This window comes from Cyprinodon tularosa, unplaced genomic scaffold, assembly GCF_016077235.1.
Source record: "Cyprinodon tularosa strain WSP-4 unplaced genomic scaffold, ASM1607723v1 ctg211, whole genome shotgun sequence".
NCBI classification, from domain to species: Eukaryota; Metazoa; Chordata; class Actinopteri; order Cyprinodontiformes; family Cyprinodontidae; genus Cyprinodon; species Cyprinodon tularosa.
In genome coordinates this window covers 257,536-401,714 of record NW_024038781.1, presented here as the reverse complement: position 1 = coordinate 401,714, position 144,179 = coordinate 257,536, and the positions used below count along the sequence as shown (strand labels likewise).

General features: G+C 37.6%; 3 protein-coding genes and 3 non-coding genes across 7 annotated transcripts; 2 read left to right on the top strand and 4 right to left on the bottom strand.

Annotated features, from left to right (window-relative positions):
• Window positions 1–6,704: 6,704 nt before the first annotated feature.
• ccnl1a (cyclin L1a) lies at window positions 6,705–14,920 on the top strand. 2 transcript variants are annotated; one of them, XM_038285532.1, is made up of 10 exons: window positions 6,705–7,030; window positions 7,231–7,305; window positions 8,206–8,315; window positions 9,947–10,067; window positions 10,191–10,255; window positions 12,271–12,370; window positions 12,491–12,595; window positions 13,383–13,636; window positions 13,721–13,819; window positions 14,238–14,920. In XM_038285532.1, the coding sequence occupies exons 1-10, from the start codon at window positions 6,788–6,790 to the stop codon at window positions 14,683–14,685; spliced, it is 1,620 nt and encodes a 539-aa protein (XP_038141460.1). In that variant the 5' UTR covers window positions 6,705–6,787; the 3' UTR covers window positions 14,686–14,920. The 2 variants fall into 2 exon arrangements, with proteins under 2 accessions (XP_038141460.1, XP_038141461.1); XM_038285533.1 differs by lacking the exon at window positions 6,705–7,030 and adding an exon at window positions 8,705–8,744 and having other exon boundaries at window positions 7,237–7,305.
• A 9,438-nt stretch (window positions 14,921–24,358) lies between these two features.
• veph1 (ventricular zone expressed PH domain-containing 1) lies at window positions 24,359–119,253 on the bottom strand. The gene is made up of 14 exons (XM_038285544.1): window positions 118,767–119,253; window positions 118,398–118,616; window positions 109,698–109,872; window positions 86,699–86,862; window positions 84,101–84,310; window positions 62,550–62,770; window positions 60,930–61,157; window positions 60,220–60,581; window positions 47,993–48,132; window positions 46,558–46,692; window positions 40,322–40,439; window positions 31,311–31,447; window positions 25,065–25,118; window positions 24,359–24,765 (listed from the first exon to the last, which is right to left on the bottom strand). Exons 1-14 carry the CDS (start codon window positions 118,902–118,904, stop codon window positions 24,583–24,585), a joined length of 2,484 nt encoding a protein of 827 aa, XP_038141472.1. The 5' UTR covers window positions 118,905–119,253; the 3' UTR covers window positions 24,359–24,582.
• trnar-ucg lies at window positions 66,121–66,193 on the bottom strand. Its single transcript has one exon. It is a non-coding gene; the product is annotated as a tRNA-Arg (tRNA).
• Window positions 67,418–67,490, bottom strand: trnar-ucg. Its single transcript has one exon. It is a non-coding gene; the product is annotated as a tRNA-Arg (tRNA).
• trnaq-uug lies at window positions 68,723–68,795 on the bottom strand. Its single transcript has one exon. It is a non-coding gene; the product is annotated as a tRNA-Gln (tRNA).
• On the top strand, window positions 96,966–104,091 carry ptx3a (pentraxin 3, long a). Its single transcript, XM_038285545.1, has 4 exons — window positions 96,966–97,258; window positions 100,001–100,160; window positions 100,305–100,672; window positions 102,339–104,091. Exons 1-4 carry the CDS (start codon window positions 97,123–97,125, stop codon window positions 102,992–102,994), a joined length of 1,320 nt encoding a protein of 439 aa, XP_038141473.1. The 5' UTR covers window positions 96,966–97,122; the 3' UTR covers window positions 102,995–104,091.
• Window positions 119,254–144,179: the final 24,926 nt, after the last annotated feature.

Here is a 144,179-nt window from a genome sequence, read left to right as displayed (position 1 = left end):
CCTACATTTGGAATGAATTGGCACAAAATGAGAAATGCATGAATTGTGGGAGGCATGGAACTCATTTCACCACTTTCACACACACGGACACAAGATTATGGTTCGACTTCCCCATTTTCCTCTCTCCTAGTCCGTCTGTGAAACAATGCACATGTGCACCTTGCACATGCATAAAAGTCACTGAAAGAACATTTTCTCCTGGCAACACATCCTGTTTGGCTAAACACACGTGCACATGGTTTATCTGCTAAAGCCAGTGGTCCCTGTGCAGAAGAATGAAGTCATTTCTGACATGTTTTTACCTTTTTATATTTTTCTCTCTGCGTTGAAGGAGATTATTCAGATGAAACAGGTGAATATTTATTTATACTGAAAAACTCATAAGAAAATCTTTAAACCAGCCTTTTTATTAGGTTGGTAGCTTTTTTATGTCTATAAATTATTTGTAATTTTTTTTTCATATGCAAGCAGTTTATTTATTTAATCTCAGAATGAAAAGATTATAGAATAAAAAACGTGAACAAACCAGGAAGTGATTTATATGCTGTTTTAGAATGAATGTTCAATCTGTAGAAATAAAATCGAAAAGCACAAATAAAAAAAGTAAAGCTAACATACTTCATGGAACCAGAGGATGTTTAAAACTTTTAAAGCTCTACACTTTCTCCACTGTTTGATAATCATAATCTTGTATGTACTACTTACTCTGACCTGCTCCTATACTGTAGCTTGTTTTGTTTATTATACTTAATATAACTCCAGGTTCTGAAGAAGAATGACAAAGATTTTAGCGAGTACTTCAGCAATGATCAATTATATATTTCTTAAATATTTTTATTAAACCTCTTTTGACAGACATCTGCCTCATTATTAATCAGACATTATGATAGCTGAGATTCTGGCTACAAACTGTAATTTATTTATTTGATTTAATAGATGCAATATGATTAAGTAGGACAAAAACAATATGTGATTTGAAAGAACTCAATATCAGCACACAGGCACTAAAGATTTCAAAGCTTCGCAGCTAGATGCTCTATGAATGTTTATTACCTATGTAAAGTAAAACCTGTGAATGCTTTTGCATATTACGTGTTTTCTCAATCATTTCAAAACGATAGAGGATATAGAATGCGGTCACAGCAGACAGCAGAGTCAGCTCCAAATATCAATAAACAAAGAACATTTAAAATGAATAATATAGTCCACTTGTCCTGTAGTTTTTAAAACTAAAAGATATATTGATAAATATTATCCTAAATTGTGATTCGTATATTTTTTAAGGAAAGAATGAAAATTATATTGGATCTTTAGAGTATTGCCTTAGATACCAGTTTAATCATTTTTAATTTCCAGTAGTCTATGGTTTAAAACAGATAGTTTTTTTAGAGTAGTTATCCTTTTAACAGAAAATGTCCAGCTTTTAGCTCTGCTGCTCCACCAATTGTATTATGATTAAGATAATGTAGTTAGAGTATTCGAGACCACCTCTAAAAGAGCCTTAAATATTGTCCTCAAAATATTTTTGAATGCATCCATTCCTGTGTTGATGGCCATCTGGATATTTCTATTAGTAAGGCTTTAGGGACTGCATCCACTGGGAGACAAATCATACAACTCTGCCATCACAAGTTTCTTTAATTTGGCTTTGAAGCATCTTAAAAAAGCAACTTGAAGAATAAAGATATCATAAAAAACTAATAATAATCTAAATCACAAACTGCTTTTTAATCTATGTTAATCAAAATCTCTTTGAAGTCTGTTCCCTAGACATATACTGACCTTTGCGACAGCTGCTCTCACTCTGACCTTCCTCCCTGCTACAGTATAAAGAGAGCCAAGCTGAGCCATCTGAACCGAACCCATCTACCTCCTCCTCCTCTGCCACAATAGTCAGTCTGCTCTGACCGCACGCACTTTCTGTCTCTGTCACCCTCTAAACCCAAACACCCAGCTCTCTCTCTCTGGCTCTGCACCTCTGGCTCACACATGAATCACTCCCTCTGTGTCAATATTCTTTTAATCTCTTTGGGCCTTCTTTCGGCATTCAACCTCTCTGACCCCGTTTCTGAAAAGCAATTCGGTCTCAGTCTCTCTTCCTCAGCTGTCTGTGCCTTCACTTTATGTTTGATCCAGTCAGCTTTATACTCCTCCCTGCTCTCCAATCAGGCCTTTTTCCCTTTCCCCTTGCTTAGTAGCCCTTGACTTACTTTCCACCCTGGTTTGAGTTTATGTGTGTTTGTTTTAAGCAAAAGAGGCATATGTGTGAGCAATAATGCTCAGTTGGGCTCCTTCTTCATCCTAATAAAAGCACATAGCTTCATTAGGTTGACATAAACTCCATTTAAATTAAATCCTCATAAAACTGTGACTTCGTACAGACATTCATATGTGCAAATATGCCTGTCATGCGCACACAAAGTGCTGTGATCTCACCACAGTAATTATCATAGTAGGGCAGGCATACACACGTGTCCCTGGGGGAATCTGTGTAGTAGCCTGTGAACGCTCACGCTTCAGGGAGTGGCTTGTGTGTATAACTAAGACCTTGTTCGTCACTGGGTGTCCCTGAACGCCTCTCTCCTGCGTTGTTATGGCCGTTTCAGAATTCTGTCATCCCACAGAGCCCTCCCACACCCTATAATTAGCATCACCGGGGCAACCAGGAAAAAGAATGCTCAGTATTCTTGTTACCCTGGTAAATGCGTAAATGCTGGCCGGAGGTGTTAGTTGGAGGTGTTGATTAAAGCTGAGGACATAAGACACTTCAGTCTGTCACTTCATGTGGCTTATTCCCATAATCAATGAAGTATAATTTGAGTGTGGGGGAGGGATAACTCTGTGTCCCTTTAGTACCACGAAGAACTTCTGAAGACAGACTAATGGGTGTGCATGATCACAGATCTTGAATAAAGAGTTTAAATAAAAAAATCACCAAGCAAGAACAGATCAAAATAATTTCAGGCTTTCGCTGATTTCATCATTTGCTCCATCTGCTCAAGATTCAATAATGTTCCATACATGACTTTAAGATATTTTGTGCTAATCTTTCTTTTTCTTATCTCTCAATGTCTCCATCAATAACATTGTATTTTAACAGTAGGGATATGATGTTTGTCCATGAGGGAAATTAAACTGAAGAGCCAATTCTATGACGAGCAGAGGTTTAATGTATGGTAGCTAAAATACACAATCTGCAAATAGTTTATCCAATTATTTGTGATATAAAGCATTTTTTATAATTATTTTGCTATACCTGATTGCTTTATTTACACTTTCAATTACTTTTCTAAGAAACAATAAAGCCTATTTCTGTTCTATTGTCATTGTGAAAAAATAAGCTTTAATTTTAATCAATCAATATCTGAAATGCATGTTTTGTGTAGTTTATTATTTAGTCTCAAAATGTTAGGTAAGAAGCAAATGTATTATGTTTCGAGAAATCTGCAACGCCAAACTAACACTGTTTCGGTTGGTTTATGGCGCCCTCTGCTGGTACATTGTCACCACAGCAACTAGATGATTTATATGGATATACATTTTATTAAATGAAAATAACTATATAAAGTTTGTCTATAGTGTTATATTTGCTTCTATATCATTTATATAAAAATGTTGCAGACTAAAGTCACATTTCCAAAAAAATGCTCAACATAATTTTTTTTTAAAGTGTAATTCTCTGCACCTGATTTCTGATCCATTACTGCTAAGTGTATGTGGTGTTACCACAGTTGAGTGAACCACGTCTTTTCAGAAAAATATTGGACTGTCCCATCAAAGTTAGAACACAATGAGTTTTCTCATCCATCCTGTTCACGCAGTTTAGTACGCATATACACAATAAATGTTATAGGCCATGTGCATATTGTGCGCATAACATACTGTGTCGTTCACACAGAGATTAATGTCATGTGGCCCATCATTAATCGATACTGTCACGTTTTCCATTCCAAGGACCAGAGGCGTAGCCAGAAAACTTTTATAAGAGTGGCTAGGTAATAACCAATGGACACTGAGGGGTGGCCGAAAGTGAATAAGCGCCAGAACCTCAGGGTGAAGCCAAAGATAAAACTAACTATACTTTCCTACAGCCTTTGCTAACAAATTGACATATATATTTAAATATCCATGCTTTCTAAATAAAAGATATAGTGGATAAAATTCTTTGAAGTTTGAGTTCTTCAATCTTTTCCATTGTCATTACTTACCTACCTGTAGCAATAATCATTTTGCATAAAATAGATATTTAAATGTACTAATATCTACTTAAATTGAATATTTAATACGTTTTGATTAAAATTTTATTTAGCTATGACTTCACTGAAGACTCCTAGATGACTTGCAGAGTGACATAATTTTCTCTTCACACCATATAACACAAAATTTAGTTCTGAAAAAAGCAGGAATCGTGTACTTATAGTCTTTAATATTAGTGTATTGATGTGTATAATTAACCAGAGTGTTTTTGTTGTCAAGTAATTATGAATGTATGAAAAAAATAGTAAGTCATATATATAAAAATTAAAATGCATTTAAGAGTACTACTCAGTGGCGGCTGGTGAAAAATATTTTTGGTGGGGCTGATATAGCCTAGTGTATGTCTCCAACTAATCCGGAATAAGAATTCGATTAAACAATTGGACAATACATACAATTTAACAGTAATGATTTAATTTACTATATAATAACAGTAACAGTGATGATTTTGGTCACTGTGACGGGGTTCTTTGGCCTCCAAGAATCCAGGCTCAGTCGGGTTACCGGTGTTGGTGATTTATTGAGCTCAAAAACTCAAAACAGGGTGCAAAAGAAACTAAACATATACCAGATACTCTGGGCCTCAGCCTCCCTCCAGTTACCAGCAATGTAACAAAGAAACAGAAAACAAAAATTGCCGCTTTTCTTCCCACAGCCCTCATTAAATAGTTTAAGCCCCTCACATCAGGCTCTCTTATTTCTGATTTCTTCTCATTAATCAGTTTTGTCCATATATTACCTCCACAAACAATTGATTTACAAAAACAAATAATTTTTACAACTTAATTCTTTTACACAGATTCATTGACTTATTCAATTACACCAAACTGGGTTTGAACCCAGCAAAGACGCAGCCAGACTAAAGATGACAAGTCCCCATACCATAAACACGTACACACACACACCCACCACACATACACACACACACACACACCCCACACACCCACACACACACACGACTAACCCCACTGAAATATTAAGTGTGCACCCTCAATACGCCAGCAGGTAACCAGGAACAGCTTGTGTGTTTTAAGTTCATGGAGCTACTGGTCTCAGCGCGAGTGTATTGGTCCTCACAAACACAGTATAACAGGAATGTGTGTGTGGCGCGCAAAGTTAGAGAGGTTGTTTTAAGCGACGAGGTGGATTCGTCAGAGTCACAATAACCATGACATGAAATGTTCATATCCTACAACAGGGATGTTCTTCTGGCAAACGGGTAGATAAATAAGGATCTCACCGAATTTGCTGGAAGCTGCATCTCGCTCGTTACATTCGCCATCGTCCCTCTCATTGTCTGCACCTGCGCTTGGGTTCAGAAGCCTGTAAAAGTGCAGTATTTTCAGAGCCCCAAGACCATAAAGTTCCGAGACGCTGATTGGCCATTAAATTCACCTAGCAAAAGTACATGATTGACAGATTCTCTGCAAATGTGGGGCTGTCTGATAGGCGCCCCCAGAACAGAGACGGTAGGAGTCTGTCTGTGGAAATCCACAAATTAATGACAGTAGGTAGGGAAATGTAGTTTATATAATTTGTTTTGCTTATAGGTACACAGTCTAGAGAGTAAAACTGACATTTATGATTTAATTTCTAAAAATATATTTTACGTTTCTCTCTTCTTATCAGGGAGGGCGGTGCCCCAGCGCCCCCTATGGGCCGGCCGCCACTGGTACTACTGATGTCACCATCTGTATTACAGGGAAAAAATTGGTAAGGGTGGCCACAGTGGTGGCCAATGATAGGCTAAGGGTGGCCATGGCCACCCCTGGCCCCCCATCTAGCTCCGCACCTAGGGGGCGCGGACCCCCTGTTGAAGACCTCTGCGATAGACAGCATTTTCATTCACAGTTTGAGGTGGCGGATGGATATGTTCCAGGGGCAACTGTGAGAGGTCCGTAATTTCCCGTAAAGTACGTAACAACCAGACCGTAGGAAAACCATGTGGTGAGCAGAAAAAAGTTTGAATCGTTGGGAAAACGTAAAAAAAAAAAAAATAATAATAATATATATATATATATATATATATATATATATATATATATATATATATATATATATATATATATATATATATATATATATATATATATATATATATATATATATATAAAAAACTAATGCATTATTTACATTCGTTAAAGCATTTCTCATATCTTCCTCTTGACCTACGAAATGAACCTTAATAAAAAAAAAAGTTATACGTTATTTTTAAACGTGTAATGACTTCAGTTAGACTTCTAGCTGAGTTAAAAAATACTGTGAAATTCAATACATTTTTGAATGCATTCAATTATTGTATATATGTTACTATTTAATCTATATTCTATCTATTTTTTTCTATATTGTTTATGTGATTCTATGCTTAATATAACGTGTACGTATTGAGAAAATAATTCCTCCGCGGATGTGCACACACGTTTGCGTCGCGACAAGGCGCTGACGTAGAGTGCTTTGTCACAGTCTCGCTCCTCAGCATTGGGCCGTGGCGTTACCGAGGCTGCGTTAGCCGCTAACGGTTGTTTGTCCGATGAAGATGGCCGCAGATCCTCTCTCTGTTTCTTCTAACCAGTCCAACAACGATGGCATCCTCATCGGTGACAAACTATACTCGGAAGTTTACCTAACGATAGACAACTCGGTGATACCAGATGAAAGGCTCTCACCAACACCCTCTATGCTCGACGGCCTCGACCTGAACACCGAAACCGACCTCCGTATCCTTGGCTGTGAACTGATTCAGTCGGCGGGTATTCTCCTACGGTTACCTCAGGTACAAATATATATGTGTTGTGGTATGATGTATACATGTCAAGAAGCATGTTTACGAAGTTGCGGCCTAGTTATAAGGCTAACTCATTAGCCTTTTTACGTTGGCGTGGTGAAATTAAAATGGCGGCGGGCCATTGTGCAAGGTTAGGCCGGTTTACATAAGAGATGGTATTATTAACATGTCCTGTGTTTCTCTCGCAGGTGGCCATGGCAACGGGGCAGGTCCTTTTCCATCGGTTCTTCTACTCCAAGTCCTTCGTTAAGCACAGTTTCGAGGTAAGTTTTGGTAGTTCATTGAGTTCTTCAGCCTCCGGAGATGACAACTGAACGTTACAGTGACGTTCAGCGGCAGCCATATTGTGAATTTTGAAATACATAGCGGAAGTGAACAAGTAGATAAGAAGTAAGAGATTACCCTGTCGTATTGCGCCTTCGTGTGGCATCGTAATTATCGTTAATTCCAACAGCCGACATAAAAATCACACCTGGACAGCCATTTATGTTATAATTTCCACTCTAAAGCGAAGACAATTATATGCTACCCGAGATATAGTAAACTGTGACCGTTCAACATGGCGGAGAGCAGCGAAATGATTCTGTTTGGTGAATAGTGAATATCTCATTCGCTAGTTTACATACCAATGTTTTGGATAAACAGTAGACCTGCATCTTGACTGTATAACACAAAGATAAATATGGTTCACTAACTAAAAGTTGTCAGATTCTGGGTAGAAATTCACTAGGAACCAGGAGTTAAATTTCACTGGTGTCCAGGACAGATACTCAAAAATATATTCACCTATAGTTTCCTGTGAACAAAAACTTCCTTAATATGAACACATCAGTCATTTGTATGCAAATAAACACACCCCTTTTGGTGTTTGTAAAAATAAAGATATTAAGAATCCTAGGAGTATATGGTTGGTGTATAATATATCTTCTAAACCCTCCCATTCAGCTGAGGTAGAAATGTCTATTATGTTTTTAATAGACAACCATGGGCCTTAAAACAGCTGATCAAAATGATTGTCCTTAAGGGAATTATGGAACTATTATAGGCTTGGAAAGTTATTTGTAGTGTACCTTCAACATAATACATTAAATACTGCTAATATTTTGCACCGGAAAGTTGATCTCTTATTTCTTCAACCTCTCTGCCGTATTTTTGTCTTTCAGATTGTTGCAATGGCTTGTATCAACTTGGCCTCAAAGATCGAAGAGGCACCACGACGAATACGAGACGTCATCAATGTTTTTCATCACCTCAGACAGCTTAGAGGCAAAAAGTAAGTATCAGCCTTACACTTAATGTGTAAAAAAAAATTTTTTACATAGAAACTATGGTTTACTGCATATAATTGGTGTCAAATGTTGTTTGGTGATTTGTTCTTACTGTGAAAGTGCCCTTTGTTTATCATGCACTCTAAACTCTTAAATCTTTTCAGTTCCAGCCTCACTGGTAGTTTCAAACTGTTATTGTCTACATGTAACATCAGTTTGACAAATGACTGAAGTTGATAATGGAAAAAAAACATCAAATTAAAAAACAAATAAAAAGAACACATTTGGTTTTTGTAAAGGATGAGGCATTTGTACTTTGCCTCATTTCTTTATGTCATCATTTTATTCCTTGGCATTAACTTGGCTTCTTTTCTCCCTTGCAACCAACTAACAGCGACCAGCTACATTTACCAAATCCTGGGTGATGTGGAATGGTACGTAAGATGAAGCAGTCGGCATGACAACCATGATGCGAGGGGGTCTCTGTCGTCCCCCCAGGCCCACCCCGCCCCCACCAGTGGGAGACTACCATGGTCTGAGCCACCGCGGGGCACTGGGATCGGGGATGGCAGGTTGGCCGAAGGTCCTTGGCCCATGGGGCAGCTTGAGGACTCCTGTGGTTCAGTCTTAAGCTTGGGGTTTCTGTCTGCCAAGCTGTGGACCATGGGGTAAAGTAGCTTCCTTCTCTGACAGCTTCACACCATGCATTTTGATTGTCCAAAAAAGAAACAAGAGTTCATTCATTTTTATAACCCATGGCTTCTTCAGAAATATCTACATGTTTTTAAATGAGATTCCCCCCATAGAAAAGATTCTATTGTCAGGGAAGTGCATATATTTTAGATATTTTTATTTATTTTTTGTTAGACATGTTTTTTGTATCACTAAATAAAATTAGGTAGCTTTCCATAGTTGGTGTTTGATATGAATGTACACACACCCACCTGTATTTCGTGTACTAGTTTATTTTTCACCTACTTTGTATTGCGTGTTTTATATATGTCATTTTTTTTTATTGGACTTAAAAACATCAGTTTAAGATATAAAAATTGTTTTCTGACACTGGAGTTCTGTACATAATTGGTCTGTTTAACAATTTCTAGATGTTAAAAATGGATTAAAAGCAATCTTATGACAAGAGAAGTAAAGGAGAGGGTGACATAAATAGATAAAAATTTGATTTTTTTTTTTCTAGTTTGAAATAACTTTTCTAGTCTGTTTGCATTGGCTATTTTTTATTTTATTTTTTTCAAGTTCAGTTATTTTACGGGTGCTTAAGGCTGTCTAATTTGGTTTTAATAATTTAGTAGAGAGGGGTATTTCTGAACGATTTTAGGGAATAGATCCAGTTTTAATTGTTTTGCTGTTATACTGCTCTTTAGAGTTAAAGTAGATATTTCTGTTGAAGCGATGGCATTGGATGATCATATTGAGGACAATCCCTCAAGCTTTCACTGAAACCACAAGAGTCCACAAGCCCCCAGCACACTGTTAGGCATGCAAACAGTGTAACTTGTTGCTTTTAGTTGGTTGGCACAGGGAAAAAAGGGCAAGAATCCAAAAGGGCACTTTCTCTTTCATACATTGACTGTGAAAGGGGAGCCATTCTTTTATGTTGAATTTTTTTATAACATAGGACTCCAAGTCCATTGATACTTGATCAGAACTACATAAATACCAAAAACCAAGTCATCAAGGCAGAGCGACGAGTCTTGAAGGAACTGGGCTTCTGTGTGCATGTCAAGCATCCACACAAGGTGAGCATCTTATACAATTTAATGGCTTTTATTTTTTGTTTACTAGAGACAAAGTAAAATATTCACATTTTTCTCTGAACAGTTCAGGGTCCTGTTAAATATACTTTTTTATGTGATTTTCAGATTGTTGTTATGTACCTTCAGTTCCTGGAATGTGAGAAGAACCAGACTCTCGTCCAAACAGCCTGGTAAGTTAATTTATAGATCCTCAAAGAAAATCCCCACAGCAGCAAGCTTTGCCAGAACTGTCAGAAGTGCTGCCAGACCTGGGCGTAAGGTGGAGTTGAACAAATTGTCCAATGAATCAGCCTGATATTTTTAAAGGGCCCCATTGGAAGACATCAATAATGCTATCTAGAAATGCTTGCAATAGTGTACAAAATAAAACTGTTAGCTTTGCCCAGGTCTGAGAGTAATACTTCATAGTTTTGATCAACTTCTACAACCTCCTATTTTCTATTTATTTTTACTTCTTTGCGTAATTAGTTCATTTTTTTCGGGGGATGTAGCAGCTTCTTGTACAGCAAACGTGCTACTTGTCTCACTTTCTAATCTGCCCTTACATGTGAGAGTGTTTATTTGATGGTGCCCGGGGAACTTGGTTTAACTTTGTCCTTTCTCTCTACTCTTTGATTAAAGGGTAGTCCATGCTGGTAAGTCACATAAAGAACCTCTGAACTCTGCCTCCTCCAACCACATGACCTCAGGAAGCTCCCCCTATTGGCTGGCTGCCCCTCTCCTGACAGCCAGTCCCAGTGCAAGATTCACTGAAGGGGGCGGGCGGGCCTTTCCCAACAGCCAGCATCGCCTTGTTTTCTCTTGGGTGTCCAACAGGATTTGTATTTTTATGGTCTTGCTACAAAGATTCTCAACTGTAATAGCTCTCTTGCCAAGCTAATCTTGTTCTAGTTTACTTACATTTATACATGAAGTAAACTCAGTCAGAACAGAATATGATTTCTATTGGCCAGATAACCTGCCTGCTTTTTACATTTAGCAGTAGAATACTGTGTCTTGTCCCCAACTGACATGGTGTCCAGACATGTCTGTTTTTCAGGCTGATCCGGTTCTCAGGGTTTGGCTTCAAGGACTCGTCTCATCCATGCAGCAAACAGAACCGAATGGCCATGTGTTATCTGTAGTAGTGTTAAAGCATTTTCGCTCCGGTCAGTTATGGAAGGCAGGTTTGAATGAAGGACACCTGTGTACGGTAGTTTTCACCAGTAATGGTGAAACCAGATAGAGAAAAAAAAAGGACAAGAGCTTGACAATCCAAGTATTATACATCATCTTAGTGGTTTCCTTAGGTAAGGAACCAAAAGGGATTTTACTAAAGGCTTTTGGCATAATTTTTCATGCTAAATTTCTATATAATAATATTAGATTTTCTGAGACATTTTTTAACAATCATCAAAGGCCTGATTTGCATCCCAGGTAGCTTTGACAAACACCTTTGCTCCAGTCGAAGTCTCAGTCCTTTTGAAAAGACGTCAGCGTAGACAGACATGTCATTTAATGTTTCTTTCCACTAAGTACATTATCTGGCGGCTATCACCTATATTTCATATCTTTGCTCGAAACCATCCCCTGATCCTCCAACATGATGGTCAATAAACTTCACAATGCTTCTGAATCATAAGCATTTACCCCTGCATGCCTCCACACACAAACACCATGCTTTTTTTCTTTCAGATCTAAACATCTGAAAGTCAAACTAGCTTTTTATTTATTTATTTTTTTATGTATTATATTTTCCATTGTCTTTGCATGTCTCCCTTCTTAGAGAGCATGTGTCTGTATCAGCATCAAACATCTGGAAAGTTAAAGTTCATAATTCTTGTCTTCATGCTTTGTGTGACATTCAGCGCTCCCATGGACGAACCTGAAGAGAATTGGACAAAGTTAAACCTGGTTAAGGGGATCCTATGTGTTAACATGTAGTTCTATTCATATTTAGAGGGAAGCAGGGCTTATTTTCATTTCATGACACTTTAAAGATTGATAATTTTGCAGAATTTTATTGAGAAGGTTTGAATAAGGAAATAAACAGTAAAAAAAAAGCCCTGATTAATGGTAGATAAATGTTCCAGTTTGATAATCAGTCTGAAGTTGTTTGTTGCAGTATGTCTGAAAGTGGTTGACAGCGTTGTGTGTATAGCGACGATGCTATGTTTTTGTTTGTGTTTTCTGTTTGTCCTTTTAGGAACTACATGAACGACAGCCTGAGGACGAATGTGTTTGTGCGGTTCCAGCCTGAAACCATCGCCTGTGCCTGCATGTACCTCGCTGCCCGAGCCCTGCAGGTGAATTCCGTCTCAAAGCTGCTTCTTCAGCCTGTTTTTCCTCTAAACCTCATCACAAAAAATATGAATAATTTATAGCACAATGTGATGTTTATGGAAATGTGTGCATGTTTTTGCCAGATTCCCCTGCCAACCAGGCCTCATTGGTATTTGCTGTTTGGAGCCACAGAAGAAGAGATTAAAGAGATCTGCATTACAACCCTGAAACTCTACACCAGGAAAAAGGTAAAAGAAAAAAAGAATTATTTTTGGGTTACCTCATATAGCTGTTTTAAAACCCTCAAGACATAGTTGTGACTCAATATTTTGATTGAATTAAAATTTCTAAACTCAAGACCACATAGAAACCGCTGTAATTTAGCAGTCTGCTCTCTGCTGTTCCAGAAGCTTTAGGTCTTTGTATCGTTTTACCTCATCATCCCATCGTCTTTAAGCTGTCCATTAATCTGTTTATTTTTCCAGTTCATATAGCTAACCGTTGCATTAAAATAGTGCCTCATCTGGTGTTCTTATTTTTTTTACATTTGCTTGAAGCAACATTGGGTAACTTTAGACCCAAACATTGGCTTATTTTGAGTTATTTAATGATTTCTATTTCAGTTATTGTTGTATTATTTTTTTTTATCTTTTGTGCCCTGATCGAAAAGGGCTTGGTAACTTGAGGGTTGGATCTGTCAGTCAAACAGTCATGATACCCTGAATGCCCATTTAGGACAGTTTAAGCTCCCCTGAAACATGAGAGCTTGGCTAAAAGTGGTTGCTATACAACAAAACAAATGACACTTACCTGCTCAAACATGGTTTTGCTTCTCTGATGAAGGAATTTGATCTAGAGGTCCTAATGTGACCTTTTCTTTACAACCAACTTCACAACTTCTCAGTCTAACGGTCCAAAGTTGACTGATAGCAGATTCCAGAACAGTGAGAGAGGCTGTAAAAGTCCTATAAGAGACTATTTGATAGAAACAGTGTTTGGGCCATTTTTGTTAAATTTACTGTTTTGTGCTTCCAGCCTAATTATGAGCAGCTCGAAAAAGAGGTGGAGCGACGGAAGGTGTTCTTAGCAGAGGCCAAACTGAAGGCAAAGGGCCTGAACCCGGATGGTACACCTGCTCTGTCTGCTATAGGAGGCTTCTCTCCTGCCTCCAAGCCCTGCTCCCCAAATGTGGTTAAAGTGGAGGAGAAATCCCCAAATCCTCAGACCAACAAACCGATAAAGAAGGAGACAGACAGCCGCACTCAGGTCAACAAGAGTCCACATAATGGGTAAGAAAGCAACAAGCTAATTCCAAGGTAAATGTTGTCCATTTACTGGCTATTTAGTTTAGATTTGATCTGTTTCTCTTGCAGACTGAGGAAAGAAGGAAAGATCGGACGGACTAGTAGAAGTGGAAGTCGTTCGCGTTCAAGAACACGATCACGGTCAAGATCTCCATCTCATCGCAGACAGTAAGTTTCCTTCTGTTATCGACAGATTAATCGATTAGCAAAATCTGTTGAAAAATTTTTTTTTTTTTTTCAAATAATCGGATAGTAAAAGGTTCTCTAAAGATTTTTTTAACCAAATTTAACCAGGTTGAAATTAAATGAATAAAAGAATAATTTTTTATCTCAAGTGTTAGATGTTTATATATATATATATATATATATATTTTTTTTTTTTTACAATCTTGGTTTAATAACTGGGTTGCTCTGTCAGCTTAAAAAGTACATTAGTCTCTACTCTAGTTAACAATCAATTGCTAAATTAGTTGATGATTATTTAAATTGATTAATCATGATTCATCATCATTGAATTCTCCCACATGTACAGATCATTGTTTGATTCTGAATCAAAGTCAAATGTTGACACTGTTTGTGCTTTCAGTTACAACAGCAGACGCAGTCGCTCAGGGACGTACAGCTCTCGGTCACGCTCGCGCTCTCACAGTCGAAGCCCGCTGCTCCATCGACACCCGCCCTCACCACTTCTGCCTCATCTCAAGTCCAAGTCCAGTCACCATGGGAATAGCGACTCCAAACTCAGCGGGCGCCATAGCAACAGCGGAGGAGGTGGTTCTGGTCACAAGAGGAAACGCTCTCGGTCACGATCCCGCACTCCCGTCAAAGCGGACAGGGACAGAGAGAGAGAGCGGGACAGAGAGAGAGACCGCTCTTTTGATTTCTCCTCAAAGAAACACAAACATGAGCGGGGAGGCAGCCATCGTGACCGAAGGGAGAGGTCAAGGTCTTATGAAAGGGACCGGGAGCGTAGCCACAAGAGCAAACACCACAGCAGCAGCGGACACTCAGGACACAGCCGCCACCGGCGCTAAGAGACTGTCCCAAAGAGATGAGCCCCGGGGCTGACCGCCACCAACCACTTCCACATGTTCTCCTAATTATGGCGACTATTAAGATCTCTCGTCAATTTGTCAGGAGATAAAGATTAGCAAAAGGAATTGTTGACCCAAAAATTTAAAATAACCAAAAGTTGAAGAAAATCCTGGGTTAACAGTTTGGCGAATCAAGTATTAAAACCAGTGTACTATAACTGGGAGAACATGTGAGGTTTATTGGTTTATTGATCACTCCTCTCTTGGTCCAGTTAATAATCTGAACCTTGACAAATCCTCAAAGCAGGTCCTACATGCAGCATCTGTACGGATAAACGGCTGCAGCTTCTCAGTACACGTCGAAGGTGGATCCTTCTGTCACGGCGAGACCCAGCATCAGGCGGCGGCCGCGTTGGTTGGCGGCAGCAGTGCGACATCAGCCCCCGGACTCAACTTTATTTTCCTGTGATTTGTTTTTGTCCCAGAAACAAGCGCACCCGGTCCGACTGCCTGACATAATCTTTTTAGTTTTATATGTAAAGTTGCAAATTTTTGAAAAAAAACAAAACAAAACTTATTTACAGTGTAAAGCTTTGATATCCACTGATAAAATGTTGAACGCTTTGATTTATAGAAGCGACCTGTTCGGTGGAAGGATTGAATGAATAAATGTAAAATAAATGTTATTCAGGAAAGATCAATAAGTTTGCACATTGCAGGACTAGTGGGCTGTTTTCCTTGTTTCCTTTTTTTATTGGACAGATTTACGTTAAAGATGAAATGGTAACTTTTTTTTTTTTTTTTTTCCAAGCAGAAAAATCAGACAGTTAAAGTATATTTTAGGGTTGTCAATTTGTTACACTGGTTTTTAGTGTGCACGTCTTCATGTCCAATTTTTATTCATTAATAAATGAGGAATGCCACTGAGCTATGTTCCTGTCTTTGGGTTAATGCTTCTAAATAAAAAGCTGTTCTCAACAAATTGACATCAGTAATTTTAGTTTTGTAGTGCATTAGTCCTTTTCTTTAGTGGTTCTTAGGAATCTGAGGATTGTTTCCCAGAACTATCCTTTTCAAAACTAATAAAATGCTCAGTTTGGTGTAACGTGAGCTGTAACTAAACCAAAAAAAAAAAAAGTTTTGTCCACCAGAGGGTGCTGTGATCTCAGAATTTTGTTTTCCTCCTGCAGATTTTTGCTGGAGGAAGAAAATATTTTAAGAAATCTAGAAACATAACTATTAAAAAGTAATACTAATTGAAAAATACTGATATAGTTTGCATTCCTTGAAACTCTACTCCATTATGGTTATAATAAAAAACATTCAGTAATTCAATGTTTGATAGCTTTAATAGAAGGTGAACGAAATGAGTTCTTGTACCGGTTCAGTTCACATGCAGGAACTCTGAAAAGGACCTGATAGAAGAAAGTGATACGCTGAAGATTGATGTGGTTCTGAGATGATTTTCTGCTCATTGTTTCATTGAAGATCTCCCATCTTCATGGTGATTTTGGCCTTCATTTTGACAAGTGACCAAACCAGGCAAAAAAATCCCTACCTAATGATGCTGTGGATTACATTTGGGTAAAATAGCAGCATGACTTTGACACCCAGGGCCCTCACCTGCCGCAGAAAGTCTATTCCAATATATTTACAATCTTTTGAATGTGGATAACGACGCTGATTGATTCTATAGATAAGTGTGATAAGTGTCTAGACAGAATCTGTCATCTTAAATTTTAACATGTTATATGTTACAGCTGCCATTGTTTGTCTATAAGGTGAGTATAAGAAAACTGTTGGTAAAGCAAACTGGGCCCAGTTTCCTTAAATATTTAATAACATGCAGCTTTATGAAATATTTTACTGTAATGAGAGAAAAGAAACATCTAAGCCAGAGGTTTTCAATGTTTTCCAGGCCAAGGACCCCCAAACTGAAGGCATAATGGAGCATGAACCCTCTTATTATATATATTATATGAAATTGTGTTATATCAAACTGGTTCTATAGTCACTCTATTATAGATGGAGTAATGCAATAAAAGTAATTTCTCCCCTGGAATTAACATATTTCTGATTCTGGTTCCTGGTTGATGGGACAGGTGTGAATGAAATGGTGCCCAGCTTGAAAAAGCTCCTATGTGTTGCTGAATGTGTGCATTGATGACTGAAAGACATCTTCTGCCTCCATTTATCTGTTTACTACACTGTGTTGAATTGGATTTAAAGACAGTTCAGTTAGTGGAAAAAATTGCAGGAGGTAATCTAAAAAAATTTAATCAACCAAAACTTTCCTGACCCCCATGCATGCAGTACCATCGTGGACCCCCTAGGGTTTGCAGACCTCCGCTCTAAGCTTTAATTATTGCCCTGTATGAACGACCTCCACTCCTACTAGTCCGTCCGATCTTTCCTTATTTCCTCAGTCTGCAAGACAAACAGATCAAATCTAAACTAAATAGCCAGTAAATGGACAACATTTACCTTGAAATGAGCTTGTTGCTTTCCTTTACCCATCATGTGGACTCTTTTTGACCTGAGTGTGGCTGTCTGTCTCCTTTATCAGTTTGTTGGTCTGAGGATTTGGGGATTTCTCCTCCACCTTAACCACATTTGGCAGGCCTTCAGGAGCAAAGCAATCTATGTAAAGCAGTGCAGGAATCAAAGACGCGTTGGGACGATCAATAAAGCCATCCTCGGAGATAACTGGGGTGTTAATTGTAACTAAAGATGCTCAGTCAAAGAACACATATATAACATACATATTACACTGCAGACCAATGTATCCTTTATTGTCTATTATAACGAGCAACACCTAAATACATCTCTGACTCAGGATGAACATTTAGGCATTGCTGATTGAAATGATAATTTAAAGAAAGCATGACTGTTTTCTCAAGAAGAAATCAACGTTCCATGATGATTCATTTGATGATAAACACATTTATTCCTAATTGCTCTAAAATGGTTAATCATACAATCATTCCTCTTTTCCAGTTCTCACTGAGTCATCTCCTACATCAAGGGTTTGAGTTGTTCTGGCTTTGCTTCGATTTCCAGTTAAATTGGAGAAAAATGGCAGCCAGAGGACTAAATAATCAGACCAGCCTCTAGTGCTTTAATTCTGCTGTTTGGGTGGGGATGGTCTGAGTGGAAAATTAGAGCAAGGGAGGGTTTACCTGTTCCAGGAAGGGCTCCTCTTACCCAGTGTAAACTGGAACTACTGGAATGGTGCTTTCTTACAGGTGGAAACTGAACAGACACATACTTGATGTGGAGTGTTTTTAAATAGTTTAGCCAAATTCAATCATCTAGTTTTTTATTTGTAAGGAAGCAGGGTGTGTTTGTTAAAGTCATTTTAAATAGTAGAATCACACATGAATCTTAATGAATTAGAAAATTACAAGAACTTTGTTTCAAATCTGCTGGAGCAATTAAGTAATCATGATAATCTTTAATTTCTTGTTTTTTTATCAAAGTAAATTGGAATAAAACAACATTCGTTATGGATTCCTTTGTAACATTGACCCTACAGATTAATTTAACATCTTCTGAGAATAAGGCGGACACACAGCGGCTGCAACAAGGCAGAGATCACACCCAGAAATAAACAAAATTGTTTTCTTTATTGTCAATACATTATAACATATAACACTCGTTTGTATGCACTTTAGTTTAATAGTTATAAAAACAGGAACATTGAGACACATTTCAACACATATGAATAAATACTGAACTTTTCTTAAAATCAAATATAATGGAAGATCAAAAAGAAGAAAAAAATCTGTTGAGGTTGGTAGATATACATTCAGATAAATTGCATGAATCTTCACAGTGTTTGTAAAATATACAGCAGTGTTTGCTTTAAATTATAGATCTTTTAAAAACGAATGGTGGAGAAATATAAAGCAGATTTGTTTCTTTGGAGGTAAAGGAAAAAATCCATACAAAAGTGTTATACATTTGTGGAGTATCTAGTTTTGTTTTTTCTGTCTACTTGTTTTTACCATGGTGACAACTAGGGGTGGGCTTTTATTGTCATCATAAAACGATTACACTCATAACAATTTTTATTTATTGTCTAAATGATAGATTAGAAGCAATGATGATTAAAAACTCCAGAAACTGAGACAAATGTAAGAATTTTTATTTTGCTTTCTTCAATTGGGGCACTGACAATTTTGAAGAATATGATTGAATTCTGTTACTACAAGATGTTTAATGATATAAATCATAGCTCTTTTTTTAACCGGTGTCCTGAGGAAGCCTAATTTAAATGTGTGTATTCTTCAAGAGTAATATTTGTGATTGTGGGGCTATGATCGCTGTGCTAAGCAGTAACAGCCATACAGTTCCCAAAGAAACACTGTGATGAGGTAATGCTTTTTTATCGTCATTTATCGTCATCAGATTGATATCACTAAGATTTTAAGTGCATATCATCCAGCTCCAGTCATGACCATATTTCTCCACTGAGGGAAAATAAAGGTATTCCTTATATATATATATTCTGCTGGTTGGATTAACTTTTTACACCTTTTGATCCCAACATCTCATATAAATTATAATAAAAATGTGAATGTTGAAACATAACCACATAAGTTCAGCTTAGTTTTGCTAAGCAGGATTCAAATATTAGATATACCACTTGAAAAAAAACTAATGAATGAAGAAGCTGGATGGACTAATGGAGTGACTGTCATGATCTTGGCTCTGATGGCTGGCTTTATTGTTCATTCCATTCACCTGTCTAGCTCTGCCTGGTTGCTCATTACCACTCATCTGATACACTTGCTCCTGCCACTATTTAAGGTAATTGCATTCAGCTGTCAGGGCCAAATTATCTTGTTCTCATTCTCGGGGACAGTTGAGAGAGGGTTTTTAGCGTACCATAGTGTTTCTGATTTCCTGAGCCTGACCTGTTCTGCCTCTCAACCACTGAGCCTGCCTGTTCCCATCTACCTTTCTGTGAGCTTCCCTGAGACAGCCTTTTCTGATCTGTATCCCTGACCGGCTTCAGATTCCTGCATGTTCTGCGGGGCTGCAGCATCTGCAGCACTCTGGGCCACACCCGCCACATCTTGTTGCTTCCACAGATCTCTTTGTATTAATAAACGCCTATTTGAAGTTATCCCACTGTCTGTTCTGCCTGAATTCTAGGTTCCTCTGTCTTTTGTTCTGACAGTGACAGCCTGAGAGAAAAATGTAGAAATGAGATAGATAAGTCCTGAAATAAAAAAAGAGACTAGAAACAATTTCTAGGTTTGCTTTTAACACTGAAATGTTAAGATCCCAACGAGTGATGGTGAAATGGAGACAGTGGAAATGAAAGTGTGAAAAAAAGTGGTTAATCACAATCAATATCTCCACTGCAACATTCAACAATGATGTTGCTATTAGAGATACATGGATCCGATACCTGGATTGGATATCGGCTCTGATATTGACTAATAAGCTGAATCAGATATCAGGGATTTGATATTTATATCGGAGATCCAATCCAATGCACTTTACAAGGAACTGTTATTTCTTTCTTTTTGCTGCTGAATTGTTAAAAAATAATATAACAATTATTTATAAATGTGCTAATGTATATCAGCCGATCGCTCAGGTCAGGTATCGTATCCGATTGGATCGGTGTATCTCTAGTTACTATAAAATGTTTTCTGAGTATCGTGAAGTGAATGTGTTAATTTAGCCAAAAAATGTTACAATAGCAAAATAACACAGGTGAAACTGGAGAAGGAGAAAAAGAATCATCATCATCTTAGATGAAATATAATCATTCTCTGTATTCAATAAGGATCTATTGTGGATCAGTCTTATAAGGTATTTTAGTTTTTTTTTCTGAATCTGTCCTCTCCATTTATTCATTTATTTTTGTGGAACACAAGTTTTTCCAATTTAGGCCACATTGAAAGTTCGCCTTTTTTTCTTAGAGGAGAAAATGACATGATGGAAAGTTTTAAAGTGTTTTCTATGTTTTGTTGGTTCAATTATTATATTATATTTTTTGTAGAAGAGGCCATGATTTGCACCCTGCATAGACATTTTGTGCCTCTTTAGATCCGCCCCTGAAAATTTGACCAGAACTGTCTAAAAGGGCTGCAAAACATCTACAACAGCAAAGAAGCAGACCTGCCTCCTATTCAGCCTTCAAATGAGCTACATTTCCAGAAAACAGTGAAGTCAAGCTGGTAATATCCTTTGAATTTGGAACGCTGAGCTAGCGTTGGATGTTACTAATAAATGGTATTTAAAGAAAAAGAGGGGAATGTGTAAGTGCAGAGGACAGATAGTGATGTGAATATTATTATCTCTAACTAGATGCAGGCTTTACCTGCAAAAAAAAAATTAAAAGTAAATAGCATATCATACTGTGTCATGCCTCCAGGCAGCAAAACATGTAGACCAGCAAAAGGTTTTACTACACTGTTACAGGTGTTTAACTAATACCACCTCTAAAAATAAGTACTTTTCTAAGAATAGTCTGCAAAGTTAAGAAAAAAAAGGAGGTATCAAAACAAAACGCTATTGTTGGTTGAGCTAAGCTTACACAAACATCTATAAACAGAATCAGATAAACACCAGGCATGGATAAATGGGCAGACTCACTCTGAATGTTTCTGGTGTGTTACCTGCTTGGTAAATAACATGGCGTCACAGCGCTCCATGTATAAGAACTGTATCTAATTAGTGATGTTTTTAGATCTGAAAACAGTGCTGCATTCAGTGGAACTTCGCAATCAGGAGGTTTTAATACAAAACTAGTGCGAGTACTGAAAAGACATAAAGTTGAGCTAAGGACAAGTGTGAGGCGATTTACCTCAACAGGAATGAATGTTCCTCCCTCTATCTCCAATGTATTTCAAAGCAACACATTTCTAGGATAGAAATTGTACCCCAAACGTTTGGACAGAGTTTTGGGGATGGAGTGCGAGTATATTAAATCAGGTGAAATTGAAGTCAAGTACAAATATTTTGGTTAAAGAGGTTTTATGCTAAACTCTCCTAAAACCAGTTACATGTTTCAAGTTCAGACTAAATTACTGCTGCTGCATATGTTTGTTTTTGTTCTTTCTTTTGAAAGAAAGCAAAATGTTTAATAGCTTGGCTAGACATTTGGCTACAGTACTGTTTTTATGATTATCTTTATTATTAAAGATGGCTCTGGGCCATCTCAACCCTTTACCAATTTGAACCCCAGGCTTATTACCCAACCATTCTTTATTTGCCTCAAAATGTCTTGTGTATTTAAATTTAGTTGTACATTACTTCCCATTTTGTGAATTATCCTAAATTAAATCAAAATAAATAATAACCTGATGGTATACATTATTTATTATAGTATAACCATCTAAGTTTTTACCCTCAACTACGCAGAAGACACAGACGTCCATCCCCGTGAACACTGGGACGTAACTCAATAGTAAAGTAAATGATTCTTCCTTCAACCGTTGCATATATTAGCTGCGACATATGAATCAAGATGCTATGACTGAAAAAAATTGATTGACAGATGACCGTTGATATATGATTGGCCGAATTAGATGTATAAAATAACGAGAAAAAAAGATATTAAGAGTATTTTTTTTAAATAGAAATTTTCTAACTTTCAGGACAATATAGTCTGATAGAGTAAATGTATATACAGGTTTAAGCCAGAATGATTTGACATTTAAATATGACTTCCCTACGACTACAAAGTGACTGTCGACACTTTTTACCTTCAGCTTTCATAGATTTATGTTTCAACATTTCATCCTTAAAAATAAACCAACTAACAAACTAACTGAACATAATAAAATAGCCATGTTTCCTCTGCAGAATTTAAATTTTTTTTTAAAGTTCTACCTAATGGATAACAGCAACTAGATCCAACTGACTCCTATCTTGGCTGATCCAGGAACCTGGCAACGAACAAAGAGGACCCACAGAAAATAGTTTCATTGACTATGGACCAGAAAGTCCTTTACCACAGCTGCACAAAAGTTATTAACCAAAGACATCTGGACAGAAAAAAGCACCCCATTGGAAGATTTTATACAAGCCTCCAATTAAAAAACAACCTCCGGTGGAGGATTTTACATGGTGCCATCGCCAAAAACTCATTTTTATCTATTTTTAATCAGAGTGTTTTAAATGAGCGTCCTTTCTGCGATCTGTATTAAAATATATTCCAAGTTTTTATGGAATGCAAAAGACTAAACACCATTTTTAGCCTTTAGCCTGTTTTTACTCTTTTTGGTATGTATTTTTTATTTTTTTTTACAAACTTTCTATTCATAGGAGAAGTTTGGCAAAACAAAAGAAACAAGCAGAAAGCCCAACTTTTAAATATTTTAATCAGCGAAGCGAGGATGGACATTTACTTGTCCCACAGACACAGAATGCAGGAGGGACCTCACCTTGATGCTGTGGAAGTGCAACGTTTAAACCAGAATAGGGCTGAAGCTTCATTTCCACAGAGGCACAGAGAACATGGAGGATTTTATGAAGTTTTTGGATTTTAACAAAACTTTATGTTCTGAGTTAAATGGTGGAGTACTACAATATAACAAGCTCCTAATTTAAGTATTTTTTTGCTAACACTTGTTTAACATAAATAATTAATTATATTATTTAATTTTGTAAATAAAGTGTTTTTAAACGTCAAAAGTGTGACATTAATATATCTAAAGGCTGTAAACTGATGGAGAAACCTTGGGGTTTTCCTAATGTTTCATTTTTCATTCCATGACGGAGTTACAATTCAGCTGAAATTATTTTTTTGGTAAAATATGGAGTGCATTTCTGCCAAACATTTCTCCTTTGAGAAAATCTAATTAGAACCAAGATTGCAAAAGAAGAGAATTTTATTTAATTGATTTTACCAGTCACTTCTCTTATGAGTGCCAGTATTTCAAAAACACATAAATAGAAAACAAGTTAGTGAGATAAAAAATAAGAACTGGAAGACCAAATATTGGATAAAGAATGATCCAGGTAGTCTAGGTACACAAAAAAAAAAAAAAAAAAATGGTAAAACAATACCTAAAATTACGGAAAATAAACATAAAACAATATAACTGCTAGCCAAAAGTTGGCCTAATTTGATTAACTCTTAATCTAACTTCTTCCTTTAAAAAACAAGGAACAATGAAGCAGATTGTTCCTTGTTTTTTTATTTTGTAAGTTTAAAGTCGACATTGTTCTCCTGCTATTTGACCTATAGTCAGTTTGCAAGAATGTATTTATTCCAGCTGCTAAAAGTTTATTTTTATTATTGCTTTAAGTTGAAAACAAAGTCAATATTCCTTCATAACACGACACTGAAAACATCCTCAGTCTTTTCCAAACTTTAAAACAGATTGGACACTTCTATAATGGTTGTTTTAGCTTAAATATTCTTAAACTCCTTTAGTGTTTGATTCCTGATCCACAGATGAACGTCTGTAAGAAGCCTAAGAGGACGTGTTCCACGCAGGTAAAATTAGGCACAGTACCGTAAAATGGGATCAACACTCCATCTTAGCAGAACACAGTCTGTTATTGCTGGTTTCTAATTCAGTACAAAAAATACTGCATAATAAATCTTTGTTCAACAAGTCAAAGCTTCAGCAGCAGACTTGATGTTCACATTTGAAAGACACATCTTTTCTTTGGACAAAAGAATTTTGCAATATCGTCACCTCTGCCTTTCAGCCCCCCTACAAGCCTACAAGACAACGCTGGCATTGCTGAGGCGGTTTCACACCTACTCACCAACTCGGCTCTGTGACCTTATTCTACATCTATCTCCTCCCTTTCTGCCCTGGTGGTTGTGCATAAGAGTCAAAGTAAAAGCATGCACCCCCCCTGAAATAAATACAGCACTGTGAATGATTCAGCTCCCGTCAGTCTGTGCTGGATCTGTTCTTACAGATAGGTGGTGGCCTCCCTGTTCTCCCTCTCTCTGGCCTGAGCCACTGCCACATTGATGCACTGCAGCCACTCCTCTGCGTGTTTCTCGTCTTCAGCTTTCAACACATAAGACTTGCTGTCTGTGAAGATCTCGAAGGCTCTTGGTAGACCGCGATCCCTGCGTTTCTTAGCCACCACCTATAAAGAAAGGGAAAGACCAGTTGACAACATCTGGATGTTGATGGAAGCAGCTGCTGCCACTTGATTTTGCTCTATGTAGACTTAGGATGTGAAATACCCTCTAAAACATCTAGGCTTTAATTGAGGAGACATGGAGTATAAATACTAATATTACCGCGGCTTATGCCAAAATATAACCCTAAAACATTTTTGTTTTTGTACTTGCAACAACAAAACTCAATGTAATGTACTAGGTTTTATGCAACAGATGTATTTACAGATAAAAAAACCCCCAAAAATTACAGATGAAAAACCACCTTGACACTCTGCACCTTGCTCAGCTCAATGGGAATGTCATCCAGCTCATCTTTCTGTAAATAAGACAAAAAAAAGGATTATGAAAAGCAAAAACGACAGAGAGAAAGCTCTATCTTTTCTAAATAATCTGCTTTTTATGCAACAGTGAGTGTGTATTTCAGAAGAAGGCAACAACTCAGCTTTTCCTGCAGGACAGGAAATGAAAAGTCTGCCATGTTCAATCGTAATCAGTTCAAATCTGGGTGGTGTTGTGGTCTGGATGCTGAATCACAAACATGCATTCTTACACCATCATTAATTATGTGGCTACAACCACAGCATACTGCAGAGTCCAGTGCAAATGTCCACATCCTTTATGAGGCATTTCTTCATGTTGAAAAGCCTTCTGACGAATGCCTTAATATTTTTTGTAAACTTAATTTTATTCTCATACAGTATTAGTTCCATAACACCATTTTTAAAATCTTTATTAATCCCAATACCATCCATACAAACACCGTTTTATGTTACAATTTTCTTTTTATCTAGCTGGTGAATTTTTTTGCTCAAACCTTTGGATGAATCTGTTGTTAAAAAAAGATACATTTATGAAGATTTTTTTCTTCTTTACACTTCAACATGTTTTACTGTCTTAAGCATTAGAAATTAAATTCATTACATCCAAGTCAGAGTTACAGCACAGAGGATGCATATTTAGCAAAACCTCAATATAAATATGTTTTCTTAGATTTTACCACTGAATAAAAATATACCAAAATAAAACAAAACAGGTTATAAAATCATTATGATGTGCAAAAATACTCGAACTATAAATCTATACTGTATTACTTTTATATTCCCAATGACAGTTGGGTTTTTGGCATATTCTGCATGTGAGGGAATATAAAGATCTTTTTAATGATGATGATATTTGATATACATGATATAATATTTCCATTTTTCCCTTAGCAGCAGGTCTTAACAAACTTTGGTCCAGGTCAGCCTGGGGTTTGGCCTCAGTCCTTGTTCTGGTCCTCATTAAAGAGCAAACATATTCTTCAGAGGTTTGCTGTGTAGCTGTGTTTTAACATAGAATTATCTCTCTTTAAATGTCCAGTTTAATTTGAGGGATTCATTACATTTTTATGTCTTTATATAAAAAGTATGCAAACACTGACTAGAATAAATGTTCAACTACTGAATAACAGATGAATTTAACCATTTAAAGCCCGATCCAAGAAAAAAACAAAACAGAAAATTACTTTTTTTTTGTTTGAATTCCTTATTTGCCCTTTTAACAAAATATGTAAAAAGAAAAAACAGAAATACATTTTTGATATTAATAATTTATTACTATGCGATAAGTCAAGATTATTTTTTGTGTAGTCTTCTACTGGCTGTTATCAGGTATATCTGATTGTGTACAATAGGATTTTGAGCAAAGTTTTTACCATTAAATTATGCAAAAGGTGTCAGATGCAAAACATTTCAGAAACCGTATGTATCAAATACGATACATTTGGCATTATAGGGTTAACAGCTAAATTAAATCACGAGATCTTTTGCAGAAACACACAACACATTCATTACTTGATGCCTTGCAAATGCATTCATAAACATTGAGCTTATTCCTTTTTAATAAAATTACAACTACAAACTTTAATGTATTTTGTTGGGATTTCATGATTTTATAGACCAAGACACTACGGCAAATGGCTGTCAGGTTGATGTTGAACAATAGATTGTTTGGAATAAAAAATAAATAAAAACTTTAAAGATCTGATGTGACTACGCAGTCAGACCACTGGATTTGATTTAATTTACAAACAGCATCCACATAGATGCATGGCAGGTTCAAGTAGCAAGGAGGTCCATGGAACTCTGGATAAGCTGTAGAGACCATATATCCATAACCAGAGATGGCAAAAGTACTCACTTTCCGTACTTGAGTAAAAGTACAGATACTTGTGTTAAAAAATACTCTGGTAAAAGTGGAAGTACTGATTAAACTTCTTTACTCAAGTAAAAGTAACAAAGTACAGGCTTGTAAATTTACTTAAAGTATAAAAGTAAAAGTAGAAACCACTTTTTTCATGCCGTTGCCTACATTTTAAATGGATGTCTGCCAATAGGACTAGATCTCCGTTGTGTTCATTTTCAATCATCTCGTCGTCCATACTACTATGCTAACGCCACCGCCACCAAGCTGCAATGATTTGCTGCCAATGAATACCGCCGAATCTGTCGATTCATCTTGTAGTGGTGCGTCAAATGCAACATAGATTCCCATCCAATTAGATTGAATTTGGTATTGATGACGTGAAAAATAATAACGGTAACTCCATTGAAATGATTCAAAACTAAAGTAACGAGCCAATTTTTTAAAATGTAAGGAGTAGAAAGTACAGATATTTGTGTAAAAATATAAGAAGTAGAAGTAAAAAGTCGCCATAAAAATAAGTAGCAAAGTAAAGTAAAAATATCAGAAAAATCTACTTGAGTACAGTAACGAAGTATTTGTACTTCATTACTTCCCATCTCTGTCCATAACCTTTATGACCAACCTACTGTTTATAATATGAAATAAAGAAGAAGGCTGCTAATAGCACGCAATAAGGGGAGTTTTTTTTTATTTTGCCACAAATCATTTAATTGACACGCCAAATACATGTAGGAATGTGTTCCGGTCAGTGGGGACTGAGATGAAACATCATGGTCTGCATGTAAAACACTGTGTGTGACAGAAAACTAACTTAGCCCCAGAAAGAATATTTACTCAATGTAATACGGAGATGGTAGTACCATGCTGAGGGAAAGCTTTCATCAGCAGGGAACATGGACTTCTTTCAAAGCTGACAGTGGTGGAATGTAACAAAGAACATGTACTTGACTGTACTTAAAGGAGAAGTTCGGTTTTTAACACTTTTAGCCGATTTTCTGTAGTGTCCAGGATGAAATCGAATGATCGACACCAAAATTTTGACAATTGGTCCTGTCTCTGCTTTTTGGCTCATTTAGAATCCACCCCTGGCTGCTTTAGAATGGCTTCCATAGAGCATGTCCGATAATGTCCTTAAAACAACCTTAAACGTTCTTTTTTTTAAATATGCTACTCACCGGGTCGTCAGCGCTGTTCAATGACGTTCCAAAAAAAGTTTTGTGAAGAAAAAACGTTCCTGTAGTGTTTTATTTAGCATTTTGTAAATCCCATTGAGTTCTGTTGGAATAGTCAATATTCCCCTGCCACCGGAAACGGAAATGGGGCCTGTTTACACAGTTGTAGTCTTTTCGCTTCACTCTGTGTACTCCGACGTCGAGGTGCTAACGTCTCTGTTAAACACTTTAAAAAACTCTGAAAATGGAATACGAAAGGTGGATTCTTGATTCTCGACGTTGGAGTACAACGAGTGAAGCGAAAAGACTACAACTGTGTAAACAGGCCCCATTTCCGTTTCCGGTGGCAGGGGAATATTGACTATTCCAACAGAACTCAATGGGATTTACAAAATGCTAAATAAAACACTACAGGAACGTTTTTTCTTTACGAAACTTTTTTTGGAACGTCATTGAACAGTGCTGACGACCCGGTGAGTAGCATATTTAAAAAAAAGAACGTTTAAGGTTGTTTTAAGGACATTATCGGACATGCTCTATGGAAGCCATTCTAAAGCAGCCAGGGGGGGATTCTAAATGAGCCAAAAAGCAGAGACAGGACCAATTGTCAAAATTTTGGTGTCGATCATTCGATTTCATCCTGGACACTACAGAAAATCGGCTAAAAGCGTTAAAAACCGAACTTCTCCTTTAAGTGCTTTTTTTCTATCTTATATTCATTTGAGTAAGTTTTATTTTTTATTTTTTTTTTTTTTTTTTGGGGGGGGGGGAGTAACATTTCTAGGAAGCTGCTATTTACTTGTTACTTTTGGTTCAGCTTAGCTTTTTAATCTGCTGTTGCTATTTTTCTTTCTTGAAATGCAGTTTCAACAAGCAAGATAGCAGCCCTTAGGACTGAATTAGGACACCACTGTTTAGAGATTTGCATGACATTCCACAGATGTGAGAAACTCAGGGCAGATATTATTTGTAGTTTATAATTTTATTAAGCTGTTAGTTGTTACCATGTGGCCAAGTTGTTCGGTAGGATTAGTTCTCAAAGCAGAGTTGGAGTTTCTTTGTGGTAATAGATTCAACCTTAAACCTTTATTCCATGGGGAAAGCGTGAGGAGAATCAAGGCACTGTTTTCTTTTTTGTTTTGATTTTTAATAAGAAATAATAATCAAAATAGCTGTCTTTATTTTTTGAGGCATTTTTATCCTGAACTTCTTTCCAAGTGGTGTAGAGTTTGTAGAAGAATGGTTCTTATGCATCAATACATCAGATGATTTCTGAAAGTGACAAGATTCTCTAAAATGACTCTTAAAATTACAGAGAAAAGTATTAACATTAGAAAATTGTATTGGTATTTTTGAATACTTAAATACTTTTAAATGCATGGACTTTTAAATACTACAATATTTTCAAAAGTACTGTGAGTACTTCAATACTTTTACTTGATTAGATTTTTGACAGAGTTACTTTTACTTATAGTTGAGTAAGTTTTGACTATCAGTACTACTGATGAGTACTTCATCCACCACTGAAAGCTGATAGGATAATGATTGGAGGAGAAAACAGGATGATGCTGAGGTACAACCAGATAGAGGCAGAAAAAGACTTGATTTTCTGTTAATACAAGATTAAATACCAATGAAAAAAAATTAAAAAGATAGTTTGTTTTAATGGGACAAAATGGGCCAAGGTTTACTAATTGCAGTCGAAATAAAGGTATTCAACTATGCAATCCAGTTAAATAAAGGAGATAGAAGGTATTTCACTCAGCCAGCACTTTATTTTCTTTGCAAAGAACAAATGAAAAATATGGCATAACGTCCAGCCCTGCACTGGCTAGACAACATTTGTCTCACTAATATAAACCCCTCAGAAAAGGCTGTGAAGGTCTCCAAATAGGTCTCTAAACGGTCTTACAGACAGTTGGAGAATATAATGTTAGGAATAAAAACCCTGAGAAACAGTCTAGCTTATTATGAGACAATTATTTTTATCTCAATCACTCCCTAATAGAATAAACAACCCCTCAGCACTCATAAATCAATATATGTAAAAAGAAATTAATAAGAGATTGATTTTTTCCGCACCATCGGGTTTAAATCCATTTGCAAGGCAACAATTTCAAGCTGTCATGATGATTAACTGCAAGCTGCAAATCTAATGCCTACGTTCTACCTTTTACTGTTTATCCACTTTGAATGGATTTTAGAAGATTTCACAACTGTTTTGAAATAACTGGCAAACAAAAACCTTCCCTTTTTCAGTTGGGGGGATACATTATGTCACAACAAAGCAACCACCTCCAGAACATGCTGGCATGGACAAACTGAGCTCCCAGAACAAAGGCACACAATCCTCCCAATGAGCCGCTGCTGCAAAAAAGAATCTATCAACATCTGGACTGCAGCACAACGACTATTGTTGAAAGTGGGGGGTAAAGAAAAAGAAAGAAAAAGAGTCCAGTCCTGTTCCTGCCTATGTTTTAACCGCTGCTTATGTTTTACAGATGCCCAAAAATGATTTTGAGCCAAACTTGAGTACTCTGACTGTAAACATGTGACACCCATAGGACACAAATGGTTTTAATATGAAGTGATATCGGAAAACTGCGACATGCATGTTATTAAAAATGTGAAGTAAAAATATATTCATAACATTAAATTACATTTTTTCACCAACCTTTATCACTCTACTGATTTCCATCACCTCTCCTGGTTTCAGTGCATGCTTCTGATCAGACATGGTTGGTCATTTTTATTTCCACTAAGCCCTTTAAAAGGGGATCTGTATGGGTAGATCACCTGGAACCTCCTATGGGGGATTAGTCATTTCGTCATGCACAGTGTTGTGCATTAATCTTGTATCTGTTTTCTACTTCCATAAAAGGATATTGCTCAAAGTGGAAGAAGGTGCCCTTAACTCATACCTCAAATGTTTCCCACTAAAATGTACAAAGTGGGTCAAAGTTCAGAGACTCTTCTAATGTTCCAAAGGGACAATAAGCTCTCATAAAGGTCAGATTTGTATTATTTCATGTACAATTTCATCATAACTCAAGTGAAAAATAGGGGATTCTTTCCACACTAAGGGGCCATAAAGTGGGTGCCTGTTTGATTTGTGAGGTGTCTTTCTATATTTTTTTTTACTGCCTACGTACAGATTTGTCCCGGTGGAAGAGGAGCTGGTTTCCTGCCAAGGTGAAGTATCGGGTTTTCCAGCGCTTGATAAACTTCCAGCGGACCTGCTTCTCCTTCAGCTTTCCTTCGATCAGAGGCTGGCCCTCCTGGTTCACAACTAAAGGGTCAAACAATCACAGAGGAAGACAGTTAGAGGTACAAACTGGGATAGAACATATACATAATCTTTATTGTTGTTTTTTCAATATTCTATTTCCACATTGCTTTTAAATGTTGTTAAATTAATGCATTTGCAAACAATACGCAAGATGTAAAGAAAAAAAAAGTTGTAAATTATGTAAAAAAAAGGTCAAATTAATTAACGCAACATTTTAAAATTTAGTCACTAGGTGTGCTAGACCAATAACTTCTTGAAAGCAGTAGAGTTAATATTTTGGCATCGCTCCAGTACCAAGTCAATACAGGGTCAGTATGACCAATAACAAAGACTCAAAGCATTTTAAAAACAAAAATCTTTCGTCAATAAAACGAAATTACCACATCATTACAAATATTCTTGCTTAGCAAGCTGAGTCATGTGACCGTGCAAGACAGTGATGAGAGGGGAGGAGGAGCAGCAGAGTGCTGTGACACAGACTGGGAGACTTGAATCTGCTGCAGTCAGTGCGTATTGTTTTATCCACAAGTATTTTTTTTATATCAATATCAGCGTTGATATCAATATTATCAATATTATCTATTTTAGCATCAATCAACCCACCTCTAACTGGCAGCACTGCACTGTGGTAAAATGAGTCAGTCTTCTCAGTGTTTTAGAATCAGATATCAGACCCCTTTGGACCAGTAGATTGAAAAGACAAGGATTGACTTCTAAAGACAAGGTCACGTTCAACTCTCTAAAATAAATCTTACGTCAAAAAAACAAAAAAAATCATTAAAATATCTTTGATTAGGTCAACAACTTTTAATTTAGTTAGCTCGAGTTATACTTATTCAGTGAACAACCTGACCATCTCAACTTCAGCAAATTTATAATTTTTATTTTTATGGGTAGGAGGATTATATTTATAATCAGAGCAAATAAACCTTGATATAAAATTACCGAAGGCACCCTTTAAAAACTTGCTAAACACATAAGATTAAAACTAACTGTAACGCTACTACAGCACATTGTGCAATCTAACTTATGACAAAGATCATCCTAAATAGTTTAAAGTAGTGTTGCACCGATACCGATACCAGTATCGGACGGGGCCCCGATACTGCCCTAAAATGGTGGTATCGGTATCGGCGAGTACCAACAAATAGGGCACCGATACCATTTTGAGAGCCATACGTTTCTTCAACTATTGTCACCCACTCCTGGTAGGCAATAAAAAGTTCTACTGGTTTCACTTTGTATTAGATTTTTTCCTGCTTCACAAAGGTAGGCAGCAGCTTGACAAAGCCATGATGGCAATTATTTTACATTATTATGGTATCGGTATTGGCCAATACTGCACAGCCAGGTATCAGGGCCAAAAAATGGCATCGGCGCAACACTAGTTTAAAGTATGAGTCTGTATATAATTGATTACCTAACCCCCTCTTCCTCAGTGCATATTGTGACTAAGAAAATTATTCAATGAAATAAGATCAGCCTCCTTAAATAATTGTTGACCAAGATTACAATCTGGATTATGATATTTTATTTAATGTATTTTGATTTATCTATATTTTGAAAACTTAAGGTGAAGAAGATGCTTATTTTTAAAGTTTCAAATGGCATTAGTTTAATGTGAATTGGGTTGATATAAACAAAAATATAATATAACAATATAACAAGTTATTAACAGTCTAAGATTAATTTGGCCATGTAATCCAAATATAAACCAGCATGTTCCTCATTAAAATATTTTGGTTTGAGCAAATTGTTGAATGTGTATATCCCCATTGATGTATATAATATCTGTTTGCAGCAGGATATTACGGAGTCTGTCTGGTGACATGTACAGAAAAAAGTTTACAAGATATTAAGTCGTGGCCACGTGTTGCTAATGTGTGGGTACGAGATAGATAAGTGGTTTGTGAGGGAGCTCCTTTATGGTGATGTAGCATACGTTAATGAAACATAGAGAACATAGGCTTGATTTCATTTTATTTCAACCTTGGAATGAACTATACTGATATCCTGCAATCTCATGTAATTAAACACTGAGTTGTAATAAGTAAGAGATAGTTAATACGGGTGCTGAAGGCATATGGATTGAGACGTAAAAAGAATGCGGACATTGGCCACATTATTGACTTCATCCAGAAGGAGCCGGCAGGACCCGCAAGACTGCATGGTCATTGGTGGATGCACCAAAAATATTAGATGAACAGCATCAGGGCAAAAAAGGAGGATGTGTGGCAAATCATCACACACTGGCTATAACTTATCTATGTCGTACCCACGTATTAGTAACGCATGACTTAACATCTTGTACAGTTTTTTCTGTCAATGTCACAAGACATATGATAACAACATTGAATTTTAAGTGTATTAAATATCACAATGTGTGTAAAGACAGATAACTAATCCAGTACAGTTTTATTCTGCACATTTGAATTGCTAGGGAGCCTTCTGTTATTGATTTTGTGTGATTCAGACCATCAAAGATATGTTGGCCAAGTTGGTTTGGCCAGCTCTATGTCTTTATTAGGTTAAAGCAAATAATTTGTCTTGGCCATCACTATTCTTGGATCTATGTACAATTGATTATTTTCTTGGGATGTGCTGGAAAAACAAGCCTTATCCATGGATCCCCCACCTCATAATTTGAACACCTCCTTAGGACTGAGAGTATATGACTCAGCAGGTCTTGGCTGCTTGGGGAGCAAAAACGGCACAAACACCCAATTAGGCAGGTGTTTATAATGCTACATATACCTGATTGGTGAATGTACTTCAATTTCTGACAGATATCAATGTCAGACTTTTAAATTACTCAATTTCTATAATTAAGTGTTCAGCAAATCACGTTCCTCATTATGCCCTGTACACTACATGAAGCATGATCAGGCTGAAACTCGGCCCGATCGAAAAATTCTTGCACGACTGGAGAAACGGCCCAATATCGGAAAAAAATTGTACCGTGTATGGCCGGCTTAAAGTAAACTATAGCATACACTAGCATTAAGGGGGTAACAAGGAGGACTATATATTTGTATTTGTACATTTTAGGAGGAAAATCTCATTATTGTAATATTATAATATTTGTCTACATTTGAGTATTTAGAATAGCTTAGCTGTTAGAAGCAACCCCTGTATTTACTACATAATTTTGGATTTGACAACATGTCTGGAGAATATTAGCATGTTTTCACCATCCAGTTAAAGCACTCAGCTTCTATTGCATAATCTACAATCTTCATGTATTCCTCCATAAGCATGTACACTTCATACTGATCATTAACATACATTTTAAAGACATTACAGTAATTATGATCAGAAAGACATCATAAAACAAAACAGATTTTAATAAACTGCTGTTTACAGTTGTATCATTTTGGGAACAAAATGCCAGAGTCATTATACTATAAAGGCTACAGGTTGTATTCAGCAGGATACATAAGCACACATGGTAAACCTCCTTTTTTCAGTAATTTATTGCTTTAAAGTAATGCAACTACAACCACTAAGAGTTTTTTTTAAAGGAGAACCATTAATAGTTTGTTCTTTACCACTAACTGTGCATTGCATGCCCAATAGTATAGGACTGAGCTGTGGGGAAAAACACCCACCTCCAGATTGTGCAGAGTAGCTGGCAGTGGACAATACAAAGTTGTAGGTTTCATACTTAAATTCAAATGTAATATATATTTCAACACATTTTAAATAGCAACCCTTGTATTGTATTAAGCAATGAGGAGCAAAGGAGGTGATAGGTGTATAAAATATTTTGTTATTTATCATAGTCCAGCTCTCTTTGACTGCTAATAAGGATCCCAGACACTTTTCTGATGTTTTACACAGGTGTGAAATCTGCTTTACAATACTTCCCTACATGTTTATTGTGAAATAAGAAACAAAAAGGGAATTATATCCACAAGATAAAATACATTATACACGGATAAGATAGTTTGCTAAAGGAGCATAAAGCAATAATTCATCATTTTGGACAGATAGAATTGAAACATTTGTAATATGAAGAAGTAAAGGTATATCTTTGGCTGGAATATCATCATCCACAACATCTGTTGTTCTCCAATCTCATGTAAACAAACTGGGCTGGCAATGCCTGCATGTAAGTCTATGTGAACAGCTTCCACTCAATGCTTAGGCCCTTCTTGCCCAGAGAGAGCAGCCTAGCATCGGAGCAAAATGGTAGGGAGAGAGCCCAGGAGAGCGAAAAGTTTATCTGGGGATGATCATTTGCCAAAATGACGTTTTCTTGCTATTATTTCAAAGTTATGAGCTATTTACTTTTGCGCTGGACATGTTCCTCTGAAAAGTAACACTATTTTTCTATGTATTTATCCTTTGCAAATATGCACATTGGTTGAGAAGCTGCAGCTGGAGTGGAGAAAGAGAAAGGTTTCGTTTTGGTCTACAGACAATGCTCAACAACCCACATAGTGAAGAGATGTTCACCTATTGCTCCTTTAAGAATTAAAACAAAACGCTTTTAATTTTTAAGTTTACCTACTGATTCTTACATCAAACCATTTCATGACCAGGTGAAAACAGATGCTGTAATGACTATCTTTCGTTCAACTTTAAAAAAAGAAGATAATTCAAAGGATATGCAGTTTATTTCCGTAAGAACAGGATGTGCCTTCACTCCGCTTTCTGTCACTCTCTAATGATTGCACTTTTCTATAGCAGTCTTGGCAGAGGAAATAAAAACAACAGAAGAAGAATCTGTAATCAGAGGTGATTACAGAGTTAACGATTAAATGCATACAATGTGGCAGCCTCATTTATTGGAGTTGAGCCTGATCATACCTCAATGTTGACTCTGATCCTGAGACTTATTAGAACTGATTCTGAAATGCTTTGAGACTTAGATTTTCAAAGAGAACTTGGCAACATGCGAGCAGTTTGATTCCAGGGACAGATTATTGTGTCCTAACAGAAGGCTGAACATTGATTGCGCCAAATTAACACTCAGCAAGGTAAATATACAAATCCAAACGTATGAGAGCATACATAATCCATTTAATACATATAGAGAATAATGAAAATAATAAATATTTTTGTTGAGAATTTCTCTTTTTTTATTTCCCCATTTCTATCTGTCTATATCTAAGAAGTTGTTGGAACATTTCTCTCAACCCATGCATGAAACTATTTCAATCATGGAGGGATCCTTCCCTGAATGACTGCTTGGTCCAAGGGGCATCAAGGATTTTTTTTTTTTTAAAGATCTTTCGTTTCTGCAGCTGTTAGTTATCTTTACTTCTACCAACAAACTTAATAGACTGATAAAATCTCTGCTGGTTCTTGTAAAGTTTGTTATAAACTTTCCCCTCGCTGCTAAAATCACCCAAATTTCTCCAATATACAACAAGAAAGGATTATTCTATTCTTATTCCATTCTAAAAGTCAGTCTTTATGTCTATTTTTCATGTAACAGGCTAGGATGGCAAGACATCATAAACCAAACTCTGAAATTCAGATAATAAATGGGGTAAATTCATAAAGCTGTTTAACATGCTTTATTTTTTTGTTTCTCTTGTTTTGCATCAGCTTCTGCCTTTATTTTGGCAAAGGATTCAAACACAGATGTCTAAATATATTTAGTCCAGCAAATACCAGCAGCTGGCTAAGTTATTGCAGCAGGTAGAGAAGTGATCAAGGAAAGAAAAGCCTTTTTATGTAGTAAGAGACCAGATTCTGACTGGATCCTGGCAATTCTCAAAATGTTATGGACAACATCAGAGCATATCAGATTTCTGTTGAAAGACATATCTGTTATTTTCAGCCTGAAAATAATCAGCATTGGTTTAAGACAAAAATATACCTGACTGTAAAACTATGACATGCAGTTTACAAAACAAATTTGTTGTTTTAACGTGAGACGTGTTGTCCATAATGAACACATTTCTTACATGTATTACAACCTGTTATTTTTTATTGATGGTGGCTTTATGTAAGCTTGTTACCACCCTGAGCCCAATGAGCTAAACAGCTGAGCAAAAACAGATCCTCAGTGTCCCTAAAATATGTTGCACCGAAGAAAAAAAGTTTTCCTTCAATCATTTGACTTCTGTCGTTACCCTCTGCATGTGATCCACCAGTTGAAACAATTCACTTCTTGAGTTTGTACCTTGGGTCTTAATAAAGCATTTTTGGAAACATGAGACACACCTTACTGGAACAGAGAATAAATTCTACCTTCCTTGACATCCCTGCTCGGTTTTCTGTGAAGTTGGCGACTTATCCAGTGAATTTTTCCTCAGGTTTCTTCTCCTACATGATAATTAAAACCAGGTTTGAGTAGAAAAAGTATCTTTCATTGCTTTTCTTTAAGAAATAATGCCTGATATAAATACCGGTATGTGGATAAGTCTGCTCATCACAGATACTTTTTTCCTTTGGAGCATTTTTTGGATCAGAACCTTCTTTGTGTGTATTTTGGTAATTAGTCATTCATTAAGTTGATTTATTGAAGAAGTGTTTATATTTTTAAAGAGGTATTTAGCAATCATTTTCATGGCTCATCTCCTAGGGTATTAATTTTCCAGAAACTTTCATCCAATGGTAAACTTACAAAGCTCTGAGAGACTGCTGATAAACACTGAAATTTTCTGAAACTCTAATAAACTATGAGATGTTCGGCCCACTGAAGATTCCAGCCATTTAGCTCAACCATATATCACATAATATCAATATTCACATTAAACAAGTAAAGGATCCCCTGTTTTCCATGACAGCGACCATTATCAGGACTGTCCATCAGGTACTAATGATGATATTTGATGAACTAAAGTAAAATCCCATAAACTTATGGTATCTGAATCTACAGTAAGTGTAGCTTACTTCCTATTCTCAGTTACTACACGCTAAATCAGGTTTATGCTGGGCTTTAAACATGACAACTTCAGCTGCAACATATAAAAAAGATCAACCGAACAGCCTGATATAGTTACTGCTTTCACCTCAGGCAGTCCCATCTGGTCAGTTATTCACGCCAACAAACAGCTTCCTGTTTTCTGGCGTCTTATTAGCAGCCATCAAACATCAGAGTGATGTACAGTATGATGGCTTAAAGCAACTCATTAGTGACCAAAAAGCTCTCTTTCTGAGTTATCCCTACCCTCCTCCCCTTACATAATGCTTTAACTACATCCGTCCAAATAGGCATCCTTTAACTTCTTCTTACGTGAACTTAAAACTCTTTTACAGCGTTTAACTCGTTATTTTCCATTTTGTGGGTTTTCCACAGTAAGAAAGATAAAACCAAATTATGGAACCTGTTATTTTCACATTATGTAAACCACTTTAACACAGTGTGTGCTTTATGGTGATGGTGGAAGTTTTTCATAGCCGAGAATATCAAATATCAAGGAGTTTGAGAGATGGGATGCCTCTACTTCTGATCAAAGACCTTCATTAAATGTTGATAAACACAAAACTTTTACCACATTTTGCTTAAGTATCTGTTCCCAGTAAACATGTAATTTTATTCTCAGCAAAAGTCAAATAATTTACCCACTTCCAAGGGCAAGGAATAACACTGGATTTAATTAAGGGCTGAGACTAAAGTTGCTGAAAAGACATGCGTGGAAATCTTTTTATTGGCAACTTTACAGTTATGCACTGCTTTCTCTTTGAACATCATGACTTGTTTATAACTGTACCATGCATTCGCTCAGCTTAAATCCTTAAATTATGTGTGGAACTATCTAATTTTCAGGAAATGCTTTAGTAGTAGAGAAAGAAACTGCCTGTTTTGTAAACAGACCCCTACTTGTCCACTAGTTCTCTTCAGCTACTGTTTCTGGCTACCCCTCGTATTTCGTTTTCTTCAGTTCTATAGTCTTGTCTGTTGATGCAGTTTTTTCCAGAGCTAGTTTGTCATTGTTTGGTCGAAAAAAAAATGGAAATGAAAAATGGGAGTTAACATCTCTGCACGACATTTCAATCTTAGAACGAAGGAGTACTTCCCAAAAAAGTTTTTTTAAAATCCACTGGACTTTGCTTTCAAGGGTGTACTTTCTTTTGAACATGACAAATATTTTACTTCATCATCTGACTTTATTCTGTTTTACCTTTACAATATTTATCATGCCCTTCAAAGACCCCAGATAACAACTACTAACATTGGGTGTGTAATTGATAATCGACTCATTTAAATTAGGATTTACTGTGTATGTCCTACTTTTAGTAAGACAAAGAAGAATTTCATGGAGTTGAATTTAATGATGACATCATAGTGAAAATGAAAATTACTTATACTTCACTGCAAATATGAGTATCTCTATTTAAAATATTGAACTCCTTTGAAATCCTTGCCTGACCCAAAATACTTCAAAACAGATCAAGGCCCATAATAAGGATTAGAGGGAAAAATGGTAGGGGTGGCCAATGATTGGCTAAGGGTGGCCATGGCCACCCCTGGCCCCCCATCTAGCTCCACCCGTGACTGTCTGTAGCCGCCATATTTAAGGCTAGGTAATAGAGGAGCGAAGCTGGATTCCTCTTCATCAGGACTGAGTCAGTACAACAGAAGGAGCCAACTTTCAGTGACCTAGCACATCTCTTAAACCTGGCTTTCATTCTTTGTTCAAGTTCCCATAACTACTCTGAGAAAAGATTGGTTTCCTTGCAGGAATTTTGAGCGAAAACATCCCACTAAGCTCCCCAGAGAAACGCATCAGTCTCTAAAAAACCTGTGCTTGATTTGGTGAAGACAGCGGAACGTGGAGCACAGGGTCAGAGGTGCAATTTGACAGGTTGGGGAATAAAAGAGCACTGAATGCCAACTGAGCTAATATAAAAGAGGAGGGGTCTCATTTTTTAGATGGTCATGTTCTCTGCCTGTTTGTGTGTGTTTGTGTTCACCTGTGGCCTTTTCAGGGTTGTTGCACATGAAGCAGAGCCAGCCCCCCTCCTCCTCGCTGTACCCAAACAAGTCAAAGAAACGCACCTCCTCTAGCTGAATTTGAAGGTTGTCCAGGTCCTGAAGACAAAAAAAAAGAAACAAAATGCTTATATATGTCTTTGTTTTATCTGTCCGTCCCTATTTGGACCAACCAAATCCAGACTTTAAATCTCCTTTCATCAGAAAGCCACCCACACACACAAGGTAATATCAGCTTCCTCTCTGCTGTTTGTACAACCTAAACAACCAAGGTCGAGGGGTTTTGCCTGTGGATACAGATAAAGCAGGGCCGTGTTTGACTGAAATGGTCAGCTGTGAGGTTAGACCGTAAATATTCTCCTATAGGTCAGTATGACTAAGCACTTTCTGGAAATCATAGCGATACACGTCATGAATAAAATAACTGTGAACACAGAGCACGTAAGAGAGTGAGAGCTCAAACAGGCATTTGAAGGAAAGCACGCCATATGACAAAATTTAGAAAGCATATGTGAAGTATTGCGGATTTCTGTTTTAGCTGCAATTTCAAACCTTTTTACACTTTAGACATACTTTGTGAACTGATATGGATGAACAATTATTTTAACCCACACAGAAAAAAAATAAATAAACAATCCACTACTGTTTATAAAATTGTTCAGTTGTTTAACAGCTATATTGTGAGGGTTAGAGTGTGCTCGTTGATTGCAATAAGTATCCAGGATGTCAATGTCCCAAAGCAAACGGCCAGGGCCCCTAAGGGAAAATCCTTAGTGTAGTGTGAGCAAACCTGGCCTGGTCTTGCTCTAAAATTGAAATTATATACTGAAATAAATCCAATTTGACAATGTGAATTCCTGGATTTCACTGAAGAGTACCTAGGATAAAACCTCTATGTGCTTTACAAGTGGGACAAGTGTGTATTTGCTGCTTTACACTTCACTAAGTGGTAAAAAAAATACATAACTCACTGACTAACTTTAAAAGAGAACTGTTTTTTTCCCCATACAAATTAAAGTAAACAAACAACTTTTATAATTGGTTCCAGTTTCTCAGAAAAGACTATGTTTGATCCAGAAAAACAACAACAATGTGTACTGAACACATTTAGGAATGAATTGTTTCCAAAAACAAATGAGCAAGATGGCACTCATTTACTTCCAAAACCAATAGAAAAATTAGGTAACAGCATATCTGTGAACGTTCTCAGTCATCCAGGTCAAAGTCATTCCAAAAAAATAAAATTAAAAACAATCCACTGAACTTTGTTTCCAAGTTTTCGCTTCCCATCCAGGAAGCTTTTTCAATTCAAAATGTCTATTTCAATTCAAAATGTCATGGTCACCTTGAAAAGTTCAGTTTAGGCAACTGGACATGAAGTTTTCTAGTAGACGTCTCTCCTCTCATCTAAGAGGCTGACTCATTTCTAACTAGTGGCAGGGAGCTTTGAGATTAATATAACATTGGATGTTGGAAGAATTAGGGGAAACAAACAGTGGTTCTGATCTCTCCTACTGGATTGGCCATGGAGGTCACCTGGGGGGTGCAAATGGTAGTTAGGGGGTTTTGATGGGTTGTTAACTCCCTCTGCAGAGCAGTTTCGGTCTAATGCCTCATTGAAGTGTGAGTCAGGTGAGGGCAGGTCAGAGGTGGATCTTTAGGATATTGCTCTTAAAAGTGCTTTGTAATTAGGTGAAAGGTTATGCCTGATGATAGATGTTTTTTCAAGGTTGACAAAAACCACTTCCTTAACCCCTCGCTCAAACCATTTGTCTTCATTGGCCAGAACATGGACATTGTTGTCCTCCAACGAAGGTCCTTTAGCCTTCAGCAGTAGGTGAACAGCTGAGTCCTGTCTTGAGGAGTCCTGTGTTGAGCCTTGTGCCTGTGTAGCAGTTGCTTGGTCACTCCACTGTACAGGTCTGTACACGCTTTACTGAACGGCGTAAACCACATTGTCGGTCTTGTTTTTTGGGTGTCTTATCTATGGGGTGGGTTGTAGGAGTCAAAACGGAGGTACTGGTCAGTGTATGTGGGTTTCCCTAATGGAGACCAGTTTTTCTAATCGTAGACGTCTACAGGAAACCCACACAGACTGACCAGTACCTCCCTTTGACTCACACCACCCACTGGAACACAAACTAGGCGTCATCAAAACCCTCCAACTGAGGAAAGATAGAACAGGGATGCCCTAGAATATCCCAGAAGAACTGTGGTTATCCCAGATGTGCTTTTTTAAAAACCAAGAAGAGGCCTGCTGAGAGGGAAGAAAACAGAAGGAACATCATCATTCCTTATGTTGCTTGAGTCTCTGAAAAACTCAGGAGGGTTTTCTACCAGTACCGGATCGATGTGCACTTCAAACTTGGCAACACCCTGAGACAAAATTGCATTCACCCCAAAGACAAGACACTAAGAAACAAAACAGGCAATGTGAACTTTGCCGTTCAGTGTAGTGAAGAGTGTACAGACCTTTACAGTGGAGAGACCAAGCAACCACTACACAGCCGTGTGGCTCAACACAGGAGGGCCACCTCCCCAGGACAGGACTGTTCACCTACACCTGGTGGCTAATGGACATTTAGCCTTAGTTTTTAGGACAACAGTGTCCATATTTTGGCCAAGGAAGACAGATGGTTTGAGCGAGGGATTAAGGAAGCCATCTTTGTTAACCTGGAAAAAGAACATCTCTCAACAGAGGAGGTGGTCTTAGAAATAACCTTCCACCTACTTACAAAGCACTTTTAGGAGCAATGTCCTGAAGATTCACCGCCCACCTGACTCACAATTCAATGAGACATGTCACTAAAACCATTCTGACGAGGGAGTTAATGACCCATTAGAACCATTAACATCCCAGGTGACCTCCATGACTAATCCAGTTGCAGGGATCACAGCCACTTCTGTCCTCCCTAATTCTTTGTTACACCTACAGTTCTTAATCTTAGTGCTCCTCACAACTAGTTAGAACTAAAGACGTCTCTTGGATGAAAGGCAAAAAGTCTTTTAGAAAACTTTACATCCAGTTGCCTAAACTGACATTTTTAAGCTTAAGTAAAAGCATGTAATGCATGTGGAAAGTACCCCACTATCTTGTTACAATAAACTTTATTGAGACTGTAGTAAATATGATGCTGAGGAAAAGCAAACTATGAACCAACAAACCCCTATTTTTGGTTATTTAGAAAGGAATCTACTAAAAGTTATAAAGGAACAAGAAAGGCCTTCTCAGCCAACATTAACTCTCTTTTTCATATGCCCCATTGTTCTAAATCTCTCTACATCCTCTCTTTATTTTAGTGTTTAGGCTTCAATTTCATCTAAAAAGAAGATGAAATACTGTAAGTACATTTCAAAAATGGCCACTGATTCAGCAAAAATAAACATTGAAACATGTATGCAGAGTATTCCTATGTTTATTTTTTGGGTACGTTTGGGTGGTGCATAAATCTTGAAGTATTTAGGTAAGAAACAAGCTCAGTTTACGAGATCGCATAAGTTTATCTAAGACTGCTGCAGAAAACAGAAATTAGAAACAGGCTTTATTCCTGACTCTTTTATATTTAAATTTCAAAAAATGCAAGTCATGGAGTCAGGATATTAAAACGTTTTTTCAAAGGGCATGGAGGGGGTGGGGGCATTTTTATCTAATCAGCTTCAGCTCTGTCTTTATCTCTTTGTAAACCACTTTCCACCCACCCTCTTCTCCACCAAAGACAAACAAACCAAGGAAAGAAAGTTGACATGATACTCTCCCTTCCCTGTCTCTTTTTATCTTTTCCTGGTTCAAATTTCTGTATATTACTACTTGTAAGAATCTTATTAACTTATTCTTGTCCTTCAAATGTCCCTTCGTTTTTTGTGTTGATATGGAAGAAAAACATCTACGGCAGTTTAACTCACTGTTTGTTCCCCCATCATGTCCTCCTTTTCGTGTGATCAGTCTTCTCTAATCCATCACTAACTCTCTTTCATGTTGTCTTTACCTCCCTCCACCCTTCTCATTTTCTCTTCTACCAGGTTTTTGTTTTTTCTGGGCCATAAAACTGTTTAGAGTCAGTTGTCAGAAGCCAAACATAAGTCTCCTCCTAAATCACAGAAGGCCCTAAAAGCTTTGCAACATCCACTTAAATCTCTCTGCTGATAAAAATGTAATTGCTAACCTTTTCTGACTTATATGTGTCCAACATATGGTTCTGATTTACTCCCAGGTCTGGAGAAACCGTGGGCCTGATGGGAAGAAAGATGAGTAAAAGAGGAAACGTGGTGCATATGGATTGAGAGAAATGACGTGTCCTTAATTCATGACCTTTAACTTTGTGCTCCCAGAAAAGTTTTTATATCAAAGTGATTTTATGTTAAAAAAAAATTAAATCCCTTTATTGTCACACAATGGGGAAATTCACCCTCTGCATTTAACCCTTCCCCTTCAGGAGCAGTGGGCTGCCATTGTGTGGAGTTAAGGGTCTTGCTCAGGAACCCAGAGTGGAGGCTGTGGGGATCGAACCGGGTAATTGTAACCCTCTCAGAACACAACCGCACTGCTCTAACCACTAAGCCAAGACACCCCCATTTAAAGACATAAACAGGCATTAAAACAGGAAATTCGTTCTGTACTTTGCAGCTAATGATTTTCAGCAAAACTGGTATCCTATCATTTCTAAACAATTTTTGATGTTTGGGTTCATCGTCCTCTTAAAACACCCAATTGTTTCTACCTTGCCTACTAGCAGCAAAAGAGACTGTGAACACCATTCAAGCACCTGATAATTCAGTATTTGCTTTGAACAATAAAACCTTTGTTCTGAAGGTTCTTGGCTTGGCACTATTAGTTCAGTGTCATTCAATATAGACTGTGTCAATGGTGCTCCAGAGGCCTATTTTTTATTTATTTTATTTTACCTTTATTTTACCAGGAAGTCCCTTGCGATAAAATCACTTTTTCAAGGGAGACCTGGCCAAGAGGCAGCAGTACAATAAGACATATAAAAACACTATTATTAGAGGTCTATGATTGATTTGAGCTGTGGTCATTGCTAAGACAGATTTTTTTTTCTAAAACATCCTCGTTTCAGTGCAGTGGATGATTTAGGTCCCACAGTTTGGTGTTCTAAAAGGCCAGTGATCTTAGACACACACATCAAAGCTTGTATCGGAAATAAAGTCTTTATCTAACCATTTTTGTGCAGTTTTTTTGTATATATTTTTTGCTTTAATATAAAAAAGGACACAATTTGAACAGAAAAAGGAATAAAAAGTGGGCCATCAAAGCTGCTTTCCCACTGAAAACCGGGTTGAACCGCTAACAATTGCCTTTTGGCTCTTTTCCCATTTGACCCCCTGCTGGAAAGCTCTGTGGCCACTTTCCCCTACCACTGTGTGTCTGATGAAGCTGGGTAAGCGTTAAAGATGTTGAAACTGTGACAGTAATCAGGGAAGTAAATAATGGAGAGCAACATGGACGAGAGCCAGGGTGTAGTCAGTATTTTTTATTACTTATCTGTCCCAATCTCTCTCACCAAGGCTGTGCCATGTTTATCGAATGTAAGCAGAGTTGTTTCTCCTTGTTAGATCAGATGTGACTGACGCGGTGTGTTGACGTGCCTGAGTTGCGTTCAATGGTGTCACGTAATAAATATCTTCAAACTTGAAAACACAGTCCAGTGGATTGTTTTTTAACTTTTTTTGGAATAAATTGACAATGCTAATGATTAGCCTTATTGAGCAATAATGTTTGAACTAGGGAAAGCTCTGCACATGTGTGGGTACGTTTAAGCCCCGTCTGTCACCCATAGTCAGAGGGGCAAAGGTTAGCTGTTGTTTCTTTGTGGGCCTAATCAGTTTCTAATGATTTCCAAGGTTGCAATATTAAAAAGTCTGAAAAAGTACCACCCAATTTAACTAGATAATAAAGGCATGCTAAAACTGACATAACCGTTTTCTCTCTGCAGCTCAACGTTGAGCTTGCACAAACATAAACAGATGTGACAAAGATGACTCAGAGTGAGGAGAGGACTTGTATAAAGAAATATCCATTTAGTGGAGTCCATATCTAAACACGGTGGACACTGACACTACCTGATGATGACTTCATTGTTACTGCTGGGGAAAGAGCTCACACAAACGTTAAGCCATTCATTTCAAACAGAACCTTAGCCTAACCATCATTTAACCAATACATACCTACCCTAAACTCAATTCAACTGTTTAGTTTTACCTTTCTTTGGGGGGTGGTTTGCTGCCTCATTGCCATGGAAAAGCTGTGGGATCCTTTAAGCTGCGTCTTCTCCCAAAGAGAGGATAATCTTTGGACACTTTTGTCTCTGGTGGACAGAGGGACACTGGACTTACTCTGGTAAAATGGGACACAAAATAAAAACATGAAGAAAAACCTACAGTGGATATAAAAATTAATCGCTTCCATGTTATAATGACAAGTTTCTGTAATGGAAAAAAAGGGCCCAAAATGAATAATTTCCGCACTTTTAATGTTGCATGAATCAAGTATAAACATAGAGCTAGTAAATAAAACAAGTTGCAATAACCCAGCTGCACACTTTTGTTGAAGAACCTTCAACTAAGCATTATGACTTCTGTTGAGGCTCATCTTTCAAATTAAAAGTACCTTTTGAAAATAATCTTTAAGCTTTTAATAAACAGCCTTTTAATTAATACTACAATTCTCTATCAGTAAGATGTTTATTGGTCAGTTGTGCTACTTTAAAATAAATGTTTAATAGTCGCTGAAATATAAAAACTTTTTCTAATTTAATAAAAACTATCTGTACATTCATCGTGAATAATAGATAATGCAGTTGATCTGAAGAAGCAAAGTGTGATTCTAAAATGTAGTTTAAAGGGTGAGAAGACTTCTCCAACAGAGAGTTGCAGCATTTTTATCCACAGTATTATTCTATAATGCAATTTTCTTATTATTGATTTTATATATAAAGTATAGGTCATATTAATGAATGGAAATGTCATCGACATATTTATTAAATGAGTTTAGTCATCATGAGATAAAGATTTCTGAATTAATTAGGCAAAATAACATCTCCAACATTTCTATATTAAGTTACCTCTATTTTAAAGGGGGAGTTAGGGATGCTAATAGTTGTGGCAAAAGTGTCTGTTAAAAAAAAACAAAACAACAACTACCCTTTTCTTCCCCTCAAGAGTGAATAACGTTTGCTCAAATAGTTTAATAGTCTTTATCTCTCTGGAGCAGGTACAGGGTTGTGCATGTGTATTTTTTTTTTTTTAGGTGGAGGGGGCAGGTCTTTGCAAAAATCCGCAAAAATCATCCGCTATATCTTTAATACATAGATATTTAACCAAATTAGAATTAGATATTCTATAGTTTGCACTCATATTCTAATCAGGAGTGCAGACATTAAAGTTCCTGAAAGTGAGTATTCATTTAAATGACTCTTCTAGTGGTGACTTTAATGATTATTAAGTTTGATCCTCCTTGAGCTTGTTGTTTCTAAAGTATGTGGTGGAAGCCCATTTACTTTACATTAACACATTTCCATAGTCTGTCTTTTAAAGGTCATGCTGGTTCAATTAATCTTTATCATAAAAGCTACATTTTCTGCTTTAATAAAGGACAAAATGAAATGAATAAATGTATGTTTGTGTCTTTGGAGCACCTGTAGATGGAGCAGCATGATGTGAATCCAAAGGTGAGGCTGCTGGCTCGTCAGGTGGAAACTGGATTTGGCATACAGGCAGTAATAGCCCTTCAGGGGGCAGGAGAAGGACAGTTTGGCCACACAACCTAGTTTTGAATCTGTTACAGAAAGACACAGACTGTCAACAATAACATAATACAAACACAGCATATTCATCTCTAGTTTGGCCTAAAACATGTTTATTCTCTTTTTATTTAAACACCTTTGTCTTTTTTCACCTCTTTGACATTTGAACATAAGCTAAAACGGAAATTATACCCTACAGCTACTTTGCAACTCAATCATCATAAAAGGCATTTTTTTAGCCATTGCTTCCTTAAACATTCATGCAAAAAGCAAATATTTTTTCATTGCAGTGAAATCATGTGTACTCATCATGTGTGTAGAAAACAACAAAGAAAAATAAATGGATTCTCAGTTAGTAAAAACCTTCTAAAAGTTCATTTTAGGTAAACAGCTGATCTCATTTCCTTCTATTAATGCTATTGAAAGATGTCAAACTAACCTTGTTATGGTGACATAGAAAACAGGCTGTCAGCACTTGCAGTGAATTTTATCCAATCGTTTTCACCTTTTATCCATTGAACCAAAACACAAAGACAACAAAATTGCTCCCTAGCACTCTGCTCTAGAGTGGTTTGTCTACAAATCCTAGCATTACACCATTGTAACCTAATTATGAAAAGCCACTGCAGAGAAAAAACCGGAGGTGGACATAAAACAACAGCGTTCCACCCAACAAGCAGGTCAACACGAAGCAGTCTTTAGCTGTAACATCACTGTAAAGCACGTGCGCTCGCTGTAGGTTCTAGGTCTCCTCCCTTTCCTTGTTTACATTCAATATGTGATATAAGAGTGTGGTCAGCAGCTCGGAAAAAAGGTCAGCCAACAGTCTGACGTCTTCTTTTAGTTGTGACCATTGAGAGATGTGCTGGGTTGATTTTTATGAAGAGCTTTGATACTACAAATGCATCCACAGCTAGGAGAGTAGATAATGTGTTCAAAGTGTTTGTTTATATACATATTTACAGATGTAACCAATTAACAGACCATTAACAGTGATGTGTCATGTAGAGCCATGACACATCACTGTGACCTGTATTCTCAGGTGGGATGGCCTTCCCTCTCTATGAGAAGGCAGTCTCATTGGTATACTTTTATTTACAAGGCCCTGCTTGGATTACTGCCCTCTTACATTTGTACCTTACTTACACAGAAAAACATGGCTTCTTATGCCCTGAGATCCAACGGTCAGCTGTTGCTCTCTGTTCCTTTTGCCCACACAGAACTAGGGAAGAAAGCTTTTAGCTACGCAGCTCCTTGTGCGTGGATTTTTATTTTTTTTTTTACAAAGAAACTGGAAGTTGATTGAGTTTTTATCTTTAAAGCTACAGTGTGTAATTTTCAGCGACATCTAACGTCCAGACTGCAGACCGCAGCAACGTGAACATCTCCCCCCACCGCTTCTCCCCCCCAACAGTACGGCGAGCGTTACGGGACAAAATGTCTTCCACGACGTCCGCATCACCTACCTTCTTAAGTGATGAGGTTTGTTTACATGGATAATTTTACAGATAGTATATACTGCCATCTATTGTTCAGTACCGTCTCAGTTCATCTCTCTCAACTTGCCGTAGTTACTTTCGAGCGTAATGGGCGATCTCGCAATCGCTAGTTTGTTGGCTCTGCGATGCCGTAGTGCAAAGATGTCTGCCTCCATGGCTGCGAGACCCGCTCCTATGTAATTATAAATAACGAATTCTAAGGCAACGCAAATATTAAGGTTAAGAGGCTGAGCTCGTAGATGATGATAAATAACATAGTTATGTATAATATATTAAATTTCTGACTGTATATCCCTGTAATTATTACACACTGTAGCTTTAAATGCTTTTAAGTTGAAGGTGAAAGAATTTGAAGCAGCCTCAATTATCTGTAATTCTTTTACTGTTGATATGTTTTTTTTTTAAGTACCTGTCATTTAATTGAATGTATCTCTGTTTATTGTGTAACTTTTTTGCTGCCTTTTGGCCAGAACTCCCTTGAATCTCAATGGGATTTTTTCCTGGTTAAATAAAGGTAAAAAAAATAAACAAAAAAAAGAGATGGATAGAGTACACAAAAAAGTGTTCTCAAGAAAGAGTAGTACAATTCATTATAGTTTAACTCAAGTATAAGAAATAATATTGATCTATTAAATTACTAAAGTCAGAGCAAAGAGGGATTCGGGGAAAGGCTATTCAAATACTGAGTAACTAAAATCTCGTACTCGTCGTCTCCCGCTTTATCCGGAACCGGGTCGCGGGGGCAGCAGACTGAGCAGAGACTCCCAGACTTCCCTCTCCGCAGACACCTCCTCCAGCTCTGCTGGGGGAAGCCCTAGGCGCTCCCAGGCCAGCCGAGAGACGTAGTCTCTCCAGCGTGTCCTGGGCCGTCCCCTGGGCCTCCTCCCAGTGGGACGTGCCTGGAACACCTCCCGAGGGAGGCGTCCAGGGGGCATCCGAAGAAGATGTAACTAAAATCTAAAAATGTTAAAATTTTGAAAATGAGATACAAAAAAAAAATAACTTCCAGTAATTAATAATTTCAGGTTCAAGAAACAAAAATATTTTTCATTTCGTAATTTTACGAATTTATTTTTGTGTTACGACTTTATTGTCTTAATTTTATGACTATTCTCGTTACGACTTTATTCTCGTAATTTTACGACAAAAAATCTCTAGCTTGGTCCTAATACTCTGTCGTATCACACTCGTCGTATCATCAGGGTTTTCCCAAATAGTCTACAAATTCAAATTTAGTGTTTTTAAAAATCCGAAAAACCTGAACGACAAACACATGGTGTTCCTTAAAGTATGAATGTTTGAATGATTTCACATGAGGTTTGGGACTCTTTATCTGCATGTGACTTTTCATAAAAATTATACTTTGAAAGGCTGAGGGGAAACCCCCACACCAAAAATTACTTAAAAAGAAGGTTGACAAACTTGCGTATTTTAAACATGACAACCAAAGTTTAATATCAGTGAATCAAATGAATTGGAAAAATTTAAACAGAGGTAATCAGACATGAATAACAACAGAATATCTGATCCCTAAATATCCGAAAGATGAGTGACAATATGTGAGAACGGTTTAGATTTTTTGGAAGCAAAATCGTTTCTCATTTCATTGCTTTATTCATTTGAACCTCTTGAACTCTGTATTTCTGTTCTGTGAGCAGTTTTGGCTCAAGAGTCTCCATGCTCCCTTTAAACTGCTCCCATATATTCATGTGTTTTCATACTTTGCATGCATTACCTTCATCTGTTTTAGCTTAGTGTCATGGGCAATGCTCACGGCAATCACTTCTTTCTTGGTGGATGTTTTTCTACATGTACTGATTCACTTTAACATCAGCACCAAGTGTCTCAGCTCATCTGATTTTATTCACCAAATTTAAAGCTTTGGTTATCACCCCTGTTTGATTGGGCATCTGCTGACAGATTGTCTTTGGTCTTGTTGAAAATGATATCATCATGCATACTGGCTACAATAAAGGCAAACTGAAACCCGATCAGTCGTTCCACCTTAGCAGGGGATCTGGGAAGCAAACGGCCATGTCCTTTAAGGTATGGATATAAATCTTGCCCCTCAAAGACTATTTCATTAAAACATATTTTTTCTTAGATTTTTTTTCTTTGCTGTTTAAAAGTATAGCACAAGAAAACCGACCGCTTTTTAATGAAGTTTTACCCATAAATGCTGGAAATAACCATAAACTAAGATTTAAACCACATGCATGAAGGTATCATTTACTGGGAACCTGTAGAGTTTGACTTCATTATTAAAGCAACAGTAAATAAAGCATTCATAACAGAAACATTAAAGGGTGGGGGATTGCAGTTTAAAGTATAAATGACTGAAATGAAATGTTTTTACTATATTATCTTTAATTTACAACATCAATGATCATTGCAATAAAGTTAACTCAATCAAAAATGATGCATTGGAGCTACCTAGTAGCAGTTATGTAGTTATAAAAATGATTATCTTTTAAAAGCTCATAGCAGATACAGTGTTTCATATACTACAGTCCTAAAGTTTTAAAAGGCATGCAAATTAACACAAGACATAATATTACCCTTTAGGTCTAAAACGTTTCTTATTTATCTGTTTCTAATTAGGCCCATGAGTTTTATTTACAGCCTTCACCTAAATGGTCCATCGAACCTTGAGAGAGATTTATTATATCTAATAACATTGTTTACATTGGAGCATGTAGACGTTTATGTTGTTTTTTTGTGAGGGGGTCCTCAGCTTACAATATATGGTCTGTTTTTAAAAATCTGGGTGGGGGGGTTCTTTCTCAGTGGTTTAAAGGAGATGACGTCCACTTTATAAGTCACTTCAAGATTTAGAAGTACAGTGGGTAGGCTATTGAACCCAACAGTTTCCCTTATGTTTATAATTATAGAGGAAGACAAGTAGATAATAATTAATTAACTGCTGTTTGAAGGGTTGTATTAATGAGAAGGGTTGGCAAGTAATAATAAAATAACGATAGACCTTCATAAAGTTTAGACAAGTTCAATAGTTTATCGTTACTCTCTTCTTAGAATAGAATAGCTAAAGTTAAACAAATGTCACATTTTAAAATATTTGATTCTATTTTAATAAATTTCTAGTTTCAGATCTTGATTGAAATGGGATTGTCATCTCTATGCTGATATTACACTGATTAAAGTAGGCTAACCACCAAAGAACAGTTCCATGAATTCTAAAAGTTGCAGTGCTGTATTCACTTTGCCTACAGCTCTTGTGTCCAAATGTGTTTTAAATACTTGAGGCCAAAAGTCTTAAATTATTTTATTTGATTGAATTTCAAAACCAATTTTTTCTTTAATTTTTACTTTCTCTACAATACACTATTAATACAATATTTTAATAAAAATAGCAAATTACACTGCTCAAGAAATAAAGGGAACACTTAAACAGCATAATACAATTTAAATTGAATCAAACTTCTGTGAAATCAAACTGTTCACTTATGAACCTACAATCACCAATAACTTTTACATGCAGTTGCGCAAATGGGATAGATAACGTGAAAATTACTGACAATTAGCAAGAAAAACGCCATAAAGGAGCGGTTCTGTAGCTGGGGACCACAGACCACTTCTCAGTAACCATGCTTTCTGACTGATGTTTGGTCCCTTTTAAATGTTGGTGGTATTTCATACTTTTGGTAACATGAGACGGACTCTACAACCCACACAAGTGTCTCAGGTAGTGCAGCAATGCGGGCTGTGGAAAGGTTTGCTGTGTCTGTTAGCCAACTTTGCAGAGCATGTAGGCACTTCCAGGAGACAGGCCAGTACACCAGAAGGAGGCCGTGGGAGGGAAACAACCCAGCAGCAGAATCGCCACCTCTGCCTTTGTGCAAGGAGGAACAAGAGGAGCATTGTCAGAGCCCTTCAAAATGACCTCCAGTAGGCCACAAATGTGCTTTTTTCTCCACAAACAGCTCCATGAGGATGGTATGAGGACTCAACGTCCACAGATGGGGGTTGTGCTAACAGCCCAACATCATGCAGGGTCCTTGGCATATGTTGGAGAACATCAGGATTTCCAAATTCAGCACTGGCAACCTACTGTATGCTCTTCATAAATGAAAGCAGTTTCAGACTGAGCCCATGTGACAGTTGTGACAGAGTCTGGATACAACATGAGTGAAAACATAATAGTTTTGGGTGGCATTTTTTTGGAGGATCACACAGCCCTCCATATCCTCGTCAGAGGTAGCATGACTGCCAATAAGTACAGAAAAGAGCTCCACAGCCCCTCGTGAGACTATATGTTGGTGCGTTTGGCCCTGGGCTCCTCCTACTACAGGACAATACTAGACCTCATTCATTCAGATCTAGGCTATGTTATTTGAGTGTTCCCTTTATTTTTTTTCCACCAGTGCAGTCCATTTTCTGTATAAAAAGTACAGCAACAAGGACATTGTACAGTTTTGCTTTATTTTGCCAACTTTAAAATGGGTCTTCCAAGTCTGTTCTCTAATAAAAGTAAGTGTATGTTTGTTGTTTTATTTGCAGTTGAATAAACATAAAAGTGAAAACATGACTAATAAAAGGGGAAAATAATACTTTTTTTTCAACTAACTTTTCTTTTATTTAAATGAGGGCAAAAACTTGGTACAGGAGGGAGGTAGCTTGTGTTCAGCCAATTCTTTCTTTATTGCAATATTGCTTCCAAGCAAGACATTTCCGATTATTGTAAAGTCTTTTTATCTCACTTTGGCAAAAAAACGTGTGTGGTTTTTAAATAATCTGTTTTGGGCCTGCAGTTTAACCTAAAACCAGAATCTAGCATATCTACTTTATATAGATGTATCCTTTTTTCTTCTGTAGATAAATGATACCCTACATTTCTGTTAGCTTTTATGTGCAGATGTTTCAAATCAATGGGGTTCTTTCAAAAATCTATGAATGTCGTATATTAAACAGTAAACGTGAGACATACTAAAGAAAGGAGCTTTAGGTAAGGCCAAACTGCAGGAGGTAGAGCATGAAGGTTCATATGATGTACCATCATATGAACCTCACCTCTACCTGCCATGGTCATACACATAAATGAAAACAGATGTAAAGACACAATACACAATGGAAATTTCTCAACAGAGAGGATATGTGGAGGTTTAAGAAATACAACAGATATTTGAGGAATGCAATGGAAAAGCAGGGACAGCTTATTATACTCGTATGATGCTTGGATAGTATTTGAATCATTAATCCAGACATGTAATATTTAACATCAAAGTTTAAACACATGAGAAATAAATCTCTGTCTTTTTGGGGTGTAAAGTGCAACAACTCCACTCAATATTGGCCGCTGCACTAAGAAAAAGTGGCCAGGATTTAGAGGAAAAATGAAGGTGTATCCATAACACGCCATTAATCACAGCCTGTCACCACATCTGTCATCTCATTTATATATTCTGCTGGTTACATAAATTCTCCACTCTCCCCATTCTGTAAAATCTTTATATTTGCCAAAGTAGTAGAATTAACTTAATTAATTCTAGATAATATGAAAAAAAAAAAAAAACTTTACACTTCTTAGCTTCTTTTCATATTTAGTGACTGAATTGAATGTCACGTTTTATTATAAAGGAGATAAAATATGACAGAAAAATAAAAGAAGACATGTTTTATTCTAAAACTTAAATACAAACTAAACTAAATTGAGCACCACCAGCTGTTAGCAGTTATCCTAGTTTAAAGTAGGGTTAATATTCTGGATGTGTTCTGTGAGGATCCAATATGCAAGTTACTATGTTTTCACATTAAACCTTTGGAATGCTTTTAACTTTGCCAGAATCTGGTTTCTAGAGTAGATCTTTCACAGTCTCAAACCCCACAACAGACCAGGGACGTGCGGCATGGCATGGGTACAACAACTGCCAGTCTAGGGAGGACTTATCTGAATGTATAGAGGTTCATGTGCAGTTTGAATGTATACCAGGTTCCAGCATACTGTACCATAAGCAGGAATAGAGACTGTGATGTAAGAGCAGCACATTTAAACAGAAGAGGAAGAAAAACAAACAAAGAATATATCTTGGTTGATTGAGTCAACCAACAAGAACTATACATTTTTTTAATTTTGCAAAATGATGACGAAACAAGGATATGGCAGCTTGGTGCAACAATGTCGTAAAAAGTGTTAGTTTTGAACAAGGCTTGCAAAAAAATAAAATAAAATAAAACAAAAAAAAGTATAATCTGCCTTTGATTCTGACCAACTTCCCTCTTCATGCTTTTTCTGCCTCCATCAACTTAAAACTGTAGCACCACTACCTACAAAACAAGGCCTTGTAACTTCATCTTTGGCTCAAAAATATCTCTTTGCGAAAGCAAACCGGGTCAACTGAACCTGTGAATGTTCTCCATTTTAACAATCTCTGGCCCAAACCAGCAATGTGATCACGCCCTAAGAGAATTTTAATAAAAATATAGCATCGAGTTAAACAATTGGCAGATCAGGAAACAAGTTTTTGGGAAGTGTAAGCAGGGTAAGGTTATAAAACAGTATTCTTAGGTTTAAATGTCTAAAATGATCATTTTCCATTTGTGCCATCTATTTCTCTTGGCTAGGGTCACTTTAGTATGGTGGCCCAGAAGTGTCAACATTAATACAAAAGCCACAACACAAATACAAAAGCTGCAACACAATTACAAAAGCCGCAACAGAAATATAAAAGCTACAATGGCAATATAAAAACCAGAACAGAATAGCCGCAATAGAAATACAGGTGCTGGTCATAAAATTAGAATATCATGAAAAAGTTTATTGATTTCAGTAATTCCATTTAAAAAGTGAAACTTGTATATTATATTCATACATTACATACAAACTCATATATTTCAGATGTTTATTTTGTTTAATTTTGATGATTACAAATGACAACAAATGAAAATCTCAAATTCATCATATCAGAAAATTAGAATATTACTGAAGACCAATAAAAACAAAGGATTTATAGAAATGTTGGCCAACTGAAAAGTATGAACATGAAAAGTATGAGCATGTACAGCACTCAGTATTTAGTTGGGCCTCCTTTGGCCTGTATTACTGCAGCAATGCGGCGTGGCATGGAGTCGATCAGTCTGTGGCACTGCTCAGGTGTTATGATAGCCCAGGTTGCTCTAATAGTGGCTTTTAGCTCTTCTGAATTGTTGGGTCTGGTGTATTGCATCTTCTTCTTCACAATACCCCATAGATTTTCTATGGGGTTAAGGTCAGGAGAGTTTGCTGGCCAATTAAGAACAGGGATACCATGGTCCTTCAACCAGGTACTGGTAGCTTTGGCACTGTGTGCAGGTGCCAAGTCCTGTTGGAAAATGAAATCTGCATCTCCAAAAAGTTGGTCAGCTGCAGGAAGCATGAAGTGCTCTAAAACTTCCTGGTATGTGGCTGCGTTGACCCTGGACCTCAGAAAACACAATGGACCAACACCAGCAGATGACATGGCACCCCAAACCATCACTGACTGTGGAAACTTTACACTGGACTTCAAGCAACGTGGATGAAGTGCCTCTCTTCTTTTCCTCCAGACTCTGGGACCTTGATTTCCAAAGGAAATGCAAAATTTACTTTCATCAGAGAACATGACTTTGGACCACTCACCAGCAGTCCAGTCCTGTTTCTCTTTAGCCCAGGCAAGACGCTTCTGACGCTGTCTGTGGTTCAAGAGTGGCTTGACACAAGGAATGCGACAGCAGAAACCCATGTCTTTCATACGTCTGTGTGTGGTGGTTCTTGAAGCACTCACTCCAGCTGCAGTCCACTCTTTGTGAATCTCCCCCACATTTTTGAATGGGTTTTGTTTCACAATCCTCTCCAGGGTGCGGTTATCTCTCTTGCTTGTACACTTTTTTCGACCACATCTTTTCCTTCCCTTCGCCTCTCTATTAATGTGCTTGGACACTGAGCTCTGTGAACAGCCAGCCTCTTTAGCGATGACCTTTTGTGTCTTGCCCTCCTTGTGCAAGGTGTCGATGGTCGTCTTTTGGACAACTGTCAAGTCAGCAGTCTTCCCCATGATTGTGTAGCCTATAGAACTAGACTGAAAGACCATTTAAAGGCTTTTGCAGGTGGTTTGAGTTAATTAGCTGATTAGAGTGTGGCACCAGGGGCCATCAATTTTGAACCTTTTCACAATATTCTAATTTTCTGATATGATGAATTTGAGATTTTCATTTGTTGTCATTTGTAATCATCAAAATTAAACAAAATAAACATCTGAAATATATGAGTTTGTATGTAATGTATGAATATAATATACAAGTTTCACTTTTTAAATGGAATTACTGAAATCAATCAACTTTTTCATGATATTCTAATTTTATGACCAGCACCTGTATAAAACTACAACGGAAGTTACGTGACAGTTGGTTGTTATACACATAGACATTATAAACATAGATGCCTCAATGGACGCTGGCCGATGTGCCAAGAGGGCCATCTTGGATCAGACCACAGTTCAGACAGCTACTGTCAGAATGAATAGGAGGCTATGTTAAACATGATCCTATAATATATTAATATAAAGCTTTGTGTTTATCAGATAATATTTAATTGCAAAATATATAACTTTGCATAAATTTAATCCAGTTTGAGTTAATCTGAATAAATAGGTGTGATCTAACTGAAGGCTAATTCTTTTTAGTGTTTGTGACATGTAAGAGATTATTGTAATATTATCTCTCTCTCTCTCTCTCTCTCTTTCTCTCTCTCTCTCTCTCTCTCTCTCTCTGTATATATATATATATATATATATATATATATATATATATATATATATATATATATATATATATATATATATATATATATATATATATATATATATATATATATTATATGTGATTAAAATGAGATCTAAGAAAACTCCTATTCATTCTGACAGCAGCTGTCTTAACTGTGGTCTTATCTGAGATGGCTGCCCTATAGGCACATCGGCCAGCGTCCAGTGAGGCTTCTATGTATATAATGTCTATGTGTATAACAACCAATTGTTGTGTAACTTCTGTTGCAGTTTTATATTTCCGTTGTGGCTATTTTGATGTGGTTTTTATATTGCTGTTGTGGCTTTTGTATTTGTGTTGCGGCTTTTGTGTTTGTGTTGCAGCTTTTGTATTTGTGTTGCGGCTTTTGTATTTGTGTTGCAGCTTTTGTATTTGTGTTGCGGCTTTTGTATTTGTGTTGCAGCTTTTGTATTTGTGATGCAGCTTTTGTATTTGTGTTGCGGCTTTTGTATTTGTGTTGCGGCTTTTGTATTTGTGTTGCGGCTTTTGTATTTGTGTTGCAGCTTTTGTATTTGTGTTGCAACTTTTGTATTTGTGTTGCAGCTTTTGTATTTGTGTTGCAGCTTTTGTATTAGTCTTGACACTTCTGGGCCACCATACTTTAGCTCTTTATTGGGCGACACTGGGTGACAGTGGTGTCGGGTGCAGGAATTTGCCCTGCAATCTAAAGGGTTGTCAGTTCAAGCCCCGGCTCTGGTATCAGTGTCCTTGTGTACTTGGGCAAGACATTTCACCAACACTGCCTACTGATGGTGGTCAGAGGGCCCGGCGGTGTAAGAGTATGGCAGCCTAACTTCTGTCAGTGAGCCAAAGGGCAGCTGTGGGCGCAATGTAGTTTGCCATCATCAGCATGTGAGTGTGTGATTGGGTGAATGACTGAATGTAGTGTAAAGCACTTTGGTCGAATCTCCTGATTTGAAAAAGGGCTATATAAATACAGGCCATTAATTTATTTCATGCTGGGTTTTCATTACTATTTAGTTTCACTGCAATGTTTGAGGGATTGTCATAGCGAAGCATCCCCACTAGGTGTAAAAGGTAAAAATCATTTCCCTGATTATATTAGTTAGCTATTTCCTTTTTTCACCTTCACTAGCTGCTGATTTACTGTAAGTCAGGCTGATAGTAAAATAGAAGGCAAGGGATCTAGAGAAGGCAAGACAAAGCACTTTGGATAGGTAGAGTAAGGAGGGAAGCTATAGAGTGGAGGATGTGAGGGACGATAAGCTAATGCTACCTAATACTAACTTGCTGTAGTAAACATACAGATAGTATTTACATCATGAAATTAATTGTTAAATATATTAGCTATTATATTCATGGGCAGGTTGCACCAGACGTCACAGTTCTAGAAGAACTAAGTGCATTTAGATATGAAACCAAGCAGATAGGGAAAATAGTGATGTAGATTCATGTAACTATTGCTAAATGGAAAAGTTGAAAAAGTGAGTCAAACTGTACTAAAACAAATTAAATTGCAACTAATGAAAAAGGGAAAAAGGTATTTGTAGCTCATAACCTTAAAAATAAAACAAACACTGTCTCCAATCTTTTAGCAAACTATTACCTCAAATAGGATAAATGCAAATATGCAACACCTTGGATGTTTTGCTAAAAAACAAAAAAAAAAAAAAAAAGGAAACCATGTTTATAATTCATTCCGCTAATAACTTGGTCTGTAATACAAAATGTCACTGTCATGGCTTTTAGTGTATATTTGGTATTACATACTGTAAATACGGAAAGGTTCAGGCTGTGTTAATTGTTTTGCAGGACGTTGAAATTCTAGTTCTGGCTTCAGAAAGACCCTAAAGAAGTTCAGTTTACCTTCAATTACACACTGCTCTGGTACCGGAATCCGCTTCACCATATCTTTGCAGAAATCTCTGATCTTCTCCATACTGTCTCTTAAATGGACGAAGAGTCTGTCAACTTCTTCCTGCGCCGCTCTCGCTCTGTTCACCTCTTTTCTCTGAGTTTTTTCTGACTTTTTCTCCCCTGTGACATACAGGGAGTTTTCACCATTCAGTTTCCTTTCTCCAACTGAAAATTCACGGCAGTCCGAGTGCTGATTAGACAGAGTATTGGAAAGACAGCTGTCCGTGCTGGGCTCCACCCCTTCACTGTCCTCCAGTGTATCTGAGTTGATGGAGCGTGAACGAGCGGTATGAAGCGCCAGGCTCTTTGACCTGTTGACAACCATGAAAAATAAACAAAATATCAAATCTAAATTGTTCAATGTTTGCACAACATTTGGAGGCTCAGTGGGATCAAACTCTGAAGCTCTAATATTATTGTTACGATAAAAATATTAGCTAATTTTATTTTTCATGTCCCTTATCCTGCATGAATTAAGATGGACATCTTGTTTGAAACATTATTTCATCAGCTACATATCTTTTTTCTGTGCAATGCTTTAGTTAATGCAACCATTTTACCCCATTAATCAGCTGTTGACAAGAAATATTAACAAACTGCACAAATCCCTGATCAACACAGATATATGTCGTGGTGAGGTTGCATCTGAACAGTCTAACCTGTTGAATCTCATCTCCCGTCTCTCCTCCCTGATGCTTTGGCTCAGGCTGTGGCGTCGCAGCGGAGCAGGGGAATCGTCTCGTTCCTCTTCTTCCTCAGCTGTTCCCACATCCTGTGTTTTCTCCTCAAAACTCTGGACTTTTACCTGGAGTCGCTGCTCAGACGTCTCTCCTCCTACTCTACCGGTGGGTAGTGATCCACGTGAAGATGGATGTGCTTCATCCACGCTTTAACAAAACAAAACTACATTAGATTGCATGAGGACTTAACTTCAGCCGCTTGCCTCATCTTTGCCTCTGGCTTCAGTTCCAAAGATTTAGATGTTCTCTTTATTTTATTTTCCTGTACCTTAAAAGTATTTTATTTAGAAACCAGCAGCATTATCCCTTGATCTCTGTTTAGAGTAAAAATCTGCCGTTTGAACACTACAGCCAAACAAATCCATGTTAACATCTGCTAATCTAAATAAATTGATGCATTTCTGTATCCTTTTATGGTTGCACTTTGTGCTCTTTGTTTAAAGCTAGCATACAGTAACACTAGGGTAGAATGACTCACTTTTTTGTTTATAAAAATAACCTCTTTTCCTCAAATTTCTTTTCCTCCCATTTTCCACTTATCCATTATCTGCTGTTATTATTGCAAATAACTTCATGTTCTCTCTTCTAGGTTTTTCCCTCACAGAAGTTACATCTGAACTAGTGTTTCTGTAAAGCTGTAACAACATCCTGCAACCCATGACTTCATGTTCTCTGTCAACAGTCGAAGCCCTTAATCCTCTGATCCAGACTGAGCAACAGTAAGTAACATATAAATCAGATCTGTTTTAATTTTAAAAGGCCTTAAGAACATTAAGTTTTTAGTCTGTACCTTAGAATGGTGGATAGGGTAAATAAATGAAAATAACAAATAAATACATGTGATGTTTATTAGCAAGTGTAAAACCAAAAAGGTGAGAGAAACTCATGACCAAACAGATCGAAAAAAAAAAAAACTTAACTAATGGCCGACATGCTAAGTTTCATAATGTTTAAACTTTCTCAGACCTTGAGCTGCATACAATTTCATAAGCAAAGGTTGAATTTGAATAACATAATAGCTTTCTACTCTGTATTCTCAGAACATGTTTGATTGACAGAAAAATAGTAATAAGATATATATTATTAGTCAAACATAGAAATAAGGGGAATATGTAAGTATGTTTTGAATATACATAAGGCTCAGAATAAATCAGTCAAATTTAGAACAAACCCAAGACTTTTTCTGCCATTTCTGCACAATGGGAGATAGGGCCTTCCAGGCAGTTGCCCCACAACTCTGGAATGGCCTCCCAGAGTCCCTTAGGGTCCCACAGAGTGTGGAGGCCTTCAAGAAAGGCCTCAAGACATTTTTATTTAAAAAAGCCTATGAACATTAGTTAGTATTTTATCTGTGTGGTTTTATGGTTATTTTACTGTTTTGTTTTTACTACGTATGTTATTTTACTGTAATGTCTCATTTTAACTATGTATACCGTTTTTATTATACGGTTTTGTTTTAACTATGAATTTTGTAGCACTTTGAGATTTTTTTTAAATGTAAAGTGCAATACAAATAAAATGTATTATTATTTTTCCCACCTGCACTGAAGGGTTTTTTTGTCCTCCAGTCGTCTTTCCAGTACTCTGGCTATGGCAGTAAATGAGTTGCTCATCCTGTAGATGTCTTTCCCACAGCCTCCCAGTAATGACGGGTATCTGTCAGTCAGAGCTCTGATCTCCTGCAGCAGAGTGTGGTGAAAGCTGTGCTCCATATTGCCAAGTAGGGAGACCAGGTAGATCAGTGAGCTGTGGGCATGGGTCTGGAGAAAAGCAGAAACAGAATTTTTTTTAAAGAGAGTCCATAAGTAATGTTTTTTTTTAAACAACACCATGAGAGTTTACTGAATAGTAATTATTTGAATAAAAGATGAAAATCTGTTATTAAAATGTGTTCCTCAAAAATCAGTCTTTCAGCTTTGGTGTAACGCTTCAAAGAAAAAGAGAAGCTGCATCCGACTATGATAGATTTAGATCTGTATTTAGAGAGAACAAGGAAATGCAATATTACAGATGTATTTTTATTTTTTTTTTCATTTTAAAATGGGCAAACATTTTTGTTCCCCATCCTTAACCAAACCCCCCAAACAACAGATGTAATTTAGATGTTGTTGGTTGTTTTATCTAAATCCGATGGGTCCTTGAAGTCTGGATTTACTCTAGAAATACAGTAGTTGTTAAAAACTGTGCTGTGTTTGATCAATATGCTTTTCTCCCACTTTAGTCCACTAATAGACGTTGAAAGAATGTTGAAAACATTTTTTTCAATGTCTTTCAATGCCACTTTCTGCTTGGAGGGAAGAAGGAATGACGACGGCTTCACAATACTTCCTCCTTTGCTTGAAGATGACAAACAATTCAACCCTTTTCAGTTTAATCCTGTGTGCTTGACTGACTGCAGTAATGTTCACTTAATTAGTGCTGATGCATTTATTGGACCAAACCATTGCAATGAAATACCTTTCACTAGTATTGGAAGAGCTGTAAAGCTGCATTTATCTTAATTCATAAGTTGTTTTTGAAGCATTTGCTTACATTAAGCATTGTCAAAAAATATCAATGAAACCACCAATCTCTTTGTCAGAATCTTGGAACTTGGACTTTAACCCCAGTGCAGCCAAAGGCAAAAACAGTTAGATTAAAGGTTATATACTTCAAAGGAAAAATGCTTTCTTCCAGAACACAATTTTCTTAGTTGACGTGGAAGAACAGAAATTACTAGGCATGTGACCAGTTCACACATAAATAGGATGGCAAAGGCAGGGACCAAATAAGGTAAGCCAGTGAACTGAAAAACATATTATAGTGGCAAAGAAAATAGAAAGAAAACAGCTTAACATGACTAGACTGATTATACTGAGAGAAAAACAAAACAACTAAAACATACATGAACAGGAGTAGAACTATCAGAAAGATCTTATCAAATTAAACATGACAAACATGATAAATTCAATGTGCGATTAAGGTTTCATACAGAGCAAAGTGACAATAATAGTCTGACAAATTATACAATATGGCTTCGGCTCTCAGTTCCTCAGTTGCACTCTGTGTCGCTAATTGCCCTTTTTCCAAAACCAGTATGGATGGGTCCGAGTTTTTTGTGAGGAAACCCTACATTTATACTCCAAGTTGTTTTTTTTATAGATCACAACCTTAGCATGGAAGTCACAATTTTCAGATCTAATTTTTGTGTGTATGTAAGCTTTCTAAATGACATCCGTGGCCTTTTCTGACCTATCATCACAAATGCAAATGTGGAGTTTGGCAAATGCAACTGGGACCTTAACTGGAATGGTGGAACTAAGAAAGTAGAGCATCAGCCTGGTTCTGAAGTCCTTCCACTGGCTCCTTGTAGCTCAGAGAATAGACTATAAAATTATTCTGTCAGTCTATAAATCACTGAATGGATCAGCACCAAAATACAGAACATATTTGTTGTCAGTGGATCAATCTCCCAGACCACTCAGGTATTCTAGTTTCATCTGTTCACCCAGAACTAGAACCAAACATGGACGAGCAGCATTTAGTTCCCACGCTCCACTTATCTGGAACAAACTTCTAGAAGACTGGAAAAGTGGTGAAAGTCTGAGTTATTTTAAGTCAAAGTTAAAAACACATTTGTTTGGAGCTGCCTTTGACTGTTGTAATTAAACTTTTAACTGAGGTATTATTAGTTAAAAGTTGTGGCCTGAATTTTATTTGCTTTACTACCTGTTTTTATCACGTTTTTATCTTTACTTCCATTTATTCTGCTTTTATTTTTCTTCTATTTTATTGTTTAATTCATGTAATTCACTTTGAATTGTTGTTTTTTGCCTTGTCTATGTGGACAATCATCTCTTTCTCACTACAGGAGTGAGTCCCAAAGACGGTGACAATGATTGAGTCCTTCAGTAAATATTTAACCTGATAAATGTAAAACCATACCTATATTACAAGTTTTACAATAGATAAAAAAAAAAAACACTCAAAGTGATCTAAGCAATTTATTGGTAGGTAGTGTTAAATTTTTAAACTAAAACTGTAAAAGCTGTAGATTACAGATAAGGTGTTTTAGTGTATGGATACATTTAGCATTATTGTTTTAGAGCAGATATTGTTGCTGGTGCCTTTGAAATAAAATGGCTTTTTTGGAAGATGGTGAATGTGTTTAAAACATGTTTAGGTAAAAAGGTGACTTCATATGTGATTCGTTTTACATTTCCAGCCAGATTGGAGAAGGGGTTAGTCAGTGTAACCTTAAGCTATTTAGTTCCTAAATCATGACAAACAATAACAAACACAAACACATGCAGCTGATTTTCAGCAAACTGAGAAAGAATAAACTCCTTCATTGTCCTAAATGTGCTTTCCTTCCCACAGGTCTTTGTAAAAACATTCACATTTCATCATCCCCACTCTGCTTTTGTTTAACTCCTGTTCAACCTGCAAAGCACTTACACAAAGCGGATCAGGCTTTAGCCTTGTTGCCGGAGGCTTTTGGTTAGATTACCATATTTCAGATTTAATGGCAGAAAATATATTTTCCTTCAGTCCATAAACTAGTGGACTTTGCAAGCACAGTGATTAATGTACTTCATAAGGACATTACGTGTTAGCTGAAGGATAAGGAGTACTAAATTGGTAAAGAAAAAAATTAAATTGGTTAGAAGACACTTGGTAGCTCTGCTTCAACAGCAGGATTTGCCCAAAAAGACCTTATGAAGTTGAAATGAATTTCAAACATCTTTGATTTTCTTCCGATCTTACGATTCCTGATCGGGAGAGCCTAATAATCCCTTCTTATCGCCTGTATACTACACAATGTAGGACAAAAGATGAGGCTTAAAATCAGCTTGATCAACACGTTTCCAGCACAACTGCAGAATGGGCCTGTAAAGGTCAAAAAGCCGTAAAGTTTGTGCCCACTTTAAGGCAGCTTGATAACTGAATTTTTATGTGGCATTGGCTCCAGGTAACACCACTTGTGTTGCTATAGCCTTTCAATACCAGAGTGCCTGCATATACACCAAATGAAATTCTGAAGTTCCTCAGTACAATAAGTCATTCTTTCCATACTGTGACAGCATGGATTGTTTCCTTTTCAAATACTAGGGTTGTTTTCTTTTTAAAGCAACCACGAAGGGACTCGAACCCTCAATCTTCTGATCCGAAGTCAGACGCCTTATCCATTAGGCCACGTGGTCCCTGACTTATGATTCTTTGCCTCAATGGCCGTAAAAGTAATGTGTTGACCACTCACAAACACAAATTGATGGTATTTAATGTACTTCATGAGGACATTACAGTTAGCTGAAGGATGACGGGTACTCTTTATGTGTATTACACATAAAATCTTGAAAGGGCATAAGACTATTTGAAATGGGTGACTGTCAAAACGTTTCTTCATTAAAGGAGTTATTGGTAGAAGTTATATCATCTTGCAAACGTCTACAAGAACTAGTCCTTAATTACATAAAGATCTACCTCACATCCAAAAGCCCAACAATGTCTTTTGACAATTCAAGGCAAGCCAAGGAAAAAAATGAAATAAAATACTGTTATAAAAGACTACAAATTCAACAATATTAGGTAGGTTTCCAGTCTATTTCAATATAATTTTTGTCTTGATAAAACTTTGTATAGACCACTTTATCTGTTCTGATTGATAATGTCCATTTATTTTAATATGTCAATTTTATTCTGAATTTCTTTTGCCTCGTCACCTCTACAATGTACTTTTCTTTTTCCCTATACAGCCCTTTGAATCATCTTGCCATTGAAAGATGCATCATAACTGGCCTTGACTTGCCTTACTGCGAAATTGGTTTGAAGAGTAGGCTAAATTAATTTCATTCACTGCAAATTTAATGCAGCATACATAGAGATGGCGCTGGTCAAACTCATCAATCTGGAAGACGAAGAAGTGCCCTGTTTGCACATGCACAGTAAGCAAGGTTCTGATAAATTGGTTCGAAGTCGCTGGTAGCTCTGCTTCAACAGCAGGATTTGCCCAAAAAGACCTTATGAAATCGGGATGAATTTGAAACATCTTTGATTTTCTTCCGATCTTACGATTCCTGATCGGGAGAGCCTAATGATCCCTTCTTATCGCCTGTATACTACACAATGTAGGACAAAAGATGAGGCTTAAAATCAGCTTGATCCACACGTTTCCAGCACAACTGCAGAATGGGCCTGTAAAGGTCAAAAAGCCGTAAAGTGTGTGCCCACTTTAAGGCAGCTTGATAACTGAATTTTTATGTGGCATTGGCTCCAGGTAACACCACTTGTGTTGCTATAGCCTTTCAATACCAGAGTGCCTGCATATACACCAAATGAAATTCCTCAGTACAATAAGCCATTCTTTCCATACTGTGACAGCATGGATTGTTTTCTTTTCAAATACTAGGGTTGTTTTCTTTTTAAAGCAACCACGAAGGGACTCGAACCCTCAATCTTCTGATCCGAAGTCAGACGCCTTATCCATTAGGCCACGTGGTCCCTGACTCATGATTCTTTGCCTCAATGGCCGTAAATCTAATGTGTTGACCACTCACAAACACAAATTGATGGTATTTAATGTACTTCATGAGGACATTACAGTTAGCTGAAGGATGACGGGTACTCTTTATGTGTATTACACATAAAATCTTGAAAGGGCATAAGACTATTTGAAATGGGTGACTGTCAAAACGTTTCTTCATTAAAGGAGTTATTGGTAGAAGTTATATCATCTTGCAAACGTCTACAAGAACTAGTCCTTAATTACATAAAGATCTACCTCACATCCAAAAGCCCAACAATGTCTTTTGACAATTCAAGGCAAGCCAAGGAAAAAAATGAAATAAAATACTGTTATAAAAGACTACAAATTCAACAATATTAGGTAAGTTTCCAGTCTATTTTCAATATAATTTTTATCTTGATAAAACTTTGTATAGACCACTTTATCTGTTCTGATTGATAATGTCCATTTATTTTAATATGTCAATTTTATTCTGAATTTCTTTTGCCTCGTCACCTCTACAATGTGCTTTTCTTTTTCCCTATACAGCCCTTTGAATCATCTTGCCATTGAAAGATGCATCATAACTGGTCTTGACTTGCCTTACTGCGAAATTGGTTTGAAGAGTAGGCTAAATTAATTTCATTCACTGCAAATTTAATGCAGCATACATAGAGATGGCGCTGGTCAAACTCATCAATCTGGAAGACGAAGAAGTGCCCTGTTTGCACATGCACAGTAAGCAAGGTTCTGATAAATTGGTTCGAAGTCGCTGGTAGCTCTGCTTTTACAGCAGGATTTGCCCAAAAAGACCTTATGAAATCGGGATGAATTTGAAACGTCTTTGATTTTCTTCCGATCTTACGATTCCTGATCGGGAGAGCCTAATGATCCCTTCTTATCGCCTGTATACTACACAATGTAGGACAAAAGATGAGGCTTAAAATGAGCTTGATCCACAAGTTTCCAGCACAACTGGAGAATGGGCCTGTAAAGGTCAAAAAGCTGTAAAGTGTGTGCCCACTTTAAGGCAGCTTGATAACTGAATTTTTATGTGGCATTGGCTACAGGCAACACCACTTGTGTTGCTATAGCCTTTAAATACCAGAGTGCCTGTATATACAACAAATGAAATTCTTTAGTTCCACCGTAAAATAAGTTTTCTTTCCATACTGAAACAGCATAGATTGTTTGTTTTTCAAATACTAGGGTTGTTGCCATTTTAAAGCAACCACGAAGGGACTCGAACCCTCAATCTTCTGATCCAAAGTCAGACGCCTTGTCCATTAGGCCACGTGGTCCTTGACTTCTGATTCTTTGCCTCAATGGCGTGAAAAGTAAGGTGTTGATCACTCACAAACACAAATTGATGGTATTTAATGTACTTCATGAGGACATTACAGTTAGCTGAAGGATGAGGGGTACTCTTTATGTGTATTACACATAAAATCTTGAAAGGGCATAAGACTATTTGAAATGTGTGACTGTCAAAAGGTTTCTTCATTAAACAACTTATTGGCAGAAGATAATAATAATAATAATAATAATGAATTTTATTTATCATGCACTTTACATTTGATTTCAAATCTCAAAGTGCTACAAAACAAGTTTAAAAGACCATAACATTAAAAACAGAGTAAAAAGACAGTCATTAAAATCAATACATTAAAAGGCATACGTAGCCTATTAAAAAAAATCTAAAATCAACAATTGTAGGAATTTCTAAAAAGGAAAGTTTTTAGTCCTTTCTTAAAACAATCCACCGTCTGTGGGGCCCTAAGGTGGTCTGGGAGGGCATTCCACAGACGGGGAGCTGCGGCTTCGAAGGCCCTGTCGCCCATTGTTTTTAGCCGTGTCCTGGGTGGGGCCAGACGGTGCTGTTGGCCTGACCGGGTCCGGGAAGAGGTGTGTGGTGTGAGCAGTTCAGTGAGATACATGGGGGCCGCACCGTGCACACAGTGATGGGTGTGCAGAAGAATCTTGTACTCTATACGGGCGTGAATGGGCAGCCAGTGTAAAGTGTGAAGGATGGGAGTGATGTGCTGGTGTTTCCTCACCCTCATCAGGACCCTGGCAGCGCTGTTCTGTACATACTGGAGCTTCTGAAGGCTCCTGCCAGAGATCCCGACGAGGAGAGCGTTGCAGTAATCCAGCCTGGAGGAGACAAAGGCGTGGACGAGCTTCTCTGCAGCAGGGAGGGATAGGGAGGGACGGAGTTTAGAGATATTACGGAGGTGAAAGAAGGACGTTTTGCAGATGGAGGTGACATGATTGTCAAAGGAGAGGTGGGGGTCAAGCTTGACCCCAAGGCTTGTAACAGAGGGAGAGAGGGGAATGGTATGACCACAGAATGAAACAGAGGTGAGAGGAGAGGAACGGAGTTGATGAGGAGTACCAGTTTGGATGGCCTCTGTTTTTGAGGCATTAAGCTGCAGGAAGTTTTGACTCATCCACGCCATTATATCCTCCAGGCAGGAGCTGAGGCGGGTGACAGAGTTGGCGGGGGAGCTGGGAGGAGTCATTTTAATGTAAAGTTGTGTGTCGTCAGCACAGCAATGGAAGTTGACCCCATGCCTGCCGACGACACAACTAAGGGGGAGCATGTAGATGGTGAACAGGGTAGGGCCGAGCACGGAGCCCTGGGGGACCCCACAGGTGACAGTGTGAGGTCTGGATTTTGCCTCCCCCAGGGCCACGTACTCGGTCCTGTCAGTGAGGTAGGAGTGAAACCAGTGGAGGGCAGTGCCAGAGAGACCAATGAAATGCTGGAGGCGGTGGAGGAGGATGTGGTGATCTACTGTGTCAAACGCAGCAGACAGGTCAAGAAGAATGAGGAGGGACGTGAAACCGGAATCAATAGTGGTGCTGTTTGAAGGTGAAAGTGAAGAGCGGATGCTGTCTATTTTTGATATGAAGAAGTCCAGAAACCGGTTGCAGTTTATATCTGTGTGGTTGTAGAATGAGGAGACCTGTGGTTTGAGAATATGGCTGATTGTGGAAAAGAGTTTTCTGGAATTACCTGGGTTATTGTTGATGAGCGAGGAGTAGTAATTGGACCTGGCCTTGGAGAGGGCTGTTGCATAATTTCTGCGATGTTCCCGGTAGGCCAATTTATGCACCGTCAGGCCAGATGTTTTATATGCCCGCTCCAGGACACGGCCAGACCTCTTCATTTGCCTTAGCTCTTTGGATAACCAAGGAGCGGAACGTGTGAATGTGACAGTCTGGGTTATTACAGGAGCATGAGTATCCAGGATGGAGTTGAGGCTTGTGTTGTAGAAGTCCATTAAGTCACTGGCTGATGAGAGTGGAGAGGGGGAAAGATGCTGAAGATGTGAGCTGAAGGATGAGGAATCAATGTTTTTGATGTTTCTGAAAGTGATATGGCGTTTTGGTTTGGTGAAAAAGGTTATTGGGAGTCTAAATGTAACTGCCAGGTGATCTGAGACACCAACATCGTATATGTTGATGCTGGTGAGTGGAAGGGAGTCAGTTATAACAAGGTCCAGAGTATGCCCTTTGCTGTGGGTGGGGCCATCTGTCAGCTGTTGAAGATTTAGACAGTCCAAAACCTGTTTGAATTCGGCAGCTAGACGGGAAGTGTGTGAGTCCATGTGTATATTGAGATCACCAATTACAAGAATATTTGAGTGTGCTGTGCAGAGAGAGATTAGGAACTGATGAATGTCAGAAATGAAAGTTGGTTGTGGTTTAGGGGGGCGATATATGACAGCTACTGTAGCAGAGAAAGGATTATTGCATTTAAAAACAAGGCTTTCAAAGGAGGAAGCACCGGGTACAGACAGGAGGGACACTGCAAAGTAGCTGCGAAATAAAACAGCAAGGCCCCCACCCCGCCCAGTTGTGCGGGCTTTGTCCAGGTATGAGTACCCTTGTGGGCAGGCCTCATTCAGGGAGCTGTAGACACCGGGCTGTTGCCAAGTCTCTGTGAGGCAGAGAATGTCTATTTCTTTGTCCAGAATGTGATCGTGATATGTCATCTTGTAAAAATCTACAAGAACTAGTCTTCAACTACATAAAGATCTAACTCAGATCCAAATGCCCAACAATGTCTTTTGACAATTCAAGGCAAGTAAAGGTAAAAAAAAAAAAAATTGTTATAAAAGACTACAAATTCAACAATATTAGGTAGGTTTCCAGTCTATCTTCAATATAATTTTTATCTTGATTAAACTTTGTATACACCACTTTATCTGTTATTTGTAAGTGTATATATGTATGTTTCTTGTTCTCCTGTTAAAATCAATAAATCAATAAATAAATGTTAAAAAAAAATCCTTTCTTTAACTACTTCTTTTTGTTTAAAAAGCAAGACAAAGAAAAACTGTCCAAATATGCACACATCAAGTGGTGAGTTAAGAAGGATACAGTAACATCTGGCACATTTCACAAGCTCTCCCTGTAGAGTCATTCATTTATTCACTGATCCTACAAATAGCGGGAAATTTACAAGTCTGATTTTGGAGATATGCCATCAGAATCTGCATGAGTTTAGCTTAAAAATTAAGCAGAAGCTCACCTGCAGCTCAGGCTGGAGGCAAAAAGATATTTAGTTGAGTATAAGCTTTTTTTTAAACTAAACATCCAATCATGGTCACATTGTTTCTTTTTTGGCCAGTAAAACATTTCATTAGCTTATGTGAAGCTTTCCTTCATCATCTTATAACAAATAGGGTGGTTAGAGAACTGGGAATTTGTGTTTGGGAGAGGTTGCCAAAGTTGCCAGTTTGAAACTCAGACAGTCACTGTGTGTTGCTGAGCAAGATGTTAAACCTTAGATTTTAATGGCACATTGCCTTATAAGGAATATGTTTAGTGTAGAAGACTAATTCTTCTATTGTGGGACCAAAATAGCATCTTTTCTTCTACCTATTTGGAAGCTGAGCTCGAGATTCCGTGTCCTATTGGCTAAATTCTTATGCAGGAAGTGACTAATAATGGTGAACTGTTTTCAATAATCTGTTTCTGTGTAGTCCAGGATTTATGGCAACACATCAAGCATATAGTAAGACTTAATATCAACAGTCTACTCTTTGAACAACATTTAGAGAAAATCCTTAAAATTACAACATGATCCAAGAATTTCAGCATGAAGCTGAGACTAAATCAGTGAAGGTAATCTGGAGCAAAACATCTACAGATGCACATGCACATGATGATTTAAGATATTTACAAAGCCTTTTGTCCCGCAGGAGAGTTCCTGAGCTGTGACATAATGTCTTATGGATGTCGTCATTAAATTAGATGTGTTTTTATGCATTCGTTATAAATATGCCGTATTGATACATTTATCTGTTTATTCGTTTACTTTGATTCCCAGCTCTGCCTATTGCACATTTTTTTCTATTTATTCTAAATTTCAAATATATTCTTCAGTTTTAAACCCTGAAAATCCCACTGTCTAAAGGGAGAAATTGAGAATCAGCTTCTGTTTAGTTAATTTTTCTTTTTGCATTTATAATATAAATGTTTGTATTTTTTCAGCAAAAGTTAATATATTGCTATCTCCTTATTTAAATATAATATAATATTTGATCATTGCATGCTTAGTAACTTAAACCAGAATTTATAGCTTATGCTTTAGATATTTTAAAATGTTCTCTTCTGAAAAAAATCTGGTCAACGTAATGACGAGCTAATCGATTTGAGAGTTATCTATTTGTTTGCAGCTATTTTCATAGGGGGAGACTTAGGGATTTGAAAAAGCTATTTAAAAACAACTTCATTCATTGAGGCAATACATCACTGTTCAGATTGTTGGATACTGTGGATGGTGCTCAGGTGTTGCTGGAAACGGATAATTAAAAAGAAGATGTAATTGTATATACGTTTTTTCCACAAGGGGACAGAGCACACCTTTTGACAGTGTAAAACACGATCTGTTGCAGAAAGTTCTTATAAAAGGACTATCCCTGCTGCAAAACATCCTGTTGGTGTCGTCATGTTGTGGTGACCCTAGATTAAAGAACTGAATATGCTGTAATGGACCAGTTCAAGTTCAAACCTAAAACAATCTAGGAATCTGTAGCAATATGAGATTTTTTTTATTGTTAAAACAATCTAAGTTTGAGCCAAGAAAATTATGTGTATTCAAAACTGTTATGTTTTTAAACTGCTCAAAAATAAATTACACACAATTTATTTGACTAAAAAAATAAATAAAAAAATTTGTCATTTGTCTTGCTACACGAAGAATATGCCACAAATCCTTTGGAATGATATTGCCTGTTTTGTGACATAGACAACAGTCTTTAACTTCATCAACAAGAACATGATTTTAGTCTCTGTTTCTTTAAAAACCCTTGCTGTTGGAAGGTTTAGTGCATGAGTAAAAAACACTGATGCCCAATCCTAAACCGCTCCTATGCTCGAGTATCGAGTGTCACCTCCAATGAAGTCACACTTTCAGCAGTAGAGGGGGCCTTGATTGAAGGTGGGGGGATAGAAATTAATGCCCTCTTCCCTCCACTGGAAATGGAAAGCAGATTTTTCGCCCACACTGTTTACATTGGATCACTTCAGCACTTTATGGAATGGAAATGTTCATTTCACTGCTGCTCATTCACTGTCTTAAAGCTGAAAAAAACTAAATTTCGTTTTGTATACACACTCTGTGTACACAAAATGACAATAAAAGCTGTCTAAGCCTAAGTGCTGAGTTAGAATTCAGTGGCTGCATCCTCCGAAGGCCAAATTTGTCAGCCGATTACATCATAACGCAGCGCAGAGGCCTGTTTAGATTGCAAGTCTCCTCGTTATGCGGCTGACAAATGCAGCCTTCTTTTTGCCCCTTCTGAAATTGGGAATCACGTGATTCATTTTGAGTCCTAGCAAGCCGGCTGCTCCTTGCTCAGAGGAAAAAGCAAAATGGTGCCGAACATTGGTGAAAACTGTAAGTGCAGTTTAATATAATACAATAATGTAAATAATTCTGTCTCAAATCTATGAAAATAGTTTTCTTAAGTAGTAATTGAGTCAGATATGTGGTGGATAATGTTTGGTTTATAGAAAGGTTTTATCTGTCCCTGTGCAAATGGGATTTGGCTGACATTTAGGCACAGAGTCTAATATCTCTGCAGTGTGAGGATAATAAATATGATATTCGTGATGACAGCACTTCTGCTGAAGCTCCTCGAAAATGTTATTAGCACCCAGAACAGTAGTAAGAAGTTTGGTATCCAATCTTTGTCTGCTTTGTGTGTCAACTGTCACGGTTGCTAGGCGACAAAGCGTATGGGTATGGGCATTGGAAGCCTGAGAAGGATGGACCTGTATAAATCCATAGCTAAACTCTTTCAGCCTCCTGACTTTCATGGACCTGGAAGGACCCAGTACAGACAGACTGGGTCCTTGGAGGATGCAGCCTCTGAAATCGAACACACCGCTTATTAAAATAATCTATGGTTCATTGGCCCAACCCTCTATGTGGTTTGGGACGGCTCTTTATAAGGAGGAGCCTTCGCGAAAACATCCAAATACAGGGCTAATGCTTAGGGGTACTCTTTAGGGGCCGGTTTGGGATTGGACCTGCTCTAGGCGTTCAAACAGAAGTACCTTAAACCAGAGTTATTCAACCCTGCTCCTCTAGGCACACTGCCCTGCATGTTTCTCAGCTTCAGCACAGCTGATTTCCATTGATGGCTGATTACCAAACTATGGTGAACTGCAATGATCTGAAACAGGTGTGTTAAAGCTGAAGTCTGTAAGTTTTTAAAAATCACTTTTTTGTCATATTGGCTAAAACTGTCCCTATGCCCAGACAGCAGTACATGTGACATGTAACCTGTGAAAAAAACTGCTTCAATTGGTCCTGCATACTGCCTGTATTTCAATCTGGAAAGAATAATTCGGGACGAGTCAAAACAACCAATCACAGCCAGAGGACTGTCTGATGGAGTGTCAATCACAGCTCCCCCCCCCCTCACCGCTTAACCTGCCGCAGCGCCCGGCTGCCGCAGTCAGGAGGACGCGCGTGGAAGTCATGGCGGAGCGACAGCCACCAGCGAAAGAGAAACTGCCCTTACTGCCCCTGCCGACAGCTGCTTACATGGCAAACTTCGGTATAACCAGCATCTTATATCTAGCTGCTTGGAGGTGAGTGTTATCGCTCTTACCGGTTCACACTCCATGCCGGCGTACGCTGCTTGGACGCATCTGGTCGCATGCGGTAGCCGCGCAGGTGCTGTGAGAGGGGTGGCGCTTGGAGGTGGGGCATGAGTGAAGCAGAGAGGGTGGGGGAGTGGCGTGAAACCTGTTTTTCTTCAAATTTTCAGTCGAAGTCTGCTCTCTTCTCAATGTTACAGACTGCAGCTTTAAAGTGGAGAAACATCTAAAACCTGTAGGGCAGTGCACCTTGAGGATCAGGGTTGAAGAATCGCTGAATGCAAACCACACAGACGTGTGCTTAAAGAAAAATCACCAAAACAATTTCACTCTCACAATAAGAATGCAAGAGCAATAAAAAAGGTATGAAGAAGCAGACATGGCTTTGATTTGTTCAAAGAAAAACCATTAAATGAAGGATTAAGAAATATTTTTTGAGCCAACCCACCAAGAAAAATTGGTTGAATAGAAGACATGATTTACATCCAAACAACGTCTACATTTGTTTGACAAGTGAAAGGTGAAAAGCTGTAATTTTCAGATCATTGAATTTACATTAAAAACTGGGTTTGCAACATCTTTTATTGGCCTAAAGTGGGACAAAATCAGAATGAACAAACAAAGACCAGTTTTCAACAATGATTTTTGAGTTAAATCGAGACTATGATGATCCGGCCAGATTTAGACTAAAAACCAATGGTTAAATGACGTCTGGCATTTGGAGGGAACTTTAAACCTGCTAACAGCAAAGTCACCAAACACTAAATTAACCACAGCGTCTCACTGACTCTACTTTTAAGGGAGGTCAACAGCATGAAGGACTTATGGCTAGTATTATTATCAGATGGCATATTTATTGCTCAGCTGTTGAACTTGACGTTTTGTAAAGAGTATAATGTTTCTTTCCCTGGTGATATATTCTGATGTAGCAAGCAATAAGTCCACATACACAACCTCCCCTTTGCTCTATTCAGAAGGAAGAAAGAGACATTTTGCAATCGGGCAAAAAACACATCCAAGTGTGAGGATGTGAGTGTGTGTTTATAGGAGCGAGTGGACGTGTGCAGGGCACATCAACAACCCACACGAGGCGTTCCCCACTGCCATCACCAAGAGGCCTCTGCAGGAGCATTTTCCCGAAAACAAGGGTTATTTTCCAAATGGATCCAAGGTGAAGAAAGACAGTACACTTTGGTCCAAAAAAACCCTTGTGTGGGATGTGTGTGTGTGAGAGTGTGTGCTTGGGTGTGCATCAGAGAGTGTGATAAAGTTGGGTTGGCAGACTGCTTGACATGAAGATTGAGCAGGAAGCAGCTTTCAGAGGAAATCTTGCCCTGGAGAACAGTTTCTGATTGTGTCTGTGTGTGTGTTTACGGTATCTGCAAATATACCCGATGATGCATATGGAAGAAAAAAAAAGCATCTGGAGACTAATATATTTTCCCCTGTTACTATTTTTCCCAAATAGCTTTTAAACTACCTTAAACAGACCCAAAAGAGGACAGAAAGTGGGAACCCTTGATGCTGAACGTCATTTTTCTTCCTGTGGACAGTCAAGCTTTTACCCCAGAGGATGTTGTTGCTTTAACATGAGAAAAACCTCGTCTGACATAAGTGTGGGGTGACTGATTGAGAGATAAACTTGCCTTTACAGAAGTGTCAAACATGTACAGACTGGACATATCAAAAAGCAGCTCTTAATCTCAGCTTTTAAACAAATGAGGCAAATCAAAGAAAAAGTTGGCAAACTTTTCTCTGCAGAGTGGTTTTAATTCACAGTTTTTTTTTAAGCATTAGCTGCCTGTTTAAAGGAAAAGTCCGGTCATATTCAGAATTCAAACGTTTTAAAGTACTTTAAATATGAAATTATTACATACTTTAAATAAATAAAAAAAATTAAAAAAGTGTTTAAAGGGTAATTTTCATTTCAATGTGCTTTACCGGAGACATCCGGTAAAGCACTACACTACTGCCACCTACCGATTTGTTACGTCACGGTGCGCTATCAGCTGTTGATCAAGTCCCATTGCTGTATCTGGTGTTTGTTACAACAGGACGTTACCCAAATCATCTTGAAAACATTGTTCTTCGAAATGTTGGCTATATATGATGTGTTTTTTCTCTGGCCAGAAGTTCAATGGCAAATCCTTCCTCTTCAAGTTGGCAATCCAACAACGAACCCATCCGTGGTGGATCATGAATCGTAAAGGTGAAATAACTAATTCTTTAGAACTGCAAGTGGGCATTGTCAGTTTAAGGGCCGGATTTATCAAGATCCAATTTTGCGTGCAGTAATTTGCGCTCGCAAACTGGAATTTTGCGAGAGGGGCTGAACCATGGTTTGCGGGTGATTTAACAAGAGCGATTGCGTAACTGGTGGCTGGTGCAAAACTGTTGGAGACGCCCTATTTAAATGATGGTTTTGCGAGTTTTTTGGTTTGCGGCAAAGTAGTTTGTAGTTTGTACAAACTAGTACATTAAGAAATTTAAATCTTACAGTGACCCCCAACAAAAAAAAAAAAAAAATATATATATATATATATATAAAAAGAAAAAACTTTGGCAACCTTTATTCCCTAAGGTGGTATGTGGCTGAATTTCTACTTCACTGAAGTAAAAAAAAAAAAAAAAAACAGGTGTTTTGTATTGGCCTGTAGAAAAATGCACATACCAAATGGCTCACAAGAAGTGACTGTGGATGAGATTACTACGCGTACGCATCCCCGCAGCATTGGCACATTGCTCCACAGGCGCAGGGGGAGAACCCCGACCCCGTCGGACAGCACATCGGACAGCACTTCTGCAAAAACGAGATTGGGAGATCCCAGCTCTCGCTGCAACCGTACACTGGAATGACCCAGATGCAAAAAAGTGCAATGTTGCAAGGAGTTTTGTGATATCTGGTATTGCGTGGGTCCTCCTTGTGGCTGGCTCCAAATCCATTCGGAGTTCCCCCAACAGCTCCAAAATGGCAATGCTGGATAAACGATATGTTTTGATAATCGTTTCCTCCTTCAATGCAAAAATATTCACACGGAGTGAAAAAATGCGTTCTCTGCGTCTCCTTGCTTCATTTCGATGTCTCCTTCTTGCGACAATAACCGCTGCCATGTGTGCGCAATTACTAGAGGTGGGCGGATCGATCCCAGGATCGATACTATCGATACCAACGCTGGTATTTATATTGAACAATATTCGTTTAACAAGATCGATACTTTTTATCCTCTCTCGCGCGCGCTGACTGCTGCGGAGTCACCAGTTTCCCCATATGTGTAACAGCACTTTGCTCCCCCTCCCCTCTCCTACAGTCACATGGCTCAGCGGCGCCAGCCAATCAGCGCGCAGGCTTAGCTTGGCCTGCCCACTCAGCACTACGTCACACAGACAACCGCGCTGCCGGTTGCTGGGTGAGTGCTCACTCAGACTTGGATGGAGAGAGAGACCAAAGACCCGCCTCCAGCCTCAGACAGACATCTTTGACCCAAGCGTTTCAGTCCTCCAGAGAATATCCAGGTAGATAACAGTGGTCATCGTCTGCAGCACTTCATTATACATCATATATTACTCAGAAAGTGTAGTTAAGACCTTGAAAAAACCCAGTACATTTATCCCATTAAAAATTGTTAGCTAAAATAAGCTAACATTAGATAATCTCTTATTTATTCCACGATTGAGAACTTTATAGAAAAAAAGCAACAGGCAAGTGCAGCTTAAATGTAAAAAGTATCGGTATCGGTATCGATATCGGCGATACTGACCCAGTATTTACTTGGTATCGGATCGATTAAAAAATCCCGGTATCGCCCACCTCTAGCAATTACGCATACAGACCATTTGCACCATCTTTTGAAACGTGTTAAATATAGAGTCAGATACCGTTAGCAAAATTGCTTCCAGGTCTAATAAATCACTTTGCGAGTGCTAAATTAATATATTTACATGTTCTCCTCCCACAAGACGCACTTCTGCGTGTAAACGCCCCATATTTCATATTCATTGCAGAAAAAGTACTAAATGGATAAGAGGCGCTATTTAGCATGTTTTAAAGACCAAATCCTTTTAGCACGCTGTTGATAGATCAGTTGGTACATTTTTTAGCGTGCGCAGTGAAATAGCTCACCTTTTTATACACGCAAACCTTTGATAGATCCGGCCCTAACTGTAGCTCCCGCGAATTTCAATGATGAAGTCCTCTGGAAATCTAAAAAATTTTTTGTTGATTGCAGATGTATCTAGTAGTTCCTATTGATTTTGCTTGTAAAGCGGTTAGAATGGCGCTAGGCTTACCGCACCGTGACGTCACTGCCGGAAGATGTCAGGAGTGAGGTGTTACCGCTCCCAGACTCAGTGATCGTGACGAAAATTATTGTTTTTATTTTTTTTACACTAAATTCATTACTTTCAATGTATTAGTTTTAGGTATGAATAATGATCCATTGATTATTCCATAGTGACCTGACTTTTCCTTTAAGGTCATATTACAACATCGTACTAAGAGCGCAATCCAAACTATGATTATGACACTTGGGATCACAGTCCAGCCTCTAAGGTAATGAATTGATGGATGATCACTTTCCTGCAGGATCTTCTTGGTAAGAGCAGAATTTCCATTAGATATCATGGATATATTAGAATTCCACAAGTCTTAGAAGCATTAAAATGCTTTGGAAAATGTGACATGAGGTTTAGAATTATTTTTTTCTCCTAGATGCAGATTTTCTCTCACTTTTTCTATTGTTAAATCATTCTGGCTTTAGGCAAGGCAAGGCAAGGCAAATTTATTTGTATAGCACAATTAAGTACAAAGACAATGAAAAGTGCTTTACATGATTAAAATATAGGAAAATAAAACAGAATCAAACAAATAGGGGAAAAAAAAGAAATGAAAAATAAATAAGTTAAATGCAGAAACAAAAAAGAACATTAAAAACAGTTGGACTAAAGAAAATAAAAAAGTTGAACTTTAACTGAGGAAATTAAGGCTAGCAGCATTTTAGATGTTGAGTTTTTTAGTGATCTCCTGGATGAGTCATTGATTTACTCTTGGACTAAATTTGGTAGGCCTGCTTCCCCTGCAAATTCCAATACTGTTTCATATTTAGGTGAACAGTGGCTCTATAACCAAAAATACACGGTAGATGGCCATGCCACTGTTTCCAAAACGAAAAGAGGACTCCATTTATATCTATTTTTGAATTTCCTAGACTGTGGCATGATGAGTTGCTTATACAGAACATTGAACTAAGTTTATCAGGCTCTAGTCAAGCAATGTCTTCAGTGTCTTGAAAAGGTCTGGCAGCATGTAGGAAAAGGTGTGGTTCATGTAATCAAATCCAGAAATCGTTGAACACATTTGGCTATCTGATTTAACAAGGAAAGATTTTATCTTTTATGGAGAACCAGATACATTTTAATAACTTATTAACCTTTACCCTTTATCAGTAAAACTGTTTATAGTGTATTTTAAATAAACTTGGGTGATCTCCCTCTGATTATTACATTTATTTGATGATCCAAAATATTTCCATGTGAAAAACAAAAAGCAGAAGAAGAAATCTGTGAGGGGTTAATTATTTTTTGAGAACACTGTGTCTAATGACTGCTTTGAATTATTCTGCTCATGACTTTTGTTTTATGGAGGAAATGTTACAACAAGATTTAATATCTAAGGGTAATTTACCTCATTTCAAAGTACCAGGAAAAATAAGGAAGTCATTTTTAGAAGTGTGTAGTGAATCAGTTCAAGATGATCGAGGCTTTTCTTATTGGAGCAATAATGCAGAGTTAATGAGAAGAGGAAAAATGTTTTGTTAATGATTTACTTTTTTCTTGGAGCTAGTAAAAAATTCTTTGTCTTCTATCAACAATTCAGGAAATTTAATAATTCACAATCTTTAACTTATGCAAAGCAGAATCTGTCCAACTATTAAGGAGATCTGAGCTCTTAAAAATACAAATTCATTAAAGCTATGCAAATGAAACTTAATATAAACCTAAATGACATAAATTCAATTTCAATCAAAGATGTAAAATCAGCTTGTCGCTGGTTTCCCCCCTATTAGCATTGTTCTCATTTAACATATCAGAATCTGTTTCTTTTAAAGCTACAGTGTGTAATAATTACAGGCATATAAAGTCAGAAATTTAATATATTATACATAACTATGTTATTTATCATCACCTATGAGCTCAGCCTTTTAACCATAATATTTGCGTTGCCTTAGAATTCGTTATTTATAATTACATAGGAGCGGGTCTCGCAGCCATGGAGGCTGACATCTTTGCGCTACGGCAAGCGCAGAGGCAACAAACTAGCGATTGCGAGATCTCCCATGACGCTCAAAAATAACTACGGCAAGTTGAGAGAGATTAACTGAGGCGGTACTGAACAGTAGATGGCAGTATTATGCCTGAGAAGCGTTTAGTCTGCCTGAAACCAAAGAAGAAGAAGAAGCAGGTATACTGCGCCTCAGTAACAAGAAAGGTGAACAAGGCGGCAGGCGTGAGTGACTTTGCAAACTGTTTGGCACTGTGTGGCCAAACATCAGACGAATGGAGGATCATGCCTACTCTGTATCACAACGAAAAGCGGCGGGCACCGAACCCCCGTCATCTAAGAAGCGGAAACACGACGAGAATAAACGCAAGCGTGACAAGAAACGGCAAAAAACACGGATCAACATTGGCACGGCATTTACACGATGGAAGTCACTGATGGAGGAAAAAGGTTTTCAAAGTGACGCTCAAGTTGCCAGTTTTCTCTTGGACAGGTAATTAATCCTACACACACAATTGTCTAATATCACTGCAGTTTTTGGAGTACAGGATGCTCAGACCTGTCTAAAACAATAACATGCTGCGTGATGATGCTGTTACTCTCCAGTATACTTATTCAGCAACGTCCCTGACGTTTCACAGGTAATGATTCAGTAATTTTCTGTAAAATAATTTTCTGGATATATACCTCGGTTACTTCTCTCCGGCTCCTTTGGAGATCTTCAAGCCTTTCCTCCTCTGCTCTCACCCCGCTGGCTCCCCTCTCTCGCCTGGCCCTAGCTGCACGGCCTCCCTGCCTTCGCCCTCGTCCTCTCCCTCTCCCTCGCGTTGTAACCCCCGTGCCACCAAAATGACTTGGACTCTGTAAACGGGGGATATATATTCTTCCAGCGAACACAATCTCGCTGTTAAACTAATGACTACAATTACTTCGTCTGTTTATATCACCATGCAAAGCAGCTCACCAAGACGTCACAACGATGTAGAAAAAATAACGGGTATATTTATTATCTTAAGTCTACATGAAATCTATACCCTACTCAGACTAATGAAATACTATCTGTAAAATTATCTATGTAAACAAACCTCATCACTTGAGAGGGTAGGTGATGTGGACGTCGTAGAAGAAATTTTGTCCCGTAACGCTCGCCGTACTGTTGGGGGGGAGAAGCGGTGGGGGGGAGATGTTCATGTTGCTGCGGTCTGTAGTCTGACCGCTAGATGTCGCTGAAAATTACACACTGTAGCTTTAATATAAACTGCTAGACAGGATGCAAAGCATCTCTAAGCATCAACATTTAAGTCCTGTCACACACATTTAAAGTTTAGGTTTCAGATTATTACATAATTTAGGTTGAGATTTATTAGTGTTTAATTCCAACTCATGGATTAATTTATCTAAAACATTAAATTGCAGGGAGCCAGGGAATTAATGAGGATTATACAAAAGCAACTTAAGGTTAAGATAAGAGTATGCAAGGAGGCATAAAAGAAGAGGCTGGAAAGCAAGCTCCAGCAGGCATCAAGCAGAACGATAATCAGACAGATGGAAGTCTGGACGAAGTCAATTAAATTAATACATTCTTCAACAGGTTCATTTCAGGAACAATCTCAGCTTTTGTTTATTGTTTTGGCTTTGGAGACCCCAAAAATACCTGCTATCCTTTGCTTTGTTAAGTATTATTAAAGCTTTATATTGTTCGGATAAATCCACTTTATGCTGGGCTTGATCCACTTGGCAGGTCTTTATATGAGTTTTCTTAATCATTTTTTTTTTGTATTTATTAAACCCTAATCTCCAAGATTTTATATAAAAGGGTCACAACAGCAGGGTTTATCTTTACAGGAAGACATCATTTTTCATGCACACGTTTAAAGAGTACAGATACATATCTCCATTTTTTGACTGTTATCATTCTTATGTCTGTGTTTATAATAGTAAATTATAAACATTTACAGTTTTGATGTGTAATATACATGAATATTTAATAGTATAGTGAGGCCTTCAAGAAAAACCGAACCATCTTCAGTTAATTATTTAGAAAATATGAATGTTGTGCTTGTTCAGTTTCCTGCCACTGGAGTCTGACAGAAAACCATCAACAGCATCTCTCTTTCACTTTATTATGACCTAATGTAGGGCAGGCTCTTCCTTCCAAGCCTCTTACAGAAATATTTAATTTTGTATGTGTCTTGGGTGTTTTACCTCACTTAGGATGCCAACAGCACCATGGATTTTTGCCACATGACAAAGAAAAGCTGCAGACTGTTGTCCCAGCATCCTCAGTGATGGCAGAAATCTGACCAGTGACGAAGGGCTGGCCTGGGAAACGTCCACAAGAGCACCCAACAAAGCCTCTGTAAGTGTGTGCTCTCCAAGATAGCTGACAAGTGTGGGCACATGTGTGCTCAGCATCTGCAAGGATTAGGACAAATGAAGCCAAAAATTACAAGAAATACTCAGCATTGTTTCATTAGTGTGTGACTACGCTTCTGCACTAACAAACCAAATTGAGTCTGAGCTCCATCTCTTTCATTAAATATATAGAACAAAAGACGGACCTTCTGAACAAACTGAATGAATGAACAGTTCCTGCTCATTATCGCCACTGATCTCACTCAGATGCACTAGACTGAAAACCCACGATTGTCTGCTCTGTTGCTGCTCCATAATGAGTCACGTTTTCTGGAGAAATATGCAACAATTGTTTTTTTCTACCAAACATGGTGCATGACAGCTTAAAATGTTTTTTATATATATATATATCTTTTCACATTACCAACATCACGTCAAGTAAGTGACATTAAAATGCAGAACATTTCACAAGTGCTGTGATGAATACTGAAACAATGAAGCTGCCAATCCTTTAAGTGCATGGATGGGTGTGGGGGGGATAAGGGAGAGAAAAAGAATAACTCCAGATGGCTGGGTTTGTTTCTCCTCTGAATAAAACTGTGCATGTTTAACCACTGGGTGATTTGTTTGCTGGTATTTGTTGTGATCCAACACTGGGGTGTTGGATCACAACAACTCAATTCCAAGATATGCTGGATTAAAGGTATTTTTGCAGAGCTCAATTTTATCAGCTCTATTTAGTTTTCAAGAATAATGTTCTCAAAGCAGCATACAGAGAATGGCTGCTACTGTATGTCTGCTTCTGTGTCCTTGAACCCCAGTCAGCCTCAGCAGATGGCCACTCATGTTGAGCCTGGTTCTTCCGGAGGTTTCTTGCTGTTAAAAGGGAGTTTTTCCTGTCTACTGTCGCTACTAGCATGCTTGGTGTAAGGGATTTAATTTGAGACAATGAGTCGATGCAATCAACTGGTTTTCCTTAGAAAACTTTGAATCAATCTGACTGTATGATCTGGCTTGAATTGTCTCTTTGTTTTGAATTGCCACTATATACATAAACGAAATTAAACTTACCTCCTTTATTCAAGAAAAAAATGAATTTATTTCAAGAAAACTTTACATTAAATTATTTTTTTTCTGCTATTTTGGCTATATGCTTGTAACATAACAATACTGTATTACCTCAGTTTTTGCCAAGTGCATATGAATTTTATGCTGCTTACAGTAGATGTGCTTGTTGACACTGAGGTGTGTTTGATGCAAAGTTGCAAAACTTTTCAGTGGCGTTCCAACAGCTTTACATACAGTAGCTTTTCCTATTGATTTTTATGTCCATAAAGTAAAATACCAAAAAGGTGTCTTGTAATTAGAAAATAAATAATATTTCATGAAATATGAATACTTTGTAGTTTGCAAAAGTCAGGATTTCATTATATCTATGCCTAGAGTTGACTTTGGATACATAAAAAAGCATATTAAATGACCTTTAAGGGAGAAAAAAACTACCTTCCAGACCTACATGGCCCTTTGGCCCTTTCTTGTTTGTAGCGCAGTTCTTTATTCCGCTGAAAAATATACAGATTATCATTAAAATGTGACTGAATTGTAATTTTTGAGAAGAACAGTAAGTAATTCTTATCACATAGTTGAGAAACAACCACAACCATGGATTAATTTAGGGCATCAGCCGTTCTATGGTTAAGAACTAAACTTTTCTTTTCCACGCAAATGTTTTTCAAGATGTCCCACACAAGAGGGATTTATCAAAGTAACCGTACAATAATCCATTGTGGTCCAGCTAATGTATTTCCTGTAATCCAGATGTGCCTATCGTAGATGTATCTTTTGTTCACAGGTTTCTTTAAAACAAATTTTTGTTATTATATGGCCTCCTTCTCAAAAGGTCTCCAACCTGATGTGTCACAGATAGACTCACTTCCACTGTGTGGGGGGGTTCAGGGGGGAATATCTTAGCAGTTGAAAAACACTGTTGTCAAGCCATTTTCCACTACCATTAAATTTTTGGCATTAAAGGTCTTGATGAACTGGAAAATTCTTCCTTCAGGTCCCATATTTTTTGCAGACATTCCCAGAATTTAAGAACCATTTTATTCAAAGAAATTGTGGTTGCAAAACAGGTAACCATTAGCAACACCAGACAATGACTTGTAGCAGATCTGCTCCTGGATTTTCTCACACTTTAATATGAATCATTGATTGCAGTTTTACACATTAAAACGTGCACAGGAATCCACCCTGAATAATATGTGATCACATGAGGTAAACTTTGCAAAGAGAAATTCTATTCTTCCCAATATTTTGGTCACATTTTTATCCAATTTACCAAATCATTGCTGCCATTATTTCTGGCTGCCAAGTTTAATATTGGTACTGCTACTATTCTTTTAAAGACTGCTAATTCAAGCCTTATAAATAAGAGGAATTACTTACAAGTGGATGCTGCTCTGCAACCATCTGAATAAGTCTGATCAGGTGTTGCTGCTCGGGTCTCTCCAGCTGGGGCAACATTGCTGTAAGGCTACCCAGATGATGGTGAATGGTGTCTGGCTGTTTGTGGTAGACTGATGGAAGCACGCGTAACATCATGTGGTTTCCTGCAACAAAAGAAAAGACCAGGACAAGTATATAAGTGTATTATAGAAATAGGGTTGCAATGCTGTTAAATAACTGTGGGTATGTATTAAATATGCACGGTATTCACTCAAAATAGTCTCATGTAAATTCACTATATTTGCATCAAAGTAGCTTCACTGTTTGTGCTTACAATTACTACTGACAAGATTACCTGTATTAGGAAACATTATTCTTATAAACCCTAAAGACATAGATTATAGCTTCGAAGGAATAGTGTAAAAAAAAGTGTTATTATGTTATTATTAGCCATATGTTATTGGTTATTACACAAAAAAAAACATTACCAGTGAGTTTTTGCACAGCAAAATAAAACTAAGCTCACTTCATTTAAGTATAACTTTGTCAAAAGAACTAATTAAACCCTGAAATACCTGTATTGTTTCTATTCATGAAGTTATTGCTGTGAAAATCAAGAGGTACTCTTGAAAAAATCCCACTTATTAATGCACTAGCAGTGGTTGTTGTGTTTTACTGTAAACTGAAGGTAATTGTCAATAAAAAAAACTTTTGCATGCTGGGATCTGGAGATCTGCCACCTGTCTCCAGCAGAGAGCGCTGTGGGTCTCCTGGGCTGGAGCCCTCAGCACACCTGAGGATCGTCAGCCCATCAGGAGACCTCCTACATAAGCAGCAGTCAGACCTTCCTTCAACGCCGCAGTGTTGACCAAATTTGGTTAGCGAACCTGAGCCTCTCTTAATCTTAGAGAATCTTAGTTGGCTCTAGAGAGAAACTGGATTCTAACCTGCCTTTGTCTTCTTTGCTCACAGAAAACCCCGACTGAAGTCTGAAGCTCTGGATGAGCTTTGCCTGGAAACCTGCCTGCCTGCCCAAGGAAGCCAAACCTGAAGATATCAGTCTGGATTCCTCCAACAGCTCTCAAGGAAGAGCTAGGAAACCAAGTCAAGGTCTGAAACTCACAAGTCAGAAGCTAGACGCTGCTGCTGCTGCACTCCCTGCTGAATCTACAGTCTCTGGACCCAACCGGTTCCCCCCCTCTCAAAGGATCTGCCAGAACCTCATCTAGGTACATTCTGAATTAACACACTTGACAAGCCATCTAAGCTGCCTGGCTAATCAAACTATCCATCTCTGCAGATATCAGTGATTCCAGTCCCGGACCTGTACCAGAACCAGTTCATAATTACTCTGTGTGTTTTTTCAATAAACTCTGTTAAACTTTTGATCAGCTTCCTATGGTGTTCTGCATGTGGGTTAAGTGTCTTAAGCCTATCATGACATCATCAGGTTTGATTTTGCTCTAATTATCAGATTGACCCCCCCACCCCGACCCCACGTATGGAGGATGTCAGTGTATTCTCATTATCAGTTCGTATGAAATTGTACGAAAAGTTATGCCTAGTATTTTGTACGTTTTTGACGTTTTTTTCGTCATATTTCGTCGTATTTTTACGTCTTGCCTTGAGAGAAGATATCCATGCGCTTGCGCATCTTACGGACCATTCAATAACATACAATTTAACATACAATTAACCCTAACCCTAACATACAAAACAGCAAGCAACCTAGTGAGAGACATCATGAAGTAATTATTGCACTGTCTGTCCCAGTTTTACGTCCGTCCGCTGATCTGCTTTTTTCGTCTGTCTGGCTGCGCATGCGCACTGATATGTTTTTTCGAGGAAAAACGTCAAAAACATACGAATTACTGTGCATAACTTTTCTTACGATTTCATACGAACTGATAATGAGAATATGTTGAGGATGGATAGTTCAGAATCAGAAATACTTTAATAATCCCAGAGGGAAATTACTTATTTAAATTTCATATGTGGCACTTAATCATGTGTTAATGACCCATACTGTTAAAATAGGAAGCACGCTGCAAAAGACATTTGACCTTTACTTATTAGCTGTTTATAATCTCTCTATTACTATCAGCTGTTATTTACATCTAAAAGCATAATATTCCCCCTCACTAAAGAATATCCAAGGTTTAGAAATAATTGTTTTTCCATTTCTATGTGCTGAAAAAAAGTCAAGATGATGCATGATCGGCCACATAAGGGCTTTTGCAAAGCAGTTTACAGGCCCGGAAAACCCACAGGATTGCGCAACAGCCTCCGTCTGACAATAAAACATCTTTAAGCTATTCACTTCACTGAACAAAGACCCTTGTTTTCAAATAGAGTAGTTATTATTGGTGATTTTCAGGAATTTTACACAATAACTCTTATATCCTTCAAAGGGGAAACCACATGAGATATTTCATATTTGATGTTTAAATTAGCCTGATAGTATTTCAAATAGAAAATATGTGAGAAAAGTCTGTAAGTCCAAAAAAGGCTCAAAACAAGAGAAGCAAAACTTTTTTCTTTTTTTTAATAAACTGATTCCATCTATGTAGAAAATAGAAAATATAGGGACAAATTAAGCTGAGCTACATTAGAAAAATAGAAATTGTATGCATTCTTATTGCACAGTAGAAATAAGAGAGAAGAATTTGACTGATTTTATATCTAAAAGGATTACAGGTTTAGATGGAGCCTATGGAGAGAGAAACAAGACCTATCGCTAAGAATCCATTAAAGGAATAATGTCCAAACAGGATCCACAAAAATGTATTCATACATTAATCAGAATTGGTTTCTATAACAGTCTCATCATAGATTTGTCTAAAAAGTGCATCAGACAGCTGCAGCTGATCCAAAACGCTGCTGCCTGTGTTCTCACTAGAACTAAGAAAGTAGAGCACATCAGCCTGGTTCTGAAGTCCTTCCACTGGCTGCCTGTAGCTTAGAGAATAGACTTTAAAACCCTTATGTTAGTTTATAAATCACTGAATGGATCGCCACTAAAATACATACTGTAACAGATTTGTTGTCAGTCTATCAACCTCCAAGACCACTCAGGTTTTCTAGGTCAAGTCTACTCTGTTCACCGAGAACTAGAACCAAACATGAAGAATCAGCATTTAGTTTCTATGCTATATGTATCTGGAGAAACTCACAGAAGACTGGAAAAGTGCTGAAAACCTATTTTAACTCAAAGTTAAAACCCCTTTTTAAAGCTGCCATTGACAGTTTAAGTTAAACTGTTACCTAAGGAATTATTAGTTTAAGGTTATCAGTTGGACAAGGTTGTTGCCTAATCATTTTATGTGTTTTAGCACCTGCTTATAGGCTATCATGTTTTTATCTTTTTTTCTTTTATCCTGCTTTATTTTTCCTTCTATTTTATCGTTTAATTCATATAAAACATTTTGAAAGGTCCTTGTACTGAATTGTCCTATACAAATAAACTTACCTGAGATAATTCTGGGTTAGAGGCACTTACCAATAAGCTGGAATGTAATCCAGTGATAAATAATATAATTGTTAATGGTACATTTTCATACTTAGTACAAAGTAGTCACAGGCTCTGATCAATTTGCAATTAGAATGTCACCAAACAAAAAGTCTGAACAGCAATCACAATTTTGGCACACTGTGATGCTCAGGATAGGACATAAAGAGGCTGTTTTTCATCCTAAACACAACCAGCAAAGGTTTGAGTCACAACCAGAACCATTATATGCATGTTTCCTTTATCTATCTTTCTCAGTCCCAGGCTGTATAAACCTGTCTTAACCCTAACATACACTGTTTATTATCAAACCCGACCACCTACATACAGTTGAACTTTAATCATCATTAAAGAAAGACAAAGAGAGCTTCAGTACAGAAAAACACAAAAAGCTTGAAATAACCATTAAGCTTCAGTTGAAAGTTAAATGTCTTTTCAAAGGTATTTTAAAAGGATGGAGGAGATAAGAGTCTGCACAAAATACACTGGGGGAGAATACAGCCCTAAAACTGCACCTAATACTCACATACAGTAAGAACAACCTGAGCAGATAAAAGAAAATCCTGACTGAATGATTAGCCTTATATATACTGCAGACCCTGTCTGGATCCCTCATCATCTAAAATAAATGTATAACTTATGATGGACGGACCGTCCGTCCATCCATCCATCCATCCATCCATCCATCCATCCATCCATCCATCCATCCATCCATCCATCCATCCATCCATCCATCCATCCATCCATCCATCCATCCATCCATCCATTTTTTTTATGAAAAAGTTCTCTAAACCAGCTTTGAATATAAACTACTTTGCAAATCCTTTCAAAACCCAACAATTCCCTTAGAGGAGGATAAAGGGATTTGAATCAAAGAGAAAAAAAAAATCTTGTTTTTAGAATAGAATAGAAAATCCCTCCATTGTCCCAAAATGGGGAAATTCTGGTGTTTATCTGGTTACCCTTCTGGTTACCCAACATGTTTTTTTGAGTGTTGTAACAAATTGAGACAATTTTCAGTACATGTGCAAAGAGAAATTTTTTGATTAATCAGATAAGTGTGTTTTTTGGCTTTTTTCTCCAACAAAAACTTGGGTTGATAACAAAAAGGCAATGACTCAGTTCCACATACGTGGATCTTGGAATGGCTGAAGCTGTAAAAGGTCAAAAACACTCTAGGAGCCTTCAATGGAAACTCTATGAGGCGCCACGTCAATTAAGCAAATGGAATATACCAAAGAGAAGTCTGTCCTCTCTGCTGTTCTGCATAGGCCTGAAACCCCTTAGGCAAAAGATCTACCAGACCAGCTATGGATACTGACTTAGAAATGCTACCACTATAAGCCATCCCTTCTACATGGATGTACTGTTCTGATTTAAGAGCATCATGAACACCTTGGTCATTATATGGTGCGTTGGCACAGCTCTGTGACAATGACTGGAATTATGGTTTCTTCTCATTTAGGAAGAACTCCTGTGACTTCACTTTGTAGGACTGTGGGGATGGAGGTGTCAAATGCTCTGTCCTGCACAAACTGGGACATCTGGTTACCCAACATTACACTGAAACACATCTTAAACAGGGGAAGAAAGTGAAACAAGTTCACCTCAAAATAGTTCACAAGAATGCCACAAAACTCTGAAGCAACCCAAAATTACAATAGGGTAGCAGTTTATTTCAGGTCTGGTGTTTCTATATCATATACAGAATTCATTTCATTCACCATTTTTACTGATAAGACTGCAATGATATCCTATCCCTTCTTAGAGTTTTTTAGGTAAGCGTTTTTCATATCATCGATCATTACCGTTCCATACAAGCTTCATCTCTTCAAACTATGACAAATCCCACACAGACAAATTACTCACTTCCTATTACTGCTGATTCAGCACTTAATGACAGTGATTCATTCAACAGGAGCATATATGAAACAACATTCATTAGTAAAATGTAAAAAATTTAAAAAATGTCATCATTGTTCTTCAATGCAAGAAACTGAATACATTTTCTGCCTTCAGCTGGGTGTTTTGGATTTGTTTAAAGTTGGATTTATACCATCCTCAAATAGCAAAAATGTACATTTTATCAAGTCATACATGCAGCATTAAATTCACAGCAAACACATCTATTTCTTTTCTGCCTTTAGGCATGTAACATCTGTTCGCCTTCTGCTTTACCTCTCTGTGATAATGTATTTCTCCTTTTAATCTATGGCCGCTGGCTCTGGCATGTCTTAAATGCCAATGTTTGAAATCACTCATTCTCTGGGTCCACAAATGCTTCTTTTTAAAGTTCAGATAGAAATACCCGTGTTACTCACTTTATTCTGTTATTGATTTGTTTTTTCCTACATACCACAATTCCAGAGTTTAGCTGTCGCAATAAAAGATTGACTCTTGATTGACACAGTGCCAAAATCCCACAAATAAGAAGAGCCCTGTTATTTCATCTCCATGCATAAATGTGGAAACAATTGAAAAAGTCAAATCCACTTTTTTTTCATTTAGATCTTTGAGCTGGTTTCTTTGTTTTGGGTCAAAGTATAGTCATTCTCTCCTGGCTTTAGTTACACGGCTTCACATATATTCAAGCTGTGGTTTGGGGCAGAAACTGTAAATATGTCCCTTTGTTGGACGAAATTTAGATTAAAAAAAAGAAAACTATTACCACAAGAATGTTGTTTATTTACTGCTTTGTGATGAGTTCCTTTTAAATAATACATGTTTAATGATGTTTGTTGTTGTGCTGGGAAAACAGTATTAATAAGAAAACTAACTGAACTCCGTAAACTGAACAGATTTATCTTAATCTTATCTGAGCAAAGATGAAGATAATATCCATTGGTTTTCTTCGAAAGCTATTCAGCTGAACTTATTAACAGAGCTTTCTGCCCCAGAGCAGCAATATTTCATTAAGGCAAAATTGCTCTGTGGCCCCCAAACTAAAACCTGAGAAGAGCTAAAAAGAGCCAAGCTCCTGGGTAGCAACATGTTCGATGCAGAATTTGCGTAATCTTAGCCACTCATTCAGACCAGGGTTGGAGAACAAATCACATGAATTAAGAAACATCACTGTACGCAATATGCATATCCAGAAGAACTTACAGGATGGCAGTAAATATTAGATAAGTACATGCATTCAGACTGTCAATGTCAAAGGAGTAAAGGGCAAGGGGGTAAAGAAAAAAGAAACTATATTTAAGTTTTGTAAAGTTCATGGTTTTTATATCTTTCTTTAAGCTCTATTTTTTTTCTAGTTTGTGTCCATTTACACTGCAAAAATGAGTTAGAAATAAGTAAAAATGTATTTTATTAAGTATATTTATCCTTAAATTGAGTAGGTAAATAAGATGATTGCCATTGGAATTAGTATATTTACTCTTAAAAAGCAATAATTCGATAATATGTGCTTAAAACAAGAAAATGCAAATGTTATTTTGTCATTTTAAATGTAAATTATCTTGTTCCATTGGCAAAGTGTCCTACTTACCTCTTCAATTCAAGAAAAAATGCAATTATTTTAAGAAAAAAAATACTTTTTTGCTGTGTTCATAACAGGTGGCACTGCAGCATAAATCTACCTCTATCTGCTAAATATCTTTCAGGTAATTGGCCTGTATTGACGTAGTGCTTTTTGAGTCAGGAGACTAAATCAAAGCGTTTTACATAGCATGACACAGTTGCCACTGACAGAGCCATACACAGCGCAACAGGCCACTCTGACCACCTCAAATAGACAATGCAGTTAAAGTGTCTTGCACAAGGGCAGAAACTTGTTGAAAGCCAAAGGTGGGATTCAGCCCAACAACCCTTCGGTTGCTCACTGTTAACTCAGTTATTTGGATTAATTGAACAATCTAAAAAGAAATAGTCTCAGTAAAATAATGTAACTCAGTAAAAAGTGTTCGAACTTAATAAATATATATATATTGTACATTTTGAATGCATTGTAGATGGTAAAAACATGCTAAAAGAAAATCAATTTTAATTCTCAGAAGACACCTCACTTATGCATTCCAGATAGAGCATATTTGCAGACAAAGAAGCTTTTTAATAAACGTTTCAATTTATATACCTTTTGCAAAGCTTTGTCTCACTTAAGTTTCAAATTTTGCATTGATTTGTAGAAATATAATTTCTACTGTGTTCCAGTTATTAAAAAGACCATTCTTACATTTTTTAAAAAATATTCCCTTAAAAACAATAAAAAACAAAAGCAAAAAACAAAAGTATAAGTTAACCATTCAGATTTCTCAAAGTATGGGTCTCATATCACAACTTTATAGATAAAACTGCTTTACATTCACAGAAGAAATGAGACTATTGTATGCATCTTAAGTGATAAAGTGGAAAGTTTCTTTCAAGACGCAGCAACTTAAATCTTTAACAAGCTCAAAACAAAGATGGAGTTATTTAATATTTCCCTAAAACTCCCCCTTTTACACCAAAATAAAAATTACTTTTTTACAAGGCAAAAGAGGGAGAGCAAAAAAGACACACAGTAAGAAAGACAAAGACAAAGAGAATGATGAAGACAAGGCAGCAGGGATGAGTGTTTCCCATGAGAAAGTTAGTATGACAACAGACAAACACAATCTATGTGGATTCCCCATCCATATGGTGTCCCATCTGACAAATACAGACACAAAGAAATAATGAGGATAAGAAACGGAATATAAGATTTGTAAATAAACCAAAAAGAGAATCAAGGTTTTATGCAAATATGTTCTATACACGAAAACCCTTACATCTCTGCATGGGGCAAGAATCTGGGTCCCAGCTTCCTTCCTCGCCTCCTGTTATTTTTTTGGCTCCCTCCCTTTTTTTACCAAGTGAGTCACAGGAGTAGCAGTTATATCTTATTACGCCATGCAGGCTACCTCCAACAGCGCATGAGTCATCGCCTAACTCGAAGGCCGAGGCGCTGCTTCTTGTTTGCAAATTCCAGATGTTTGCACAAGGATGGAGATTTAGAGAGGGAAGAAAAATCTTCTTATTTCCTCAACGGATATTCCCCGTGTGTTTGACCGTTGATTCTGTTGAACATTTCTGGTAAAATGGCTGAAAAGTTTTTAAGCTAAACATGTAACAAATTACATCACACAAAGATGCTGATTCAGCTTTCTTGCGGGCTTGTTCAGCCTAGAGTCCTAGGAAATTTGTACGATCCCTTAAAGCCAGCAGTTAGTAAAAAAGCAATCTAATCTGACAGAGGATGCAACAGAATTTCTGAAAACCTTATTTAGACAGATTTGATCTGTAGAAACCATGATGGATGTATTATTGTTAAATGAGAAGAGTTTTTCAGAATAACTTTCCGAATGACCTCATTTTATCATATTTTAGGACCTGAAAACCTAATTAGAAAGATATATATACATCCCAATCAGCCAGATTCTACCAGATAATTCATTTTAATGCAACAACCCTTAAAATGAAAAGGCACGACCATATATGGAATAATGACACACCTTTTGGAGCTAATCTAAACCAAAACCTGTTTTTTCACAAGAAAAAACATAAGGCAATATAAATACAACATATACAAGTAAACTGTAAAAAGGAAGCACTAGTACTTTTCTCAAACATCCTTCAAATGATGTAAAAGTAAGAGATATTTATAAAAATAGTCTATTTAAAAAGCCTTAGACCAGGGGACTATGAAACACCTGGAATGGATGAGGGACAAGGAGGTCACAACATGCTGAGATAGCACTTTTAGATTCAGCACCCAAACAATCAAATAACTGGTTGTAGGGTTGGAGTTTAAAATGCAGAGAATACATAGATTTGTTTTAACCACAGAATAACATCTATGGCGCTATTGAACAGACACATTTAAATCTCAAAGTTACTTTTATGGTAAAAAATTTATCTGAAACAGAAAAAATAAATTCTATAAAAAGACTAAAAGCTTGAGTGCCAAAAGAGGCGCTGTCCTTGCTACAATGCTGTGAGAGCTATATTATTAAACTATTGCTCACAATTAGAACATGGACTGATAATGTAAAGATTTTAAAATATGAGGTGAGATTTTTGCCTGCATCCATTTACCAATGCAGCCAGTTTGCTATAATAAAAGACTGAGATTACCGCTGTATAAAGTGTGCATCATGGCCTAAGTTTCTCCATACAAAGTATAACACAGTAACAAAGCTGGTTAAAACTAGATCACTCTGACAACAATAGCCTGAATCAGGCTTGGTTATTTTTGTTTATACAATTAAGCTTTTTCTCAAAGTTAGCGGGCAGGTTGGCATTGTACGAGGTGGTTAGGTTTTCAAGCTAACCCTTCAATGAATAACATGTGTCTCGGCCTGTTTCTCTTCTTTAGATCATGAAAATCTTCACATTGAAAACTGAAAATGGAGCTGAAAACTTTATTATATCTATTTTAAGTGGTCATTTGATGATGTATCGATGTCGAGGTTTACGTTCACTTTCTTTCTTTTAAGCTGATCTACACACAGAAGTTACTATAATTATCTCAATCCCCAAATATGAAGACAACAAAAAGAAAACTATGTTAAAAAAATTAAAGAAATATTTTAATTACTACTTCACAGAAATGTAGATGAGTATGAGTGACCCCTGGCAGCTCTTCTTCCAGGAAAACTGGGCTTCCAGTCAAAGGGTTGCTCAGCATTTAGTATAAGGGGGGGAAAAAATGAAACAGAGATGAAGAGAAAGAGGTGGGGAGTCATTAGAGAAGGAGGAGGGACAAATGCAGAATGAGAGAGTGAGGGCTTAAAAAAAGACTGTTGGACCTGCAGGTCTGTAGAAACGTGGGAGCAGCAGCAGAAGAACCCTAAAGACACATAGAAATATCACTCTGTCCCACAGCTAAACTCTTAAAGACAGAGACGCAGGGAAAGCACTTGTTCACATCTTCTACACTCTCTCAGACGGCAGCAGCATGTTTTGGTGGGGAATCCCTGAGGCAGCATTTCTGCTGTGTCTGTGTGCGAGTGTCACGTTCGCCTACGAGGATGACATCCAGATCAACTACGCTGACTACTATAACGAAATCCCAGATGGAGAACCGGCAGCACGTAAGTTAACTGATTATCTGCAAGACACATTCATTTATTGCAATGGAAACACAGGTAACAGTTGTTTTCAGTTATTTTCTGGCTGTGGTGAAAGGATGCTTGTTTCTGAGGTGAGATCAGATCTTTCTGTGATGAAGCAAACTAAATAACACTATTATTATTAGATAAGTGCCAGAAATGTATGATTTGAATCCCAATGTGCTCTACAAATTGGAAAAAAAAATTAATTTCACAACTAAAGTTTCAGCTTTTGTGTTCAAACGATAAGACTGTCTGGTTATTTCTGGTTACTTATGAATAGGAAAACTTGAATGAAACAGCACAATTTTTCTCAGTTTATCCAAATTTCTGTTTGCACGCTTACAGTTCTGCCTGGCAATCCGAGGTAGGCAGGACCAGAGAGAAAAGACAAAGTCACCACATGTGTGCTTTATTCTGCTTCAACAAGGGCCTTCACAGTTTGCATTCCTCATTTGTTTGTTTTTTCTAATCCTAGTAGGAGGTATAATTGCAGCCCCATCAGTTAACAGGCCACAATCTGGGCACACCGCCTGTAATGTGATTGAACGTGATGGAGGGCAAAAACTAGAGGGGCTCTAGGCAAGTGACTGGGTGGTAAAATATACACACATTAGTGCAAGGGATGGGGTGGGGAGAGGTGCGACGAAAAACAGAATTTATAATGAGTTTGTGGGAGGAGGGACAGAAAAGGTCAAGCATGTGAGTCGAGAGCCGTTTGTTCGCAGGTGTGTTAGGATGAGGGGAGGTCATAGGTCGGAGGGAGACATGGGTCACTTGTTCTGACCCGCTCAAAGCTCCCACTCTCTGAGAGGAGTCTGAAATAATAGGCAACATGAGAGAGGTCATGGTACAGTTCATTTTCGCATGACTGACAGGCTGAAAAATGACATTGAGCAGACAGGAAAAGGAGGGTGTTTACCTCAAAGGTAAGACTTTCTCCCATTTGGAAGAGAGTCATTCACTACTTCACTAAAAGTTTACAAATAAAGCATTTTATCATCTTGTTTATGAATTGATATTGGATTATTGTGACAAATTAATTACAAATCATTTAAAACCCTAAATACTCTCTGCACAGATAGTTTATTAAAACAGACCAGCCAAACCCATCTTATATGGTATAACTATGGACGCTGGGAAGCTGAAGCAAGCAATGTAGACCTGCAATAATATAACCCCCATGTCACCCACCCCCAACCCCCTGAGAATAGATCTGCAGGTATAAACAGAGGCTAAAAGCTTAAAACGTTAACCAGAACAGCATGTGTGACATATATGACTCTCAGTCCTTGTTGCTTTAACCCTCAGATTTACTTTATCCCAGCCGTTTACTCCATGCTTCCCACTGCTCCTGTTATCTCTCTCCCTCTCTAAACACGTCCTCTCCACATTATTTTGCTTCCGCCTCCCTCCTCATTTTACGGCGCAGAGCCAGATAATCTCGCAGGAAACACAGCAGGGGAAATTATTCCGTTTCCTCCTCATGTTCATATCTCTCTCCCGACAACTTGACATCCTGATTTGTTCCAGTCAGATTCACATTCTACCTGCTGTCTCTACCTGATGTCTACTCTCCGTCTGGTCCTGTTTTATTCACCATATTTCGGAGTTTTGAAATATTTCATCAATCCATGAAAAGTAGCTTTCAGAACACGTAAAAATAAGATATGAAACTGGGATGTTTAACATAAATACTGTGGTGGGTAAGCTAATTCACCACATAAGCTGATGAAACAGAACAAGCGTTGGTAAGTAGAGATTGTACAATACTATCAGTAATATTGATAAAATGAGAGAGGATGCCTAGGCAGCCATGTTGACTCTAAACTAGGGGTTGGTGAAAGCTGTTGGAAGCAGAGCTTCCAACTTTCGTAGATGTTTCAACCATAGAGCATCTGATGTTGGGTTGGTTAACCCCCACATTTCTCAATGTGGGGGTTGTTCTAGACCTACTGAGCCTATATTTAAAATTTGCTAAGCATTTCTCCCTCTCCAAGTTGAACATCAAGAGGTATTTTAGGATTGGCTGAACGTGTCAAATATCTGGAGGATGTGTTTAATTTGACTTAAGGGGGCAGCAATCGAACTTTCCTGTCTGGTCACTGATCATCTTAAAATTCAGATTTTCTTAAACCTAACAAGGTCAGGTGTTATAAGACAGAATACATTTTTAATGTTTTGTCTTATTTTAGTGAAAAACACTGAACATTGTTCGTGAAATAAAAAAAAACTTCTGTTGTGTTGGTCTAGTGGTTAGAGCCGTGTGCTTGTGCTCTGAGAAGTTTGCAAGTACCGGGTTCGATCCCCACAGCCTGCACTCTGGATCCCTGAGCAAGACCTTTAACCCCACATTGCTCCCCGGGTTCCATACAATGCCAGCCCACTACCAAGGGTATAGGTCAAATGCAGAGAGTGAATTTCCCAATTACAAATATATATGAAAAGTTTAGAGAGTTGACAATGGCTGGTTTGGCTTCTTGTATAAGTAGTTGTCCATCACTGATTCTGCAAAATTGATGAAATCCAGGTTAATCAATAGTTGAACACTTAGTTTGAACATATGTTCTCACCTTAATTCACTATGTGTGTCAATCAACAAGGATGACACCCAACTTAATGGAATACAAAAATATACAATAACCTAAGGGTATCTATTAGAAAACAGTCCAGATGTATAACATCTAATTTTCCTGTGCTACTTTTCATTGTCTCTCTCTGCAGCCACACCGAGTTCCCCCCCCTGCAACTCCCCGGACCTGACAAAATGGGACAAAATCTTCTCCATGTTGGAGAACAGCCAAATGAGAGAGAACATGCTGCTCCAGCATGCTGATGAAATCATCAAGGTTGAGCTGGGGTTACTGCGTGACGAATTGCATAGGTGAGGCTTTTTCCCCCAAGAAATTACCTCCCATTAAATTAAATTCATGTAATGGTATAAAGAGTGATTTTATGCAACACAAAAAAGAGGGTTAAGGCTCTTCTGCTGAAAAATTAGCAAGTCTTTTCCACTCCTCCTTGACAGGTTTATAGCTGAGTATCGAGGGTCTTGTGGCGCTGCAGTGGAGACAGCAGGAAGACGGATAGTCTTACAAATGGAGGATCGTGTACAAGAGACTCTGGAGCGCTTCAAGCTCAGCGATCTGGAGGCCCAGATACAGCAACTTCTCTCTGCGGCGCATAAGCAAACATCCAGACTAACCAAGCTGGAGAGCAGCTGCCTCAGCAGTGGTGTGGGAGCTGGCTTTGGGTTGAATGGCAAAAATGGATTCCAGCTCCAGGATGTGACGTCACGAGAGGCCGCTTTGGACGGGGTGCTAGCTACGCTGCAAGCAATGAAGGCTGAGCTGGACGAAGACCTGAAGGTATCAAGGCAAAGACATTTACCTGCAGGTAAAAACTTCCACCGAATTACCAGCAGTTTGTTTATGTTGACAGCTGTTTTGTTAAGTTTGTGTTTATCTTATATAAAATATTCAGGTTTTGCATATAAAATAACCACATTTAGGTAACACAACATTAGCTAAGTTTTGTCTTTGTGGGCTTAAAGTCTAGCCAAGCAAAAGTTGAGTCAAATGACTTCTACTGGGTCTAACACCATTCAAAAGATTTCTTCTTGGGTAAGTCATCCTTTTCAGACAGAGAGGCTATCTTGCTTCTTAGAAGTCTCACTTTAAAGAGAGCAGCAAACCATGATTTGGCCCATCATCCAAGGAAAAGAGAATGAGGTGTTTTACTCATGACATCCCCCTTTTATTAAGGTTCAGAGGTGTTATTCAGACCAACATGAAGAGAGTAAAAGGAAGTGTGCTCATTACCCATTCGCCACAAGAACCACACCTAAACACCCTGAGAAACTAGAAACAGATGGAAGCCAACATTTAACTCACACAGATACAGCTTTTTTCCCCCTAACATCTACTTTCTGAGTGGCGGAAACCTGAGACTAACAGAACATCAATATTTAGGATACCCCCCTTTAGCTGGGTGGGGGTGTGAAAATTAACAGGAATGCCAAAAACAATTAAGCCGAGGGTGGAGGGGGTAAACAGAGAAAGGGAAACACATAACAGCTAAAAAGATTTAAAAATGTGTCAAGATACCAAGAGATGTATGTGTGGGACAAAAAAATAAAAAATTAAAATCATGACCTAAACATGGACTGAAAAGGACTTAAACTCCAGGAAAGAGCAATAACTGCAATTTCTCAGTTACTGTTTGATAAGATTAGGGAGCAAATATACAAACCAATGACTAAGTGATATGGTTTGGAGTAAATTGTATAAATAAGTAATGAAATATAGGATGAAACAGTTTCCTAAACTGTCCTTAGTAGTGAATTTATCTTTGTTCCTCACACCTGACCCAATGAAAAATGAAAACCCACCCCACCCATCACTGTGAATGTATAGGTGGGTAAACTATTTTATGCATAATAAGATAAAAAAGCTGAAACGTATATTTTTTAAATAAATTTACAGTAGTAACATATCCACTTTTTTCTTTTAATATACTTTTAAAAATCACATGTTCATATCTTCTTATCCTATAATGTTGTCCCCAAGGGTTCTCTTTTAGATCTAATTCTGGTTACCACATTCATGCATCCTCTGAGCAATAATATCTGGAATCTCAAGATAACAAAATAGTTATCCTCAATTCTTCCTAGAAGCTGTTTTACCTAAAATTGATTATTGCTTAGATTACTGCTGGTTATAAGTAAAAACTAATCGGCTTTGTCATTTTCTTTCATTGAGTTTAGATCGGCCAAAGGTTCCCTTTGGTTTCAGAGTTTTTCTTGATGTTATCTAACAGGCCTGAAGTACAGTGGGGATAAAAAATTGAAATCAACTGATGAAACCTTTCTTTAACCCCTTTCTTGTTCTATGATGTCTCATTTAAACCCTTTTTATGCGATTGGATTTATTTTATACCTTACTTTTGTTTATATTCATGTGTTAAATGTCACATGATATTTCAAGACAACAATGTAATTCTCTATTTGCAAATAAATTAGTGTTTTTTTACTGAATTACTATTTTTTTGTCTGGTTGTACAGGATGTGAGATGGCCCTCCTGTTCCCTATGCGTTCCCGTCGGATTTACACTGCAGTGATTCCTGATGTCCCTCTGTCTCCGTCCGCCTTTACTATCTGCATGTGGGTAAAGCCGACTTCAGTATTTAACAAAACTGTGCTGTTCTCCTACGGACGCCACCGAAACCCCTTTGAGATCCAGCTCCTGCTGGCTCAGACCTCTGCACTGTTCATCATTGGAGAGGAAGCTGATCAGGTGGAGGCGAGGAATGTGTTTAGCCAGGGACAGTGGATCCACTTGTGTGGAGCCTGGTCCTCCGCAGAAGGCCTGGCGACCCTGTGGGTGGATGGCAAGAAAGCTGCATCCAGCCTTGGGATGTCCAAGGGACACATTTTACCAGAGGGAGGCTCACTCAGACTGGGACAAGAAAGAAACGGCTGCTGCCCTCAGTCTCCAATCGGCAGGAGTGGTGTGGTCGGGTTTGAGGACGGTTTCGATCCAAAGCTGGCATTTGCTGGGAAGATGACAGGGGTGAATATGTGGGACAAAGTGCTGTCAGAGGAGGAAATATCCCAGCTGGCTGTTCAACGAGGCCAGGGCTGCCAACACACGGGGAACACAGTGGCTTGGGGGGTAACAGAGATGGTTCCACATGGAGGAGCTAAATTTATCTACTGATCTCTCATTTAAAAAATCCTAATCATTGCTAGTATAATTATCCTTTAAGAAAGGACAAGCCGAAGCTGAGGACACCTAAACATATTTCCTTACCTTCACTTCAATATGTCCTTATAGCAAAGACTGGCTTTGTTTGTACAATCTTTACAGCCATCATCATAAAAGAAAAGAAAAGAACCCGAATGCTGTGAGAAACTGTACTTCCTGTTATAACATATTATTTAAACTGATTCTGTTCATTCGCCTCAGAAAACCTGACATGTAACGTAAGCTTGCTGCGAGAACCTTTTGCCAAACACCCAATTAGACACCTAAAAAAACAAAGAGCTGCTGACTCAGTTTGCTGACTCAGCAAACTGAATAAAGGCCAGACAGCCAAGCAGAAACAAGAGGTTAAACACAACGACAACAGATTACGCTGTAATTGCAGGCTAATGACATTTTTCCTTTTAGACTTGTGAGGATTTTACAACAGCAAGGGCAGTTAACCAGCCAAACAATACAAAACATGCTTCCTTGTGTATTTTAACAGGAACCACAAACGTAGGGGAAAACATGGCTAGGTTAGTTAAGACTGTGGAAACTTTAGATTTATAAATTAAACTCACTTTTGGATAAACAAATATCTGCAAAACTTTAGAAACTGCTGTACTTGCCTTCTTGCCTTTTAGATACGAACAACTAGAATGTAGAGTTTATTTTCTTATTTTGTTATAACGTTTTGAACCTGTGAAAAAATAAACAAAATATTTTTTTTTTTATATAAAAACACTATATACTTTAAAGTATTTACATTGATGTGATATGAATAACTTTTTGTGGTGTTTTTTTTTTCTTGTTTTTTCTTAATGATTAGAGGTTTATTTATCATTTTGGTATGAAGAGAGTAAAACTATTATTTTCAATATTTTTGTTGACAGTGGGGATAATGTTTACGCAGTCTAATCTTGCATGTTTGAACTTGCCTAAATGTGTTTCTTGTATTATACTGTAAATTGTTTTGGTCATGTGAAAAGATAAAGGCAGAATGTATTTTGTAAATAAATATTTTTGTATGACACGATTAATAAATGGGCCGTAAGGTATTGATAAACAGTTGAAATTATGTTTTTATTGTATAAAACTTTTTTTCTGTGATTTCTAAGAGACAAATAAACCTCAAATAGCAAAAATAACAAAAATATTTATCACACTTCTATCTCCGTCCCAATGTTAAATTCAAACAATGCTGCATTTCCCAGTATATAAAAGAGGAAATGAATTGTTTTTGCTTTATCTTTTAAACTAATTATTATCACAAATATGATTCACTTTTCTCTAGAAACACAATAGTAACTGCCTCAATGTTTGATGGAGAATTTAATTAAAAGTAAAACTTGCCAAAACAAGCCAAAAATACATTAAGTACACTAAAACTGAGGTAGAAAAGCTATATTCTTGTTTTGTCCTGATCCTAGATGTCAGAAACAGCAATTTTCATCATTTTCATCTATTAAAATCTTCACAGAAATTAAAATGAATTATTATTTTCTCTTTTTTTAAGTTTCTAAATGCTAATACTAATACTTGGTTTACTTGATGGCTTCTAGATACATGCCTTTATGTAGTGATGCTTCCATACAATCCTACAAGAACAACAAAAAACAAAATAGGGGAGCATGGTATACTGTATTCTAATTTTTAAATGGCCTTCAGTAATTCAAAAAAATATAAAATAATAAAGAGATTAACTTGACATCTACCCTTTTGACTGGTTCATCTAAGATACTCACATAGAGTGCATTAACTACAATACTGGATGCTGATTGGTTACTTGGAGAAATTAGGGTTTTGCCATGCTGATGGGTAAAAAAGTACAGTGAAAGGCCATTAAATGAACAACCTAATCGCTGACATACATCTACCATTATAGTTGTTTGATTTTCTTTAAACTGTTTTGATTTAGGGAGAACTTGTATTTTTTCTGTTAGCTTCATAAAAAAAATCCATGAAAAACCATAGGCAAATCAAGCTAATCTTAAGGTAGACAATTAAAGGTGTATCATTAGGTGTATTTCAACTGTGGGAACTCTTTCTAGGAACTAGAGCATTTTTCTCATTAAATTACTACTCTTAGATCAATTTACCTGGATTTTTACAACTGATTTTTACACCCAGACTGCAGCTGTCTCTTCTCCTTGAAATTCACATCCGCAAAATCTCTTCAAAATAATTTACAGTTAAATTGTTACATAGTTACTATAAAAAAGTCTCCATAACAGCAATAAATTAATCCTGGGCTCAAAATCCTGCCTTGTTATTCCATGATGGAAGCGGTTCTTAAACTTCCAATAGCTGAGTGAGAGCAACATTGTAGTAGTAGTAGAGGTTACTGAACAGCATCTGCTAAACAGGCCAAAAGGGCTGGATATATAAAACAAAATGGCCAGAATAAATTAGTTTTACTACACACTCTGGGTAAAAACTGATCTGTGTCTTAATGACAAAACTAGCAATGATGCCTCTTCCCTTTTATTATAAAGACACTCTCTATTGCAATATAATTTGTCTTGTATCCAGTTATAGATAGACAGCTTAAAGATTTTCAGGGTGAAAAAGGGATGAAGAGCAGGTTTTTGAGTAGGTAACAGGAAGGCTTAAGGCTGATTTATACTCAGAAACCAGGTCGTCTACGTGTGTGTCGCAGTGAACGCAAATTTGCCCACGCCCCTGCTGCAGACACTCTGCTGCACCTATGCAAAATTGTAGGTGACTGCAGACAGGAGGCCTTGGTAGGTCAAATCTACATCCGCTCTACACTATGCGTATTTCCTGTTTGGTACCTTACCGGCTTGTTTTGTTTTTATGACCGCCATTGCGGAAAATGACTTGGGAAGTTGGACCAGCTAGAAGAGCGAGGTATGCGAGAACGCTGGGACCCTTTTTCCACCTTGATCTCTGCCCTTTTTTCCCCCTCATGTCCCTCTGTTGTCCACTTCCTCACCACCTCTATCTTGAACCCACAGCTAGTTCGTATAGTATTGTCCCTCTTTCGTTGTGGCGTGGAATAAAATAGCACAGACAACACTTCAAAATTGGGCATAAATCAAAAATATCTGCGTCATACCTGCGACAAACTCACCTCGACACACTGCTGCGGGAGTATAACCAGCCCTTTAATCGAAGCCAATTTGCTACATTTTACCCTTTTGATCTTTTTAGCTTTGCCTGTCATTAAAAAAACGCTGAAACAGAAGATGTTGGCAGCCTTGTTGGGATGTTGGGAACTCCCAATGTTAAGATAGGATCTACACTGTTTATATTACACACATGGATATCATGTACAATAGCAGCATAAATAATAAGGTAAAGCAACAAACTAATTTCTATTGGCTCTTCCCCTGCAGGACCCTCTGACAATAGCACTATTGTAAACACTGACTGTCCATGTTCCCTGCATTCTACAGCTACTGTACAGAGACAGAAGAGGGAAATTGTAGACCCCTCATTGGTCTCATAAACACTTAGATCACCAGTATAAGGACTTAGAAAAGGATATAATAAGGTAAATGTTATATTTAGTGCTGCTTTAGGCAAGAAATTAAACTGGGATTAAACTGATTTCAGATAATAAAGTAAAAAATCTTGGTGTTATTTTTGATCAGGACCTGTCATTTAAATCCCATATCAAAGAGGTTTCTAGAATTTCCTTCTTTCATCTGAGGAACATTGCAAAAATTAGAAATCTCCTGTCCAGGGGTGATGCTGAGAAACTAGTCCATGCATTTGTTACTTCAAGGCTGGATTATTGTAATTCTTTACTATCAGGAAGTCCACAAACTGTAGTTAAAAGCCTTCAGCTGATCCAAAATGCTGCAGCCAGAGTTCTGATGAAAATTAAAAAGAGAGATCATATCTCACCTATCCTGGCTTCTCTTCATTGGCTTCCTGTTAAATCAAGAATAGAATTTAAAATCCTCCTTCTCACATATAAAGCCTTAAATGGCCAAGCTCCATCTTATATCAGAGATCTGATTGTTCCTTATGTTCCTAACAGAGCACTTTGCTCTCAATCTGCAGGTTTACTTGTGGTTCCTAGAATTTCTAAAAGTAGAATGGGAGGCAGATCTTTTAGTTTTTAGGCTCCTCTCCTGTGGAACCAACTACCAGTTTTAGTCCGTGAGGCAGACACCCTGTCTACTTTTAAGGCTAGGCTTAAAACTTTCCTTTTTGATAAAGCTTATAGTTAGGGTGGCTCAGGTTATCCTGAGCTATCTCTATAGTTATGCTGCTATAGGCTTAGACTTTTGGAGGACATAGGGACCCCCATTTCATCATTCTGCTTCATTCTCTCTCTGTTCTCCTATTGTGCTTTTCCTCAGAGTAGCTTTGCCTCGTCTGTTCCTGTTTGGCTGTGACTCCATCCTGGAAAGAAACATCAGCTGTGCTGCTTCTATCAACACCCTTGTTTATAGATGTTGGAGATCGGCCTGTTTTCAAGTGTGGTCCTGTTTCTCTGACCGTGACTGAGTGGATGTGCTCTCTTCGTCCTCTGGCATGGGAGCTGCCTTGGAGCTCGTCTGCCTGGCTGTGTGTTTCCTGGACGGGGCCGCCTTTTACAGCTGCTTTTTGTATCTCTGCTTCTGTCTCATTGAACCCCAGTCGGCCTCGGCAGATGGCCGCTCACACTGAGCCTGGTTCTGCTGGAGGTTTCTTCCTGTTAAAAGGGAGTTTTTCCTCTCCACTGTCGCTACAAGCTTGCTTAGTGTGAGGGATTGTATTTGAGTCAATGAGTCAATGCAATCAACTGGTTTTCCTTAGATAGAAACCTTTGTATCAATTTGACCGTATGATCTGGTTGAACTGTAAAGTGCCTTGAGATGACATGTGTTGTGAATTTGGCGCTATATAAATAAACTGAATTGAATTGAAATTGATCAAACCGCTAGTTGGCTATCCTTAAATCTGACTTTATAAAATTAATTTTAATAATTAGGTAAGCAGCTGACAAATCAGATAGGTGTTGAGACAAAAACAGCAAATTTCTTTTTAGTTTTTAATAAACTGCAGTGATTAATATTATGTGAAACTCAGAGCTGCAATGTTTCTCTGGCAGCTTTAGTGTGTAAAGGTGTGTGTGTGTTTATATGCCTGAAGAAAGGGATCACCTCTCAGATACGTCACCACTTTGCCCTAAATGTCTACAACCTGTGAATCGCTGCAGAAGAACTACATATGTTTTGCAGCAGTACAAACACAAAAGAAAGGCCCATAAATCTTCTAGATGATGCAATCCAAACCTTATGGGTATCCTAAGATTGCGTTTTTCTTTAAGATGGAAAGCAACCCCGTGGCACCTAACCCCCATGGAGCCAAAATTAGTTCAAATGTTGTAAGAGAGCATGTGTGTGTGTGAGACATCCTGCTGTAGCTATTAAACTGTCTAACTGCATCCTGCTGTTTTCTTTCTCTGAGCGGGGAAGGCAGACATACACAAAATTTCTCATAAAACCGAATAAAAGCTAAACTGACAAAAACGCAATGTAAATACGTCAAAACATACGTAAGAGCTGAGTAATACCATTTCTAAAAAAATTTATAAAGTAGGACAATGTGTCCATTACTACGCAGCCCTCCCCTGGCTTCAGTAATAAATACACATGTGTGCGGTCTGTCCGTCCTGCTCACTAATATAACTAACCATCATCAGCCTCACTGTTGTGTTTATGCTGAGGTTTCAGAACAGAGCTGCATAGCCAGCGTGTTAAAGGCAAAAGTCAACAGGACGCTGAAATGGTCAGAGAATGGTTGATGGGTCCAAACATAGTAATTACTTCAAAAATACAAAGCTTTAACTGGTCGAATCAGCTTGATTACTGCATGTTCCCAATGCAACAGTAACTCCTTGTTTCAAATGAATAAACATGTAATCTGATTGCTTTAGAATAACATACCTAATTTCAACAACCCAGCACCCAAAGTGAAATATCCACGTCTGAAAAAGCACAGTTAGAAACATCATTTTCTAGGAGTTTTCTTACATTGATTTTGAGAAAATCCACGTGTGAGTAAAATAGTTCTTCTTCCTTTGTGTCCTAAATGCAAAATACATGGAGGCATTTCTGGTCACGCCCCAAGATCCAGATATATTGGGAATCTATTCTGGTGGAGACTAGGAAAATTATTAAAACCAATATTGATCTCGATCCAGTGTCTCTTCTCCTTGGTCTACCAAATAAATATATCCAAAATCAAAATAACAGTAAATTGTTTAATGTCCAAATTTTCTGTGCTTGAAAGAATATTTTGTTACAATGGATTTCTAATAAATCTCCTACTATTTTTGGTTGGAAGAAGCTTATTTTTAAATATATATCTTTCTACTATGACTCGTCCACTCTAAGACTGACACTTTTGGACGCGTATGGAAGCACTTCTTAGACGATGCTGAAGGACACATGTCTACCATCCTGTCTTTAGCATTTCTAAATGCTTAGACTTGGACTCTATGGTAATGGAAGTATGTATGCCCTCTATTTTTTCTTTTCTTTTCGTCTCCTCTGGACTGCACTGCTGAGCTTGTGTTCGGTTGTTGCTGTTATTAAACAAAAATGAATAAATATATCTATAAGAAATGGTTAGTCTTCACTTCAGGTGCATAAACATTTCTAAAACAATAATTGACTCTCCTACAGCTGAATGATTACATGGGTGTGGACTGTACCTTCCAGCACGCTGACTGTTATGGCCCCTGTATGTTCAGCCAGCAGATCAGCTTTAGCTATAGCCGCCAGCGAGAGGTAGCTGGACATGTTCCTGCTCAGCTCCCTGTTCCCCCTCTGCAAGAACCGCACAGCTACTGGGACCGCCAGCGCCATGACTGAGGGACAACTGTAGTTCTGAGGAGACAAAGGAGAAAAGAATCTTATGTGCCAAATAAAATCTCTTTCCTCCCTACATTTACACAAAAGTACCTCAGAAAAGTATTCAAATAACTTTACTTTTTTCATAATATTTAATGTTACAACCAAAGACTGCTGCCTGTTATTGGAATTTCATGTCAAAGACAGACAGACTCTTTGCAAATAGTGAGAAAATAGCACTTTCATAGCCTGATAAACCTTTCCCATTTCGCAAGATATACAGCACAAGATCTCCTACCACAACAGTCTAACAGTTTGATCTCGGTATTAAGGTCTAGTGTAAGGAGTTTGCTTAAACCTTCAGAGGCATAAAGACTGTAACAAAGTTATTTTCCAATCATCCATCCATTTTCAGACACGCTTAATCCCAACTGGGGTCGCGAGGGGTGCTGGTGTCTATCTCCAGCTGTCTACGGGCGAGAGGATACCCTGCCTCTGGCAACCTGTCTACCCTGACAGGTTACCAGTTCATTGCAGGGAAACACAGAGACAAACAGGACAAACAACCATTCACACAGACACTCACAACTAAGGAGAATTTAGAGAAGCCAATTAACCTTACAGTCATGTTTTTGGACTGTTGGAGGAAGCCGGAGTACTGGATAGAACCCATGCATGCTCAGGGAGAAAATGCTAATTCCATGCAGAAAGACCCCAGAACTTCTTGCTGCAAAGCAGCAGTGCTATTGTAAATCAATTGTAAATCAAAGGACAAATGTTTCAGCAGGATCTCAGAAAAATAATTAATGCATTAATCTTTCATAGAACTGATTACAACCACAGTGTCTTCATAAGTCTAACAAAAAAAAAAAAAAATCAATCAGGCTGTTGCAGTTGATCCAGAATGCCACTGCCTGTGTTGTCAAACTAAGAAAGTGGAACAAATGACCCTGATTCTAAAGTCATTACACTAACTCCCTCTATCTCAAAAAATAGACTTTAAATGCTTCTGTTCCCTTCTAAATCACTTAATGGCTTAGCACCAAAATATATCACAGGCTTTTTGTCAGAGGATCAACAAACCAGATCTTTCAGGTCTCAAATTGCCTCAAATCCGGTCTGCACACCCAGAACCAAACGCAGAGAAGCAGCTTTTAGTTTCTATGCTTCACTAATCTGGAACAAACTCCTTGAAAATCGCAAAAGTGCGGAAACCTTCAGTTGTTTTAAATTGAAATTAAAAACTTGACAGTGGCCTTTAACTGTGGTATCTAGTGATTATAAGCTTCCAGTCCAGTTTTACTATTATTTTCTTATCAGTCATTTTATAATTTGTTATAATCCTCATCAATTAATTATTCATTTTTACTCATTTTAGCTATTCACATTCATGAATTATTAACTACCTTTATGCCAGAGCAATATAGGTTTCCTTTTATGTTTATTTTTCTTTTTCATGTACAGCACTTTGAAATGTCTTGCCACTGAAATGTGTTATACAAATAAAGTTGCCTTTCCTTGTCTTCAGAACATTAATGATCAGCCTCATAAAGACCAAGGGACCCAAATAGCTTTGCAGTGTTGTTTAAAATGGGGGCATCATTGAAGTGATTAAAGATCTTTCTATGCACTGAAAGCAGAAAGAGTATAACACAACTGTAAACTATCCATGATAGCAAAATCAGCATGTATATGTAACTGCGAAGGTTAATATAGTTATTATAGGTTTGCCAAAAACATTTTTCCTTGCATCAAATCTATACAGACTGTTAGGCAAGAGGTTGTTTTCACAGATCTAAAAGGGAGGGGGGGAATGGCATTTAAGATTCACTAGCACCCTCTAGTGGAGAGACTGATGCAAAATATATACGCATATTGAAAAAAAATTAGCTCTTGAGTCCATAACTCTTAAAAAGGAACTGACATTTGTATTCCTTGCAACAATAAAAAATATATTTTTGAATATCATACTTTTTTCAGGTTTGTTCTTATGACTTGTTTCGGCCACATAATGACAGTGCAGACACTAGGTTAACAAAAACTGTTCCAGCCAATACACAATCAGTCCAATTATCTCTATATTTATTTATATGAAGAGCATTCAAAAATAATTTAATACAATCATGGTAATTTCCTATTATATGTATATTGTAGTGATCTAATAATTAAAGATTTGGAAAAATCTGCTTAAGTCTACAAAGTTCTCCATCTTACAGTACATTGTAAAGCATAGATTTTAACTTAGTCTATGTTGTTAAGGTTTCTGTATAAAACAGGAATGTCCTTCTGAGCTTACACGGGCCAGTGTAGTTCTTTTTTTCATTAAACCTCTACTTAAACAGGTAGTCACATTAATACAGAAGTTCTCATATATAAGACAGGCCTGTTAGGAAATAAACAACAATATTTTTAGAAAAAAAATACTAGACTTACTTATAGATAGTATCACAATTTTACAAATAATTAAGAAAAAGAACTAAAAATTATTTTAAATGACTGAAATTGTTTTTTTTTTTTTATAGCAATAAAATTCGTTATATAAATTTGATCTAATAGTTTCAGTTCGTTTTTTTCATGATTCCTGTTGAAAGGTGTAACAACAGAAAACTTTTTTTTTTTTACTATTTATGAAATAAGGGAACAGAAAAGTATGACATCTTGGGATTGCAGACTGTAACTATGTGTAGATAAACCAAGGATGGATGTATCAGATAGAAATATATGAAAAATCTGTAAAGAGTCAGTTATGACCAATTAACTAAAGAGTAGAAAGCACAATGAGGGGTTAGCTATCTGCACCAGATAAACTACATCTGATAAATGTAGATAACTGTGAGAGGAATTCCCATACAAAATGTCCCCATGGTCCAAAAAAATCCAAAACAGGGTGGCAGCAACAATTGTTATTTCTGAAAAGAAGCCTAATTTCTAACAAGTTTTCATCTTTTATTAAACCAAGATATTTTGAGCTGGAAATAAATGATCCTTCTGAGGACTCAACTGAGGATAAAATGGCAGGCACTGTTTTCGCTGGAAAACAATATAGCTTTTTTTTTATTTGAGTTCGGTACCCATTTTAGCTCTTCTAGTTGTGATTTGATGGTATCAAATGCAGACTTTAGCAAAGGCAGATGTAGAAGAACAACAGCACACATCATCATGGTATCATCAGCATACAGATGAACAGAAGATTGTATGTGGGTACCCACAACATTTATTATATCCCAACACAGTCCTTTGAGGTACACCATTCATTGTATCTTAAAAGGCTGAAGAGGATTAATTGCAGAACACTGAATTTGACAGTGTACTAACCCAAACAGGGACAGTCAAGCCAATGCTACAGAGTTTCCAGCCCTAAATGGCGACCAGCAGATTACATCTCTGCTTTTTGTAGATGATATGGTTCTGCTGGTTCCCTCCTGCTGAGACCTACAGCATGCACAGCAACGGATGAAAATGAGCTCCTCCAAGTCTGAGGCCATGGTTCTCTACTTGAAAAAAGTGGTTTCTCTCCTTCAGGTTGGAGAAGAGCTCCTGCCTCAAGTGGAGTTCAAGTATCTTGGGGTCTTATTAACAAGAGAGGGGACAATAGTGTGGGAGATCAATACTGTAGATGGATCGGTGCGGCTGCTGCTATAATGCACCCGTCTGGTAATAGTTGAGCGAAAAGGTGAATCTCTCTATTTACTGGTCAGTCTACGTTTCTACTCTCACCTATGGTCACAAAATCTGGATCATGACCGAAATGGAGATCCCAGATACAAGCGGCTGAAATTAGCTTTTTCCAATCGGTAGCTGGACACGCCCTTAGACAAAAGGTGAGAATCTCAGTCATCCGTGAGAGGTTCAGAGTAGAGCCGCTTATCCTTCACAGCCGAGGTGTCTCAGACATCTTTTTTGGATACCCTGGATGCCTCCCTAAGGAAGTGTTCCAACCGGAAGGATGCCCAGGGGATGACCCAGGACTCAATGGCGAGACTAGGACTTTTGGCTGGCCAGGGAGTGCCTTGGATTTCCCCCGGCAAACCTGGAGAAGGTTTCTGGGGAGAGGGAAGTCTAGGAGTCTTTACTGAGACCTCAGTCCCAGCAGACCGGTTCCGGATAAAAGGGAAAACGACATGTAAGAGTACAAATGAAAGCAAAAATAATTCTTCAGTCAATAATTTAAACTTTTATTTCTAAAACATTCAAGCAAATAAACCTGTCTCAAAAGAAACCACCTCCAACCTTTCTGCTGCTCCTTAAAAGAGCTTTATTGGAAGGGTAGGAAAAGCTTTTGTGTAAATTCAAAATGACAGTGTGGCAAAGACAGAATAAAAGAGATCAAGGAGACAAGAGATTAGGAAGGACAGATTGCAAAGCTAAAGAAGGAGAGAGGCACATGTTCCTCTGATAACTACTGTAACTGGGACATGAAAGCCACACGTCTTTACCAGGGCTGTCAGAAGTTTTTGTCTCACTTCTGTGTGTGTGTGTGAGCATATGCTTGTGAATGTGCCTTTTCTGAAGAATCGGACTAATTAGGCTGGTATTAACAAATTCCAATTCCTGAAGTAACAGGGAAAGAGGGCGGATAAACCACAGAGCGGAGTTACTTTGTGTTTAAACCGATTAAGCTTGAAAAATACAAGGTTATGTACAGCAGGTAGAATAAGTATTAAAAATGGCACCATTTTTCTCAGTAAATATATTTCTAGAGGTGCTATTGACATCACATTTTCTCCAATAGCAATCTTTGCAATCCACAAATACAAAGAAATCAAGTCAAATCAAGAAATTAAGTTATGTGTAATAAAGTTAGATGACACAGGAAAAAGTATTGAACTCCCTTACTGAAATGTATTTAATACTTTGTACAAAAGCCTTTTTATGGCAATGACAGCTTCAAGACACCTCCTGTATGGAGGAATTGGTCGCATGCATTACCCAGGTGTGATTTTGGCCCATTCTTCCACACAAACATTCCTCAGAACTTGAAGGTTTCATTGGCCTCTTCTATGAACTCTGATAGTTAGTTCTTTCCATAGATTTTCTATTGGACTCAAGTCAGGTGATTGGCTAGGCCATTCAACCAGCTTTATTTTCTTTTTCTGAATCCAATTGAGAATTCCCTTGGCTGTGTGTTTGGGGTCATTGTCTTGCTAAAATCCACCCACGTTTCATCTTCATGATCCTGGTAGATGGCAACAGATTTTTATGAAGAATGTCTCTGTAAGTTTTTCTATTCATCTTTCCTTCAATTATTTGAATTTGCCAGTATCATATGCTAAAATAACAGCCCCACACCATGATTTTCCAACACTTCACTTACTTTCTATGCACAGATTGCATTGATAGTTACCGACATCTGGTGAAGATATCATGTCAATAGCACCTCTAGGAATGTATTTACTGATATGCAAACCCCATGCCTTAGTTTTGGCTAAGACTGTTAAGGCAACATTGTTGAAAACTGCACACTAATTCTAACACAGTTTGATTGTACTGTACATTGTGGCCTCTTTGACACTGGACAGCAAAGCTGTACGCATGGCTGGCAATACAGAGATTTGACCTTTACTTTCCAGGCTGTGACATGGAATGCCATGGATATGTAATCCATTCACAAATGACCTGAGTGAAGTTTGCTAAGCCTTGATAGAGCAACAGAAAAACAGCAAAGTGGCATTTCTTATTAATTTCAAATTCCCCAGTAAGTGGCACATTATTAAATAATCTTATTATTCATGACTGCCAAGCAGTACTTTTCTTTGCATCAGTAATGAATGAATCAGTACAATGCACAGAGGATGACTTGAAAATGTCATACTGCAGACTCTAAACTCCCAACAGACCAAAAAAGGCTGATCATAGATGCTGTAAGGTTCACCTGAGTGTCACCAGGTAGATACATTGGTATGCTGAATAATACCTAAAAATGAGTTTGGCATTTGACATAGTTACATTAAAAATAAAATATAAAATGTGAACCCTTTCATTGTTTTCATCATATGTACATTTTATATGATAAACCAGAAAAGAAAGACCAGACCCCCACCCCAATACCCCCCATCCCTGACTAACTATTTCAACAATTAAACACAGAAATGTCAACTGTATTAAATAGTAGTAAAGAGGAAATAAACTACAGTCTTCTTTAAATCTCAGAACTACAAACTCTCAGCTGCGATTATTGTAAGCTTAGCTGTTAACTGTGTAAAATATTCAGAGTGTGGGTGGGACCCACACTTTGGGACTCCACTGTGACTTACAAGTATTGAAAAATACTTATATTCTGCATATATAATTACATCCTGCACCCTTAGGCAATATTTTGTTTATTTCACTTAAAATTTTTATAGGGATATGCTTTTCTCTAGACACTGTTATCTGCTCATTCCTCTTTGTGAAGTAGCTCAAGGTCAGATTCCATGCAATGCACACAGAAAGATCAATGATTAAGTCACACTATGGGGTCTTGATTATATTTAGGTTGGGAATTAAACATGGCCATTCTAAGACAAGGTTTGTTCAAAACCATTCCATTGTAGCTTGGCTGTATGTGTAGGGTCATTGTTCTGCTCCTGTCTCTTCTATACTGATCTCCATCCATCTTCTATCAACTCTAATTAGCTTCCTGGTCCCTGCTCAATGGTAGCTAGTATATTTGAATACAGTTATACAGCAGGGATGTGCCCAGATAGACACTAGGTGGTGCTAGATAACCTGCTCTTTTACTATCAGACACAAAAGAAACCCCCTTTTCCCTCACAGTGTTTGATGTGTGGCTCAAGGTAGTCTTTTTCTATTTTGATACCTAATTTAACAGATATTTTTATAATTTTGTCCACCAAGACCTCTCCCCCACTCCCCATCATGCACCATAACTCTCCAAGAATTATTTTTGTCATGTATCATACTGGCTACATGAAGAAGATTAGATGATTCATGCAGTGCCCATAGTCTGTGTTGTTGGTTTCATCATGAGGCTACATATGGGTTAACACATGTCCACTGTAGCGTTCCAAATGAGCTTACTTTAAAAGTAGTTGAAGTTTATTTAGTGGTAGAAGTAGTTCGTCAAGCATCTTTTCTTTATTTTGGTGAATGCATATATGCCTTTGTTGAACATTTTCCTATATAATTTGTATAAGTATTTCTCTGGGTATTGTTGATCTAAACTTTAGGACAGTTCCTCTTTTGAGAAAAACAGGAGAAAATATACATTTCTATGAAAAGAAAGATTTTTGTTAGGTAATGAATGCTCCAAATAAAAATGTCTGAGGTATTCAAATGGTAAACTTTGTGTTTAAGCTCAGACTGTTTCTCTGTAAAAGCTCTCTTGGTGCAGATTTTTTATGCGTGTCGGCCAATAAGCTGCATGCTTGAAGTAAGCGTGTTTCTGTCTCAGTGCAGGTGGAGCAGTTTGAGCTGAGATGGGGTGAATATCACACATAAGAGAGGAGAAAAAGAGAGGACTCCACACTCTGAGAGGAACAACATTTCAAAAAAGTCTCCGCCACTGTAGAAGTCTCAGACATAAGCATATTTGCAGCCTCGCTCCAATGAAGCCCAATGTGTACAGTGTGAGCAGACTGAAAGACGAGCTGTAGGTAAAACTCTTATTTTATGGATGTGTTTTATGCAGGTCTTTACATACTTTTTTTTTTAATAAATGTGCTTTATGTTGAACGCTTTTATTTTTTTTCTTGATATCATCTCATGATATTAATCTTATCATCACTTTCAAAAAGGCATCCGACGAGGGCCCGTCATGTGAGTGCGTGGGGCAAAGGGCTCTTAGGGAGGAAAATTATAAAAAATATATATATAAATATGTTAATAAGAAAAAAAGATTTGTATTTTTTTTTTTGGTCAGTAAGAAGAAGATAATGAGCTCTAGCACCACTTAGTGTTTGTGGATATGAATTTAATAACCAAACCCTGATTTATACTGTAAGCCTGACCTGTGCTTTTTTCCATCAGGTTTCATGATGCAGTTTATTCATTACAGTACTCTTACAAATGTCTGAGGCCTTAACAGAACATTAGGATTTAAAATCAAATTACATACTATTTACAAATCTGATTACCTTTGGAAGCAGTTAGTTGAACAAAATAAAATCTAATTAATTTGTCTATCCTGTACTTTATGTTGATTTGTCACATAAAATCCTAGCGAATAAGGTTTGTGTTTTTTATCTGGCAAAACTGGAAATATTTAAGGATAACAATTCTGCAGGCCAAGACTGTTCCCACTACTGTATTTTGCAAACATTATGCAAAAATCTGAAAGCATTGTATTGTATTAAACTGTTAGTAGGTCATCTTAAGAGAGGGAAAAATGCATTAATACAGGTTTGACAGACTCTTCATAACAGTTGTAAATAAGAAAACATCTCAGTACTGAGAAACATGTTTTTTTAATTTTGTAAGACTGCAAAACTGAGTTACATTAACACTGCAGTCATAGATCATTTTCAACAAGTAAGTGTAAAGGTATGTCCTTTTTAAATGCACATAATATTAAAATGTACCGCAGAGCTAGGTGTGTGTGTGTGTTCCTGGTCAGCATGTACCTGCAAGATGCAGCTGGTGATGTCAGAGGCTATCTTTGCATGTGGCGTGTCTTCAGTGCTTTCCCCTTGAGGAGTCAGGTTATGTTCCAGGCAAGACTCCCACAGGCCCACCAGGGCTGTGCTGTGTCGCTCGATGGAGCCGGTCTCTCTGATGGCCGTAGTGATGCGTGTGATGCATATCTCGACCACCGCCTGATCATTGTCGTTGGTCAAATAGTCCTGCCAGGGCGCAAAGTTTAAAATCTGAATAATGCATTGCAATATGAATAATTCATTAAAGAATCATTCAAATATTTACATAACTCTCTAAGGTCATTGTACTGTTTTTGTTGTTTTTTCCCCCCTCTCTGTTATGGCATGCTTACTGACCGGTGCGCAGGATATGTCCTTGATCTGATCCAGAGCTTGAGAGAGGCAGTCTTCGATCTCTGAGTCCTCTAGGGAGAACAGGTCTCCAGCTCTAGACAGGTCCCTCTGTCCAAGTACCCGACTAAACAGCTGGTGCATTTTGGCCCTGAAGGAGAGGTCCTCTAAGATCAGTTGATGCTGAGAACTTTATGATCCCTTTTATGAGAATGGGTCAAACATAACATAGCAGGAAAGGTCTAAAGTAAAGAAATACCCTTTCTCATTTATTATTTGAGGAAAAATATCCAATATCATCCATAGATCTTCGTATTGTACCAATAGCATCTACAGTCCACTTTAGTGAGTCTAGGATCAAGTAGGCTGAATGGGACTCAACCAGTTCGGGCCAAACTTATTTGGCTTAATCTGAGGTTTTTGACTGTGGAGAAGAGCCATATTATGGAGAAGCCAGTCTAGGAAGGTCAGTGCCCTGAAAGGGAGATACAAAATAAAACTGTAAAAATCAAACACAAGACATTTTGTAGCATTAAAGAAAGAATTATCTAAAATTCTTAGCAAAGTCACATTATCTATACCAGGTAAAAAAAAGACCAAAGGTAGATTTGATATAAAACCGACAGATGTTTGGGAAGCAGAATGGATTAGTTTCTATGTCAGCTGCAGAAAAGCACAGCTGTTTGGGCAGCTAAACAGTGCTCTGAGACAGATGGGCCTGCAGCTGGAAAGCAAAAACTTCTACAAAATTCAGTAGAGTTTGGAATCAGTCTAACTAAATGTCTGTGGCAGGCTCAAATAATAATGACATGACTGTCTGAAGATAGGCTAGCAATCTAGTTAGCAATCCAGACTCAACAGTCTGAGCTTCTTCAATATTAGTTTTACATTACAGATAAGAAAATGTAATGTATATTTCAATATATAGACCAATCCAGCATGGAGTTGTGACCATTTGTCTAATAATTGGTCCACCTATTGGTTCCAAAGGAATTGTGACCATTTTTTGATGAACAAAAAGGAACCTCTGTTTATATCACTCAAATCTTATGAAGATTGGTTTCATAAGTAAGAGGTGGGAAACAAAAAGATCCTAACTAAATTAAAATCTCTGTTGGAAAATGTTTTCCACCCCGTGCATGAAGCTGTTGCAGAACTGGATAGCTCCTTCAGTGAAAGACTGCTGCACCCTAAATGCACCAGGGAGCGTTATCACAGATTATTCCTCCCAGCAGCTGTAAGACTCTATAACCACCACTGTTCCCAACAACCTCTATAATTTGTTACATTCATGCTGATTTGGCACAGTTTCTACCTTATTCAGTTAAATAACATGCTGCTGTCATTTTACACATATCTGAAGTTGCCGCTTTTTTTAAATATCAGTTAGCTGTATATTGGTTATTTATTCTCCAGGTGCACAATTTTATATTGTCTAAACACTTTACAGTACAATATTTTATTGTTTATCTTTTAACTCTTCACTATTATGTTATTTTTTTTGCATTTTTCTAAGGTCCACATTTGTGTGACCATTTTTTCTATAACTTTTTGCTGCTGTAAATACCACAATTTCCCCATTGTGGGACAACACAGGCTTTTCTGTTCTCTTCTATTCTAAGTGAAAACTTAGAAGAAATAAAACAATGATAAGCAGCTGTATATATGCATTATGGCCATTTATTTGATAACTTGTGGAGATACATTTTCCAGGAATATGCAAAATTGTGAGGACTAATGACTGGTTCAAATGAGGAAGAGTACTACTCTTTGATTGGGTTAGGTTTAGGAGAAAGGTGTGAAGCTTAGGATTAGGTTTGTATTGGTAATGGTTAGGATTAGGGTTAGGGTCTGAGTTGGGCCATAAATATGACAGAAAAATTAATGGAAGTCAATGGAAAGTCCACATAAAGATAATGGGACATAACATGTGTGTGGGTGTGTGTTTGTAGTGTCCCTATTTTTTTTTTCTTTTCTCCTTGATATAAAGTGAAAGGCATGCTGTGATAGTGCTGTATTGTTTTGGCATCTGGCATCAAGATGTCAGCAACAGATTTCTAAATTCCCCTAAGTTGTGAGGTAGAGCCTTGTTTGTGTGTATCTCACAGATGTTCAATTGGATAGAGATTTGGGAATGTGCTTGTTGTGCTCCTTTCTACAAAGACACTGCTGCAATCAGGGAATACTGTTTCCTTTAAAATGAGTGCAGATCTTCCCAAATACTTAACAGCCCACAAAAGCAGATGCTTTGGAGATACTCCGACTGAGTCATCAAGCCACCAAATCTTAACCTTTGCAAACCCTACATCCTTATGCGTCATCCTTCTGTTTCGTACACATCAAATTTAAGGGAAACAAAATGCTGAATGATATCCAACGCCTTACTAGATACCAGGTAAGAGTTTTGGGAGCAATCAACATGCTTCCTGACAATCTTTATGTATGAAACATTATTATCACTTTATTTATTACATTATTATCACTACTATTATTACTGAAATTCTATATATAAAAGATTTAAACAAAAGATCTTTACTGTGTTCTTTAAATTATGGTGAAGCTCTGTGATTTGAAAGGCAGCATGTTAACCATTTACCTGCTGCTATCGCCGGCCTTGGCAGCTTCAATTAAACATTAAAACATTAACTCTAAAACAGGACCACTAGAAAGGACAAACACTCTGACATAAGTAAATTTGGGATCCTTTGCTTCCTTCTATCCTAGAACGAGTGACTAATACATCTGTGTTCCAGTATAAGCTTCCCTCTTCAATCGGACCCAATCTAATCCTCACACAGTTTCTGTAAGAGCCATAAAGGAGCAGGCCTGAGCCAGAGACAAAGCAGATCATAGGGGAGACTTATCTCTTCTGCCAAGCCAGTGCCTGTCATGAAAACTATCCCACTGCCTGGACAACAAAACTGGAATTCTTACTAGTCCAAGCCAGGACCACAGGGCCAAAAATAAAACAAAACAACTATGCAACACAGAGATTTATCAGTAATACACAGCATACCAACACAGGTCCATTAGCATTTAAAGACTCTTACATTTCATACAAATAAAAAAAAAATTCCCATGCATTTCATCTCATTCTCCACAACTGAATAACTAAATCTACTTCTGCTCTATTGTTATTCTATAAAAATGTTCCTGAAATCAATGTTTAATTTTACTTCATCATAAAGATCTCTTTAGGTAACATCCACAAAGCCTCTCTCTGAATGTTCCCATTCAAGGGGTCATATAAGGCAAAATCAAGTTTGTATTGTAATAGATGAATAACAATAGTTCAGTGGGTGAAATGGACGTACAGAGAAGTTCAAACCTCATCGACACCACCTTTCTCTGCCACTCTCACAACTCTAAACTTCCACCATGGACGCATTTAAACGAAGCACCGAACTGACTTCCATTCGGGGATGTTGCCTTATTTGGTTCTGGCCTGTACTTTTGTCATGCCCCAAAATTGACATACGGACCAACCTACTAGTTCACTGGCCCAAGAACATGAATAGAGGTAGATGTAAGACACCAGTTTAGCTGTTTAGCCTACAGTTGGGTTTACTTCTACAAAAATTACAAAGCAGGCAGTTTCTCTATTGAGAATGGGTTAGGTTACAGGGGTGCTGACTGGACCGGACCGGGCCCCAGTGGGGGACGGAGAGACCAAACCCGACCCGGTGATGGTATGCTTGTCCAGGCGGGGGGAAGGATCGGGTTCGGTTGCTCCATTCCCCGCCGGCTCCCTGTTTTGACTACGTGCTGCACCGTAGTCGACCAAAATCCCAGACGATTTTAAAATTCCCCCTGGCATTTTTTTTTAGATATGAAAAGTAGGACATGTCCGGGAAAAAGAGGACGTCTGGTCACCCTACCATATCAACAATTAGATGTTTCAGTGAGTGGGTGTTTGTTGCTATGAAGCGTCTTTGCTCAGCAGGTTTGCTTGTTGTAAATCAACCAATCAGCGCAGAGCTCATCTAAATACTCATGAGCATAAGATAAAAGGAAGAAAACCTGTCGTTTCATTCTGGGGTTTATAACCACATTTGCATTAGGGCTCATAGAACAGCAAATGGGCCATTATTCAGAGACCTTAAAGCTACAGTGTGTAATTTTCAGCAACATCTAACGTCCAGACTGCAGCAACATGAACATCTCCCCCCCACCGCTTCTCCCCCCCAACAGTACGGCGAGCGTTACAGGACAAAATGTCTTCCACGACGTCCGCATCACCTACCTTCTCAAGTGATGAGGTTTGTTTACATAGATAATTTTACAGATAGTATTTATTAGTATCTATAGTAGTATTTAGTATCTATTGTTCAGTACCGTCTCAGTTCATCTCTCTCAACTTGCCGTAGTTACTTTCGAGCGTAATGGGCGATCTCGCAATCGCTAGTTTGTTGGCTCTGCGCTGCCGTAGCGCAAAGATGTCTGCCTCCATGGCTGCGAGACCCGCTCCTATGTAATTATAAATAACGAATTCTAAGGCAACGCAAATATTAAGGTTAAGAGGCTGAGCTCGTAGATGATGATAAATAACATAGTTATGTATAATATATTACATTTCCGACTGTATATCCCTGTAATTATTACCGGTACACACTGTAGATTTAAGGACCAGCACCAAATACCCTATATAATTATTCTATGACCCCTTGAATAAACATCAATCTATTTTATTCTTTTAACAAATATCCGATATGTCTGCATAAAAAGCTGATGGCAAAATACATGTGTTGGTCAATGCAAATGATCTAGTAACAATGTGACCTATATAGAGATGGAAAATCCTTATAAATAAATAAAAATCAATAGAAAGACTAAAAAGCACCCTTTGTAATATATACCTTTTATGACTATTATGATGATTTGCGATTAGCAGATCAAGAATTAATAGATGCCATCGAGCGGAAATCTGACAAAATTTACTGATTGAAAATCAACTGTTCAGTTTATTTGATAGTTGTACACATTAATATACTGTTTCATATTGATAAAAAGATAAGAATATCAGCTTTACAACCTTATGTGACATACTTTACCACTTAATGTTACAAAATAAGGTGTCTTCAATGATTTTATGAGGCATTCCACCAATTTAGTAGGACTTAAACATGCTGCTGCACAGAAAGCAACAACGTGCTTTCTAACAGCTGAGAGATAACATTTTTAAGCAGCTTTTTGTTCCCATGATCACATCTGCAAATATTTTTCAACACTTATACAGATCATGAGACTGTAATAAGCCTCATGGATGCAAGAGGCCATACTGCCCCAGGTTGATCAGATAGATGGTGTGGATTTTACAAAAAATAAAACAACGGGAAGTTTTCTCGACCATTCAAGCAATGTACAAAAGACATCTATCTTTCTGACTGCACCATCTTCCACATTAAGAATATAGTCGACTGCATGGAAGAAAAACACAAAAATTCAACGACTGTTGAGAGAGAACTGAAACTTTTCAGCGTGTTTAATGTGGAGAATGAAAGTGCACACCTCTTACTCACTTCAACATGGACCTTTTTCCCCCCTTGATTTAATAAAAAATAACTAACCGAGCATGGTTGTGTTCTTTTTTTTTTCTAATGTTCAAACCACTCCGAGAGAGGCTACCAATGTGAAGTACACCCAATAATTATTCAGTATTATAATTACATTTTTAAATGTATTATCTTTATTACTTCAAACTACATGGCTTTGAACCTCATCTTTCTTTTGCTTGTTTTAATCGAGGGGAAATAAACTGATTTGCACGTCGTAAAATTTGCAATCTTTGCAGAGCATCTGCAAAACACCTACTCAGATGTATCCCTAAATAACAGAATAGGAATTTCTCTCTCAGAGCTACATTCTAAGGCTAAATTAATGTAAGCGATTACCCAATGGTACTCCTGCATTCCTCATATTGTGAATATACTCTATGTCCTCCAGGTCATTATAACCAGATTTCCCTAAACCCCAATAAGAGGCTGTCTGAACTTTAGACACCAACTCTATGTTGCCTTAAATCATAACCTACAGTTTACTACAAATTGAGAAAATGCCTCAATGTTCTCTCTTCTCATGGCATAAAGGCGGCATCTATTCAGGAGATACAACTTGCAGTTTTTTGATAGGAAAGTCTCTTTTCAGAGTATTTCTCCTTCTCCTGTGGAAAAAATCAGCATCTTGGTTGTATGCCACCCCTATCTTTTTTTTTTTTATACGTCCTTATCTAAATGAGACTAACCTCGCTGGCCATTTGAGCAAATCTTTTCTAGAACTTCTTTTAGCAGTAAAACCCAAAGCGGATGCTGCAGCAGAGAGGAGGCAGTGTACTCTCATCTGCAGTACCCTTATAGGCTCCAAGGAACTTCACAGACTACCATCATTACGGATTTTTAGAGGGTTTTAAAAACTAAAAGATGATAGAAACATGCAGATATAAAGAGTAAAAGAGAGAAAACAGACTTGGAACCAGAGCAAGAGAAAGCAAGAAATGGTTAGTGTTTCAGTGCCCTGAAATTCTGGATCCAACCTGCAGAATGGTAACAAACACTGTGTTTCATGAGTTCTCCTTGATGTTGTGCATACAAAGTGCATGATACAGTGCCTGGTTATGTACAATACAAGCTAGTGCTCTCAATATGTCACAGAGCACCTGAGTAACTTAGCACCAGTGTGTTGGTGTGTCTGTGTCTGTGTGTGCACATGTTATACCAGAAGAAAAAAAATGGCCCTGAGGAATTTCAGTTCTTAAACAATCAGCAAGTTACTATTAATCACCCAGCTACGGCTCAGCAAGCTTAGGAATGTACCCTTTATACACGCACACAAACCCACACAGAATCACTTTTCACCACTTTTGAGGACATTAGATTCAACCTCATTTAATTTCTGCAGATCTATTTCAAAGAAATATTCCCTTTAAGGTAAAAAAAAAAAACATACAACAATTTGCAAACCTGAAGTCCAATTATTTGCACGTAAAGGAGCAGATTCAGACCCCTGAAAGAAGTGGAAAATGGTTATGTAATGCAAGGTGTGTCTCTTTTATCATTTACAGTATACTTTCACCATTGGTTGCTTCCCCTAACAGTACATGAGCAACATACTGTAAAAAAAACGAGTGAATTTTAGGTGAACCTGTAGAGGAGACCTGGATAGAGCAGACAAGATGAGGGGGGTTGACAGGGGGTGATCTCTTGTCAGGCCACTACAGAATTACAAGCTATGTGAGGACAATGTGGCCAAAGGGCCCCTCTTCTTTTTTCTTTTTTTTTTCCTACACCATCACCACTTTTGGCTTTTTTGAGCACACTGAGGGAGAAAACACTGACTCTTTTGTATGACCTATGAAGACAGACCCCTCCTTCCGTCCGACTCCAGTCCCCCATCCTCCTCTCTTTCTGCTCAGTGGGCCCTGTCTTTCTGTGTAACGTGCACCTGCTCAGTCTGCTAAACATCCCACACACACACACCAACTTACTTGAATACTTTTGAAAAGAGCTAAATGAAAGGCTGAAGCATGTGGAAAAAAAACTGCATTCCACAGTTTTCTCTAAAGCAGTCTTCAATTAAAACACCCCAAGTAAAAAGAAATATGGTTCTCAGGTTTCGATTTCCTCTTATATTTTCAGTATTCCAAAATACACACGAACAACAATGAATAAAGGATTGTATGAGAGTAGAGGCAGCTTAAACTGGTTATTTCAAAGATCCCACCTCTATACATGATGGCAAATCATCATTTTTCTATGCAGCACCATGGTCTTAGCACAATATTCAAAACATATTCCTTGCAATTACGGACTCTTATTCCGCTACAGCATTTTAAATCACTAGTGAAAACCGCTTGCACAGAGAATTGTAACTGTTATTCTAGAGTCTAGTTTATGATTGATTTTTTTTACGTTGTCCTGTGTTCTTATATGTCTTACTGTACTGCTGCCTCTTGGCCAGGTCTCCCTCGAAAAAGAGATTTTATCTCAAGGGACTTCCTGGTATAATAAAGGTTAAATAAATAAATGATCCTGTATAATTTTATTGGTAAATACATGGCTGCTACAACGCTGCCCTGCACACATATTCAAAGAAGCAGTTCTGCCTCCTCATTCCTTTATCTGTTATCTTATTTTGTTGATGCTCTTTAAAGATTAAAAGCAAATCAATGAAACATGATATTTGTAAACTCTTTGTTAGACCATATATAAGTCTAACGGGTTCATTTTAAAGGAAGTTAGAGCTCTCTCATTTTTTCTACAGTCAGCCCTAAATCACAGAATAGAGGGCAATTAAAAGCTGTTTTACAGAGTTTCCATGTTCTTGTGTATTTTCGTAGTTGGATCCGTCCACATACTCTAGATTCCTTCCACATAAAACAAAAACAGGACTTTAATTTATCTTTCTAAATTACTCTTAGATGTTTTTGTTTTTTGTTTTAGGATAGCTGCCTGTTCTGTTTTTCTCTGTGTTGCCCCGGCAACCTGTCCGGTGTGCACCTCGCCTTCCACAATGACCATTGGAGACAGTCAGTAGATAATTGTTTTATTTATGGATGAATTACTAATTACAAAGTCAGTGTGTACATGCTAAGATCACTATTTCTTTGTGAAAAGCCCAGATAATGTATTTTGACAGTTTAAAGGTTTAAGCTCTTCTAAAACAGGATGCAGCGAGAGCCCATAAATTAAAAGGCTTAGTTTATCGCTGAACAGAGCAAAACGCAATGCACTGCACAAGCCCGCACACACACCTGGTAATACTTCAACATCGTTCAACTTTGACCGCAGCATGCACTGACAAATGCACATGCCGCCCACAAAAACATACAATTACAAGCCTAAAAGACCGAGGGACATAATCAAAGAAAAGCTACTGTAGATCTATATGTGTCTAAGCCCGAGTTTGACATAACAGTTATCGTAGAAACAGAGCTCCTTAATCAGTTCTGGACCTAAAGTTGTGTGCAACCCAGGGGCATATTTAGGAAATTTGGGGCCCTAAGCAAAGAACGGCATGGGGCCCTCTGAACTGAAGAGACAACACATTATATAGACCCATTATACAGATACAGAAATTTTAAGAGAATAGACATACAGTATTTGTTCTAAGTTTTGTCCCTCTCTTCTTGTCCCATTTCTTGTTGTTTTTCTCTTTATGTTTTGTACTCAGCTGACTTTTCATGTTGTCTCAAAAGGAATGAAATATTTCTTCCAAGCACTAAGCCCATTTAGCCGATTGCTCCTTCCTGTGTTTCCAAAAAAGGTGAGGGCAGAAGTAAATAACACAGTCCTTCTTTCCATCATAGGCAAGCCATGATCTGCTTGTTTTCCACTTTTCATTTCATTTGTATGAAATAATAGCTGCATGAATCATGACAGCAGACAAGAGAGAGGAGAGCAGGAGGCGGGGTTACTGGGGTTATCTACTTGCTCTGGAGTGCAGAGTTTGGTGCTTTTATATGTTTGCTGACAAAGTCTCCAGAAGCAGGAAAAAGTCCCTAGATGTGGCACAAAGAGCTTTTTTGAAATAACAGTGCTAGAGGGGTCTGAATAACTGCTAAATGTAGCGACAAAAGCGCTAAGTTCGCAACACTGCTCTTTGCATTGTTTGTTTTTAAATTGTGTCTGTTTGGACCTTTCTGAACATGTGTAGCAAATGAACTGATCCAATGTGGTGGACACTGAATAAGCGTTCTGATGGAATTTTAGCGAAAGGATTTTTATAAAAAACATAATTAATGTGCACAAATAAGGAGTAGTTGTATTAAACATACATGTAAACAGAGTTTTATGGGCCCCCCAGAAACTTGGGGCCCTAGGCAACTGCCTAGTATTGTCTAACAGTAAATCTGCCCCTGGGGCAACTACAGCCACTTCTTCCTTGCTGCTCTAACTAGCATGGCTAGTGTTAGCACTTTACCACTAACAACAGACAAAACACCCACCCATCCAGCCCATACAGCTACAGATCTATATGTACAGGTGCTGGTCATAAAATTAGAATATCATGAAAAAGTAGATTGATTTCAGTAATTCCATTTAAAAAGTGAAACTTGTATATTATATTCATACATTACATACAAACTCATATATTTCAGATGTTTATTTTGTTTAATTTTGATGATTACAAATGACAACAAATGAAAATCTCAAATTCATCATATCAGAAAATTAGAATATTACTGAAGACCAATAAAAACAAAGGATTTATAGAAATGTTGGCCAACTGAAAAGTATGAACATGAAAAGTATGAGCATGTACAGCACTCAGTATTTAGTTGGGCCTCCTTTGGCCTGTATTACTGCAGCAATGCGGCGTGGCATGGAGTCGATCAGTCTGTGGCACTGCTCAGGTGTTATGATAGCCCAGGTTGCTCTAATAGTGGCTTTTAGCTCTTCTGAATTGTTGGGTCTGGTGTATTGCATCTTCTTCTTCACAATACCCCATAGATTTTCTATGGGGTTAAGGTCAGGAGAGTTTGCTGGCCAATTAAGAACAGGGATACCATGGTCCTTCAACCAGGTACTGGTAGCTTTGGCACTGTGTGCAGGTGCCAAGTCCTGTTGGAAAATGAAATCTGCATCTCCAAAAAGTTGGTCAGCTGCAGGAAGCATGAAGTGCTCTAAAACTTCCTGGTATGTGGCTGCGTTGACCCTGGACCTCAGAAAACACAATGGACCAACACCAGCAGATGACATGGCACCCCAAACCATCACTGACTGTGGAAACTTTACACTGGACTTCAAGCAACGTGGATGAAGTGCCTCTCTTCTTTTCCTCCAGACTCTGGGACCTTGATTTCCAAAGGAAATGCAAAATTTACTTTCATCAGAGAACATGACTTTGGACCACTCACCAGCAGTCCAGTCCTGTTTCTCTTTAGCCCAGGCAAGACGCTTCTGACGCTGTCTGTGGTTCAAGAGTGGCTTGACACAAGGAATGCGACAGCAGAAACCCATGTCTTTCATACGTCTGTGTGTGGTGGTTCTTGAAGCACTCACTCCAGCTGCAGTCCACTCTTTGTGAATCTCCCCCACATTTTTAAATGGGTTTTGTTTCACAATCCTCTCCAGGGTGCGGTTATCTCTCTTGCTTGTACACTTTTTTCGACCACATCTTTTCCTTCCCTTCGCCTCTCTATTAATGTGCTTGGACACTGAGCTCTGTGAACAGCCAGCCTCTTTAGCGATGACCTTTTGTGTCTTGCCCTCCTTGTGCAAGGTGTCGATGGTCGTCTTTTGGACAACTGTCAAGTCAGCAGTCTTCCCCATGATTGTGTAGCCTATAGAACTAGACTGAAAGACCATTTAAAGGCTTTTGCAGGTGGTTTGAGTTAATTAGCTGATTAGAGTGTGGCACCAGGGGCCATCAATTTTGAACCTTTTCACAATATTCTAATTTTCTGATATGATGAATTTGAGATTTTCATTTGTTGTCATTTGTAATCAGTAGGGAGCATTTGCACAAGTTGGGTTCATACTTGGGAACTACTAAAATACTGTAACCTTCACAGACCTAATCAGATACTGATGTTATTTTATCAGAATGTTCAGAAAGGAAATGGGTTTGTTGATCTTGAGATAAATGTAGAATTTAAATATATCAGCCCCAGAACCAAAGCTTGTAAAGACGTAAGCTGAAGCTAGTAAGAGATACAGTAGTTAAATCACAGTGAAATGAGTCCTTGACCACAATGGCTAGATGGGCACTCAGAGAGCAGGAAGACGTTAATTCTGGATATTACAGTCTGCAAATGTGCGAAATGACAAACTATGTGGAAACTGGCTCTGTCATCTGATGGACATTTGACCATATTAGAGGAAAAAGTTGGAACATTGCAAGTCTGAGGAGGCAATTCTGTCAAATGGCAATAAAATGGATACATCCTTTTAGGAATCCTAACTAGCCTCAAAAAGAAAAAAATGTGATATAATGAAAAAGAAGTACGTGTCTTTACACTTATACAAATGTCTGGCTTCGTTGTGACATTGTTAACTCACCCGTATTAAATGTCATTGTAATTTCTACATATTTTACACTACACTAACTCTAATAGAAATGTTGATCCCCGTTTGGCAAAAAAAAAAAAAAAAAAAAATTCACTTTCATTAGAGTTTAAGGAATTTAATTTCTTTAAATATTGTTTGTTAGAAATGTCCACAAGAAAACTAAAACATGATCACAAACGAATGACCATATGTAGACTTGTGTACCAAAAATATTGTAGTACAGAATGACAAAAACAGCAAAAGTGTGAAAGGCAAAATGATTAACACCGAATAGCCTTACTTTTTTTAAGTCCAGTGCAGAAACATTTGATCTTTATGAATCCTATAAATTAAATCTGTCTGGGTAAATAGTTGTTCTATAACTGGGGCAGTCATTTAAATAAATCCTGCCTTGAATTTCATGAATAAGTAAGATAGAAAAGTGTAAAGAAAAAAAAAAACAGGTCCTTGGAAACAGATTCTCACTCCAGCAGAGAAAAAAAATCGGAACTGAAAGATATACCCTCAAGGTTTTGCAATGCAACACACTAGGACTATTGTATTACTGTGTGTCTATGAGTGTGTGCGAGAGAGAGTGAAAGTTCTCCATAATTAATGCTTTGGTGTTATGCAGCTGCAGAGCAAAGACAGAGCACTACAGGGGGTAGGCTTTGCAGAAAATAGCTACTGTAAAAGGCCAAAGATGGAAAGATTGACAGGAAGAAAAAAATGGAGAGACAAGGAAAATAACTTGAGGAGAAATTATATCTTCCTTTTTAATGTGAGCAAACAGTGTTGGCTTGATTTGACCAACACCAATTAAAGCCACACATGTAGTTCTGAATGTTTAATGACGCACATTCATATAGACTAATGCTCCAGTGCTTTAGAAATTCTTTCTAATAATCTCCTACAGCCACATTTCAATACATCTCTCTAAATATACGCAATTTTTAATGATATTGAACTGATGAGCATCTTATGGTTATTGTCCGTATTTATCCTCTTGGAGAGATGTTTATTCTCATAGACATTGTGATGAATGGTGCTGCTGGAAATTAAACTATCAATTGGATAATGATTACTCTGCCCCAGACTACAGTGGTAACGGGGTGTAAGTGAACATGAGCATGGAGCTGAAGATAAAAACACTCATTCAAACTGCTCTGCGGATAAAGCTCACACAAACATTTAACAAATTTTTGTTAACCTAGAACACTGTCTGCTAAAATGTATGACTACATTTAAGTCTCTTCAAGTTCACCATCAGAGTTTAGGCATGTGCGGCAGAGTCTACATGAAAAAAAATCAGCAGTATCAGTTTTCTTTGTTCATTCTTTAGCTAAATTACAACATACAGTATTTATCTGATATAAACCAATATATATATATATATATATATATATATATATATATATATATATATATATATATATATCATTTTTTTGTTTGTTGCTTTTGTCTTGTGTTTATAATCTTAATCGGAGTGAGAATGTTACATAACATTGTTATGCGTAATAACATTGTAAGTACATTTTAACATAATAAGCCCATTTTAAACATTTTGGCCTATATATAGAGTTTTAGTGATGGTTTAAGCCCCCTATGTGGATTTCTTATTCCTTTTCCACTGCCTTACCCGTTCTAGATTAATCAAATAAAAATAGTCAAATCTTTATTTAAGTTTTTAATAGATAACAGAGACAGATGTAACACTTTTGGGGTTGTTATAACCCACCATAGTCAGCCATTGTTTATCTTATCTGCTTACTTAGCTTTACCAATATTTGCTTGTTTGCCTTAAGAGCCATATTTCAACTTAGAGTGTAGCTGCTAGTGTAAAAGTGCAAAACAAATGTTACCTTGGTCCAGAAAATTACTTCCAAAATGATGGAAGTAACTTCCCCCTGTGTAACTATCATTCCTGCTCCCCCTTCTGTATTATCAAATGCAGATTGATTTTTTTCTTTTTACTTAGGATAACCAAAGCTATTTCTACGTACTGTTGCCAGTATAATGAATTAATTTTTTTTTTTTTTATAGCGCCAATTCGCAACACATGTAATCTCAAGGCACTTTGTAAAATCAATTTAATCAAACCAGACAAGTCTTGATCATCATTTGGTACAACCTACAGAGGTCTGAGGGTTTGATCAGTTTCATAAACAGTATTGGAATATTCAGCAATTGTGCCATTTAGGAAGTGTCACAAAGACAAACGTGTTTTGGTGCAAACTGTGGGACTTAATTCTAAAATAAAGCCAAAACCTTATAAAAATGTGGATCACCTTGTCTACAACAAAAGTCAACAAAATGGGCAAAAAAGGCAACTTGTATTGTAAATAGCCATTCATTTCTAAATGAATAAAAAAGCCAGTATACCCTATGCAAGAGATTTCAGGGACAGATACCAGCAGGCCTTGATACTGTATATAGCCGCTCACACTGAGCCTGGTTCTGGTTCTAATAGAGGTTTCTTCCTTCTAAATGGGAGTTTTCCTCTCCACTGTCCCTACTGTACAAGCATACTTGGTGTAAGGGATTGCTCTTGAGTCAGTGAGTCAGTGCAATCAGCTGGTTTTCCTTAGACTGAAAATTTTGAATCAACCCGACTGTATGATCTGGTTGAATTGTCTCTGTAAAATGCCTTGAGATGACATGTGTTGTGAATTGGAACTATAAACATTAAACTGAATTGAAACTGAATTGATTATTTAGGTCAAACGCAGTCTACGCAAAATTGCTCAACAAGGTTAAAAGTAGTGATTTTAAGAGAAGCATTCCTTCCCACTCTGAAGGTGATGAAGCCTTTAATGCTATTTTAAAATGTATTGTTTTTTTTTTTAAAGAATATGCATAGACCCAATCATTCTCTTCTTCATACTTTGGACCTTGTGCAGACATATGGCATTGATTATGAAGAAATAACATTATTTCACACATTCAAATGTATTCTACATAAGTTCTAATCCCCCCAAAGAGGGTTTTAATTTCACAGATTAAATAACATAAAGCAGCAATGTTAAAGGCTAAATGGCCTGTACGTATATAAAGCTTTTTCAAGTCAGATGACATCAAAAGCACTTTACACTACAGTCAGTCATTCACTCACACGCTGATAGTGGCAAGCTAAATTGTAGCCACAGCTGCCCTGGAGCTCTCTGACAGAAGCGCGGCTGCCGTACACTGGCACCACCAGTCCTTTCAACCACCATCAGTGGGCACTGCAGGTGAAGTGACTTGCTCAAGGACACAACAACATTGAAAGCCGGAGCCAGTGCTTGAACAGACCACCCTTAGGTTGCAGATCAAACTCCTTCATCTGACATCTTTGTCTGAATAAATTTTAAAGAATCTGTTTCCTTTTTATCTCCTCTGTATCACAGAAGTACATTGCAGAATGTAATCATTTAACTGATTCCACTTCACAAAGTTAATGATTTTGTTGATGGGGTTACTTCCTCACAACACGTTGCAGTAGACAACATAGTCTACCTGAAAAAGAACACATTTATTCATGAGTAGCTGGTTCCCTGGCTCCATTTAGAGCTTCCAACTTATTTGTTAGTTCAACTTCTTACTTTATGTTCTCTCTGCTTTTTCTCATCATTGTAGCTTCATCTGCCCCGGCACTCTGTTTAGCAATGACACTATCCTGGACTCTTCCTCTTTTAGGTTGACAGATTTGGGTCTGTTTTTGAGTGCTTAGTGTTGTTTCTCTCAAAGACAGGTGTGGGCTCAGCTTTTACTGTGACCAACAAACTGGCTTAGAGCTCATCTGCTCAACAGTTTTTTTCTTAGACAAAGCCACTTAAGGAGCTAGTTTACCATTACCTTTTTTTAACAAAGATGTTATTTAAGGACCAGCCCACATATGTTCTGAATTGGCATCATATAAATAAACAGAATTTACCTGAAATGAATACTGAATTAAGTCCATGTCATGCATGTTAATTGCTCATTTCATTCATCTGTCTAACTCCACCCAGATTCTCAGTAACATTTATCTGATCCACCTGTTCCTGATTCTATTTAACCAGCCCTCTAACCAGTCATCAGGGCAGGATTATTCTCGAGCAAGTGGTGAGAGTCTTCCAGCGTTACCTTAGTGTTTCTAATTATGTGATCCTGATCTGTTCTGCATCTCAACAATTGAGCGTGCCTGTTCCCGTATGATCTGTTTGCCTGACCTTTCTTTGGACTCCTGCTAATTGATTGATTAAGTGATTTTATTGATCTCACAGTGGAGAAATGTACGCATTATATCAGCTCAAATAGTCAAAGAAGAATGTACCAAAGGAAGAAAAAGGTGCATGGATATATACAGTATATACAGTGTGTCCACATATGAAAGGTTTTTTTTAATAGTAGGATTATTATACAGGGTTATTCATTGGTATTTATATAGGGGATATTTATATTTTTATATATATATAGTTATTGCACTTGGTGACAAATGTAGAGAAACAGGTTAATGCACAGGGTATCAAATAGTAATTGCACTTTATTCATTGCACAAGTTATTGCTGGATTCTGCCTGTTTACTGAACTTGAAACTGCTTCCTGTCACCGACCTGGATTTCTCTCTTTAATCTGATTGGACTTCTAATGTCCATGTTCTGATTCCTGAGCAATTTCTCAACCCTCCTTTGGCTTCGCCCTCTGGGTTATCCTCACTTCCTTTGTCTGCTCGGATCTGATCTACCACTTTTTCTTTGTCCTCTGGAACTATGGCATCTGGGATTATCTGGGCAGCGCCCGCCGCGTCTTGTTAACAGCCAACCGGCTTAAATAAACCTTGTTCTCTTGGCATGGACTAAACTAAAGAACCAGGTTAATTACTCCCACATTCATAATCATCCTCCGTCATATTAACGTGGTCACTAACCTGAGTTTTACTCCTGCAGAGGTTCCTGTCTTAGACATCCTACCTGCTGTTACTGCAGATTCGCCATCTTTAAATAACACTTTTGAATTATCCGACTGTCCCCTGTTCTTAGCACTGACAGTCCATGCTTGTAATGAAAACTTTTATTAATCCACCTGATTTAATGTTATAATCCTAAATGCTGTGTTTCAATTAAATGTTAGCAGGAAAACATCACAATTAAATTAAAATAAAGTCTTGAAAACAACTTTTTTTTTTTTTTATATCAATCTGTATGATTTGATTCAGGTACTGAACAGAGTCACTGAAATAAATGAGCCTTTCAGAAACATTCTGATTTATTGAATCCGGCAGTGATTTGTGCTAGTGTATTCGCTCTAAGACTAAATTTATACCTAAAAAAAACAAAAGGAATAGGGCCAGATATTATGTTGCTGTTTTATCTTTTCATAGTTCTTCAAGATAAACTGCTATACAGCAAATTTGGTCTTGGAAGTTCAAATGTAAAACGTAACAAAATATTTTCAAATCAGCAACCAATTCCTGAACCCTGTAGCCAGAATACAGGCACAAATGTATAACACACTGTCCTTAATTAAACAAAGAAAATATCAGCTTTAAGTGATGATTATTCAAATACCTATTTTGCTTCTAGCTTTGCTGCTCTCAAAAGTGGAATGAGACTGAAACAAAAGTTTGAACCAAATACCATTTTATTCTATTAAAGCCTGAAAAATACAGTAGGTTTGTTTTCATTTTGTGTCTTGGCTGCTTAATCTGTCTCACTCACAACAGAACTGTTTCAAACCTAATGAGGAAATACTAAAAGAAATGTTTTGTCATTTTTCTGTTCCATTTTGTCCCGCTGAGAATAATTCTATGATAGGATATTTTCTGGTTGGTTCTATTCATAAACTCCTACACTTAGCCAGCTAACCTTCACACATAATCTCACAACCATTAATTATTCATTACACCTTCCGCTGTGGCCCGTAGCGTAAACACTAAATCTTAAAGGAAGCAGCTTTTCCCTGGCTTGGAATCTGAGTACGGACTGATTAAAGCGATTATCTCTTTGTACAAACATCAGGACCTCAAAGTGCTTTCAGATAAAATCTGCTCTTGCCTAATGTGTGTCCAAGATGAGACATTTTTTAGTGACCTTTAATCCTCAAAGTGTAATGAAAATCAGAAATGTGCATCTCTCTCTTCAATGGTTTACATAATTAGGATGATAATCTAAATTATGGCTTTATTGTCCCACAGTGGGGAAATTGGGATGTGACAGTGGAAAAAAAACACTTAGTCAAAAGTAATAAACCCTACATAAAAGACAAAATAATGTAAAAATAAAGAAAAAATATTGCACAGAGATAGGAAAAACAACTTCTAGAAGAGGAATAACATACTATGAAATTATTATGAAAGACATATAATCAGGTGGAAAAAAAAGAAATGTTAGTTGAATATAAGGAAAACAAACGGCAGCCTGTTAACCTAATAATGTGAAAAAAATGTAAAATAAGTATGAGAGTAGGAGTAAACAGTTTCAGAGCAGGTAAAATATCTGTGCACATTGTGATCACATGCCGTCATTCGAATCTTTGTTTCTGTAAGACACATGAAAGGGACAAAGAAAAGAGCCAAAATAACAATCAGATCAACAACTCTTAGAACAAGTAAATGTCTGTAAATATATATGCACTAATCCGTTTTTTTTTTCCGAATCCAATCCGATGAGTGCATCATCTGATATCCAATATGTTGCTTTTGAATGATTTAACTGTATATATAGCCGTGTGAGAAAAGGCATATAAACATTGTTAAAGAAAAAGGTAAGAAATTAATAGAGATAACTCATCACTAGCTGCTGTGTGTGCTCTGTGCACTGCAAAAAATTAAATCTAAATAAGTCATTTTTTCTTAAAATAAGTGCATTTTGTCTTGAATTACAGATGTAAGTGAGACACTTTGCCAATGGAACAAGACAATTTACATTTTACATTTTACAATTTACAATTTACTTTAAGACATTTTTACTCAATTTTAGATAGTTTTTGCAGTGTGGGATGATGTAATCAGCGTTAGAATAATAAAATAGAAACCCAGTAGATTGTTGGAGATAATTTTAACTGTATTGCGGTGTCTGATATCAACACACGGGTTAAAAAACCTATTTAAATTTAAAACTTCATAGCAAAACTACTACTGCCATGTTGCACGGTCTCTTTCCACTGTCAACGTGGTTGAAATTTAAAAATCCATTTTCATTCAAAACTTTTTGTAGTTATTTTTATTTTCGTAGTGTCAACACGGTTGAATATTTATTTGAACACTTTTAAAAACAGTTTCCCCTTGCAATTTGAAACATTGCTATCACTGCTGTACTTAATATTGTATTTTTATCTTATGGTATTGGAATTTCTATATATTGCCGTGAGCCACATGCAACAAAACATAACACCCCGTGCACAAGTTGTATACATCCTGTGAAAACAAAATGACAATAAAGTTAAGGGCATAGAGGTTGGAATCCAGAGGTTCTGAGTTTGAGCCCGACTCCCACAGATTTACACTCTGAGCCTCTGAGCAAGACCCTTATCCCCACACTGCTCCCCGGGCGCCACACGATGGCAGCCCACTGCTCCCCAAGGGGATGGATTACATGCAGAGGTACATTTCTCCATTGTGAGATCAATAAAGTTAAATTATAAATATTGCTGTTGTTGTTGTTGTTGTCAAGGTTTGGTTGAGGTTTGAGGACCCAAATGCAGAGGTGAGTTTTTGTAGATTTAATGAAACAAACAAACAACTGAGGCAGGAATCCAAAAAATCAAACATGAAAAAAAGTAAAACAAACCAGAAGCAATGAAACATCAGGGGAAAACAATCACGACGAGGTAAGACACAGGAAGACGGAATTAGATGAATTTTGACGAGGAACCTGCACTGAGGAACTGCACCAGGGGAGTATTAATGGGAGACCTAAACAAAGAGAGGACTAACGAGCTGATTGGGAGCAGGTGTGAAGTCAGGTGTTTAGAAAGGAGCTAGGGAAGAAGGAGACCAAAAAAAGGCTTTCTGTGAAAGTTTCTATCTAATATTTTTTTGAGTAATCGTATTAGAATAAAATAAACCATCATTATATATTTGTTTCTTATATTTCTTATATATGTGCATTTGTGCACTGTTTCCCACTATAGAATAATCATACTATCACAATGCATTTCTAAAGCGTTCAAGCACTAACTGATGTCTTTTTTCCCCCGACAGACCAAAAAGATTTGGATTTCACATTAAATGACAGAGATCAGCTTTAAACAGCAGGTATTTACACGGTGCAAAGATGTGTTACACAACTCAAGACTGCAATATCTGAAACAGAGCACAACTTTATCGGGAGAGAAAAGACATTGGAATCATTTTTCTCACTGTATTATTAACGCTACTTCCTGATGAAGGTGCTCTCACAGGTTTTCTGGGAGGTATGCTGTTGACTGTCAAGACAAAACTGGAACTTTGAGTTTCTAAACTGACAGAGTTAAATCAAACAAGCAAAATTTAATTAATAAAAATCCCAAGAAGTGCAATTAAAAAAGCTAAATAAATAAACAAAATCAGCTGGCATGAACACTTTAAACCAGGTGTTGCAAGAAGTATCTCAAACAATGTTGGCCCAAACACTGTTTAACATGGAGCCAGACTGATTCGGATGGTTCAATTTAGTCTGATTCATTTTATATCATTAACCTCTGATAATTGAAATCTTGAAGCAGGAAAGGAAATCTATGATTGTATAGGAGGTCAAATGCTTCTATACACCCAGATACCTGAAAATAAGAACTTCATGAACTCCCCTCATTTTGGGAGGGAGGACAGGAGAGAGTATCACCATGGATTTGAAAGAAAAGACAAACAAAAACATGAATTAATGAATGAATGAAGAATGCTTTGAATGTCATTGGCACCATAATGAACAATGCAAGTGGATAACAGGATCCAACATCTGTGCTGCAGAAATAATCCAGCCTAATCAACATCCATCTGTCTCTCTGTCTGTGGTCGTCTGTGACCTTGAGGAGTCCTCCTGTCTTACTCTTCAGCATCTTCCTCTTCCTCACCCAACTCTCCACCTCAATGGATTCACGTGCAGTGGGGAGTAGCATCCACTTTCATTTGGACAGAGCAGGAACAGAGGGAAATCTCCAGAGTTAATGTATGCAATGCAACTGAACTTGCCTTTAGAGCACTAAGAAACATTTCTCTATATTCACAGAGAAGCACAGGAGTCAGTGCACAGGGGGAGTCAGTATAGTATTAGAATATCAAAATGCTCCCACCAGAATCATCAATACTTTACCTCTTTTTGCTTCACCTTATCAATAATGACCAAGTGTTTGCTCCTCGGCTCACTCAACTCCTCTCTCTCTCTTTCATCTCCCTGCATCCATAAACAGCCAAACAGAAACTATTTGACGCACAAATTGATACCAACGGACTGATCTGTGAGCTGCTTGTTCATTTCTCCTCCTCTCAACTTTCCAAACGGCCGGTACAGCCTGTGCACATCCATTTCCCTCAGCACGATCTTGTTTCTTCCCAAAATGCGATCCAAGAGCAGAAGCTTAACCTGCATCAGTTTGGATCACCTGCAGACAGCTTACCGTCTCCATCCGGGACGTCGGAAGCGCTCCAAAGGCGAATGCGCGTCTTCGGTCCTTCAAGCGGTGCCACGCAGCGGCGCACAAACAGATATCATTATTGAGAGGATTTGGATTCACCTCGTAGGGTAGCTTTCATGTCTGTTCTGGCACGGGAAATGGCGCCATCATGCGGCTGACTGGAGAAAGGCGCGCAAACAAGTGGAGTCGGACAGAACCGATGAGCCAAGTGGGAAGATTTTAACCTGAATCAATCAACTTTTTGGTATTGATTTGTTGATTTCAAACAGACATGCTTTCCTGTCAACAAATAAATAGCATGATAATCATCAGATAAAAGTATTTTCTTGAAAAATTAAACTTACTCTTCCATTTTTGCCTGTTTTAGCACACAAAAAACAGGCATTAACACATCTGCTTACTCATCATTATGTTTTTCAATATGCCATTTAAATCTGACCATTTTAGCTGATCAGAAAAAAAGGTGGTTGTCCTGAAGCATTGATTTCAACTGCTGGAGAGTTGTGTTCTCGTCCATGTCTGAGGTGCAAATAGATTTAATATACAACATAGTCACATTTTAACCTAAAAATATAAATATGCTAGTTCTGTTTCTTCTAATGCTCATCCTCTGTTCAACACGTAATGCAAAGTGATTTGATTTAAGGTTTTTAGATTGATCAAACATTGCTGTCCTGATAAAAAAAAAAAACACATGAGCCTACTCATCAATATGTTTTTTAATAGGCCACCTAACTGACTATTTTAGAAATTTACAAACTCTTGAAATAAACTTGAAATAACAGTTACATCTTGAGTAAAATATAGATGCTGTGCTTTCTTTATGTAAAAAAGAGCAATTGTTAAGAAACTAGTACTTAGTATTTCTCAGAATACTAATTTTAACAATGTCTTCCTCAAAGAATTACTAACAATTATGTCCATATAGCATAAAAGATGGCATAAAATAGGGTTTCAGTAACAATCGATCACAGCAACTGTAGGGGAAGACGCACAATGTCATTGGGCCCAAGGGCAGTCTCTCTCTTGTGAGAAGTAGCTATGTGGTCAGTAAGAAAGAAAAAGAGCAAATAAAGAAATTAATCTAAGAAGCTTCTTTATCTTAAATTAAACAATACGAGGCGCTTTGATGAATATGAATCTCAGACCAGTGCAGGATCAAAATAAATGAACAAATGGAAAAATAAAGAGAGAAAAGGGGTTGTTGTTGTTGTAAAGTGGAAATTATGATAATAAAGAATGATGAAGGTAAAAAAATACCTGACATTAGGATGATACAGGTTTTATTTTTTTAATAGGTTGAGAAAAAGAAGATTCAAAGGGTTGATGTTAATGGCCGGAATATTTTGCTTGAATAGGATAATAGATAATGTTAATTTACGAGGGAGGTTTGTGATATAGGCCATATGGACAGCTTCCCAGAATTGCAGAAAGAAATCGTACATTTTAATTGGTTGGCTGATGGCAGAAGAATGGGCTCATCTAAAGCACCAATCACACGAAAACCTCCACTAGCTGTACAGATATTTCAATGCACCAACAGACCCTTAGAAACATCGTAAAGCTGGATTTGTTTTCGGGATGCTTTTTAGAATAAAAAGGGATTTATTGAGAGTCTTACATCTCACTATAATTGTATAAAAAGACCAAAAGAGAGAGCATGAACTTTTGAGATTGGGTGGAGGTTTTGGGAACCCAGATGCAGAGATGAGCAGGTAGAGGTGAGTTTTGCTGATTTAATTTAGGAATCACAGGCAACTGAGGCAAAAATCCAGGAAAATACAAAAATACTGAAAACCGAAAAAACACAACACACCTTAGTCTTCAATAAGACTAAGAAAGTAGAGCACATCACCCCAGTTCTAAAGTCCTTACACTGGCTCCCTGTATCTCAGAGAATAGACTTTAAAATACTTCTGTTAGTCTATAAATCCCTGAATGGCTTAGCACCTAAATACATCACAGACTTGCTTTCAGTGTATCAACCCTCCAGACCACTCAGGTCTTCTGGCTCCAGCCTGCTCTGCATACCTAAAACACGGAGAAGCAGCATTTAGTTCCTATGCTCCACTTATCTGGAACAAACTTCCAGAAAACTGTTAAAGTGCGGAAAACCTGAATTCCTTTAAATCCAGACTAAAAACACATTTGTTTAGGGTTGCCTTCAACTGTTCTAGTTAAACAGTTCAACTGAAATATCATTAGTTCAACCTTTTTATTTTTTTTTTTTGTCCTATATTTTAATCATGTAAAGCACTTTGCATTGTCTTTGTACTGAATTTTGCTATATGAATAAATTTGCCTTGCCTTGCCTAGGGAGCAAAGAGAAAAGGAAGCAACAAAACAACAAGAAACCAGCATTGACGAACTGCAGAGTTGGCTCATATATGGTCAACAGAACAAAAAATGGGCTAGTTAGCTGATATGGAGCAGGGTGAATAGAACTAACTAGAAGGAAGCCAAGAAGAAAGAAACCAGGCACAAGGGGGCAGCAGAGAGTGACTCAAGAAATACAATAACTGACAGAAAATGACTACAAAGACACAGAATAACAAAGAAACTAGAAATAAACTTAAACAGGAGGCAGAAAGCTACCATGAACATGATTTTTCCCATTGTCTTTATTTTGATGAGACTGGGCTCAGGCAAAAAGGCAGATATTCAGCAATGTTAGATGTCTGTCATAGACCTTGTCCTCAAGCGTTAATTTCACCTGCTGGAGAGTTATATTCTTGTCAATGTCTTAGGGAGACATTGACAGTTCTGCTAGTTTTGTTTCTCCTAATGCTCACCCTCTCTTAATCTTGTTCAACACTTAATGCAAAGTGATTTAAGTTTTTTATATTGATCAAACATTGCTGTCCTGGTAATTACATTTTTTTTCCACACAGAAGCCATAGTTCACAGTCTGCCTCACCGTCCTGTGGACCTCTCATTTCAGATTTCTGAGGTCAAAGGTTGGGGCTCTGTGAGAAATTCACCAATTCATCGGTTTCTTTATTAACTCAGGAGTAAGTGGGAAAGCTGCACACAATCTGTTCAGGTTATCATCTTTTGTGGTAAAAAGAGTAATAGAAAATAAAAAGCTTGACAGAGAGGCTTGATCTCCAGACGTTGCTGTGAGTGGTTTGGCATGTTGCGTTTGTAGCCCATTCAGCAACTGAAGTGCTGAAAATAAACTCAATATCAGTAGAAACAATGAGAATGAGACAAACACAACCTTAATAAGTATATGTAAATTTATGTCTGTAATTAATGCAAATTAAAGTCTTCAGTTAATAGCGTGTTTCTGAGATTTTTCCTTGACATTAAAGAATAAACCATCTGTTCTGAAAATGCAAAGCCGTGCCTCCTCCATACTCAGCTGCTCCTACTTGTAAACAACTTCCCTGCAGCCTTTATTCTTTATCACAACAGATGCTAAAAAGTGCTAGAAGAAATCAGGTAATGGCTCTACAGCGCAGTGCTAAAAAACACAACGTGTAGAAATGTTGCAAGGGAAATTAAAGGCACATTATAGAAGGAAAAGATGGTATAGGGAACTGCAGAAATATGTTGTGTTAAACAGAAAACGATGAATGAATGAGCAGAGGAGTCTAAGACTGTGGTCAGTAGGTGGCGATGTTTCCCTTTTACACCATTTGTTTTTTCCTATGCAAAAATAATAAAGTGAAAGAAATTTAGCTTTGAATAGCAAACCGGGATCCTCTGGGAGCTAAATTGTTAATAGATAAAGTCTAAGAACCACATTTTTGATTTTTAAATGGTTGAAGACAATAACTTTTTGGTAGAAAATAGTTAAACTTTTCTATTTGAAAGTATCTAAAGTGTTTATAAGACTATAGTAAACGATTGCATTAAAAAT

What these genes read in the sequence shown, in the direction of transcription:
- veph1 (XM_038285544.1), bottom strand. Translation starts at nt 118,904, where the DNA reads ATGCACCAGCTGTTTAGTCGGGTACTTGGACAGAGGGACCTGTCTAGA. An exon ending in AAAAAAACCCTTCAGTGCAG is followed by an intron (nt 61,158 to 62,549) that starts GTGGGAAAAATA and finishes GTTTTGTTAAAG; the next exon opens with CGTGGATGAAGCACATCCAT. An exon ending in CAACCCTGAAAAGGCCACAG is followed by an intron (nt 31,448 to 40,321) that starts GTGAACACAAAC and finishes TTGACCCTTTAG; the next exon opens with TTGTGAACCAGGAGGGCCAG.
- ptx3a (XM_038285545.1), top strand. Translation starts at nt 97,123, where the DNA reads ATGTTTTGGTGGGGAATCCCTGAGGCAGCATTTCTGCTGTGTCTGTGT. An exon ending in AGATGGAGAACCGGCAGCAC is followed by an intron (nt 97,259 to 100,000) that starts GTAAGTTAACTG and finishes CTCTCTCTGCAG; the next exon opens with CCACACCGAGTTCCCCCCCC. An exon ending in GCAAAGACATTTACCTGCAG is followed by an intron (nt 100,673 to 102,338) that starts GTAAAAACTTCC and finishes CTGGTTGTACAG; the next exon opens with GATGTGAGATGGCCCTCCTG.
- ccnl1a (XM_038285532.1), top strand. Translation starts at nt 6,788, where the DNA reads ATGAAGATGGCCGCAGATCCTCTCTCTGTTTCTTCTAACCAGTCCAAC. An exon ending in AGACAGCTTAGAGGCAAAAA is followed by an intron (nt 8,316 to 9,946) that starts GTAAGTATCAGC and finishes TTTATAACATAG; the next exon opens with GACTCCAAGTCCATTGATAC. An exon ending in ACTCTCGTCCAAACAGCCTG is followed by an intron (nt 10,256 to 12,270) that starts GTAAGTTAATTT and finishes TTGTCCTTTTAG; the next exon opens with GAACTACATGAACGACAGCC.